General features: G+C 43.1%; 5 protein-coding genes across 6 annotated transcripts in view; 1 reads left to right on the forward strand and 4 right to left on the reverse strand.

Moving 5' to 3' along the window:
• Positions 1-25,380, reverse strand: part of crb2a (crumbs cell polarity complex component 2a) — a 41,151-nt gene extending 15,771 nt beyond the window's left edge. Inside the window, exons 1-3 of the mRNA XM_036976820.1 lie at positions 25,148-25,380; positions 1,873-2,568; positions 574-769 (exon numbers count right to left, since the gene is read on the reverse strand). Coding sequence (XP_036832715.1) covers positions 574-769; positions 1,873-2,568; positions 25,148-25,214 — 959 coding nt within the window. The 5' untranslated portion in view covers positions 25,215-25,380. The remainder of the gene's footprint in view (positions 1-573; positions 770-1,872; positions 2,569-25,147) is intronic.
• A 21,762-nt stretch (positions 25,381-47,142) lies between these two features.
• On the reverse strand, positions 47,143-51,158 carry cdk9 (cyclin-dependent kinase 9 (CDC2-related kinase)). Its single transcript, XM_021601729.2, has 8 exons — positions 50,998-51,158; positions 50,729-50,842; positions 50,273-50,354; positions 49,997-50,087; positions 49,672-49,838; positions 49,234-49,405; positions 48,689-48,837; positions 47,143-48,282 (listed from the first exon to the last, which is right to left on the reverse strand). Exons 1-8 carry the CDS (start codon positions 51,036-51,038, stop codon positions 47,917-47,919), a joined length of 1,182 nt encoding a protein of 393 aa, XP_021457404.1. The 5' UTR covers positions 51,039-51,158; the 3' UTR covers positions 47,143-47,916.
• Positions 51,159-58,111: 6,953 nt separating this feature from the next.
• crata (carnitine O-acetyltransferase a) lies at positions 58,112-86,434 on the reverse strand. 2 transcript variants are annotated; one of them, XM_021601730.2, is made up of 13 exons: positions 86,157-86,434; positions 79,555-79,842; positions 79,052-79,170; positions 75,310-75,363; positions 70,836-71,001; positions 70,304-70,478; positions 69,423-69,601; positions 69,049-69,149; positions 68,650-68,769; positions 66,555-66,677; positions 64,585-64,783; positions 60,017-60,154; positions 58,112-59,425 (listed from the first exon to the last, which is right to left on the reverse strand). In XM_021601730.2, exons 1-13 carry the CDS (start codon positions 86,181-86,183, stop codon positions 59,210-59,212), a joined length of 1,905 nt encoding a protein of 634 aa, XP_021457405.1. In that variant the 5' UTR covers positions 86,184-86,434; the 3' UTR covers positions 58,112-59,209. The 2 variants fall into 2 exon arrangements, with proteins under 2 accessions (XP_021457405.1, XP_036832716.1); XM_036976821.1 differs by lacking the exon at positions 86,157-86,434 and adding an exon at positions 84,256-84,834.
• Positions 86,435-88,951: 2,517 nt separating this feature from the next.
• Positions 88,952-106,938, forward strand: ptpa (protein phosphatase 2 phosphatase activator). Its single transcript, XM_036976822.1, has 10 exons — positions 88,952-89,099; positions 91,991-92,100; positions 92,502-92,588; positions 95,666-95,791; positions 95,932-96,049; positions 96,290-96,389; positions 96,493-96,617; positions 96,821-96,921; positions 102,034-102,141; positions 106,001-106,938. The coding sequence occupies exons 1-10, from the start codon at positions 89,018-89,020 to the stop codon at positions 106,073-106,075; spliced, it is 1,032 nt and encodes a 343-aa protein (XP_036832717.1). The 5' UTR covers positions 88,952-89,017; the 3' UTR covers positions 106,076-106,938.
• A 10,275-nt stretch (positions 106,939-117,213) lies between these two features.
• ier5l (immediate early response 5-like) lies at positions 117,214-119,521 on the reverse strand. The gene has a single exon (XM_021601733.2). The coding sequence runs from the start codon at positions 119,357-119,359 to the stop codon at positions 118,439-118,441; it is 921 nt and encodes a 306-aa protein (XP_021457408.1). The 5' UTR covers positions 119,360-119,521; the 3' UTR covers positions 117,214-118,438.
• Positions 119,522-144,179: the final 24,658 nt, after the last annotated feature.

The following is a 144,179-nucleotide window of genomic DNA, read 5'->3' on the forward strand; positions in this document are numbered from 1 at the left end:
CTCAACTAGCCTACCTGGTTAAATAAAGGTGAAATAAATAAATAAAATAATGGGGATCCATAATAAACCCCAGGAAGAGTAGCTGCTGCCTTGGCAGGAACTAATGGGGATCCATAATAAACCCCAGGAAGAGTAGCTGCTGCCTTGGCAGGAACTAATGGGGATCCATAATAAACCCCAGGAAGAGTAGCTGCTGCCTTGGCAGGAACTAATGGGGATCCATAATAAACCCCAGGAAGAGTAGCTCATGCCTTGGCAGGAACTAATGGGGATCCATAATAAACCCCTGGAAGAGTAGCTGCTGCCTTGGCAGGAACTAATGGGGATCCATAATAAACCCCAGGAAGAGTAGCTGCTGCCTTGGCAGGAACTAATGGGGATCCATAATAAACCCCAAGAAGAGTAGCTGCTGCCTTGGCAGGAACTAATGGGGATCCTTAATAAATACAAATAATGTCCTGTCTCAATGTGAGGGGCTTAAGCTCACCAAAACGGAAGTCAGGCCCCAAAGTAATTTAAGGACAGGATTTGTGTCTGTCTGGTGAGTCAATCCTAAAAGCCTTGGGCAGTTACCTGTCCACCTTGTCCTGACAGATGGCCCCATTTAGGCAGGGATCGCTGGCACACTCGTCAATGTCCACTTCGCAGTCTGTGCCCTCGAACCCAGGCAGACACTCACAGGAGTACAGACCAAGGAGGTCATGGCAGGTGGCTCCGTTGCGGCACGGGTTGGACTCGCACTCATCTATCTCCACCTCACAATTCACTCCTGTGAGAGGTAGAGGAAAAATAATCTGAGAATGTAATGAATGAGAAACAAACCATCTCCGAGTGGGAGTCAGTGAGGAACTGTACATCATGTACTAGGAGGGGGACATATCTTCCACAGACTGCACCATTGCATCTCATCTACATCAAGTCAACTTGTCCGTAGATCCTCTCTGCTCTTATGACAATACTGAAAGAAACACAAGCTAAATCAATTGTAAATTGTAAATGCAAGATAATCATATTTGTACTCTGGTGTTTGCTTCTCTTGCTATAAATAGTCAGTAGCATGGAATCTGCTTGTTGATGCCTCTAGATAGCTCAAGTGATAATGTAAAAATGCCTCAGTTGCCCGTCTCAACCCTTTCCTTGAAAATCTCTATCGTCACTGATATGCTGACAAAGGAATGCATTAGTGCTGACTCTTCCCACCCCATTAGAGATAAGCATGAAGCCCCGAGACACAGACCAGACCTGCTGAGAAAAGTGTGTGAGTGTATGAAATGAAGTGTACAAGTTGTGGAGTGTTTTCTCTCACTCAACGGGAGACCTATCTACAGGGGCCAATATCCACAGGGGCCAATATCCACAGGGGCCAAGCTGAAGATAAGACTAGAGACCTGAATCCAACATCTTACTCTCTGTACTTAAAATGCTTATAGTTCTCTGTTTATCCAGAACCAAATGTACACTTAAAGGTGCAGTTAGTAAGATGACAACAACAAGACAAGATTATCATAATTATTCATCTCTGCCAAGCCTCATTATTGTCTCTGCACAATTTGTACTGTTCTTTGTGGCACGAACGCACACCCTCATTGGTTAATAGGAAATCATCCTGTTGTTACTGATGATGTCAGCTTTAATGTGAAAACATTCTGGCATGGTGAATGAAGTACTAATATGAGATCTTGCAGATACATTATGTCCAGAAACATTAAAAAGCAGAGCATCAGATATCCCTCACACTGGAGGAAATGTTAGGTGAGAGACAGGGAGTTGTGGCTGATACAGGGTTACGAAAATGGTTGGAAAATTACACTTAATTCGAGACTGACTGAGTACAAACACAGGAGTGAGTGTTGAAAAGGCGTAACAACTAACCTGTAAACCCTACGAGGCACTGGCATTTATACCGGTCCTTCTCGTTGATACAGGTCCCATTATTCTCGCAGGGCCGCGAGGCGCACTCATTGATGTCGATCTCGCAATTATAGCCCTGGAAGCCTGGCACACAGAAACAGTGAAACTCGGCCACGCCGTCCATGCAGATAGCGCCGTTCTGGCAAGGATGGGATGCACACTCATCCACATCCTCTTCACAATGCTCCCCGTCAAACCCCCGTGCACAGTGACACTCAAACCCCTCCTGTAACAGTATACAAGTCCCATTGTTCAGACACGGCTCGTCGATGCAGTCGGTCACCCGCTCTTCACAGTCCTCTCCTCCGTAGCCGGGTGGACATCGGCAGAAGTAACTGTTGACCTGGTCCATGCACTCTGTGTGGGGAAAAGAGCAAGGGTTGCTATGGCACTCGTCCACTTCCTCAGTGCAGTTGTCCCCAGTAAATCCTTCCGGGCAGACACAGTGGTACTCGGACGTGCCAGGGGTGCTGGTGCAGTCTGAGCAGGGGGCAAAGGAGCAGGCGTTGTAGAGTTCGTCGCAGTCTTTGCCCATGTAGCGGACCTCGTTGCGAGGGGAGCAGAGGCACGCATAGTCGTCCATGGTGTCCACGCAGGTGGCACCATTCTGGCAGGGCCCAGACAAACACTTGTCACTGGTCGCCGTGCAGAATATCCCTGAGGAGAAGAAAAGGAGAGGCTTATTGTTGTGCAAAATAGACAGTTTACCCTAATACAGTCAAGATGCCCTGACAAGTCATCACAACTTTCTGTATTTATCACATCACATTTGGTGTGTTCACACAAGAGAGTCCTTTACATTTTTGGAAGGAAAAGTGGGTTGTTGTTTAGTATGATGTTAATGGACTTATGCCATATTTCTATAACATCCTATGTGGGTGACGCCGGTACACCTCTGAATATCTCCCAGATATCTACACCGTGTGAGCCCTGTGCTTGCACAATGTTGTTTTGTTGAGTGCCACTCTAAGCCGATTCACAACCAGCTTTGGTCCAGATTTGTAGGCTATTGGTTCTGACACAAAAACATTGGCAAAAAATGTTATGAAGTTGTAAACATCGATAGTCTACTGCACTACTCTGCTAGAAGTTCATAGTTGGAGGTATTTTAGTTGTGTTTCTTTGGGGCTGTTCAGCAGCTGTAAAACGTCTCACCCCCGTGCTGCAATAAAAAAGAGCACAATCAAACTTAGTGAATGCGAAAGGCTTCCTCTGCTAGATGTTTGTACTTTATCAAGAAGCACATAACATAATTTGAAACAAAAAAACTGGTCCCATAATTTTGTCAACAACATCTCATAAACACTTATAATGTATTACTATTTAGCATTTGAGTGTCTCTAACATTTAGCCACCTGGTTAGATGGTGGACAAATAGCAGTGCCAACTTAGTGAACCGTGGCCAAAGTTAGTAGGTCCCTCTGTGCTAATCCTGATATGTGTATTCACCCTGACATTTCCTTTCATCTTCCCCTCCCTTAATTCGAAAGGACAAATCGTGTAGCAGAGAGTCCTGGAGCAACTGTAGAGTTCATGGCCTCTTTCGCAGTAGACGCCCAGTGCTAAACTAAAGTTAAGAAACCCTCCACGCACTACAAAGTATTTTTCCGTTGGCTTTGTTTTGCGTAGCTAGTTTAGTGCTCATTGACAGATTGTTAACAATGGGCATCTGGGGTGTCTCACGTCCTAATCTTTCCTGTCACTCCCAAAGGGAATGATGACCACCCCTAGACAACAAAGTCTGAAAATTTTTCCCTCGTAGCGTGTAGGCCTAGAATCCAGAGGACTCTCAACTGAGCAAGGAAAAAAAGAGAGAGTGCCATCTAGCTGACATTTACCTTGTTTGTTTAGTAATTGCTATGGTAAAGCTAAAACAAAGGTTTCCCGAGGAACCTTTTAGGAGAGACCAATGCACTGGGCAAAGGCATACAGGGGATTCCAGGGAGCGGAGAAGTGTCTTGACGGAATTCCAGCCAAGAACCCTTGAAGGTAGGGCAGATAAGATGCAGATCAGATGCATGGTCTGCAGACTATCAAGTGTCCACTCGACAGGTGAGGTTTATGGGGTGGATAACTACGAGTTAGCACGCTAGGTTAACTTCTCCAGGTCGTTAGCTTGGCACAACCTGATCCCATAGCACCTCTCTCTCATTTAACACTTCAGCGCTCACATTTCCTCTCAGGAAGTGTGTCAGGGAACTCTGACTCAATTGATTCTAATCCATGTTTACTACAAAGTAAATTGTTAATTTACACATGCAGTTTGTTACAAAGCACATGTCATTGACCGTTGATGTTTTTTCACAGATCATGTAATTACCACATGGATACAAACAGTTTAAATAGACTTTTATGATCACAATCACTATCAAAACTCAACTATGGCAGTGAGTAACTTGACTGTCATAAAGTTTGAGTCGGTTATGTTTTTCATAGAAAATGGGGAGAAAAAAAAAATCTGCAACACTGAATGTATTGTGCTCGAGCCCTCTCTCGCCAGACCCGGTGCCCTCTGTAGGTACATGGAGCTGAACCACAGGAGGCTGCTGAGGGGAAGACGGAACATAATAATGGCTGGTGTTTGATGTATTTGATAACATTCCACTAATTCCGCTCCAGCCATTACAACTACCCGTCCTCCCTAATTAAGGTGCCACCAACCTCCTGTGAACTGAATAGAGCAGGACGCTTTTGGGAGGAGGAGGGGAGATTTTCTGTCCATCCACTATCTCCCTGCACCGGCCAATTGTGTGAGCCCAGTGTGGAATCAGTCCACATTCCACAGATTGAACAGACCCCCATCCCCCACCTCTAACGTCCACCCCACCATCCCAAGCTACCTCCCACCACCGTCCACCCCACCATCCCAAATCCGCCCTCACATCCATCCCCCACACTTTGATCAGTGTTCTGTTCCGAAATTCTCATTGGAGTGGAAGATATTAACGATGAAGGGAGTAGACAGAGAGAGGGAGAGAAGGAGGGATGGGGTTAGGGAGGGAGGGATGGGGTTAGGGAGGGAGGGAGGGACGGGGTTAGGGAGGGAGGGAGGGACGGGGTTAGGGAGGGAGGGAGGGACGGGGTTAGGGAGGGAGGGACGGGGTTAGGGAGGGAGGGATGGGGATAGGGAGGGAGGGAGGGAGGGATGGGGTTAGGGAGGGAGAGATGGGGTTAGGGAGGGAGGGACGGGGTTAGGGAGGGAGGGATGGGGATAGGGAGGGAGGGAGGGAGGGATGGGGTTAGGGAGGGAGGGAGAGATGGGGTTAGGGAGGGAGGGATGGGGTTAGGGAGGGAGGGAAGGAAGAATGTTGCAGACACTGTTGGTGTGGCACATGGTCCAAGAGATTGACCTCATCTCTCACACACAGCATTAGTGATGTTGGCCAGGTTTTCCTTTGGGACAGAGACATGTAGGGACATAGGTAGACCAATCCGACAACGTTTGGCTAGGAGCGCGGTTGGAAACGCTTTCCACCGTCGGTCGTCTTATAGCTGTGTCTGACAGATGGCCTTGGACATAAGCTCTTAACACCCCTGGACCTGTCACTGTCACCGGTACAGATTGACGGACAGCATCAGACACAGAGAGCCCTGGGCATCTTAGTGTAGGAGCACTGATCTAGGATCAGTTTTGCCCATCTTTTCGATCATATGGGACAGGGAGGACCTGATCAGCACTCCTACTCTGGGATACTTTATGAATACAGGCCCTGTTCCCTGCCATGACCACAGGGCCCCTCATTTGGAGGTGACATCAACTCCCTGACCACGTGTGTGAAAACGGCGACCGTCTGCGACGACCACTGACCTCTTCATCACACCCCTCTGAGGTAAAACTTAGGCGCTCAGGGAACACCCACAGCGCAAGGGCGACACTCGTGATTGACCAAAGAAAAGAGAAATGGGAATAAGTTCTTCCAGTTTTTTTCAGGAATCAAGTAAAGTTAGTTAGTTAGGTAGTGCCCGTCAGTTGTTATTCAGTTATTCAATTTCTTTCACCGTATTGAAAACAAGGTATTAGAGGCAGCTATTCAGAAACACATGGAGCGGAAAGAGTCACTTTGGAATATGACCACCATGCCTTAGACTCACCCTACTGAAACTAAGTCACCATGATGGCTTTGCCAAAATGTCCATCAGTCTAGGTATATCTAGGTACACCCTGTGTATCAGTTAGGGTGGCCCCACCCTCAACAGGTTCGGTAACAACCAGATGCATCCGGTTTTCGGGGGAAATGGAAAGAGAGCCTGTGACGCAAATTCCACTTTTGGACGTTAACAAGGTGACAGGCCATCTTAACTCCTCCTCCACATTTACTGGATATGTTGAACAGTGCAGAAAATAACCTCCACCGACAGGACCAGAAAGAGAGAAATGCTTGCTATGTTAGGTTAGGGTGGATCTGATACTAACAGAGATTGTTTGGCAAGGACTGAGAACTAAGGAGGAATTCTGATGAATTGCCTGATTATTGGCAAAGATCTTATCTGATTGGTCAAAAGACCAATTAGTGGCAAAAAATATCAGAATTGGGCTGACTGTGTAAACACAACTAGAGACTGTTTGCAAAAACATCAGAGTGGTGATGTAATCACTTTGGAAAGAGTTTTTGTCTGTGATTGGAGCAAGTTCTTTTCCCGAAGTTCTGTCTGTGATTATTGAAAGTTCCCCAACCTAGCAGTATGGGAATCCATAACTTAGACACCATAACATAGGGGAACAGGTTATCCATAGTATGTTTTCTGAAATACAAACCTCATTTGACAATGGAACCTCAATGTGATGGAGTCCATGATAAAGTCTCCCATTGTGAGGTCATCTAATCAAAGTCAGAGAGTTACTTTCAGGCCAAGAGAAATCCCTTGATCAGCTTGTCAACTAGTTGAACGCTCTGTCACAACAGCCAGAGCTTATGGCTTGATCTGAAGCAGAGAGACATCTACAAAAGAAGATAGCTCAATAGCAAGCAAGCTCAGTGTGTGCAGGCAATATGCTGAACAGTGTCTAAAAGGTTCTAACGAGACTCAAAGAGAAGCCTCAGGGTGCTTCCTGGGGTCTCTGCAGGCTATTGTGTTTTTCATTCATTCAACTGTCTCGAACAGCCACACACACTCATTCACACACACTCACACACCTGCCACCGGCGACCCTTGGATACTGGAAAGCAGCTAGGAATTCCTTTATTGTGCGTGCATGTGTGTGTGCCCAACCCTGAATCCGGGAAAGGGACTGGCAAACACATGACTCCCCCCAAAACTCGGAGTAGGGTTGCCATGGCAGCCCTAAAAGTTATGCAGGGGGCTTAGGGAGGGCCAGCGACCTCCCCTGACCTCCTCCTCCAACTCTCCTGTTGGTGAGGGATGCTGGGATAGGGTGGTAGCAGTGATGGGGTAAGAAAGATGGAGGGTAATGGGGTAAGAAAGATGGAGGGTAAAGCCAAGCTGTTTAACCTCACTCTCCCCTCACCTCACGCTGTAGCCCACTCATGGAGGAACACTTTGCTGGCTCGCCAGAAGGCAGGTTGTCACATCTCATTTCAGTTTTAAAGGTGCATGGAGCTTGCTGTGTTTGTAGGAACTCAGAGGATTACAGTGGGGCTTTTGGCGGGTTTTAGCTGCATGGCAAATCCCTTTAGAGAGCAGGCGGAGTATAAAAACTTGTAGACTTAGTCCGTAGTCTCCCGTTGAGGTGAAAAGTAGCATGGTAAAGAGAAAAAAAAGGTCCCGAAGTTGGACTTCGTTGCACAGAAAAGATCACATCTCTCTATGCCCATGAGAAGGAATTTAGGTCATTCGTTTTTTTATTTCAGAAGTTTGGAACCAAAACAATTAAGATTCTGTAGTACACAATTAAGACATTTTTCATGCATTATGCTCAAAGCACTAATTGCGATAATGATGATAGTCACACTGACTGGGTAATTACAGCTGTATAATGGAGGATTGTGATAAGATTGAACATTGTTCTCTTCGGGACCTGGGAGAGCCACACCATGTGTTCTGTTTCCTCCCAGCCCAGTGCTATAACACCTGGTTCATAATGATCAGCTCAATCAGGACTCTCCAGAACCAGGAAGGAAGACCCTGAGATTGGTGATGAATGTTACCCTGGGCATCCATGCCCCATGCACCTTTTCCTCGAATGCAGATGATATTAACATCTTACATCTCATGTACCTGTTATTTAATGTTATATCTTATCTCGAACAGTAAGAATATGGCCCTCTATATGGGTAGGAACATGTCATTTGTTTACAGTATGCTCTGTGAATCAGTATCAATATTGTACGTATTGAAATATTGTCAGCACCTTCAATTTAGCCTGGAGTGAACCAGAAATGGGCTTAGCCTTCCAGTGAGCAGTGAAGCTGTACCGGACATAAAATAAATGACTGAAATGTGGAAATTTACCAGAAATGAGAACGGGCTAAGTAGACAACCCTGACATACACCCTTTTAAAAATGTTACCCTTTTTTCCACTCCACCATCTTCAACTCTCCTTAGAGGCAGGTCAGATAGCCTTTCTGACCTTGAGAGCGTTTCTCTGGTCTTAATCCCTCCCGACTGATTTCGGCCAATCCCCTTGCTCCTCTAAGCTCCTGATAGCAGGATACCTGAGCAGATTATCACTGAGAGGCTCTCTGCATGTTCTCACTTCTCACTTCTCACTTCACACACACATGGTCTACATACACATTACATAACAATGCCCGCATATACCCACACTTACGCATGTACACAGGTATATTCTGTATGTATACTCACAACTTCAAGCTCTATGCATGTACACAGGTTACGTATTCCCACAACTTTAAGTACTATGCATGTACACAGATATATACGTATTCTCAAAACTTCAAGTACTGTGCATGCACACAGGTATATACTTATTCTCACAACTTCAAATACTATGCATGTACGCAGGTATAAACTTGTACTCACAACTTCAAGTACTATGCATGTACACACTCTCTATCTCTACGTAAGCATGTAGACAAATAAATATCCTCAAAACGCACACGCTCATACACCAGTCATACTTGCGCTGTATGCACACATAAACACACATACAGGTAGACAGACACAAAAGTATGCTAAAGTGTTGACTGTGATTTGAGCCCCGGATTTGGACTTTTCACCGAACTTACCAAAATAGAATCCACTGGTCCATGATGGCAAACAAAGGAAGTAATCCACAGATTCAAATAAAAATAGGCATGAAAGGAACAATCTAGTTTCATTTCTGGTTCAAATTTGTAGCAAGTGTAGTGCACTGATTGGCTTAAAGATACTTAATGTAGTTTTTGTGTGTGTCTGTGTTCTTGTACTGACTCAATATAGATGACTGGACCTGATTCACTATTTTTATTTTAACAGTGGGTTAACTGCCTTGTTCAGGGGCAGAATGACAGATTTTTACCTTGCAACCTTTCGGTTACTAGTCCAACGATCTAACCACTAGGCTACCTGCCGCCCCGACTATAGATGACTGGTTCTGACTCACTATAGACAACTGGTCCTAACTCACTATAGACGACTGGTTCTGACTCACTATAGATGACTGGTCCTAACTCACTATAGACGACTGGTTCTGACCCATTACAGACGACTGGTTCTGACTCACTAAAGATCAGGGCTGCCCAACCCTCTTCCTGGAGATTTACTGTCCTGTAGGTTTTCAATCCAACCCGAATTTAGCATTTCATATTCAGTTAGTTAAGGTCTGTTAAATTTGGGTTGTACTGAAAACCCACAGGACGGTAGAACTCCAGGAAGAGGGTTGGGCAGCACTGCTTTAGATGACAGGTCCTGAATCACTATAGATGACTGGTCCTGACTCACTATAGATGACTGGTCCTGACTCACAATAGATGACTGGAAAGATATCAGTTTGTCTCTGTGAATGGTTTGTCCTCTGACAAATCAACTGTAAATTTCGGTGTTCCTCAAGGTTCCGTTTTAGGACCACTATTGTTTTCAATATATATTTTACCTCTTGGGGATGTCATTTGAAAACATAATGTTAACTTTCACTGCTATGCGGATGACACACATCTGTACATTTCAATGAAACATGGTGAAGCCCCAAAATTGCCCTCGCTAGAAGCATGTGTTTCAGACATAAGGAAGTGAATGGCAGCAAACTTACTACTTTTAAACTTGGAGAAAACAGAGATGCTTGTTCTAGGTCCCAAGAAACAAAGAGATCTTCTGTTGAATCTGACAATTAATCTTAATGGTTGTACAGTCGTCTCAAATAAAACTGTGAAAGACCTTGGCGTTACTCTGGACCCTGATCTCTCTTTTGAAGAACATGTCAAGACCATTTCAAGGACAGCTTTTTTCCATCTACGTAACATTGCAAAAATCAGAAACTTTCTGTCCAAAAATGATGCAGAAAAATGTATCCATGCTTTTGTCACTTCTAGGTTAGACTACTGCAATGCTCTACTTTCCGGCTACCCGGATAAAGCACTAAATAAACTTCAGTTAGTGCTAAATACGGCTGCTAGAATCCTGACTAGAACCAAAAAATGTGATCATATTACTCCAGTGCTAGCTTCCCTACACTGGCTTCCTGTCAAAGCAAGGGCTGATTTCAAGGTTTTACTGCTAACCTACAAAGCATTACATGGGCTTGCTCCTACCTATCTCTCTGATTTGGTCCTGCCGTACATACCTACACGGACGCTACGGTCACAAGACGTAGGCCTCCTAATTGTCCCTAGAATTTCTAAGCAAACAGCTGGAGGCAGGGCTTTCTCCTATAGAGCTCAATTTTTATGGAACGGTCTGCCTACCCATGTCAGAGACGCAAACTCGGTCTCAACCTTTAAGTCTTTACTGAAGACTCATCTCTTCAGTGGGTCATATGATTGAGTGTAGTCTGGCCCAGGAGTGGGAAGGTGAACGGAAAGGCTCTGGAGCAACGAACCGCCCTTGCTGTCTCTGCCTGGCCGGTTCCCCTCTTTCCACTGGGATTCTCTGCCTCTAACCCTATTACAGGGGCTGAGTCACTGGCTTACTGGGGCTCTCTCATACCGTCCCTGGGAGGGGTGTGTCACCTGAGTGGGTTGAGTCACTGATGTGATCATCCTGTCTGGGTTGGCGCCCCCCCCCCCCCCCCCCTTGGGTTGTACCGTGGCGGAGATCTTTGTGGGCTATACTCAGCCTTGTCTCAGGATGGTAAGTTGGTGGTTGAAGATATCCCTCTAGTGGTGTGGGGGCTGTGCTTTGGCAAAGTGGGTGGGGTTATATCCTTCCTGTTTGGCCCTGTCCGGGGGTGTCCTCGGATGGGGCCACAGTGTCTCCTGACCCCTCCTGTCTCAGCCTCCAGTATTTATGCTGCAGTAGTTTATATGTCCGGGGGCTAGGGTCAGTTTGTTATATCTGGAGTACTTATCCTGTCCTATTCAGTGTCCTGTGTGAATTTAAGTGTGCTCTCTCTCATTCTCTCTTTCTCTCTTTCTTTCTCTCTCTCGGAGGACCTGAGCCTTAGGACCATGCCTCAGGACTACCTGACATGATGACTCCTTGCTGTCCCCAGTCCACCTGGCCGTGCTGCTGCTCCAGTTTCAACTGTTCTGCCTTATCATTATTGGACCATGCTGGTCATTTATGAACATTTGAACATCTTGGCCATGTTCTGTTATAATCTCCACCCGGCACAGCCAGAGGAGGACTGGCCACCCCACATAGCCTGGTTCCTCTCTAGGTTTCTTCCTAGGTTTTGGCCTTTCTAGGGAGTTTTTCCTAGCCACCGTGCTTCTACACCTGCATTGCTTGCTGTTTGGGGTTTTAGGCTGGGTTTCTGTACAGCACTGAGAAATCAGCTGATGTACGAAGGGCTATATAAATAAATTTGATTTGATTTGGGTCCTGACTCACTATAGATGACTGGTACAGACTCAATATAGATGACTGGTTCTGACTCACTATAGATGACTGGTCCTGACTCACTATAGATGACTGGTACAGACTCAATATAGATGACTGGTACAGACTCAATATAGGTGACTGGTTCTGACTCACTATAGATGACTGGTACAGACTCAATATAGATAACTGGTACAGACTCAATATAGATGACTGGTACAGACTCACTATAGATGACTGGTACAGACTCAATATAGATGACTGGTACAGACTCAATATAGGTGACTGGTTCTGACTCACTATAGATGACTGGTACAGACTCAATATAGATAACTGGTACAGACTCAATATAGATGACTGGTACAGACTCAATATAGATGACTGGTACAGACTCAATATAGATGACTGGTACAGACTCAGTATAGATGACTGGTTCTGACTCACTATAGATGACTGGTTCTGACTCACTATAGATGACTGGTCCTGACTCACTATAGACGACTGGTCCTGACTCACTATAGACGACTGGTTCTGACTCAATATAGACGACTGGTCCTGACTCACTATAGATTACTTGTCCTGACTCACTATAGATGACTGGTACAGACTCAATATAGATGACTGGTTCTGACTCAATATAGCTGACTGGTTCTGACTCACTATAGATGACTGGTCCTGACTCACTATAAATGACTGGTCCTGACTCACTATAGACGACTGGTTCTGACTCACTATAGGCGACTGGTTCTGACTCAATATAGATGACTGGTCCTGACTCAATATAGACGACTGGTCCTGACTCAATATAGATGACTTGTCCTGACTCAATATAGATGACTGGTCCTGACTCTATAAATGACTGGTCCTGACTCACTGTAGATGACTGGTTCTGACTCACTATAGATGACTGGTTCTGACTCAATATAGACGACTGGTCCTGACTCAATATAGACGACTGGTCCTGACTCAATATAGATGACTTGTCCTGACTCACTATAGATGACTGGTTCTGACTCACTATAGATGACTGGTACAGACTCAATATAGATAACTGGTACAGACTCAATATAGATGACTGGTACAGACTCAATATAGATGACTGGTACAGACTCACTATAGATTACTTGTCCTGACTCACTATAGATGACTGGTTCTGACACATTATAGACTACTGGTTCTGACTCACTATAGATCAGGGCTGCCCAACCCTCCTCCTGGAGATCTACTGTCCTGTAGGTTTTCAGTCCAACCCTAATTTAGCATATCTGATTCAGTTAGTTAAGGTCTTGTTGAGCAGCTAATTAGTAGAATAAGGTGTGTTCAATTTGGGTTGGACTGAAAACCCACAGGACCGTAGATCTCCAGAAAGAGGGTTGGGCAGCCCTGCTTTAGATGACTGGTCCTGACTCACTATAGATGACTGGTACAGACTCAATATAGATGACTGGTACAGACTCAATATAGATGACTGGTTCTGACTCACTATAGATTACTTGTCCTGACTCACTATAGATGACTGGTACAGACTCAATATAGATGACTGGTTCTGACTCACTATAGATGACTGGTCCTGACTCACTATAGATGACTGGTCCTGACTCACTATAGACGACTGGTTCTGACTCACTATAGACGACTGGTTCTGATTCAGTATAGATGACTGGTCCTGACTCAATATAGATGACTTGTCCTGACTCTATAAATGACTTGTCCTGACTCACTATAGATGACGTGTCCTGACTCAATATAGATGACTGGTCCTGACTCAATATAGATGACTTGTCCTGACTCACTATAGATGACTGGTTCTGACTCACTATAGATGACTGGTACAGACTCAATATAGATAACTGGTACAGACTCAATATAGATGACTGGTACAGACTCAATATAGATGACTGGTACAGACTCACTATAGATTACTTGTCCTGACTCACTATAGATGACTGGTTCTGACACATTATAGACTACTGGTTCTGACTCACTATAGATCAGGGCTGCCCAACCCTCCTCCTGGAGATCTACTGTCCTGTAGGTTTTCAGTCCAACCCTAATTTAGCATATCTGATTCAGTTAGTTAAGGTCTTGTTGAGCAGCTAATTAGTAGAATAAGGTGTGTTCAATTTGGGTTGGACTGAAAACCCACAGGACCGTAGATCTCCAGAAAGAGGGTTGGGCAGCCCTGCTTTAGATGACTGGTCCTGACTCACTATAGATGACTGGTACAGACTCAATATAGATGACTGGTACAGACTCAATATAGATGACTGGTTCTGACTCACTATAGATTACTTGTCCTGACTCACTATAGATGACTGGTACAGACTCAATATAGATGACTGGTTCTGACTCACTATAGATGACTGGTCCTGACTCACTATAGATGACTGGTCCTGACTCACTATAGACGACTGGTTCTGACTCACTATAGACGACTGGTTCTGATTCAGTATAGATGACTGGTCCTGACTCAATATAGATGACTTGTCCTGACTCTATAAATGACTTGTCCTGACTCACTATAGATGACGTGTCCTGACTCAATATAGATGACTGGTCCTGACTCAATATAGATGACTTGTCCTGACTCACTATAGATGACTGGTTCTGACTCACTATAGATGACTGGTACAGACTCAATATAGATAACTGGTACAGACTCAATATAGATGACTGGTACAGACTCAATATAGATGACTGGTACAGACTCACTATAGATTACTTGTCCTGACTCACTATAGATGACTGGTTCTGACACATTATAGACTACTGGTTCTGACTCACTATAGATCAGGGCTGCCCAACCCTCCTCCTGGAGATCTACTGTCCTGTAGGTTTTCAGTCCAACCCTAATTTAGCATATCTGATTCAGTTAGTTAAGGTCTTGTTGAGCAGCTAATTAGTAGAATAAGGTGTGTTCAATTTGGGTTGGACTGAAAACCCACAGGACCGTAGATCTCCAGAAAGAGGGTTGGGCAGCCCTGCTTTAGATGACTGGTCCTGACTCACTATAGATGACTGGTACAGACTCAATATAGATGACTGGTACAGACTCAATATAGATGACTGGTTCTGACTCACTATAGATTACTTGTCCTGACTCACTATAGATGACTGGTACAGACTCAATATAGATGACTGGTTCTGACTCACTATAGATGACTGGTCCTGACTCACTATAGATGACTGGTCCTGACTCACTATAGACGACTGGTTCTGACTCACTATAGACGACTGGTTCTGATTCAGTATAGATGACTGGTCCTGACTCAATATAGATGACTTGTCCTGACTCTATAAATGACTGGTCCTGACTCACTGTAGATGACTGGTTCTGACTCACTGTAGATGACTGGTCCTGACTCACTATAGATGACTGGTACAGACTCAATATAGATGACTGGTCCTGACTCAATATAGACGACTGGTCCTGACTCACTATAGATGACTGGCCCTTACTCACTATACATGACTGGGCCTGACTCACTATAGACGACTGGTTCTGACACATTATAGACTACTGGTTCTGACTCACTATAGATCAGGGCTGCCCATCCCTCCTCCTGGAGATCTACTGTCCTGTAGGTTTTCAGTCCAACCCTAATTTAGCATATCTGATTCAGTTAGTTAAGGTCTTGTTGAGCAGCTAATTAGTAGAATAAGGTGTGTTCAATTTGGGTTGGACTGAAAACCCACAGGACCGTAGATCTCCAGAAAGAGGGTTGGGCAGCCCTGCTTTAGATGACTGGTCCTGACTCAATATAGATGACTGGTCCTGACTGACTGTAGATGACTGGTCCTGACTCACTGTTGATGGCCTGTACAGACTGACTCACTGTAGATGGCCTGTACAGACTGACTCACTGTAGATGACTGGTTCTGACTCACTATCGATTACTGGTCCTGACTTCCTACAGATGATGGTCCTGACTCACATTCTGACTCTCTATAGATGACTGGGCCTGACTCACTATAGATGACTGGTCCTGACTCATTATAGATGACTGGTCCTGACTCACTATGATGATGGTCCTGACTTACATTCTGACTCACTATAGATGGCTGGTACTGACTCACTATAGATGACTGGGCCTGACTCACTATAGATGACTGAGCCTGACTCACTATAGATGACTGGTCCTGACTCATTATAGACGACTGGTCCTGACTCACTATAGATGATGGTCCTGACTCACATTCTGACTCACTATAGATGACTGGTTCTGACTCACTGTAGATGACTGGTCCTGACTCACTGTAGATGGCCTGACAGACTCACTATAGATGACTGGTTCTGACTCACTATAGATGACAGGTCCTGACTCACATTCTGACTCACTGTAGATGACTGGTCCTGACTCACTATAGATGACTGGTTCTGACTCACTGTAGATGACTGGTCCTGACTCACTGTAGATGACTGGTTCTGACTCACTGTAGATGACTGGTCCTGACTCACTGTAGATGGCCTGTACAGATTCACTATAGATGACTGGTTCTGACTCACTATAGATGACTTGGCCTGACTCACTATAGATGACTTGGCCTGACTCACTATAGATGACTGGGCCTGACTCACTACAGATGACTGGTCCTGACTTACTATAGATGATGGTCCTGACACACATTCTGACTCACTAAAGATGACTGGTACTGACTCACTATAGATGACTTGGCCTGACTCACTATAGATGACTTGGCCTGACTCACTATAGATGACTGGGCCTGACTCACTACAGATGACTGGTCCTGACTTACTATAGATGACTGGTCCTGACTTACTATAGATGATAGTCTTGACACACATTCTGACTCACTATAGATGACTGGGCCTGACTCACTACAGATGACTGGTCCTGACTTACTATAGATGATGGTCTTGACACACATTCTGACTCACTATAGATGACTGGGCCTGACTCACTATAGATGACTGGGCCTGACTCACTACAGATGACTGGTCCTGACTTACTATAGATGATGGTCTTGACACACATTCTGACTCACTATAGATGACTGGTACTGACTCACTACAGATGACTGGTCCTGACTTACTATAGATGACTGGGCCTGACTCACTATAGATGACTGGGCCTGACTCACTATAGATGACTGGGCCTGACTCACTACAGATGACTGGTCCTGACTCACTACAGATGACTGGGCCTGACTCACTATAGATGACAGGTCCTGGCTCACTGTAGATGATTGGTCCTGACTCACTGTAGATGGCCTGTACAGATTCACTATAGATGACTGGTTCTGACTCACTATAGATGACAGGTCCTGACTCACTATAGATTACTGGTACAGACTCATGTTTACCTGCACCTGATACTGCACACACACACTCAAAGGGAGGCTCCTCTGGGGGCGGCCAGACTTGACAGCCGTCTCCCACACCTGCCTCCACTCTCCACTCAGCAGCTCTGATGGACTGCAGGGTCCTAACCTCTCTGCTCAACACCACCCTCCATCTCCCTCTCACACACACATTTCTCCCTCCCCATTCCAGCTTTTTTGCCCAAAACCCCCTACCGTAAGCATGCATGCACTCTCTAGCACACAAGCACACACACACACACACACACACACACACACACACACACACACACACACACACACACACACACACACACACACACACACACACACAGCACCTCCTCATTCAAATCCCCTTCCCAAACACACACTCGCTATCCCACACAACCCCTTCTCTCCCACTCCAACCTCTAAAAGAGGGCAAGTCATAGCCAAGACAGTTCACTGTTGTGATGTCACCACCTTCCCTGTTCACTGGTGCTTATCTAACGTAGCTATGCCTTTTATGTCTGTGGAACCTGGCCATGGGCGTGGGATGCCAGTCACTCTGGACTTGGGGGTCAGCAGAGTGTGTGGTGATGATACAGGCTCGGCTGTCAGTCAAGGCCGACCAGACAGTCCAGACCAGGGTTGTGTTCATTTGGCAGAAAACAGAAGAAAATAACTGAAACAGTGAGGCACTATTTGGACTTGTCCATGTAGAAATAAGATATTTTGTTTTCAATTGCAAAATGTTTTAGAACGTTTTCTATTATATTCTCTAATGAATAAAACCCAGAGTAGTTGCTGAGTCTGAGAAATGTGATGTTTACTTTGCCACAATCCTGCATCGAATGTGAATCTTCCTGGAGATCATCCTGATTGTAATCTTAATTTATTCTAGTTGTGTCTAATCCCAACCCCATTTCAATTGGCAATTGAATCCTTCTGGGTAGTCAATGAGCACTTTCTGCAGACTTTCTAGGACTGCTCTGTGGTACTGAGATGTCTGGAAAGTCATTGACTAAGTATGCTGGAACTGACCCTTACTTATAGTTTATTCGGAAATTATTCAGACCTCTTTACTTTTTTCATATTTTGTTACGTTACAGCCTTATTCTAAAATGGATTAAATCGTTTTTTCTACTGATAAATCTACACATAATACCCCATAATGACAAAGCAAAAACTGTTTGTGTTAAACAGTTTTGCAAATGTATTAAAAATAAAAAACTGAAATATCACATGTTGTGTAGGCAAAGGTGTACTGTCGCTACCTTGCTTACCAAGCAAGGTGCATGAATAAAGGAACCAATTGGGAACAGGAAAAACTGGGATCCTCCTTTGGGGTTCCTGGCAGTTTGAAAAAGCATGGTTATTTTTGGGAGCCATCTTCAGTGGAATGCCACTTCAATCCTTTCTTCTCCTTAACTCCTCTCCTCTCAAATCTCCTGTGCTATTCTGCTCTCCCCTCTTTGCTACCCTTCTCTTTTCACCCTCTTCCCTCCCTCTACTACCACCCTCTTTTCTCCTCAACTATCTTTTCTTCTCCTCAACTATCTTCTCCTTTCAATTTATCTACTGGTCACCTTTCCCGAAAGACAGCAGAGTCATCGAATTCCCTTCCTCCTGTTTCATCTCCTCTCCTGATGCCCCGAGGGTAAAAAAAACAGTACATCTCCTCTCCTGATGCCCCGAGGGTAAATAAACAGTACATCTCCTCTCCTGCTGCCCCGAGGGTAAATAAACAGTACATCTCCTCTCCTGATGCCCCAGGGGTAAATAAACAGTACATCTCCTCTCATGATGCCCCAAGGGTAAATAAACAGTACATCTCCTCTCCTGATGCCCCGAGGGTAAATAAACAGTACATCTCCTCTCCTGCTGCCCCGAGGGTAAATAAACAGTACATCTCCTCTCCTGATGCCCCAGGGGTAAATAAACAGTACATCTCCTCTCATGATGCCCCGAGGGTAAATAAACAGTACATCTCCTCTCCTGATGCCCCGAGGATAAATAAACAGTACATCTAATTTCATCTTCTGACAATGTTTCACCCAACTCCTCTCCTCTACCTACACCCACATTTCCTCTACCTACACCCACATTTCCTCTACCTACACCTACCTTTCCTCTACCTACACCTACCTTTCCCCTACCTACATCTACCTTTCCTCTACCTACACCCACATTTCCTCTACCTACACCCACCTTTCCTCTACCTACACCTACCTCTCCTCTACCTACACCCACATTTCCTCTACCTACACCCACCTTTCCTCTACCTACACCTACCTCTCCTCTACCTACATCTACCTTTCCTCTACCTACACCCACATTTCCTCTACCTACACCCACCTTTCCCCTACCTACATCTACCTTTCCTCTACCTACACCCACATTTCCTCTACCTACACCCACCTTTCCTCTACCTACACCTACCTCTCCTCTACCTACACCCACCTTTCCTCTACCTACACCCAACTTTCCTCTACCTACACCCAACTTTCCTCTACCTACACCCACCTTTCCTCTACCTACACCCACATTTCCTCTACCTACACCCACATTTCCTCTACCTACACCCACCTTTCCTCTACCTACACCCACCTTTCCTCTACTCTCTCCTCTACCTCTTCTCTACTCTCTCCTCTTCCCTCTCTTCTTTACTCTCTTCTCTTCTCTCCTCTTCCCTCCTCTACTCTCTCCACTTCCCTCCTCTACTCTCTCCTCTTCCCTCCTCTACTCTCTCCTCTTCCCTCTCCTCTACTCTCTTCTCTCCTCCACTCTCTCCTCTTCCCTCCTCTACTCTCTCCTCTTCCCTCTCCTCCACTCTCTCCTCTTCCCTCCTCTACTCTCTCCTCTTCCCTCTCCTCCACTCTCTCCTCTTCCCTCCTCTACTCTCTCCTCTTCCCTCTCCTCTACTTTCTCATCTTCCCTCTCCTCTACTCTCTCCTCTTCCCTCTCCTCTACTCTCTTCTCTCCTCCACTCTCTCCTCTTCCCTCCTCTACTCTCTCCTCTTCCCTCTCCTCCACTCTCTCCTCTTCCCTCCTCTACTCTCTCCTCTTCCCTCTCCTCTACTCTCTCATCTTCCCTCTCCTCTACTCTCTCCTCTTCCCTCTCCTCTACTCTCTTCTCTCCTCCACTCTCTTCTCTCCTCTACTCTCTCCTCTTCCCTCCTCTCTACTCTCTCCTCTTCCCTCCTCTTTACTCTCTCCTCGTCCCTCCTCTACTCTGTCCTCTTCTCTCTCCTCTTCCCTCATCTTTACTCTCCTCTTCTCTCTCCTCTTCCCTCTCCTCTTCCCTCTCCTCTACTCTCTCCTCTTCCCTCTCCTCTACTCTCTCCTCTTCCCTCCTCTACTCTCTCCTCTTCCCTCCTCTACTCTCTCCTCTTCCCTCCTCTACTCTCTCCTCTTCCGTCCTCTACTCTCTCCTCTTACCTCCTCTACTCTCTCCTCTTCCCTCCTCTCTACTCTCTCCTCTTCCCTCCTCTCTACTCTCTCCTCTTCCCTCCTCTCTACTCTCTCCTCGTCCCTCCTCTTTACTCTCTCCTCGTCCCTCCTCTACTCTGTCCTCTTCTCTCTCCTCTTCCCTCCTCTACTCTCCTCTTCCCTCCTCTACTCTCTCCTCTTCCCTCCTCTCTACTCTCTCCTCTTCCCTCCTCTTTACTCTCTCCTCGTCCCTCCTCTAGTCTGTCCTCTTCTCTCTCCTCTTCCCTCCTCTTTACTCTCTCCTCGTCCCTCCTCTAGTCTGTCCTCTTCTCTCTCCTCTTCCCTCCTCTTTACTCTCTCCTCGTCCCTCCTCTACTCTGTCCTCTTCTCTCTCCTCTTCCCTCCTCTACTCTCTCCTCTTCCCTCTCCTCTACTCTCTCCTCTTCCCTCCTCTCTTCTCTCTCCTCTTCCCTCCTCTTTACTCTCTCCTCGTTCCTCCTCTACCCTGTCCTCTTCTCTCTCCTCTTTTCCCTCCTCTACTCTCTTCTCCTGTCCATTTCTCCCAACTCTCCACCCACTGGGCACAGATGTCAATTCACCGTCTGTTTTTTATTTTCATTTGGTTGAGTTGTCAACTAACGTGAATTCAATGTGAAATCAACAAACAATTTCACCATGACATTGGATTTAGTTTACAAGTTCTGCGACAAATATGAAATTCCCCTAAGTTGAGGAATCCAATCAGTTTTCCACGTTGATTCAATGGCATGACATATAATTATTTTGTTTAAATGACGTAGAAACCACATTGATTCAAACATCTTTTGTCCAGTGGGTCTTCTCACTTCAAACAGTTCAAACAGACAGTGGAGAAAGTCAACAGTGTCCAGAACAGCAGCCAGCTCTACCATGGATCTGATCCTGATCCTCTCTCCTCTTCCCTCTCCTCTACTCTCTTCTCTCCTCCACTCTCTCCTCTTCCCTCCTCTACTCTCTCCTCTTCCCTCTCCTCCACTCTCTCCTCTTCCCTCCTCTACTCTCTCCTCTTCCCTCTCCTCTACTTTCTCATCTTCCCTCTCCTCTACTCTCTCCTCTTCCCTCTCCTCTACTCTCTTCTCTCCTCCACTCTCTCCTCTTCCCTCCTCTACTCTCTCCTCTTCCCTCTCCTCCACTCTCTCCTCTTCCCTCCTCTACTCTCTCCTCTTCCCTCTCCTCTACTCTCTCATCTTCCCTCTCCTCTACTCTCTCCTCTTCCCTCTCCTCTACTCTCTTCTCTCCTCCACTCTCTTCTCTCCTCTACTCTCTCCTCTTCCCTCCTCTCTACTCTCTCCTCTTCCCTCCTCTTTACTCTCTCCTCGTCCCTCCTCTACTCTGTCCTCTTCTCTCTCCTCTTCCCTCATCTTTACTCTCCTCTTCTCTCTCCTCTTCCCTCTCCTCTTCCCTCTCCTCTACTCTCTCCTCTTCCCTCTCCTCTACTCTCTCCTCTTCCCTCCTCTACTCTCTCCTCTTCCCTCCTCTACTCTCTCCTCTTCCCTCCTCTACTCTCTCAGTGGAGAAAGGCAACAGTGTCCAGAACAGCAGCCAGCTCTACCATGGATCTGATCCTGGACCAGGGAGGTTGAGAGGGGGAAAGAAAGACAGTGGAGAAAGGCAACAGTGTCCAGAACAGCAGCCAGCTCTACCATGGATCTGATCCTGGACCAGGGAGGTTGAGAGGGGGAAAGAAAGACAGGCTGTCACTGACATCTGACAGAACCCTTCCCCCTCTCTCTCTCCCCCTCTCTCTCTCCCTATCTCTCTCTCTCTCCCTACACCCTTTGCGTTATGTATTGTTGTCTCTACCTTCTTGCCCTTTCTGTTGTTGTCTGTGCCCAATAATGTTTGTACCATGTTTTGTGCTGCTACCATGTTGTTGTCATTAGTTGCTGCCTTGCTATGTTGTTGTCTTAGGTCTCTCTTTGTGTAGTGTAGTGTTGTCTCTCTTGTCATGATGTTTGTTTTGTCCTATATTTACATGTTATTTATTTCTATTTTTTATTTGTTTTATTCCAGCCCCAGTCCCCGCAGGAGGTCTTTTGCCTTTTGGTAGGCCGTCATTGTAAAGATGAATTTGTTCTTAACTGACTTGCCTAGTTAAATAAAGGTTAAATAATATAGTAATAAATAACAATCGCTCTCTCTCCCCCTCTCTCTCTCTCTCTCCCTCTCGCCCCCTCTCTCGCCCCCTCTCTCTCCCTCTCTCGCCCCCTCTCTCTCTCCCTCCCTCCATCTCCCCCTCCCTATCTCTCTCTCCCTCTCCCTCCCTCCATCTCACTCTCTCTCTTTGCGCTGGATTCAGTCCGTATAGCGGAAGTACCACAGAAGATCCGTGTCAAAATGTAAAGATACTTTCCGATTGAGCCGACATATGCAGCGTTTACTGTGAATGTGGTCTTTGCCTTTAAATTTCAAACGAGCTATAACATGGATCTTCCGCAATACTTCTGCGATATGATTGAATTCAGCCCTTTCTCTCTCTCTCGCTGACTCTCTCTGTCTATGTTGTCACGAGCTAGGGGTCCATGTTGGGGAGGAGCTAGGGGTCCATTTGGGGGAGGAGCTAGGGATCAGCATGGTTGAGTAAGGGCCTGTAAGGTGATTTGTGACCACTGCCCTCTTTGTCTGGAACTGGGAATTAGAAATATCTCCTTGTTTACGACCTCATTTTGTGGCCATTCATTTGCTCGCCTCTCAATGGAATTTTTCATCAGTGAGCTCACTCTTGTTTAGCCTATCTCTGCATGCATGATTTGACATGGGCCCTGCATTCGTTTCTGAATTATAAACTGGTGAACTGTGAAACAGTGGACAAAACTCCAGTGCAGGTTTCAGTTTTCCTCAATGAAACTTATTTTCCTCAATGAAACTTGCAGTACATTTCAGCATTTGTTTCAATGATACACCTTGATTTCATGTAAAGTCTTCACTCTAATCACTAATATCTCGAGCTTTGTGTCAATAATACGTTTTCATCAATCGCCTGATTTTAACGAGCCCCAGATAAGATATTCATTCAACTGGGTCCCACGTGATCAAAGCAAACAATGTTGCTCAAAGTGATTATCCTCAAATTCTAATCTTTTTTTGAGGCCCTCCGATAATACCCTGGAAATGAGTCTGAGGGCCGGTTGTCATGGTTATGAGCAACAATGAACGCGTAGTCGCCTAACCCCCCCCCCCTCCGATCTTTCTGTTTCAGATTCCCTATTCAGTTGGGAGTGTGTGGGGCGAAATTAGCATAAAGCAGCCAAGCCCCTCCCTGAGAACCACTCCTGGGGTGAAATCATAAGTCCAAACAGTTGCAAAATCGAACGTTTTGCAACTAAAATTAGAGTGTCTATTGGACAAATGCAGGTAGATCCCTCCCCGGTTCATTCTGTTTAAGAAACATTTTGGAACAGAATCGTCGTAATGAATAGACCCTGCCGCTGTACCATCGAGCAGCATCTCTCAAAACAGGGAGACGAGGGGGAATTCTTCAGGCCACTTGTTGTAAAGAGTTGGAGGTACTAGCGTCAGTTGAAACCAAGGGGAAAAAGGGGAATTCTTTAGAACAATTATTTTGAAGAGTTAACACTAGGGTTCCATGCAAACCAATGCCAAGGAGAGTCAAAAACCAAAGGCACAGTGGATTTGCGAAAACAGGGGAACACAAAGCTCAGGCGACAAGTTTAAAGACAAATCACCTTGCATCCTAAATAACTACTCCGCCACTATTTTGTTTTGATGCTCTCAAACACGGACAATGTTTGGAAACTGTAGGAAATATAATTTTTTGTGTTTATTGTGATGTAGAATATCATTCATATTCGGGAAGAAATTAATTGAAAGTAGAATAGTAAAGCAACTGCATATGTCGAAACATGAAAAAAAACACACATATATATATATTTAATTACTTTGCCATTTATAAAATAATTAGTAAACTTTTTCTGTTGGTGCTTCTGATTTAAATTACTTCAGAAATGTGTTGTGGGGCATTAAGATATTTACTTGCTTCCTTCAATAATCTTTCCACACAACCTGTTGCTTTCAGGAAAGGAGATTACAAGCCACCCACAACAACTGGCAAGTGGCGCACTTGTTCTTCTGAAAGGGCTTACACCCCTGCCATACCTTCCATTCACATTCAAACTCTTCTCCTTCTTAGAGGCAATCTGTGATGGCTACCTCCATTTAAGTACTTTCAAATTAATAATATAGAACCATTGATTCTTAAAGAATAGAACTTATAAATGTCTCATGAGCTTAGTTCAACGGTTGTACCCCTTTAGAACCCAAAATATAAGCTTGTTTTACTCCAATGCTTGTAAACAATGTAAATGTATACGAACACTGTATAGCCTCACAACATGGTTAAGACTATAATTGTTATATCATGGATGTTCAGTCCCTGGATCCAGACAGTTTTGTCTGATTTTGAGAGTGACTACATTTCTTCAGTCTCATTCCTCAGACTTCTTTGTCATTGTTTGAACTGCATATTGCTACTTTAAAGAAAGCGCTACAGGATGTCATTTTTGCACTATGATACATTCACACCCTGTCCCGTAGCGTCATGTCGATCACTTGCAATGAGAGACTTACCCCATTTGAACATCATCATGGTCAACAGCACTGTTTTGAGATTCAAACTCATTTTCCCAAATTCCATGGTGAAACAAATGACCTGGGAGTTAAAGAAGCAAAAAAAAGTATACAATATTTTCACTTTAATAGCCACCGTCTAGGTATTCTGGAGTTAGAAGAGTTAGTGAGTCTCTTGGTGTTGCCCTGCTCTGCTGTTGGCATGCTACTGACTACCCATGCTTTGTTGGTAATGAGAGCAACATTAGCCTGAAGAGACAGCCTGGTCAGAGTGAGAGAGTGTATTCAACCGGTAGGAGAGGGAGGGGGCAGGAAAACAAGGCACGGATCAGTAAACTTGGGGTGGATTCTTCTCGCACATCCCTCTCACCTCACCTCCTCATTATGAATAGCTACTGAGGTTAACCCTATTCTTGGAAGGAGATATCAATTGCAACTGGTCATGATAACCAGTGTTAAAGCTTATTATTTAATGTGTAACGTGATGGCACAGTTAATGCAATTTCAGTCCCTGACAGTTTTCAGTCATTGAGAATTGAGAACATTTAGAATTTAAAAAAAATACCTAACATCCCTTTCATACATTCAATTCAAATTCCTAATTAACTGGAGAAACAAAATACCACATACCAAATCGTTGAACTCCAACCTAGTCCTCGTCAGTGGTCACTCCAAATACATGAGTCTGCATGGCTAATACCATGCCACATTTCTTAATGGCCGTGTACAATTGTTGTGGCCGTGTACAAGGTTGTATTAGTAGGAGTGAATCCGGTCCAGGTTGTATTAGTAGGAGTGAATCCGGTCCAGGTTGTATTAGTAGGAGTGAATCCGGTCCAGGTTGTATTAGTAGGAGTGAATCCGGTCCAGGTTGTATTAGTAGGAGTGAATCCGGTCCAGGTTTTAGCCACTAGGTCATTCGCAGCCTCAGCAGCTTGATGGCTCCTTTGTGAACATTGGGCTTATCGCTCAGCCGTACAACACCTAGCGGGGACTACAGAGAGGAATGTTATGTGTGTAAGATTGTGACTAAATGTGTAAATGTACATTAATATAGGTGCAATATGCAGAAATCGCAGATCCTGGTTGTTAAAATTCTAATAGTTTGCCTAATTTCAGTTTATGATGGTACAACGTTTAGAGTCATTGTATGAGTTTAAATATGTTTTTTTTTTTTACATATGGGGTAAAAAAACAAAATATTTTTGTTCAGAAACTGTTTCTGTGTGGTCTAGCAAACGGTTTCAGTGTGGTCTAGCAAACGGTTTCTGTGTGGTCTAGCAAACAGTTTCTGTGAGGTCTAGCAAACGGTTTCTGTGAGGTCTAGCAAATTGTTTCTGTGTGGTCCAGCAAACGGCTTCTGTGTGGTACAGCAAACTGTTTCTGTGTTGTCTAGCAAACTGTTTCTGTGTGGTACAGCAAACTGTTTCTGTGTTGTCTAGCAAACTGTGTGGTACAGAAAACTGTTGCTGTGTGTGAGTGCAGGTACTGTATGTGAGTGTGTTTCTGTATATACTGTATGTACAGTACGTGTACATATGGGTGTGCATATGGGTGTGCATATGGGTGTGCATGCCTTCATGTGTGCGTACATGTTTGCGTGTCTGAGTGTGTGTTTGCATGTCATAGCACAGGGCACAAGACAGACAGCAGCCAATGTTATCCAGAAAGCCTAAAGACATGGAAAAGGTCAGACGACTGCCCCCCTTCCTGACAGACAGACAGCCCACATCCCTACTGTAGGCTCTAAGGGGCTCTTGGATTTAATTTTTTTTAATAAAAAAAATAAATAAAACGTTTTATTTATTTAACCAGGTATGCCAGTTGAGAACAAGTTCTCATTTACAACCGCGACCTGGCCAAGATAAAGCAAAATAGTGTGACACAAACAACAACACAGAGTTACACATGGAATAAACAAACGTACAGTCAATAACACAATAGGAAAATAAATCTATATACAGTGTGTGCAAATGAGGTAGGACAAGAGAGGTAAGGCAATAAATAGGCTGTAGTGGCAAAGTAATTACAATTGAGCAATTAAACACGGGCGTGATAGATGTGCAGAAGATGAATGTGCAAGTAGAAATACTGGGGTGCAAAGGAGCAAAACATTAAAAAAAAAAAATAACAATATGGGGATGAGGTAGTTGGATGGGCTATTTACAGATGGGCTATTTACAGATGGGCTATGTACAGATGCAGTGATCTGTGAGCTGCTCTGACAGCTGGTGCTTAAAGCTAGCGAGGGAGATATGAGTCTCCAGCTTCAGTGATTTTTGCACTTCTTTCCAGTCATTGGCAGCAGAGAACTGGAAGGAAAGGCGTTCCAAAGGAGGAATTGGCTTTGGGGATGACCAGTGAAATATACCTGCTGAAGCGCGTGCTACAGGTGGGTGCTGCTATGGTGACCAGTGAGCTGAGATGAGGCGGAGCTATACCTAGCAAATACTTATAGATGACCTGGAGCCAGCGGGTTTGGCGACAAATATGAGCAAGGGCCAGTCAACAAAGCATACAGGTCGCAGTGTTGGGTAGTATATGGGGCTTTGGTGAAATCACAGATGCTGAGGAATAGGGGTACAAATATTGAGGAAGAGAGGGTATATATATTGATTGAGTGTACAACAGTGGTAACATTGCTTTGGCTTGGACTTGTATCCTTTTTTAAGGGTTTTGGGTCAATTCCATCTCAACTCAGTTGAAATCAGGAATTGAAAACGAATGGGAAAATGTGCTATTGTTGCAAGGGGGAGGCCTGTCTGTCTATTGCTCATCTCTTCAATCATGTCCTTTATGTTATTTGAATGTTTACAATGTAATCTTTTCAGGATACCTTTTTTGGCAGATTTCACAGGACGTCCTGGTGTTTTTCTGGATCTTGGAATGCAGCGTGTGCCGAAACATGATATGACACATGCCTGCAGCTCATCAGGGAGGAGGTTGTTTTTGGTTGTTTTCTTGAGGCATCCTTGAGAAGACAGTCTTTTATCACAAACGGATAGCCAGGATGAATGTCTGACGGCTAAATCACAGGACCTTCGGTTACTTTCTCATTCCTCCTGACCGAGATAGAAACCAAAGTGTGGTATCACTGTCAATTTAGCAAACTTAACCAACAACACGTGTGAACACACGCGCACGCACAAACTGCGATACAAAATAAGTGTCACAAGAGGAATTTTCTCTTGGTCTTATGGTGAAGACGTTGGTTTGTCCCATAGGAGACCTGGGTTTAGATCACATCCATGACACACACAGGTCCACACACACACTAGAGCTGAGCGATTACCTGAAATGTCTGTTATTTTTGGGAGGTTTTGTGAGCTCCATGGGTTTTCTGGGAGCTCAATGCACACATTGTGCAGTTTCTCTAGAGATAAATCAGATCAAGCCTGAACTGTGCGATGTAGTATTTGATTTGATTTATTTTATTTAACCTTTATTTAACTAGGCAAGTCATTTAAGAAAAAATTCTTATTTACAATGACGGCCTCCCAAATGGCAAAAGACCTCCTGTGGGGACGGGGGCTGGAATTTAAAAAAACAACACAAAAAACATATAAATATAGGACAAAACACACACCACGACAAGAGAGAAGACAACACTACATAAAGAGAGACCTAAGACAACAACATAGCAAGGCAGCAACACATGACAACATAGCATGGTAGCAACACAACATGGTAGCAGCACACAACATGGTTCAATCATTATTGAGCACAGACAACAGCACAAAGGGCAAGAAGGTAGTGACAACAATACATCACACAAAGCAGCCATAACTGTCAGTAAGACTGTCCGTGATTGAGTCGTAGGGAGTTGTAGTTTCCAACAGGCGAATATTCTACATAGCGCCGAAAACTAGGTAATTAAACTAGGTAATTAAAAATTAAACTAGGTAATTAACTACAATGACCATAATCCATTGCATGCCTACTTGTTCAGTCTGTGTTTCTTAGTGATACACAGTAATGGACCGTCACTACCGTCATTTTATTAATTGTTTTATTCTGTGTTGTTACAGCATTCAACCCACATAATGCATAGTGCCTTTAATGTAATTTTTTTTATATTGAAACCAACATTTTGATAACTATTTTTTTCCAACCGACCTCAAAAAATTGCTCACTTAGACACACACACACACACTACATTCCTGTGTAGTTGAGCTGGGCGATTTTGACAAAAATTCCATATTGTGATAAATTGCCTGAATTAACGTGATAACGATAAATAGAACGATAGGTTCATGACAATGTTTATGTTTATGACAACAGTTATTTTTTATTACCCTTTAAAGTACTTATTATCCTTTAAAGTACTTATTACCCTTTAAAGTACTTATTACCCTTTAAAGTACTACTACTAGTTTGATTGTTGTAGCCACCAATTGTTCCTTTAACATTCACCCTTCACGTCTCCCTAGATCATTTTCGGGTTTATCCCAGCTCTACTCTGTAGTATTTGATATGATAGAGGCCTCTAGTGTCCAAAAGGCTATGTTATCAAGGGCAGTGTAACGGATGTGAAACGGCTAGCTTAGTTAGCGGTGGTGCGCGCTAAATAGCGTTTCAATTGGTGATGTCACTTGCTCTGAGACCTTGAAGTAGTAGTTCCCCTTGCTCTCCAAGGGACGCGGCTTTTGTGGAACAATGGGTAACGATGCTTCGTGGGTGACTGTTGTTGATGTGTGCAGAGGGTCTCTGGTTCGCACCCGGGTATGGGCGAGGGAACGGTCTAAAGTTATACTGTTACATTGATGCTGTTGACCCGGATCACTGGTTGCTGCGGAAAAGGGGGGTGAGTGTAACGGATGTGAAACGCTAGCGGGGACGGTCTAAAGTTATACTGTTACACCACTTCATTCATAGATAACACTCTAGGTTAAAACTGTTTATTCCATTTTTTATGAAACCTGAGACTATAAGAAGAAGATACCATGTGGCAATTTTAATTATACTGTCAAGCGCTCCCCTTTAAACTAATTGGTCCTCAGTATTTCATCAGATATGCCAAGTCAACAAGATAGTAAATGGAAGAGATAGACAGATAAGTCAAAGGGGACTCACTCCCTCACTGTCCGGGAGTGATAACCTGAATGGTCCAAAATGGGAGGTGCCGGGATTTTAGTTATTTTTATTGAACCTTTATTTAACTAGGCAAGTCAGATAACGACAAATTGTTATTTACAATGACGGCCTACACCGGCCAAACCCGGACGACGCTGTAACAAGAGTCAATCAGGCCACAACATCACCAATACAGCTTAGGCTTCCTAGGAACAGCTCAAATATGTTAGCCCTTTATGAAGCTTAAAGCCCAAAGACAATGAGTCTCTTCCCCCAACAATCCATTTTTAAAAGGTATGAGGGCAGATACAGTACACAAACAATGTCCTTGTCTGGATGTGACTGACTGGGTTCGAACCTGGGTCGCCTCAAGAATGTGTTTGCCCGCTGAGTTAAAGCCCAGGGGTGACATATTCGTAGTGCAAAAGCTATCTGAAAAGTGAAAAATGCCGTAAACCTCATTTATAATCTCACAGTATGATTTATGATTTACTTTAAACATTTTCTTCAAAAATGTCATTAGGATGCGATTACAGCTTACTGAGCGATACAGAGTCGCCTCTTCATAACACACATTGTTGAACAATTTATCATTTTGAAAATGTCCACCAATGCATTAGCCAGCTCAGGGAGCCAACAAAGGCCTCCAGGTTGCAAGTATTTTGATTCAGCGAGCCGCCCCTGCTACAAAGACCCTGCAAAGTCACTTCAGAGTTCCTCTACTAATCTTGGGAGAGTAAATTAGACACTTCAAAAAATACATATCCAAACTCTTTACCTTTTTGGCTTGTGACCTTTTTGCCAGAAGAGTTTGGGGAGAGCACTCAGAGCCGGGTAATTGGCCCTTCTTGCAAGAATGGAGAGGGGACATCTTTTATAGGAGGGAAGAGGTGGGGGTGAATTCTAGTTCAACAATTGATGAACATTATATATGAACTCAATGACTTGATACTCCTATTGTCTAGGAGCATTCCTAAAAAATAAACACATTTCATTCCCATTAATTAATAGTTCCTAAAAATGCAAATGGAATTGAACCAGTGATGTGTATATATAAATAATTGAATTGACTTCAACTCCGATTACCCCAACATGGTTGCCGTTCTTCCAGTGAGTTAACAGAACCATCCAGCCATCGTCTCAGTGACTGAAGGCCATACAATATGTCACCTCAGGCGTTGTGTAATCCTAAAACAGCACTTCCCTTACAGTACAGTAGAGCAGTGAGAGCTCCAAACGTTTTTGCCCAGATCTCACCCCCTGGGAGCTGCCAGAACTGGGCTTTGCCTGTCTGACCACTAGGCTTTTTACGGGCTGTTGACCGGCTTATGCTGATTTAATCAGAGGTGCAATAAAGCCATTCAACTGGCATCCATTTAGACGCTTTACTAGGGCCGTTAAAGGAACCGCTTCAATGAGAGCCCTCAGAGCCGTCATGGAGGAGTTGACAGACTGACGCACAGCAGTGAACATTGCGACTGTGGTATGGCTTGGTCCTGGGTGGTAACGGCAGGTTGCTATTGAATAAAGACTGTCAGAGCTCTGAAAAGGGGTTGTTTCGTCTGTTTTATGGCATTACAGCAGTCACAAGTACGGTGGCCCTAAGGGGCTAAGTAGCTTTTCAAATTTAAAGACTGTACTCGCCCCACAGGCAGAGCAAGTGCCTGATGTTTCTCTAAGCTTGATAATTCGCTTCTTCAACTTTTCTGAGCTTTATTGTCAGTGCTGGCCATCATTGTTTCTCTGAAATTGGATTACTTTATGACAGTCAAAATCATGTCTATGGCCGGGATTCAACCCGATCACGTGTGTTAGCATGCTTGACACTACAAGGCCATTTCCGGTTGAGCTGATATTTGCAGCTTTTATTGTGAATGCGATCTCTGCGAACACGGGAACATTGCCTTTTTTAACAGGGCACTGTTGAAAAATTTGTGAGCGGATTGAATCCAGGCATACATCTTTCTGTTCAGAGGCGTCACATTTTCCAATAGGATTCCTATCACAGTGTTACTCACAGTGTTACTAAGATACAAATGGAAAACCCAGAGATGCAACAGGACAAACAGTTGTGGGAACAACTAGAATGTCTAGAATGTCTGCAAAGACTTGCTGGAACATTTGAGAGCCCAGGCTGGCACAGACAACTCGAGTCATAGGAACTTTCTCAGAAAGATTAGCCTTGCTCCAATCTGTTTGTGCTTTGGCCAACTCCTCACTGCCTGTCGTGTTCCCATTGTCATGACAATAATAGTTAGTTGAAGGAATTAGATGAAGGCAAGCACATCCACATCTGGGACCAAGCTACTGAAGGATATCTTTAGATGGCCCTTAATCTGCATCAAATCATGACACCAATGACGTTGTAATGGAGTGATTGAGTTGGGCCAGGGGAAACATAGTTATATTGAGTCTGCCAGATCAGAGGCAGTAGGGATGACAACGCGTTATATTGATAGGTGCGTAACTTGGACCATAATGGTGTCCTGCCTGAGCATTCTAAATGTAACGAGTACTTTTGGGTGTCAGGGAAAATGTATGGAGTAAAATTCATTAGGAATGTAGTGGAGTAAAAGTAAAAGTGGTAAAAAATATAAATTATAAAGTAAAGTACAGAAAAAATATATATATATATATATACAAAAAGACTTCAGTAGTACACTCAAGTATTTTTAACTTGAGTACTTTACACCACGGATCCTTTTTTATGTTATCCACACCTATGTAATTCAGTGTCTATGACTGCAATGTGGGTATTAAAAGGCTTGAACTTGAAACTTCACACTTCCTCTCTTCACTTCCTCTCTTCACTTCCTCTCTTCTCTTTCTTGCAGGCTGATTTACAGCATGCTTTATTCACTCCACTTTATAAGTGGTAAAGACGGGCCAGGTCAGGGCCACGGCACGGCCAGGTCAGGGCCACGGCACGGCCAGGTCAAGGCCACGTCAAGGCCAGGTCAGGGCCACGGCATGACCACGTCAAGGTCAAGGCCACGGCACGGCCAGGTCAGGGCCACGGCACGGCCAGGTCAGGGCCACGGCACGGCCAGGTCAAGGCCACGGCACGGCCAGGTCAGGGCCACGGCACGGCCAGGTCAGGTCAGGGCCACGGCACGGCCAGGTCAAGGCCACGTCAAGGCCAGGTCAGGGCCACGGCATGACCACGTCAAGGCCATGGCACGGCCAGGTCAAGGCCACGTCAAGGCCACGGCACGGCCAGGTCAGGGCCACGGCCAGGTCAGGCCACGGCACGGCCAGGTCAGGGACACGGCACGGCCAGGTCAAGGCCACGTCAAGGCCAGGTCAGGGCCACGGCACGGCCAGGTCAGGGCCACGGCACGGCCAGGTCAGGGCCAGACACGGCCAGGTCAGGGCCACGTCAAGGCCAGGTCAGGGCCACGGCCAGGTCAGGGCCACGGCACGGCCAGGTCAGGGCCATGGTAGAGAGCACAGGCTATTAATAATATAAAGATCCTTCACGATCAAAATGTTTCTAATAGAACTACAGGAACATTTAAATAGGTATTTTGGTAGCTTTTCATTTCACACTTACCAGGTATTTGCTTAGAAAATTGTACAAAAGTCTTGTATTTCTGGCGGCATTTGTTGTATCCTGCAGCTGTGGACATTTGTTGGATAAACCTACAAATCCTTGGAACAGCCATTATCTTAATGCGACTTGACAATATGGCTACTTATAAACCGATGTAGCCCTGTTATTATGCAATAATAGGTACAACGTTTTATTCCAATGTTTGTCATTAGCAAATGTCGAGACCGTGACGTCAGTTGTCATGTGTATGGTTAGCTGCCATTGCATAACATGTTGTTCATCATGTTTAATCTTTCTGTGGACTTCATGTCAGTCTTAGTAGAGTTCTGTTGACTTCCCGCTTCTGAGAGACAATGCATTACAAGAACACAGTATCTCTCTTTATTTGTGTGATCTCTCGGCTTGTATCAGGCCTTCCTGACGTATCAGGCCTTCCTGACATATCAGCATCGCTCACACTCATTGGTAGGCTAAAGGCAGTTGAACTTTCTCACATCTGCCACAGCAACTCATACCAATAGGTCAAGGACAGGTCACCGGTAGGTAAAGGACAGCAAACCACAATATCCAGAATGAATAGCAATGTCAGGACGTAGTACCACCCCTGTCGAGGTGGATTCAGTTGAGAATGGATGTCAACAGGTAGCTAACGTTACTCACTGGACCAGACACTCATTCATAGAACATAAGCTAGCGAAAAACTATTTATTTGTGTTTTTGTGCAGACAACAAATGTCAAGTTTAGTCATGGTGTGGTGCTCAGTACCTGGGTATGCAAACTACACTGGTTGCTTTACTAAGAAGTCGAGCATAGGAAATGTAGCTAACTTAACTAGTTAGCAAACTACATTTGTTTATCTAAACCAAAATCTAGCTAGCTTTCATAATATGCTGGTGAGACATTCCAAAGCAAATAATTGCAATTAGCCGGCTGCTATCTGGCGAAGTGATTTGTAACTTTGCAAGCTAACGTTATGTTACAGGACTGTATCTAACTGTTAGCTAACTAACTAACTACCACAGAGGCTAACGTTACTGGCCTATGTGTTCTATTTACAGAGTTCTGATCCCATAAAGATCTGCTGTGGCATCAAGCTCAGCACCAGGAACTAGTAGTGATGGGGGAAAAATTGATAGTTACATATGGTGATATTATTTTTCATGATATATCATATCGTTTTGACAATATCGCAATATTATTTTTGCGCTAGTTGGCTGTACCTGCACCAAAACGTTTTCCTTCATAGCTTGTTCTCCATCTTCTTTTTAAATAGGGAGCCAATTGGCTTTCAGCGTTTTAATTTCCACGACTGATCAGAACTTGTTTTCTCTGGCTCTTTGTTGTCCCTCTGCTGCAGAAATATGGTGAGCAATATGTATATGCAATCGTGATGTCCCTGGCTATTTCCAGTCCTAGGTGCCAGTGTGTCACCTTTTTTAAATATTTCCATGACTCCATAATGAGCAAATAAATATACTGTAGCTAGGCATAAACATGGTCTGTGACTTGTTGTCATAGCTGGTGTGTTTACAAGTAGTCTAGCTACAACTTCTACTTTAGTTGTCTCTGTATTATGCAAGCCAAGTTGATCCTGTCTCAGCCTCCAGTAATTATGCTGCATAGTTTATGTGTCGGGGGGCTAGGGTCAGTCTGTTGTATCTGGAATATTTATCATGTCTTATCCGGTGTCCTGTGTGAATTTAATTGTGCTCCCTCTAATTCTCTCTTTCTCTTCTCTCGGAGGACCTGAGCCCTAGGACCATGCCTCAGGACTACCTGGCCTGATGACTCCTTGCTGTCCCCAGTCTACCTGGTCGTGCTGCTGCTCCAGTTTCAACTGTTTTTCTGTGGCTATGGAACTCTGACATGTTCACTGGACGTGCTACCTTGTCCCGGACCTGCTCTTTTCGACTCTCTCTCTCTCTACCGCACCTGCTGTCACTAACTCTGAATGATCGGCTATGAAATGCCAACTGACATTTACTCCTGAGGTGCTGACCTGTTGCACCCTCTACAACCACTGTGATTATTATTATTTGACCCTGCTGGTCATATATGAACATTTTAACATCTTGGCCATGTACTGTTATAATCTCCACCCGGCACAGCCAGAAAAGGACTGGTCACCCCTCAGAGCCTGGTTCCTCTCTAGGTTTCTTCCTAAGTTCCTGCCTTTCCAGGGAGTTTTTCCTACATCTGCATTGCTTGCTGTTTGGGGTTTTAGGCTGGGTTTCTGTACAGCACTTGGTGACATCGGCTGATGTAAAAAGGGCTTTATAAATACATTTGATTGATTGATTGATTGTGCAAAGATTGAAGTCTAAATTGGTGTCTTTTGGGGGTGGGTATTGTGTATTAAGGTTAGTATGCATGATCTATTGACATGAGTGGAACAGGTGGATATAGTACTTTGTTTAAAATGTAGTAAAATGGTGGTCAATCACTGACTAGTGTATCAATCACTGATTAGTGTATGTCCTACAGACTAATCCTACTGCTGACCCTGACACCAGCGTTAATAGTACAAATCCTGTTGACCCATTGGATGAAAGCTTCCAGCCAGGAACAAGCTCTATGAGTCTAAGGTCATGGAGCTCATGAAGTTCTGCCAGACCAGCTGCCATTGCCCAAAACAAGATGAGGCTCACAAGCTGAAGAACATTCAGGACCCTGCCTGGAACATTCAGCCATTCATAATCAATTAGGCTGACGTTGTAGTAGAATATGAAATGCGTAGTATGCTCAGAACTGCATTGTGCTATAGATATTGCTAGCTGTTTTACCTATGTATATAATCGTGTTTTACATCTGACTTGTGACTAAATGATTCCAGCTGCATCAGAAACCAATAAAGTGTTGAATTTAACTCCTGGATCAATAAATTGTGATATTCAAGAGATGTATTTGGAAGTAACTAGCTACAATCTTACTGCTACAAATGATGCTGGGAGTTGGTGTATCATTTAAACTTTCATTTGTTGGCAAGTAAATAAGTAGCAAATACTAAGTAGACATGGATTGTATTCAAGATAAAGTTGATTTACTCTGAAGACTCGAGGTGAGTTTACACAGCAGTATGCAGGAAAAGTTATGGCAATGTATTACATATATACAGTAGAAGAGAAAGATACTACAAGATACTATAAGAAATACTACAGTTCTACAAAGCGAATACTTGGATATGTTGTGTTTGGTGCGTGCATGGTGTTCAGAGTCACCGGGCCGAGGGAGTTATCCAACTGGCCCCTCCGTTGCGACGTTACCTGAACATCCATCTGCGGCCCGTTAATCGTTAGCTGTCTTATTGGCTGCTATCTGAATAAGTCTATTGGACAATTTTTCATGGGTCACTATAACTATAACTATTTTGCCAATTGGATTGGTACCCTCTACCACACGGAACCCCACTAATCTACTGATGGAAATGCACGAGGTGGCTAAAAACAGACCTCCATCCTATGCTAGCTTGCTACCGATGGCCCGGCTAGCCTTCTGAATTGCCGTGACCCCAACCAACCTCACTACTCACTGGACCCTTATAATCACTTGACTAAGCATGCCTCTCCTTAATGTCAATATGAATTGTCCATTGCTGTTCTGGTTAGTGTTTATTGGCTTATTTCACTGTAGAGCCTCTAGCCCTGCTCATTAGAGACAAAACCTCTCTCATCATCACTCAATACCTAGGTTTACCTCCACTGTATTCACATCCTACCATACCTTTGTCTGTACATTATACCTTGAAGCTATTTTATCGCCCCCAGAAATCTACTTTTACTCTCTGTTCCGGACGTTCTAGACGACCAATTCTCATAGCTTTTAGCCGTACCCTTATCCTACTCCTCCTCTGTTCCTCTGGTGATGTAGAGGTGAATCCAGGCCCTGCAGTGCCTAGCTCCACTCCTATTCCCCAGGCGCTCTCTTTTGATGACTTCTGTAACCGTAATAGCCTTGGTTTCATGCATGTTAACATTAGAAGCCTCCTCCCTAAGTTTGTTTTATTCACTGCTTTAGCACTCTCTGCCAACCCTGATGTCCTAGCCGTGTCTGAATCCTTTCTTAAGAAGACCACCAAAAATTCTGAAATCTCCATCCCTAACTACAACATTATCAGACAAGATAGAATGGCCAAAGGGGGCGGTATTGCAATCTATTGCGAAGATAGCCTGCAGAGTTCTGTTCTACTATCCAGGTCTGTACCCAAACAATTTGAACTTCTACTTTTAAAAATCCACCTCTCTAAAAACAAGTCTCTCACGGTTGCCGCCTGCTATAGACCTCCCTCTGCCCCCAGCTGTGCTCTGGACACCATATGTGAACTGATTGCCCCCCATCTATCTTCAGAGCTCGTGCTGCTAGGCGACCTAAACTGGAACATGCTTAACACCCCAGCCATCCTACAATCTAAGCTTGATGCCCTCAATCTCACACAAATGATCAATAAACCTACCAGGTACCACCCCAAAGCCGTAAACACGGGCACCCTCATAGATATCATCCGAACCAACTTGCCCTCTAAATACACCTCTGCTGTTTTCAACCAAGATCTCAGCGATCACTGCCTCATTGCCTGCATCCGTAATGGGTCAGCGGTCAAATGACCTCCACTCATCACTGTCAAACGCTCCCTGAAACACTTCAGCGAGCAGTCCTTTCTAATCGACCTGGCCTGGGTATCCTGGAAGGATATTGATCTCATCCCGTCAGTAGAGGATGCCTGGTTATTTTTTTAAATGCCTTCCTCACCATCTTAAATAAGCATGCCCCATTCAAGAAATGTAGAACCAGGAACAGATATAGCCCTTGATTCTCTCCAGACCTGACTGCCCGTAACCAACACAAAAACATTCTATGGTGTTCTGCATTAGCATCGAACAGCCCCGTGATATGCAACTTTTCAGGGAAGCTAGAAACCAATATACACAGGCAGTTAGAAAAGCCAAGGCTAGCTTTTTCAAGCAGAAATTTGCTTCCTGCAACACAAACTCAAAAACGTTCTGGGACACTGTAAAGTCCATGGAGAATAAGAACACCTCCTCCCAGCTGCCCACTGCACTGAGGATAGGAAACACTGTCATCACCTATAAATCCACTATAATTGAGAATTTCAATAAGCATTTTTCTACAGCTGGCCATGCTTTCCACGTGGCTACCCCTACCCCGGTCAACAGTACTGCACCCCCCCCCCCACAGCAACTCGCCAAAGCCTTCCCCATTTCTCCTTCTCCCAAATCCAGTCAGCTGATGTTCTGAAAGAGCTGCAAAATCTGGACCCCTACAAATCAGTCGGGCTAGACAATCTGGACCCTTTCTTTCTAAAAATGATCTGCCAAAATTGTTGCAACCCCTATTACTAGCCTGTTCAACCTCTCTTTCGTGTCGTCTGAGATTCCCAAAGATTGGAAAGCAGCTGCGGTCATCCCCCTCTTCAAAGGGGGGGACACTCTTGACCCAAACTGCTACAGATCTATATCTATCCTACCCTGCCTTTCTAAGGTCTTCGGAAGCCAAGTCAACAAACAGATTACCGACCATTTCGAATCCCACCATACCTTCTCCACTATGCAATCTGGTTTCAGAGCTGGTCATGGGTGCACCTCAGCCACACTCAAGGTCCTAAACGATATATTAACCGCCATTGATAAGAAACAATAGTGTGCAGCCGTATTCATTGACCTGGCCAAGGCTTTCGACTCTGTCAATCACCACATCCTCATCGGCAGACTCGATAGCCTTGGTTTCTCAAATGATTTCCTCGCCTTGTTCACCAACTACTTCTCTAATAGAGTTCAGTGTGTCAAATCGGAGGGCCCGTTGTCTGGGCCTCTGGCAGTCTCAATGGGGGTGCCACAGGGTTCAATCCTCGGGCCGACTCTCTTCTCTGTATACATCAATGATGTTGCTCTTGCTGCTGGTGAGTCAATGGTACACCTCTACGCAGATGACACCATTCTGTATACTTCTGGACCTTCTTTGTGTTAACTAACCTCCAGACGAGCTTCAATGCCATACAACTCTCCTTCCGTGGCCTCCAACTGCTCTTAAACGCAGGGAAAACTAAATGCATGCTATTCAACCAATCCCTGCCCGCACCTGCTAACCCGTCCAGCATCACTACTCTGGACGGCTCTGACTTAGAATACGTGGACAACTACAAATACCTAAGTGTCTGGTTAGACTGTAAACTCTCCTTCCAGACTCACATTAAGCATCTCCAATCCAAAGTTAAATCTAGAATTGGCTTCCTATTTCGCAACAAAGCATCCTTCACTCATGCTGCCAAACATACCCTTGTAAAACTGACCATCTTACCGATCCTCGAATTCGGAGATGTCATTTACAAAATAGCCTCCAATACCCTACTCAATAAATTAGATGCAGTCTATCACAGTGCCATCCGTTTTGTCACCAAAGCCCCATATACTACCCACCACTGCGACCTGTACGCTCTCGTTGGCTGGCCCTCGCTTCATACTCATCGCCAAACCCACTGGCTCCAGGTCATCTACAATACCCTGTTAGGTAAAGTCCCCCCTTGTCTCAGCTCGCTGGTCACCATTGCAGCACCCACCTGTAGCACGCACTCCAGCAGGTATATCTCTCTGGTCACCCCCAAAACAAATTCTTCCTTTGGCCGCCTCTCCTTCCAGTTGTCTGCTGCCAATGACTGTAACGAACTACAAACATCTCTGAAACTGGAAACACTTATCTCCCTCTCTAGCTTTAAGCACCAGCTGTCAGAGCAGCTCACAGATTACTGCACCTGTACATAGCCCATCTATAATTTAGCCCAAACAACTACCTCTCCCCCTGCTGTATTTATTTATTTATTTTGCTCCTTTGCACCCCATTATTTCTATCTCTACCTTGCACATTCTTCCACTGCAAATCTACCATTCCAGTGTTTTACTTGCTATATTGTATTTACTTTGCCACCATGGCCTTTTTTCTGCCTTTGCCCTTATCTCACCTCATTTGCTCACATTGTATATAGACTTATTCTTCTACTGTATTATTGACTGTATGTTTGTTTAACTCCTTGTGTAACTCTGTGTTGTTGTATGTGTCTAACTTATTTTCTTAATCTTGGCCAGGTCACAATTGTAAATGAGAACTTGTTCTCAACTTGCCTACCTGGTTAAATAAAGGAAAAATAAAATAAATAAATAAGAAACCCCAACTTTGTGCACAGATCGGCCAATTTAGTGGGTCAATGAATGTCATGCCACTTACATCCCCGTCCCCCTATCCTCCTGGCCATGAACTTTATTGTTGGATGTAGTGCAGAAGACATCCCCTCTTCATTGTAGGATGTAATGCAGAATACCTCCCCCCTTTGTTGTAGGATGTAGTGCAGAAGAACTCCCCCCTTTGTTGTAGGATGTAATGCAGAAGAACTCCCCCCTTTGTTGTAGGATGTAGTGCAGAAGACCTTGCCTCTTGGAACAAGGTTTGGATCACAGCAGTCAGATCCTGAAGTGAACATAGCTAATAACCATGTACAGCGAACAAAAATATAAATGCAACATGTAAAGTGTTGTTCCCATGTTTCATGAGCAGAAAGAAAAGATCACAGAAAGAAAAGATTACAGAAAGAAAAGATCGCAGAAATGTTCCATACGCACAACAAGCTTATTTCCCCTAAGAAATTTGGGGCACAAATTTCTTTACATCCCTGTTAGTGGGCATTTCTCCATTGTCAAGATAATCCATCCACCTGACAGGTGTGGCATATCAAGAGGCTGATTAAACAGCCTGATTATTACACAGGTGAACCTTGTGCTGGGGACAATAAAAGGCCACTCTAAAATGTGCAATTTTGTCACACAACACAATGCCACAAATGTCTTGAGGGAGCGTGCAATTGACTGTGACTGCAGGAATGTCAACCATAGCTGTTGCTAGAGAAGTTAATGTTAATTTCTCTACCATAAGCCGCCCCCAACGTCAATTTTGAGAATTTGGCAGTACGTCCAACTGGCCTCACCTACGGGATCATCTGAGACCAATCACCCGGACAGCTGATGAAACTGTGGGTTTGCACAATCAAATCACTTTTGCACAAACTATCAGCAACCATCTCAGGTGAAGCTCATCTGCGTGCTCGTCATCCTCACCAAGATCTTGACCTGACTGCAGTTCAGCGTCATTACCGACTTCAGTGGGCAAATGCTCACCTTCGATGGCCAATGGCACGCTGGAGAAGTGTGCTCTTCACAGATGAATCCTGGTTTCAACTGAATCCGGGCAGATGGGAGACCGCGTGTATGGCGTTGTGTGAGCGAGCAGTTTGTGGTTGTCAACATTGTGAACAGAGTGCCCCATGGTGACGGTGGGGTTAGGGTATGGGCAGGCATAATGAACCCAATTGCATTTTATTGATGGCAATTTGAATGCCCGGAGATACCGTGACGAGATCCTGAGGCCCATTATCTTGCCATTCATCCGCCGCCATCACCTCATGTTTCAGCATGACAATCCACAGGATTGTCGCAAGGATCTAAACCAATTCCTGTAAGCTGAACATGTCGTAGTTCTTCCATGGAACGCAGGCCATGCTCACCCTTGGATCCTGCCAATATTCAGCAACTTGGCACAGCCATTGAAGAGCAGTGGGACAACATTCCACAGGCCACAATCAACAGTCTGATCAACTTTATGCGAAAGATATGTGTCGCACTGCATGAGTCAAATGGTCACACCAGATACTGACTGGTTTTCTGATCCACGCTCCTACCTTTTTTTTAAGGTATCTGTGACCAACATCTGTTTTCCCAGTCAAGTAAGATCCATAGCTTAGGGCCTAATGAATTCATTTAAATTGACTGATTTCCTTATATGAACTGTAACTCAATAAAACCTTTGAAATTGTTGCATGTTGCGTTTATATTTTTGTGCAGTGTAAGTAGACACATTTGAATTATATCTAGTGTGTATAAAATAGACTACATATACAAAAGTATGTGGACACCCCTTCAAATTAGTGGATTCGGCTATTTCACACAGCCATGCAATCTCCATAGACAAACACTGGCAGTAGAATGGCCTTACTGAAGAGCTCAGTGACTTTCAACGTGGCACCGTCATAGGATGCCACTTTTCCAACAAGTCAGTTTGTCAAATTTGCCCTGCTAGAGCTACTCCGGTCAACTGTAAGTGCTGTCATTGTGAAGTGGAAACGTCTTGGAGCAATAACGTCGTAAAGCTCTGCACCATTAGACTCTCGCCATTAGCAGTGGAAATGCGTTCTCTGGAGTGATAAATCACGCTTCACCATCTGGCAGTCCGACGCACAAATGTAGGTATGGCGGATGCCAGGATAACGCTACCTGCCCGAATGCATAGTGCCAACTGTAAAGTTTGGTGGAAGATGAATAACAGTCTGGGGTTGTTTTTCATGGTTCGGGCTAGGCCCCTTAGTTCCAGTGAAGGGAAATCTTAATGCTACAGCATACAATGACATTCTAGACGATTCTGTGCTTCCAACTTTGTGGCAACAATTTTTGGAAGGACCTTTCCTGTTTCAGCATGACAATGCCCCCATGCACAAAGTAAGGTCCATACAGAAATGGTTTGTCGAGATTAGTGTGGAAGAACTTGACTGGTCCTGATCTCAACATGATTGAATGCGTTTGGGATGAATTGGAACGCCGACTGCGAGCCAGGCCTAATCGCCCAACATCAGTGCCTGACCTTGTGGCTGTATGGAAGCAAATCTCTGCAGTAATACTCTAACATCTAGTGGAAAGCCTTCCCAGACGAGTGGAGGCTGTTATAGCAGCAAAGGGGGGACCAACTCCATATTACTGCCCGTGACTTTGTAATGAGATGTTCGACGAGCAGGTGTCCACATACTTTTGGTCATGTAGTGTATGCTATTTTATCCCTTAGACCCCTCGAGTGTGGCTCTATATAGTTCACTAACAGGCTTAAGCACAGTGGGATAAGATGACGAGAGTTGTGTGTGTGTGTACACACAGACACACACCTCCAGACTGTGCCTCTTGAGTAGGTTGTGTTACAGTGAAAAAGGGTGAGAGTTCATGGTCCGGTCAGAATTTCCACTCACAGTGTTTCCGTGACCAGGATCATACATGGATTCATGCTGAGGTCGCTGGAATAGGAAGTCAAAAGGGTGGTGGATAAATGCATCACTAGTACCGCCTTCCTGAGATCTAGAAGTAGTCGTTTCAGATCCAGAAAACACCTTAGCTTTTCTGGGTCAGTGGTATGGTGGTGCTTATTGAGTACGCTGTGTACTGAGGGAGGAATTTCCACTCTGTCACACACACACGGTTGGATGATCAGAGTCTCTATCCAGGTCAAGCTGAAGAGGGAGGTCAACTACCCCACCCCCCAAATGAATATAAATAATGTCTGCCTAACCCTAGTGGTATAAGAGACCACAGGGTCCAGAGTAATCTCATTAAATGAGAAGGGCCAAAGCTCCATAAAAGCATGCAAGCCACAGATACTTAACCAGCGGTATCCAACTTTTCTCTGCCGTGAACCACCAATGCTGCATTTACACAGGCAGACCAATCAGGTCAGCTCAGAAAAATGTGTAATGTGAAAAGATCAGATGTGATTGGTCAAAAGACCGATTAGTGGAAAAAATATCATATATTGGCCTGCCTGTGTAGATGTAGCCTAATTAGCACAAACCATCTTTTGACAACATTTTCTAAGCTGACCTTATAGCTCTTTAGTTTAGAGCAGAGATGGACAACCTTGATTGGGTTGGGGGCCACAAAAAAATCTGAACTCATCATGAGGGGCCACAGTGGCTCACGGGTCTGCTTACCTACAGCCATACCCACACATGCAGTCAGAACGGGCCTTAGCCTTTGGGGGGCCCTAAGCAACATTTAGAAATCTGAGTAAGAGTAACTAACAAAATCAATGGGGGGTCACTACAAGTTAGTTAGCTGGACTAAGGCTTAGATTCAATCCGATCAAGCGCTAACCGGCGATAGCTGACAACAGCATAACTGGTGTTTTGACGGTATGAAATCGGTGAGCGTCTGCTCCAGTGGTCATTGTCACCAAGCTACAGCTGTCCCACTCATGTAAGAAATTCAGAACGAGAAAGTGTAGGCTATATAGAAATAATGACACTCAAATTGAAAATGATTAAACAAAATGAGGATTCATATCAACCTAACACAGGTGTATATTACATCACACATTCCAGTGTTCCAACTTGTAACCAGGTTGCATGGGATTATTACTAATAAGAGTTGGTGCATCCGACTGGCTGATTTGACAGCCCCCCAATGCAGTAATACACCTCTGAGATTGCCTAAATAAAAACAATGAAACTGCTATGCAGTTGTCGGTTATCGCGGGTTAACGCAGAACTGATTGAATCTAGTTCTAATTTAGCAATCTATACTGAACAGAAATATAAACGCAACATGCAACAATCTGAAATGTGATGATTGCCGCCCTTTGCAGTGGCAACTTTGTCAAAGGTAGGGGCGCAAAATACTTAGCTTGTCCATTCCCAGCGTGCCTCTCCAGGGTGCTGTTGGAGAGATGCATCTCTGTAGTGCTGCACCAATGTTCTGTCCAAAAAATGATCTAACATAAATCATGTAGCAGATATAGGATAAGGTAGAAAGGGTATGTGGCCTTTTCTGTAGCCTACAGGCTGGAGATAAAATGTATGACAATGTAATGAGACACCTTTTACATCATACAGGTTTCTGATCAAATATTCCGGACCAAATCTGAACCAATCGTAAACGTCTATGTTTGGTTCAGATTTTGTCCGGTCTGGACCAGCCTTGATTTAGCCCAAACATAGACGTCTATAAATGACTTTTTAACAACCAGAAATTAGGCTGATTTCAAAATCCGAAAATACATATTTTTCAAGGTTTGGAAAAGATGCCTTTTCAACGTCCTGGAAAAGGACTTTAAACATACCTTTTCACCTTTCATTCAGAACCTAAATTGAAACAACTTCGTCTGGGGCTGTATTTTTTGGTCCCGCCCATGGCGGCAGAGCGGCAAGGACCGGCCCTGCCAATCAGAATGAGTTTTTCCCCACAAAAGGGCTTTATTACAGACAGAAATACCCATCTGTACCCCCCCTCCCCCCCTCGACGATCCCGCAGGTGCAGAAGCCGGATTTACAGGTCCTGGGCAGGCGTGGTTACACGTGGTCTGCGGTTGTGAGACCGGTTGGACGTATTGCCAAATTTTCTAAAAAGAAGTTGGAGACGGCTTATGGTAGAGAAATTAACATTAAATTATCTGGCAACAGCTCTGGTGGACTTTCCCGCAGTCATTGTGACAATTGCACACTCCCTCAAAACTTGAGACATCTGTGGCATTGTGTTGTGTGACAAAACCGCACATTTTTAAATGGCTTTTTGCCCCCAGCACAAGGTGCACCTGTGAATCATGCTGTTTAATCATCTTCTTGATATGCCACACCTGTCAGGTGGATGGATTAAGAATAAATTTGTGCACAACATTTGCAGGAAATAAGCTATTTGTGCTTGTGGAATATTTCTGGGATCTTTTATTTTATGTCATGAAACCAGTACTTAACATGTTGCGTTTATTTTTGTTAAATATAAAACTTTTAGCTGACATGGGCTAATTGACTGTCAGTGACTGACATAACAGAACTGCTGATGCATAACCAAATGTCACCTTATCAATTCTACTAATTTAACTCTTAACAAGAAGTTGAGACCCAAATGGATCTGCAGGCTTACAATTCAGTTGCCTATCCCTGGACAGTTCTCAGAAAAAGATTGGTAATCATTTTTTCCACAACTGTAAACAGTAGTACTGTAATGGTATACAAAATTGTTACAGGGAATCTGCCAATGTCATTTTTTTAAGTCCCAAGCACATCTAGATTCTACTACATCCATCTGAGCAAGTAGGTGACAGCAATAGTAAAGCTCCACTTCAACTATTCTGAGGCCTGGAACTGTTGCTTACCTGAACCCTAAGGTCAGGATTCAATCCGATCACGCTTTGTTGGCAATGTTCCTGTGCTAGCGGACTGCATTCAGGGTGAATGCTGCATATCGGCTCACTCTAAAATGACCTTTAACTGGTACGTAGAGAACAAAGGGTGAATCGGATAGAATCCTGACCTAACTCTCTAGCTATACCGAAATAAGTGCCAAATGGTTGTTTGGGAACGATAAGTCACTGGTGAAATGTTCTATAAACCACCATTATCAATGCACATATAGGGTAGCTTTATAGTCAAATGGCTCGCTTGTCTCAATTATTTTTTTTATCTAAGTGGAAATATGCTTTATAAACCTGCTATAAGACTCCATGTTGCCATTCTCCATAGGGTGATGTCACACAGGACAATAATTCCAGGACAATAAATGGCAGTGTATCAGTGAGGTTTATTAGTGTAACTATACTGACAACGTATCGCATACACCACAAAGATACCTGGCAAAACTCATGATTGTACAATATAAAAAAGAAATGTTTTAAAATGAACAAAACAGTGAAAAAAAAAAAAAAGAGGAAACTACTGGTTCTAGCGATAAGAATCGCTGTCTTGATGGCTTGTGTCAATCCTTTGTGTGTGTGGTTCTTTGTGTGTGTGTGTGTGGTTCTTGGACGTGTTCCAACACTAGAGGAATTATCCTCGGAGCAACCCACTGAACGCACGTCTATGCCCATGGAGTGCTGGATACCAATCCAATAATTTGCTTCCTGTCTTTGTTGACTCTGAAAGGACCGGGCAGGTTTTGTGAAAGAGCAACAGCTCCATCTAGCCGTCACGTAGCTGAAGCGTAGGCCTAGTTCCTCACAAATCCTTTACACCCTATAAAACCTTTCACATCTTCCAAGACAAGGTCAAGTAAGCGTAAGAAGAAGCAAATGAGTTATTGAATTGAAATCCCACCCAATAACAACACAGTACTATCTCAACGCTTTATCAAATGTCCGAGGCAGAGGACAGACTAATGTGATAGAACATGAACAGGAGAACAATACTGCTTGAAGAAACGTCCACATTTTCCTCATGTTGCCTCCACTTGGAAAGAACGCTACAGTTCCCTAAAATCAGTCTTACGCCAACTGGGGCTGGCCACTTTCTGCCTTGCAACAGTCTGCCACTCGCCCTCCTCCAACTCCTTAGTCCAATCAAAACACCCGGTCAAACTCCGTCTGACTCGTTGTGGCCGGGTTCCTGTTCTGATTGGCTGGCTGCTGGGGCATGTGACCTCTCCGGCGGGGCGGGGCCAGGTACTCAAACATGGACGTGTTGTGCGTGGAGAGCATGTTCTTCAGGTCCGAGGGCATGGGGTCCGACCAGAAGAAGTCGTGGTTCAGAGCGTCGTCGCTGTCCGTCCTCTGCGCCGGGTCTAAGACTAGGAGCTTGTCAATCAGGTCCAGGGCGTACGGGTCCTTGACATAAGCCTTGAGGCGGTCCTTCACTTTCCTCTTCTGGCCCTTAGGGAGCTCCATCTTCTGGTAAAGCTCATACTTCTTGTCCACGCCCGGCCATACCTGATGGGGGAAGAGTTCAGGTTAGGAATTGAATGGTGAATAAGAATTTGTTTGTGTTACACTGGTGGTTACACTGTGGTGTTTATTATTTTCCTTGGACATAAGAATGTAAAATCAAAGAAATCAGCTCAGTGTCAGAAATCAAGTTATTTTAATTTAGGTGATCTGTTCAAGTATTCCCGTGGATAAATAGAGGAACGTGTGATCATATCCCATTGAAATCAAGTTTGGAAGTGATTCTGTTTTTGTCAAATACTATCTTTTTGGGATTCTTGAGCTCAATTTGCAGTGTACACAGTATTTATAACAAAAACTCTGCCCACGGCTGAATGTTATTGACTGTAATTGACCCTGGTTGTGTGTAGGTATGCGTCCGTGTGTGTTTGAGTGTGGTTTGTGTGCATACCTCTGCCGTGATAGAGCCACACAGTTGACTGATGAGTGTGAGCTGGTGCTGCTCTGTGTTGCCTTGCATGATGGGACTGCGTGTCCACATCTCCGCCATGATGCAGCCTGCACCCCACAGGTCAATGGGAGGCCCGTAGTCTCTCTCGCCTGACAAAACAATGTAGTTCTCATTTTACATGCCATTCAATTACACATATTGCTACAAGCAAGCTCAGCATATCAATGTCTTGTAACTGTATAAATAGCATGGGATTGTGTAAAAAAAAGTTATTTATGGAGTTACATATAGCTTTTATAGAAATGCCGCCTTTTGAAAAATGTCCTTTGCCCAAACCTCTCCTTGACTACCCTCACTTACTTGATGTTTTCCAGAAGTAGCTAAGCTGATTCAAAATGGTCACCTAATTATCAAGTCATTCATTTGTTAAATCAGCTGTGTTAGTTCTCGAATACGGCTCAAAAGTGGACTGGCTGGGGGTATTGGAGGAGAGGTTAGGGGATTTGGGCATGTACCCTACACTATGCTCCAGATGGGTTCCTTACCTAGCAGCAGCTCTGGGGGCCTGTACCAGAGTGTGACTACGCGGTTGGTGTAGCGGTTGCCCTGGCTGTTTTTGGCCAGGCTGAAGGCTCGCGCCAGCCCAAAGTCTGCCAGCTTCAGCACGCCGTCACGGGTGATGAGCACGTTGGCCGCCTTCATGTCTCTGTGTAAGATCTGAGAGGAGGAAGGTGTCCACCGAGAGGCACAATGTTAAATGCTGAATTCAAAATGCAGTGCATTTGGTGAAAAGACCAGCAATGATGATACAGGTTTGTTGTATTGTACAACAGGAATCAAATTAAGTCTAAAAACGTTTTGCCCTTTTCAAACTACAGCTTTGATCCAAACCCTACTGTGCTGTCTATGATCATTAGTTTTTCCCATTCTAGGTTATAGTGACGATGGGATGGGAGTCTGTCATAAATGGACCGTAGCCTCACCTTGTTTCTGTGGATATAGTAGAGTCCGTTCAGCAGCATCTGCATCACCTTCTTGATCTCGGCCAGGGTGAATTTCACATTGGCGTTGCTTAGCAACCCTGCCAGGTCGTGCTCACAGAAGTCAAACACCAGGTAGATGCTTCCTTTGTAGCGGTTGAACTGGGTGGCTGTGTGTTGATGAGAAGATTGAGTAATTACACACACAAGCAACCACTCCACACACTAGTCTGGATTGGTAATCCAATACTGCTTTTTGACAACACACAATATGGACGGCCCCATGCAAGCTGTAGGTTGCTACTGGGAATGCATGACTGACACTCACCTTTGGTTCGACAGATCTCTATGAGGTTGACAACGTTCTCATGTTTCAAGAGCTGCAGAATCTTGATCTCTCTCAAAGCAGTGATTGGAAACTGTGACAAAGAAGATTACTATTTGCATCCGCGTATGTTTATAGTGTGCCATAGTTTACCACTAGCCTATCCAATAAATATTATACAGTCTCTGACAGCATGCATCTTCTGTGTGTATAATGTTGGAATGTTGATATTAATCTCATGCAGGTCAGATAGAGACGTGGCTTTGTTGTCCCTCTTACCCCTTCTTTCTCATTCTCCATCAACACTTTCTTCAGCGCTACCTTCTTCCCAGTCTGTCTGTGTTTGGCTTTGAACACCTCCCTGGAAAGGTAAAGTATGGTAAGATGAAAATATAGAACGTGTGCCAATGACAAGAAAATCAAATATGCTAAGTGTTCTTCTGAAACTAGCTAACGTGAAGTTACCTTAGTTATGTTTACATTCAGGTTATGAACTCAGAACCTAACGTCACTATCAACACAGGTGTGGATAAAACAGAAAATGCAGGTGTCGACAAATGCATTTTAGATTGCTAAACTAGCTGGATATATTAACGTTAGTTGTCTTTCAAGAAAACAAGCTACTGTAGCTAGCTTTCCGTCAGGCTAAAGCGAACGTAACAACATACGTTATCCTTAACGTTAGCGATGTTGTTGTCGGCAACCTTTTCACTAAATAACTACTAGAAATCGTACCCAAAGGTCCCTTGGCCGATCTTGGCAAGCTTTTCATATTTAGAAAACTCATCACAGAAAGGGAATTCGACTCCGTCGTAGTACTTGGACATAATGGCGGCCTCCCGGTCAGGCCTGAGAAAAGTAAAGGGTCACGTTAGGGAAAGGTTTCGCCAGAATTACATAATTTTACTCTAATATAAGTACACCAAATCAAGCAGAATTAGATAATATATGTTCTACACAACGTTAAATCACACAATGGACATTAGATATGAATATATTCATACTTTTCAGCCCCGGCGGCGTTTCCTGTTTTGTCTCGCTGCATCCTTATTTGTTCCGTCGGATCCGTGCGTGCCCAGTGCGAAATGGGTAATGTAGTCGTTGTGCTTTCACACACTTTACCAAAGAGGAAGCGAGATGGGTAATGTAGTCTTTCTGCTTTCACAAACTTTACAAAATGGAAGCGAGAGGCCCAACTCGGCGGAAAACCTGTCTCTCTCCAGCAGGTGGCGTTTTTAGTTTTCGCACACAAAGGAGTTTTTGCATGGAGGCCAATGAGTGTCTAATAGTATAGCATCTCTCTCCGTTGAATACAAACAGGAAGTTGACGTTAACAACCCGGGTATTTTAAAAATTATAATGAGACAACCAATCCGAAAGAAAGGATAGACAAGAGCTAGACAGCCCGTTTACCGCTTTGTGGACAACTTTTTATTTTATTAACAACAAATCAATACATAAAGCACATGAGGGAACACAAGCATACATAGATTACAAACAATGGACAATCGAGCTAGGGGGTACAATATCACATTACAATTACACAAGGACCTTAAGGGACAAACATATACTTACAATTCTAACAGCTTTTTTGTTAGTAGAGTATTTAACCTTCTTAAAATACAGTTCAATTTCTTTTTGTACGAAAATGTGGTTTTCTGTTCGTAAATTGACATTTGTGTATGTGAAATTTGGCCAAAAGAATAATGAATTAATTACATAAAAATGTTTCATCTTATTTCTATTGTATGTAAAGAATCCAAACAGTACATCTCTCCACAATAGTGTAAAATCTTCATAAATGTGTTCAATTATAAACCTACTGATGTCTTGCCACAGTTTTCTTACATGCATACAATGCCAAAAAAGATGCAACACTGTTTCTGGGTGGTCATTACAAAAGGAGCAATTTGAGTTGCTGTTTTCCTTAAACTTCTTCATATAGTGGTTGGCAGGATAATATTTATGAACAATTTTAAAGGAAACTTCCTTAATTTTGTTAACAAGTAGGTATGTGTGTGGCAACATCCAAACTTTTTTCCAACAGATATTATCAATAAATCCATTCCAATAAGGCATGACATAAGGTTCAACATCCTGCTGAAACAAGGTTCGTATCACTCTGTTGTTGAATGGACCAAAAGAGAAACAAATCTTTCCTACTGATGAGTCAACAGGGTCAGTAGAAGGTAGGCTCTGAGGTTCAGGTCTTGGCTTTGTGGACAACTCCTCCTATAGAGCCCCACAGTGGAAGTGTCATAATACCCATAAAACCTAGCGGTAAAACAAAGAAATGGTTCCAATTGTATTTCCACCATTCATTTTAACCCATAGGGGATTTTAGAAACACTTAAAATAAGGGCAGTGTTTCGTGTAGGCAAACCCTGGTGTGACGCTTTGAGGTGACTTTTATCAATATATTCGGCTCCATTACTCTCCGATTCGAAAATGCTAATTAGCATTAAAGTAGACATCATGCAAAACTACAAATCCCAGCAAGCTTCTGCATAGCTGATGTCTTTGCTAACAGGTATTGTGTCAATTTAAAACTTGCACAAGTCAGTTCACAGAAATGTACATTTAAAATAATGTAGACAATCTATTAATTACTACATTTAGCTAACATTAGATAGTTAATCCAGAGATTCTTATCTCGATTCTGAAGTTTCATGGCATTTGTAGTTCTTTATGATAGCTACATTAGCAGCTAACTAATGTTTCATTTTTGGGGGGTAAATACAGGCGGATATATTGATAAGTCACCTTGTCCTAGAGAGATTTACATGATTATCAAAATGTCCCGCCACGGTAAGCCTACATGAAACACAGCCCTTATTGTGTTTCTAAAATCCCCTACAGGAAAAATGTATGGTGGAAAAGCAATTGGACCCATTTTACCTGTTTGACCACTAGGTTTTATGGGTATTATGACTCTATTGTTAGGGTGGAGAGACATGTATCTTGTCAGTATTTCCATAATCTTTGCTGTAGTAGCTACTGTCAATGGCCGTGTTGGAGGGCATCAAAACGACTGCTGACTGACCTACAAATCACCTTGCATCATAAATAATAAATCATTATTATTTGTAGATCAATCAGTCAGCTAGTGTGTAGTAGTGTAGCCAGGTTGTATTCATTACGCAGAATCTGTTGCAAACGTTTACTCCATTGTTTACTATGTTGCAAGGCATAATGAATACACTCCATGGGTGTCTTGCAACGGAAACAGTTTACCATTTAAGAACCAAACAGAGCAAACAAAACGGGGACAGACCTACCTAGATTTGTCCAATAGAAACACAAATTTTCGTTGCAAAACGTTTTCTGTTTGGAGTAACTGGTTTCTGTGGTAAAAACGTTTAGTAGCAGACTAAATGTTTTGAAACAGAATTGGTGTAATGAATTCATCCTGTGCTTCCAAGACTACTTGTTGCAATGCAGTGCAGTCATGTATTGTAGGCTACTATCAAAACTGTCTAACTGATTTATCTCACAATGCAATCTTTCAAATAGGTCACGGTTTATACAAGAGAACACAGTAGGCTACGTAAAAGAGACAAACTTTGAAAAAGTGCTGTTCGGAGTCTGATCCTTGCTTGGTTTGAGTATGACTATTAAACAAACCTCCAACAACTCAAATGGCCTGATGGGACTGTCACTGTTTACTCTCAATTTATTGACATGTAATGCTGTAATGTTGCAGTGTGGAGTGTGACTGGAATCCCTCATCAGTGACCCCAAACTGTCGATGTATGTATAGACTACTATTATGTCATTTCATTGGATGCTTGTTTGGCTTTTCAAGCACATTTGTTATTTTTGTAATGAAAAACACTAAGTTAAATAAAACATTTTTGTGAAGCAATAAGCCTACTATTACTGTCGATGAAAAACAGAAACATTCTGTACTGTTTCAAACAGGCATCACCACCCTCAAAGTTAACAAAAAAAAGAGCAATTATAATCTATTTGAATTAGAGTTCAGACATAGAATTATTGGACTAGTGCTGTTAATGCTTAGCAAATTATGTAACAAATGGTCACATTTCATGGCATGGGTCTAATGATGGGAATGACGGCATGGCGGAAGTAGAAGGTAAGCCTAAACCTTAGCCGCCCTTTAAAATAAATTGTGTAACTGTTCCAGACAAATCCATAGCTCTGGTCCAGGTCAGAGCTAAGGATATGGGCCCAGATTCACAAAACCTTCTTGAGTTTTCTTAACTGACGTTTTTTTCTTAGCTATAGACTTGTGAAGAAAGTTAAGCAAACTTGATATTCTTCAAGAAGATTCTTGGAAATATTCTTATGTTATTCCTTGTTTCTCCTTAAGCAAAAAAGTTAAGAAGAAATGTGATTCTTGAAAATAAAGTTATTGGATTACTACTTGGAAATGGCCACTGGGCCCAGTTTCACAAAACACTTCTTATACAAAAACATATGGTGGTTCGTGCAATCCCTGTGGTAAGTGCAATTCCTCAAACATTTCTTTCAGGATTCATTATTTTCTTACAAACTTCTCAAATAACTTCTTAACTGTCTTAAGATGATTTTCCATAGGCAACTGAGCTAGATAGCTATCTTGGGACTGTAGGGACTTGCTTCCATTCAGCCATGAGCATAAGTGCTGTCGGGCACTGATGTTAGGCAATTAGGCCTGGTTTGCAGTCAACATTCCAATTAATCCCAAAGGTGTTCAATTGGGTTGAGGTCAGGGCTCTGTGCAGGCCAGTCAAGTTCTTCCACATTGATATCGAGAAACCATTTCTGTATGGACCTCGCTTTGTGCATGGGGGCATTGTCATGCTGAAACAGGAAAGGACCTTCCCCAAACTGTTTCCACAATGTTGAAAGCATAGAATCGTCTAGAATGTAATTGTATGCTGTAGCGTTAAGATTTCCCTCCACTGGAATTAAGGGGCCTAACCCGAACCATGAAAAACAGCGCCAGATCATTATTCCTCCTCTACCAGACTTTACTATGCACTATGCATTGGGGCAGGTAGCGTTCTCCTGGCATCCGCCAAACCCAGATTCGTCTGTCGTACTGCCAGATGATGAAGTGTGATTCATCACTCCAGAGAATGCGTTTCCACTGCTCCAGAGTCCAATGGCGGTGAGCTTTACACCACTCCAGCCGATACTCGATCTTAGGCTTGTGTGTGCGGCTGCTCGGCCATAGAAAACCATTTTATGAAGCTCCAGACAAACAGTTATTGTGCTGACGTTGCTTCCAGAGGCAGTTTGGAACTTGGTAGTGAGTGTTGCTACCGAGGACAGACGATTTTTACGCACCACGCCGCTTCAGCACTCGGGGGCCCTGTTCTGTGAGCTTGTGGACTACCACTTCACGGATGAGCCGTTGTTGCCCCGAGATGTTTCTACTTCACAATAACAGAAATGACAGTTGACCGGGGCAGGTCTAAACAGGGTAGACATTTTAAGAACTGACTTGTTGGAAAGGGGCATGCCACGACGGTGCCATGTTGAAAGTCACCGAGCTCTTCAGTAAGGCCATTCTACTGCATTCTACCTCTCTCCCCCAAAGATAACGATGGTCATTATGGCCAAACAGTTTCATCAGACCAGAGGACATTTCTCCAAAAAGTACAATCTTTGTCCCTGTGTGCAGTTGCAAACCATAGTCTGGCTTTTTTATGGCGGTTTTGGAGCAGTTGCTTCTTCCTTGCTGAGCGGCTTATCAGGTTATCGTTTTACTGTGGATATAGATAATTTTGTACCCGTTTCCTCCAGCATCTTCACAAGGTCCTTTGCTGTTGTTCTAGGATTGATTTGCACTTTTTGTACCAAAGTACGTTCATCTCCAGGAGACAGAACTCGTCTCTTTCCTGAGCGGTATGATGGCTGTGTGGTCCCATGGTGTTTATACTTGCGTATTATTGTTTGTACAGATGAACATGGTACGTTCAGGCATTGGGAAATTGCTCCTAAGGATGAGCCAGACTTCTGGAGGTCTACAATTGTTTTTCTGAGGTCTTGGCTGAGACCTCATGTGGCTGGAGTGTGTCAGCAGTTCCTGCAAGAAGAAGGCATTGATGCTATGGACTGGCCCACCCGTTCCCCAGACCTGAATCCAATTGAGCACATCTGGGACATCATGTCTCGCTCCATCCACCAACAGACTGTCCAACAGACTGCCCTCATCAGGAGCATGCCCAGGTGTTGTAGGGAGGTCATACAGGCACGTGGAGGCCAAACACACTACTGAGCCTAATTTTGACTTGTTTTAAGGACATTACATCAAAGTTGGATCAGCCTGTAGTGTGGTTTTCCACTTTAATTTTGAGTGTGACTCCAAATCCAGACCTCCATGGGTTGATACATTTGATTTCCATTGATCATTTCTGTGATTTTGTTGTCAGCACATTCAACTATGTAAAGAAAAAATTTATATTTATATTTAATAAGAATATTTCATTCATTCAGATCTAGGATGTGTTATTTTAGTGTTCCCTTTATTTTTTTGAGCAGTGTATATATGTGTATATATATATATATATATATATATATACACATATATATATATATATACATATACATATATACATATATACATGTATATACATATACATATATATACATATATATATATATACACACATATATACATATATATATATACACACATATATATATATATACATACATATATATATATACACACACACACCACACATATATATATGTGTATTTCTCTGTGTATATATATTTATATACACACACACATATATATATGTGTGTGTATATAAATATATATACATATACACAGAGAAATACACACGTGTGTATATATATGTATATATATATATATGTATATATATATATATATATATATATATATATATATTAAATTTCTACTTTAAATGGAGCACAATCATGTATTAAATCATATGACAAATGTTATTCAAATAACTTGACTCACCCTCAATTATACCTGGAGGCACATGTATCAGCTTTAAAAATATGTTTCTCTTTGTTTGGGCTAATTGTCTTCTAACCTAGCACACGGCATTGGCAACTGGCTGCATTTCACAATTCCTGGTTATATGGCGATAAGTAGCACAACACTCGATGCTCTGCTCCTCTTTCCATTTTGCCGATGCAGGTGTTTACTCCACATCCCTCAGCAAATTAAGTTTTTGGGGACAACACTTTTTTACCCACTTTGAACCCAGTGTGAACCAGGAGGAATTCTCCCATTGGTTGATGCAATGCATGCCTGCACATCAAGGTTGTGTACCCCTACTTAGATGTTGCATGTATCAACCAATGGTTGCAGTCCACGTTATTGACTGTGCCCTCAGGCACCAGATTGCTATAATGCTGCGTTCAAAACAACTGGGAACTCTTGGGAATAAACAAGATCCGACTGGGAAAAATAGTTTTGAATGGTCATCCAACTCGGAAATGCAGGCATCTTTTCTCGTGCTCCGACTTTCCGACGTGAAAATCACTAACGTCATGATTTGACCTAGTTTTTCCCCCAGTCGTCTTCAACGCATAACATATGATGTGGTTAGCTGATACGTAAAATACATGTCTTGGCATGTGTCAGCAACGTCTGAGCAGGGGAACACAACCCTAGACACACGGGAATTTGACACCTATGAAGTGGCGTGGTGCTGCCCATGGTTCTAATCTAAACGGTCAGCATAGCTCAGTGAAGAAGGTTGGGGGAACTCACTTTCTATTCAAACCAGCTTCCATACTACTTTTAAAATGTTATTCTTTTGATATAAATGTATCCCAAAAACTTGGAAGTCAATCAATCTGCCATCATTGACACAATGGAAAATCAAATAAGTTATTATTTAAATAGCATGGGCGCCCATGCCATTTCAATATTTAAAATAACTCATTTGATTTTCCATTGTGAGGAAAAACAAATATGTACAATTTAAGGCCAAGTGGCAAACAATAATGCATGCACTAGGGATGGGAGCATGCGGGGACAGACGACGGAGTCATTGTTTTTGTGTCTGTTAAGTTGTTACTTGTATGTATACGTTTGTTTTTGGAATAAAAAAAAAATGTATATATAATTATTAAAAAATTAAAGAAAATTTGAGTGTACATATACCAGACTTGAAACTTGGATGATTTTCATAAACAATTGTTTAATGTTAATAACCAGCATTAAGTACATAACCAGTGCTATTTACAGCATTCAGAACCCAGACAGACACACAAGTACCTTCAAAATTCAAATGTCTGTATTTACCAGTGTTGGGGAGTAGTGAACTACACATAGTTCTAGTAATTTAACTACATTTTACAGTATTTACATATACTTATTCACAAAGTAGTTTGGATGTAGTGAACTACTTTTTCAAAGTAACTATAGTTTTACTATGGGTAACTAGTGTAGCTTACCTTCTTCCAGTGTGAAGTAATTGGTAGCTTGGTAAACTATATTTGAGTAGCTTCACCAACACTGGTATTTACACAATTAGTGTAAAAAAATTAAAAGGAAATCCTAGAAGGCAAGGCAGGTACAAAGTTCCAGTATCCCACTCAAACACTTGCTCTTCCAAATAACGTGCACTGTATTTGCTACAATCTCAAACATACTGTTCATAATTTAATTATACACAATTTCAACACAGCCATAATGATTCAATCTCTTTTTAGTGATCCACTCCACTCCTCAAACTATTTTGCTAACCTGTTTCCAGATCTGTTTGTGCCGTCTTGCCAACACCTATGGTCTTGTGCAGAAATAAATCTGGGACCAGGCTATTGTTTTGCCACAGGCTCATCCACAATGATGATTGCAATACAAAGAATACGATTCGATCTGTACAAGTAAACCTGCATAATTTTTTTTGATGAACAATGAATGTGAATTTAAGTCTTAATATTGCAGTCAATAAATCTTTCAACCTGTCATATAAACAACACGCCATCAAACTGATGTTGTACACCAAACTGCAATTGTAATGATGGCAACCATGTACTAGCTAAAACACCTGAATCTGGTCTGAAGCGGTATTAATCGATCTTGTATCAGTTTGTGGTGGCCTGGCCGGGCTCTGAACCAGGTCTGAGGCGAGCGGTCAATGGTGGCATAGGCCTTGGACCATCTGAAGCGGTCTTAAGCTGTCTTTTATCAGACAGTCTGTGGTGGCCTAAGTCTGGAGCAGTGTTCAGCCAAGCCTAGTCTGACCCTGAACTAGGTCTATCTTGGTTTGCCTCTCACAGCTTGGCCTTGGGGGTGCTCTCCAGCAACATCCTCATGTCCAGCAAGGCCTCCTCCAGCCTCTGGGCCATGTGGGCCGCATTGGTCTCATTGCAGCTGTTGAACGCCGACACAGCAAAGTTGATGTGTTCTGCCATGGGGTTGTAGCACACGCCATAGCCGTCGGGTGCCACGGGTCCGAAGCACATCACACAGTCAGTCTTGGCTGGCACCTTTGGGGGAGGAGAAAGAAGGGGGGAGCGGGCAAGCTTACTCCTTACGGTATGAGCATTAGCTAGACCCCCTAAGTAGCCTCAGTAGCTAGACCCCCTAAGTAGCCTCAGTAGCTAGACCCCCTAAGTAGCCTCAGTAGCTAGACCCCCTAAGTAGCCTCAGTAGCTAGACACCCTAAGTAGATTCAGTAGCTAGAACCCCTAAGAAGCTTCAGTAGCTAGATCCTTATGTAGCTAACTTCTAATGACAAAGCTTGCTAGTGTAGGTATAAAAATGAGCTAACCAAGATGACACTTGGCTGACCCTAAGGTGTCAGCTACTGACAACATTAGCTCAATAGCTAATTTTTAAGTTTGGCTACACCTGTCCCAATCGTGTAGGGCAGACAAACACGCAAGGAAAGAGTCCTTCAGCACTACGGCACAGTGTTTTATCAACCAATTACGTCAGACTAGCAGTAATTCAACCAAAATGGTTTAATAAAACACTGTCACTGCATTGTCATATGGTTGTTCAGCCACCATATTGTGTTGCCAGATCGGAAAACAACAATGAGCGTCAATGAAAAGTCCCATAAGATAGCTATTTACCTGGCTAGTGGAAAGATTGTAGTGGTTGGCCACAGCGTACGAGGTGTCCATGAAGATCTCAGGCATGGAGGTCAGGTCTTCGATGGCCTGCAGCTTCAGCCCCAGAAGGTGTCGGTCTATGGCCTGGCCATGGATCGCCTGGACACAGCCAAACCATAGACATACATATTTATATCTAATATTCATGCATATTGACGATGTGTTTAGGCTATATCATTGATCCAAACACACTGGGCAAACACACTTGACTTGTGCACTTCAAACATTTCAATGTATTCTATTATAAGGAACTGATAGTGCTCAGCGAATGGTGATTTTTGAGGTCGGCTTGGTTCTTAAAAAATAATAACTTTCTTTTTATTTAGATTCGTAATATATATATATATATATACAGTGGGGCAAAAAAGTATTTAGTCAGCCACCAATTGTGCAAGTTCTCCCACTTAAAAAGATGAGGCCTGTAATTTTCATCATAGGTACACTTCAACTATGACAGACAAAATGAGAAAGAAAAATCCAGAAAATCACATTGTAGGATTTTTTATGAATTTATTTGCAAATTATGGTGGAAAATAAGTATTTGGTCAATAACAAAAGTTTCTCAATAATTTGTTATATACCCTTTGTTGGCAATGACAGAGGTCAAACGTTTTCTGTAAGTCTTCACAAGGTTTTCACACACTGTTGCTGGTATTTTGGCCCATTCCTCCATGCAGATCTCCTCTAGAGCAGTGATGTTTTGGGGCTGTTGCTGGGCAACACGGACTTTCAACTCTCTACAACGATTTTCTATGGGGTTGAGATCTGGAGACTGGCTAGGCCACTCCAGGACCTTGAAATGCTTCTTACGAAGCCACTCCGTTGCCCGGGCGGTGTGTTTGGGATCATTGTCATGCTGAAAGACCCAGCCACGTTTCATCTTCAATGCCCTTGCTGATGGAAGGAGGTTTTCACTCAAAATTTCACGATACATGGCCCCATTCATTCTTTCCTTTACACGGATCAGTCGTCCTGGTCCCTTTGCAGAAAAACAGCCCCAAAGCATGATGTTTCCACCCCATGCTTCACAGTAGGTATGGTGTTCTTTGGATGCAACTCAGCATTCTTTGTCCTCCAAACACGACGAGTTGAGTTTTTACCAAAAAGTTATATTTTGGTTTCATCTGACCATATGACATTCTCCCAATCTTCTTCTGGATCATCCAAATGCTCTCTAGCAAACTTCAGACGGGCCTGGACATGTACTGGCTTAAGCAAGGGGACATGTCTGGCACTGCAGGATTTGAGTCCCTGGCGGCGTAGTGTGTTACTGATGGTAGGCTTTGTTACATTGGTCCCAGCTCTCTGCAGGTCATTCACTAGCTGTGGTTCTGGGATTTTTGCTCACCGTTCTTGTGATCATTTTGACCCCACAGGGTGAGATCTTGCGTGGAGCCCCAGACCGAGGGAGATTATTAGTGGTCTTGTATGTCTTCCATTTCCTAATAATTGCTCCCACAGTTGATTTCTTCAAACCAAGCTGCTTACTTATTGCAGATTCAGTCTTCCCAGCCTGGTGCAGGTCTACAATTTTGTTTCTGGTGTTCTTTGACAGCTCTTTGGTCTTGGCCATAGTGAAGTTTGGAGTGTGACTGTTTGAGGTTGTGGACAGGTGTCTTTTATACTGATAACAAGTTCAAACAGGTGCCATTAATACAGGTAACGAGTGGAGGACAGAGGAGCCTCTTAAAGAATAATTTACAGGTCTGTGAGAGCCAGAAATCTTGCTTGTTTGTAGGTGACCAAATACTTATTTTCCACCATATTTTGCAAATAAATTCATTAAAAATCCTATAATGTGATTTTCTGGATTTTTTCCCCTCATTTTCTCTGTCATAGTTGAAGTGTACCTATGTTGAAAATTACAGGCCTCATCTTTTTAAAATGGGAGAACTTGCACAATTGGTGGCTGACAAAATACTTTTTTGCCCCACTGTGTGTGTGTGTGTGTATATATATATATTGAATGTACTATGCGGATTGAATGCTGGAACACAGAATAAAACAATTAATAAAATGATGGTAGTGACTGTCCATTACTGCTAATCCCTTATTAACCATAATTTATTCACATTACTTTAATAGGATGTTTCCGTTGTGTATATTACATTGGTTTAATTTGATGACTATTATTTCATTCAGTCATCATCTCTACAGAGCTGCTGCCTATGCTGTCTGACAACATCACTATTTTAGTAATTCTTCAAAGTAAATAAGGCATACTTTTATGACTTCTGAATACTAACTAACTATCAATCACTTAGATCACGTATTTTCAGGAAGAGATACCTTGAAGTAGCTGCTTTCTATACCTCTCCATCACACATTCTCTGTGTCTGCTCCACACCACTGAGGTATAGTAATCTCCACACAGACCGGACGAGTAGGCGCGCGCGCAATGGATTATGGTCATTGTAGTTAATTACCATGTTTTCTGTGCTAAACTATGTGGAATATTGGCCTCCCTACTACATTGCCCAGTTCGGGCTTGATCTTATTTATCTCTAGAGAAACTACAGTGCAATGTGCGCATTGAGCTCACAGAAAAAGAAACAAACTAAATTAAAATTATTAAACCGACGTTTGTCAATTAGTTTTAGTTTTTTTTAAACATCTACCTACAGTAACTAACTATCAGTTAATTGCTCAGCACTAGTGAGTGCAGTACTCTGTCACTGATGGTTAAGTAAATAGGGTGCCATAGGGTTGGGGTCAATTCCATTACAATTCTCCTCAGTGCTTTTCAATTAGGAACATATGGAATAGGGTTTAATTTCTGAATTGACTTGTTGGATTCGAACTTGTAACTTGTAATATCTACTGAGTAGATGGAAATCTACTGAGTGAGAAAGTTTCCATTCTGTCAGAACATCTTATGGTTAAATCTCATGTATCCTATGGAGAGAAGGGCAACGGTCTGGTTTCAGTCAACAGATAAGGTAGGACAGCCGTGGATTAGGCAGGAGTGAGGAATGTGGGCCGAGGCAGGGCCATGACTACACAGAGGAGCGGCACCACTGAAGTTCCTGCCTAGCAACAGTTTCAAGCAGACCACCATAGTCCCTATGCCCACTAAGGTAACCTGCCTAAATGACTACCGACCCGTAGTACTCACGTCTGTAGCCATGAAGTGCTTTGAAAGGCTGGTAATGGCTCACATCAACACCATTATCCCAGAAACCCTAGACCCACTCCAATTTGCATACCGCCCAAACAGATCCACAGATGATGCAATCTCTATTGCACTCCACACTGCTCTTTCCCACCTGGACAAAAGGAATACCTACGTGAGAATGCTATTCATTGACTAAAGCTCAGCGTTCAACACTATAGTACCCTCAATGCTCATCACTAAGCTAAGGATCCTAGGACTAAACACCTCCCTCGGCAACTGGATCCGGGACTTCCTGACGTGCCGCCCCCAGGTGGTGAGGGTAGGTAGCAACACATCTGCCACGCTGATCCTCAACCCTGTGTGCTCAGTCCCCTCCTGTACTCCCTATTGACCCTCAGGAAACTAAAAAGGCTTGGCATGGTTCCTTAGATCCTCAAAAGATTATACAGCTGCAACATGGAGAGCATCCTGACGGGTTGCATCACTGCCTGGTACGGCAATTGCTCGGCCTCCGACCGCAAGGCACTACAGATGGTGGTGTGTACGGCCCAGTACATCACTGGGGCTAAGCTGCCTGCCATCCAGGACCTCTACAGGCGGTGTCAGAGGAAGGTCCTAAAACATGTCAAAGACCTCAGCCACCCCAGTCATAGACTGTTCTCTCTACTACCGCATGGCAAGCGGTACCGGAGTGCCAAGTCTAGGACAAAAAGGCTTCTCAACAGTTTTTACCCCAAAGCCATAAGACTCCTGAACAGGTAACCAAATGGTTACCCGGACTATTTGTATTGTGTGCCCCCCCCTAACCCCTCTTTTACGCTGCCGCTACTCTCTGTTTATCATATATGCATAGTCACTTTAACTATACATTCATGTAAATACTACCTCAATTGGCCCGACCAACCAGTGCCCCCGCACATTGGCTAACCGGGCTATCTGCATTGTGTCCCACCACCCACCACCCGCCAACCCCTCTTTTACACTACTGCTACTCTCTGTTTATCATATATGCATAGTCACTTTAACCATACCTACATGTACATACTACCTCAAATCAGCCCGACTAACCGGTGCCTGTATATAGCCTCGTTACTTTTTCACTGTTGGTTAGAGCCTGTAAATAAGCATTTCACTGTAAGGTCTACACCGGTTGTATTCGGCGCACGTGACAAATAAACTTTGATTTGATAGATATGCAAGGAGTTGACTCCACCCAGTAGAGGTTCTACATATGGACTTGTGTAAACATGTCATTGTCTTATGCAGCTGTGTGACCCAGTGGGTGAATAAACTTGGTTTGAGCTTTATTAGTCGTCTGTGAGTTTCTTTGTTTGTCAGACCGGAATCTAAAGGGAATTGACCCCAAGCCTGTTGTGAGGGTATCTATCCTTTCTATTAGACAGCACTCACTCACCATGTCAGTGTATGCCCGGTGGGCTTTCACAGCCTTCTCCAGTAGGGTCACTTTTTCTATCTTCTGTTTGGCTGGGTCGTCCATGGCCTTGACGAAATTAGCAGAGTCGATGGAGCAGGAGCGGATGGTGTCGGTGCGACCCAGCTTGAACATACGCAGAGACGCGCTCTCATAGGTGGCACAGCACCGCTGATACATCCTGAGAGAGAGAGAGAGCGATCCCAGTTATATTGCATTGATACAGTTTAAGGCTAGTAGGAGTTAGGTTAGGGAATATTTTGCTCTCTGGAGATCCTACTCCTACAAAAGGAGGATATCCAGTAAGCCTATCTAAAAACATTGCCATCTAGTGGTCTGAATATTGACATTCTTATCAACAATTCTCTATTTTATGAACAAGTCTTATAAATTAGAAAGAATACATCAATTTGATGATGCTTATTATGCATTAAGGTTGAACCAAACAAATATATCACGTAACAAATATAAATGAAATAGGAAACAATTAAATATGTCAAATTGAATTAAACAATAATGTATGTTTTTTTGTTGTTGAATTTTACCCCCTTTTTCTCCCCAATTTCGTGGTATCCAATTGTTAGTAGTTACTATCTTGTCTCATCGCTACAACTCCCGTACGGGCTCGGGAGAGACGAAGGTCGAAAGTCATGCGTCCTCTGAAACACAACCCAACCAAGCCGCACTGCTTCTTAACACAGCGCGCATCCAATCCGGAAGCCAGCCGCACCAATGTGTCGGGGGAAACACTGTGCACCAGGCAACCTTGGTTAGCGTGCACTGCGCCCGGCCCGCCACAGGAGTCGCTGCTGCGCGATGAGACAAGGATATCCCTACCGGCCAACCCCTCCCTAACCCGGACAACGCTAGGCCAATTGTGCGTCCCCTCACGGACCTCCCGGTCGCGGCTGCGACAGAGCCTGGGCGTGAACACAGAGTCTCTGGTGGCACAGCGGGCGCTGCAGTGCAGTGCTCTAGACTACTGCGACACCCGAGAGGCCAACAATAATTATGTTTGCATATAATAATAGCCTAATATATTTAATATGCCATAAACTATTGTTTAACAGTTTCACTCAATTCATTCTAATTAACTTAATAATTATGACACAACCCTCACTATTGTCATTGGTTGCACTGTTTGTCATCATAACCTGGTTCAAGTATCCATGACATTACCCTGAAGAAGGCACAGTGATGCCGAAACGTTTGTGATTTACCCAATAAATTGGGAGTTTATATAGTGTGCGACTCTCTTTCTATAGTTTATTCGCCATTAGTCAGCACCTCCACCCAAAATCATTTTTCTGGGTGTGCGCCAGCTCATGTTTTTTGTTAAACAATGCAGGCATGACATAGGTGTCTGCAGTGTATCCTTATTGAAAACCAGGATTCACTAAATGTGAAGCCTGGGGAAGTTCATGGTAAAAAGATAGCTAAATAGGGGTGGGAACATGCTATAAATCAAAGGTGCTTACTAGATTAGTGTCGTATGTGCAACAGTGTGTGAGGATGGCCGGGAAATCACTGATTAAATCACAAAATATGTTGATCAACGTCGATTGTGTGTGGAACACACTTTTTGCAAAACACAATTCAGCTTTTCCTACAAGGTTTCTTCCATCTCCTGCACTGTTGTAAACTAGCATACTGAACAACTCTGCAAAGTGTGTCCTACCCAGTCTAAAAACAGTGATGATAACATAACATGTAGCACCAGCAGTGAGCACCAACGGCATGTGGGAGAGGGTTCTTGAAATGTAACATCCAATAAAAAATCTTGCCGCTGAAAGCCAGCGTTCCATTCAAACCGTTTTGACTAAGACACAATTCTCTAAAAGTCAAAGGGAGGCGTGACAACAATGTGATTTTGGAGGTGTGGCTACACGAGACTATTTGCAGTGTAACTGAAATAAGAACGGAAACATAATTAGCATAGTGCGTATCCTCACCTGTAGTAGGCCAGCTGTAGTCCCATCTGGATGAAGGCATCGGGGCTCATCTTGTGGGTCTTGGGAACGTTCTTGCCAAAGTGGGAGAAAACAATGACTTTGACATCCAGGTCATGAACCATTCTGGGGGGTAGATGTCACAACGCAGAATATTACAGGTTAGGCCTATACAAATATATTAATTCATAATTGAATACATCCAAACTATGTTTCTGAACTATATCCATAGGCCTGTATAATATTTAACCAAGGTCTGGAAAATAAGACTGGTTGATTCAGGTGTGTTAGCGCTGGGCTGAAAAAAAAAGCTGGAGCCCCCTGTAGCCCTCCAGGACCAAGGCATGTATGTAGCAGAGGAGGCTGGTGGGTGGAGCTATAGAAGGATGGGCTCCTTGTAATGGCTAGAATGGTATTAATGGAACGGAGTCAAACGTGCGGTTTCCATATGTTTGATTACAGTGAGCCCATCCTCCTATATCTCTCCCCCACCAGCCTCCTCTGCTATGTAGCTAGCTCTCACACATAGAACTAGAACACATCTTTCTATGTACTGTATATACAGTTGAAGTTGGAAGTTTACATACACTGAGGTTGGAGTCATGAAAACTCATTTTTCAACCACTCCACAAATTTCTTGTTAACAAACTACAGTTTTGGCAAGTCGGTTAGGACATCTACTTTGTGCATGACAAGTAATTTTTCAAACAATTGTTTACAGACAGATTATTTCACTTATAATTCACTGCATCACAATTCCAGTGGGTCAGAAGTTTACATACACTAAGTTGACTGTTTCTTTAAACAGCTTGGAAAATTCCAGAACAATTATGTGCCTCTTTGCTTGACATCAGGGAAAATCTAAAGAAATCAGCCAAGACCTCAGGAAATAAAATTGTAGACCTCCACAAGTCTGGCTCATCCTTGGGAGCAATTTCCAAACACCTGAAGGTACCACGTTCAACTATACAAACAATAGTACGCAAGTATAAACACTATGGGACCACGCAGTCGTCATACCGCTCAGGAAAGAGACGAGTTCTGTCTCCTAGAGATGAACGTACTTTGGTGCAAAAAGTGCAAATCAATCCCAGAACAACTGCAAAGAACCTTGTGAAGATGCTGGAGGAAACAGGTAAAAAAGTATCTATATCCACAGTAAAACGAGTCCTATATCGACATAACCTGAAAGGCCGCTCAGCAAGAAAGAAGCCACTGCTCCAAAACCGCCATAAAAAAGCCAGACTACGGTTTGCAACTGCACATGGGGACAAAGACCATACTTTTTGGAGAAATGTCCTCTGGTCTGATGAAACAAAAATAGAACTGTTTGGCCATAATGGAGGAAAAAGGGGGAGGCTTGCAAGCCGAAGAACACCATCCAAACCGTGAAGCACGCGGGCGGCAGCATCATGTTGTGGGGGTGCATTGCTGCAGGAGGATCTGGTGCACTTCACAAAAAAGATGGCATCATAAGGTAGGAAAATGATGTGGATATATTGAAGAAACATCTCAAGACATCAATCAGGAAGTTAAAGTTAGGTCACAAATGGGTCTTCCAAATGGACAATGACCCCAAGCATACATCCTAAGTTGTGGCAAAATCACTTAAGGACAACAAAGTCAGGGTATTGGAGTGGCCATCACAAAGCCCTGACCTCAATCCCATAGAAAATTTGTGGTCAGAACTGAAAAAGCGTGTGCGAGCAAGGAGGCCTACAAACCTGACTCAGTTACAGCAGCTCTGTCAGGAGGAATGGGCCAAAATTCACCCAAATTATTGTGGGAAGCTTGTGGAAGGCTATCCAAAACGTTTGACCTAAGTTAAACAATTTAAAGGCAATGCTACCAAATACTAATTGAGTGTATGTAAACTTCTGACCCACTGGGAATGTGATGAAAGAAATAAAAGCTGAAATAAATCACTCTCTACTATTATTCTGACATTTCACATTCTTAAAATAAAGTAGTGATCCTAACTGACCTAAGAGGGAATTTTTACTCGGATTAAATGTCAGGAATTGTAAAAAACTGAGTTTAAATGTATTTGGCTAAGGTGTATGTAAACTTCCGACTTCAACTGTATCTACACTCTCACATGTTCATGTTCTGCTTGGCCTTCTCAATGTCCTTCTTGATCTCTGGTGTGATGTTAAAGCGTAGTTTCTGAGGCATCGGCAGGGGGACCATGGGGGTACGCACCATCTCAGACTTCTTCCTGGTAGATCACAAATATGACAGGAAACCCTCAGTTCATGGTACTTGTTAAGGGAATTAGACCTGCAGACACGATGGCGCAGATTAACATTTCCCACAAATCTTCCATTGACGTCAATAAATTATTTTAAAATGTCTGAAGTAGAGTTGGCCAAAGATTGACAGAAGCAGATCTCATTTGTTTCTGTTCTACACAAAGCCAGCACGACAGGGATGAGCGAGTGATTGAAGAGACTGTGTTTTGTAAATTAATGAGATGACCCAACAGTGGTGCACTTACGTGTACTCGACGACGTGGTCAATCAAGGACACGATAGGCGGGCCTTCAGCAGGGGCGTGCTCATACATCAGACCACATGACCCGTCCTCTCCAATGATAAACTGGAAACAAGGGAAACGGGAAAGTGAGGAACACTTGACAACACAGACTCAGGGATTTCAGTCAAATAAGTTCAGTGTTTAAAAAAAAAATGCAGTACCAGTCAAGTTTGGATAGACCTACTCATTCCAGGGTTTTTCTTTATTTCTACTTCAAGAAGGGGAAGATACATACAGTGTGTACGTGTGTGTGTATTCTGTGTGAGTGAGTGTACGTGTGTTGCTGCTGTTCCAGCGACTGCCCCCTCCGTGGAGCATCGGTATGTGTAGCGTCACCTGCAAAGTCTTGTCGAACCAGCGGTTGCCACTGTTCCAGCGACTGCCCCCACCGTGGAGCATCTGGACAGCGGCTCGGCTGTGATACAGCTCGTCTGAGACGCAGGGCATGGGAGCATCCAGACATACTGTGAAGATGCTCTTCTGGATGGCCTGCACAGAGTCTTTGTTCGTCTTATCTAAGTGGAGAAAAGGACGAACACCAATCTATTTGTTATTCACACTTACCCAAACCCAGTTGTAAACACAGTTCTAATCTAATTTGACTCCAGTTCTAAACCACTGCTCACCTCTGGCCCAGTTCTTCCACATCAGCACAGTTGAAGTGAATAGATTCAAAGAGAGGAAACCACTATATTGAGACACAGCCCCTTTCCCTGTGATGGGTTCTGACTTCTAAACTTGAAAAAATTAAATATCCTTATTCATGTCACTGAGGGAGAGAGGGGAATGTAGAATGTTTACATTCTGTCAGAACATGATCATGCTAGACATCAGATATCCTATGGAAAGCGGAACGGGCCACAGTCTGGTACAAGTCAACAGGAAAGCCGTGAGTTGGGGAGGATTGAGGAATTTGGGCTGAGGTCAGGTCAGAGGAAGTGAGGAAGAACAGATATCACTAAAGTCCTGTCTAGCAACAGAGGTGTATTGGCTGTCCAGATGTGTAAGGAGGAGACTCAGCGTAGGAGGAAGGTTTAAATACCAGTGCTTGTGTAAATATGTCTTTGTCTGTTCAGCTGTCTGACCCATTGGGTGAATAAACTTGGTTTGAGCTTTCCTTAGTTGTCCATTAGTTTTTACTCACTTTGTCAGAACCCTTTGTCAGAACTTTGTCAGAACACCTGCCTTTGCACCACCTCATAAACTTGTTTTCTCACCCTTGATGAGGTTGTTGTAGGCCTTGCCCCAGCTGTTGCGTTGGTTAGAGGTGAGGATGCCGATGGGCTCCTTGTTGGTCTGCAGGGACGAGCTCCAAACCTTCTCCAGTTGCATGTACAACTGGTCCACCGTCAGCGGGGTGCCATCACTGTTGTACACGTCCAGGACAAAGAACTGATGGAGGAGAGACAGGAGAGAGAGAGAGAGACAAATTATGTATTCACAATCAACTTGTAGACAGAAGAAAATGCTCAACCTGGGTCATGAGCCAATCGGTCTGAAACAGGGTGAGACTACTTGGCCTTGTGCAATAAAAAAATGCTCAGTTTTCAGATGCATGTTTCCTGTAGCGTACAATAATGACCACCACCCTGATTTGGCAAGGTGTACAGTAGCTGTGATGTCTAAACAATCAACTGCATCAGAGTTAGAGTGTGCAGATGAATTATTTTCTTTGTAATTACACATCGACAAAGCGTGAAATAAACACCTTTGGACTACACTAAGTTCCATAGGTCTTTCTTGGTTTACCTGGAAGTTGTGCACCACAGTGATGTGTGTGGGAGGCCTGGAGCGATGGGCATGGTTGACCACCGAGTCCCTCTTCAGGCCGGGGACGCGACATGAGGACAGGACCTGATAATACTGGTTCATACACAACTGCTTCCCACCCAGGTACTCCACTGGTAACGTCTCACTGCGGACCGAGCAATGAGAGGTGGATGGTCAAACATTCATTTACGGACTCATTGAAGTTCTTCAACTATTAAGAGAGACATTTTCTTGAACATTCAGTCATAAGGCTTACGTGGTGATCCCATAATTATGACAAACAGTTACGACAACTGATGTCAACTTGTGGCAATAAACTTAAAGGTGCACTATGCAGGAATCGCTCCGCCATTTCCTGGTTGCTAAAATTTGAATAGTTCCTCTAATTTCAGTTTATGTGACAAAACAAGCAAGTATGGTATAGAGAGTCATTGTACCATCTAAACCGCTGTGAATATATATTTTTGTTATTGTATTTTCAGCTGGTGTACAAAATACAAGGTAAAATATTTAAAATAGGAAGCATAGAAACAGAGTACATGGAACAGATCTACTGCTTCTTAGACTTGCTGTCAATGAGATTGACAGGTCTATAACTCACATTTCTATGTGATTGTTTTTCTTAGGTCACCCAAAAAGTTATATATTGCAGCTTAAACACAGTGATTAAACTGTGATCTCTAAGCTAGATAAAGCAGTCTGCTGCCAACCAGACAGAGCACACACACTTGAGATTGTGTGTGTGTGTGTATGTGTAATATACACACAGACACAGACACAGACACAGACACATACATACATACATACACACATACATACATAGTATAGTTATAAATATAGTATAAACAAATATATTATACAGATATATAATAAAAATAATCTGATTCATCCTCACTGTTTTAAAATATACACTGAGTGTTCAAAAGAGAGGTCAGGTTAACTGGTGATTATGTTAAGACTGATTGTTTTTTAAGATAAGTTTAATGCTAGCTAACAACTTAACTTGGCTCCATGCTGCACATGCGTAACAGGTAGTCAGCCTGCCACGCAGTCTCCTCGTGGAATGCAATGTAATCGGCCATAATCGGTGTCCAAAAATGCCAATTACCGATTGTTGTGAAAATGTTAAAATCGGCCCTAATTAAATCAGCCATTCCGATTAATCGATCGACCTCTAGTTCAAAACATTAAGAACACTATCCTAATTTCAAGTTGCACCCCCTTTTGCTCTCAGAACCGCCTCAATTCGTTGAGTCATGGACTCTACAAGGGGTCAAAAGCGTTCCACAGGGATGCAGGCCCATGTTGACTCCAATGCTTCCCACAGTTATGTCAAGTTGGCTGGATGTCCTTTGGGTGGTGGACCAGAATTTATACACACAGGAAACTGTGTGAAAAACCCAGAAGCATTGCAGCTCGACACAAACTGGTGAGCCTGGCATCTACTACCATACCCCGTTCAGAAGCAGTTAAATCTTTTGTCTTGCTCATTCACCCTCTGAACGGCACGCATACACAATCCATGTCTCCATTGTCTCAAGGCTTTAAAAAAAAAAATCTTTAACTTGTCTCCTCCCCTTCATCTACACTGATTGAAGCGGATTTAACAAGTGACATCAATAAGGGATCATAGCTTTCACCTGGTCAGTCTATGTCATGGAAAGAGCAGGTGTTCATAATGTTTTGCATTGTCAGCGTATAGGCACTATCAATGCTAACTTTCAAACACTAACTTCTTAGCATTTGTGGCAGAACTTCAATGCAAGTTAATGGTATTTTTTTTATTTTACCAAATGTATTATAATAGAAAACAGAAACACCTCATTTACATAAGTATTCAGACCCTTTGCTATGAGACTTGAATTTGAGCTCAGGTGCATCCTGGTTCCATTGATCATCCTTGAGATGTTTCTACAACTTGACAGGAGTCCACCTGTGGTAAATTCAATTGATTGGACATGATTTAGAAGGACACACACAATTGTCTAGAAAAAGTCCCACAGGTGACAGTGCATGTCACAAAAAAAAACAAGCCATGAGGTCTAAAGAATTGTCCGTAGAGCTCAATGACAGGATTGTGTCGAGGCACAGATCTGGGAAAGGGTACCAAAACATTTCTGCAGCATTGAAGGTCCCCAAAAACACAGTGCCCTCCATCATTCTTAAAATGGAAGACGTTTGGAACCACCAAGACTCTTCCTAGAGCTGGCTGCCCAGCCAAACTGAGCAATCAGGGGAGAAGGGCCTTGGTCAGGGTGGTGACCAAGAACCCGATGGCCACTCTGACAGAGCTCTATAGTTCCTCTGTGGAGATGGGAGAACCTTCCAGAAGGACAACCATCTCTGCCACACTCCACCAATCAGGCCTTTATGCTAGAGTGGCCAGACAGAAGCCACTCCCGCATGGAGTTTGCCAAAATGCACAAAAAACTCTCAGGCCATGAGAAACAAGATTCTCTGGTCTGATGAAACCAAGATTGAACTTTTTGGCATGAATGTCAAGCGTCACATCTAGAGGAAACCTGGCACCATCCCTACGGTGAAGCATGGTGGTGGCAGCATCATGCTGTGGAGATGTTTTGCAGGGACTGGGAGACTAGTCAGGATCAAGGGAAATATGAATGGTGCAAAGTACAGAGAGATCCTTGATTAAAACCTGCTCCAGAGCGCTCAGGACCTCAGACTGGGGGCGAAGGTTCACCTTCCAACAGGACCACGACCCTACGCATACAGCCAAGACAATGCAGGAGTGGCTTCGGGACAAGTCTCTGAATGTGCTTGAGAGACCCAGCCAGAGCCCGGACTTAAACCCGATCGAACATCTCTGGAGACATGAAAACAGCTGTGCAGCGACACTCCTCATCCAACCTGACAGAGCTTGAGAGGATCTGGAGAGAAGAATGTGAGAAAGTCCCCAAATACAGGTGTGCCAAGCTTGTAGTCTCATACCCAAGATGACACGATGCTGGAGTCGCTGACAAAAGGTGCTTTCAGGGCCTGACTACTTATGTAAATGTTATACTTATGTAAACATTTAAATACATTTTAGAATAAGGCTGTTACGTAACAAAATGCGGAAAATTCAAAGGTTCTGAATACTTTCCGAAGGCACTGTATATACAGTACCAGTCAAAAGTTTGGACACACCTACTCATTCCAGGGATTTTTTATATTTTTTACATTGTAGAATAACAGTGTGGACATTAAAACTATGAAATAACATATGGAATCATGTAAGTAACCAAAAAAACATTTTATAATTGAGAGATTCTTCAAAGTAGCCACCCTTTGCCTTGATGACAGCTTTGCACACTCTTGCCCCTTCTCTCAACCAGCTTCATGAGGTAGTCACCTGGAATGCACTTCAATTAACAGGTGTGTCTTGTTAAAAAGTACATTTGTGTAATTTCTTTCCTTCTTAATGTGTTCGAGCCAATCACTTGTGTTGTGACAAGGTAGGGGTGGTATACAGAAGATAGCCCTATTTGGTAAAAGACAAAGTCCATATTAGAACAGCTCAATTAAGCAAATAGAAATGACAGTCCATCATTACTTTAAGACATGAAGGTCAGTCAATCTGGAAAATGTCAAGAACTTTGAAAGTTTCTTCAAGTGTAGTCACAAAAACCATAAAGCGCTATGATGAAACCAGCTCTCATGTACATTAGACCAGTGGAAATCTGTATTTTGGTATGGTGAGTCCAAATTTAAAATGTTGGTTCCAACGCAGTGTCTTTGTGAGACGCAGTGTAGGTGAATGGATGATCTCTGCATGTGTGGTTCCCACCGTGAAGCATGGTTTGCGCTCAGTGGGACTATCACTTGTTTTTCAACAGGACAATGGCCCAACACATCTCCAGGTTGTGTAAGGGTTATTTGACAAAGAAGGAGAGTGATGGAGTGCTGGCCTCCACAATCACCCGACCTCAACCCAGTTAAGATGGTTTGGGATGAGTTGGACCGCAGAGCGAAGGAAAAGCAGCCAATAAGTGCACAGTATATGTTGGAACTCCTTCAAGATGGTTGGAAAAGCATTCCAGGTGAAGCTGGTTGAGAGAATGCCAAGAGTGTGCAAAGCTGTCATCAAGGCAAAGGGTGGCTACTTTGAAGAATCTCAAATAAAATATATTTAGATTTGTTTAACACTTTTTTGGTTACTACATGATTCCATATGTTATTTCATAGTTTGATGTCTTCACTATTATTCTACAATGTAGAAAATAGTAAAAATAAAGTTTTCCAAACTTTTGACTGGTACTGTATGTATGTATAAATAAAATAGTTCCTGGTTAGCCAGTTTGGCTAAATATAAATCAGGGTTAGCAGGATTAGGGGCAGGAAATCAGATCCTGGTACAATCTGAGTCAATTTAACATGGCTCTTCCCTTGTATTGGATTTTGCCCTCTGATTAAATCGTGTCGTTAAGACAAGATGCGGAGCACTGGCACTCACTTGTCAATCATTGTCTTGAAGTCCAAAACGCCAGCGATCAGCTTGGCAGCAAACCTGGGTGGAGAGATTTGAGCAGGATGATGTTATCAAATTTTATTTGTCATATGCTCCGAATATAACATGTGTAGACTTTACCGTGAAATGCTTACTTACAAGCTCTTAACCAACAGTGCAGTCCAAGAAGAAAGTATTTACCAAGTAGGCTAAAATAAAAAGTAATAATAAAAAGTAACACAATAAGAATAACGAGGCTATATACAGGGGGCACCGGTACCGAGTCAGTGTGCAGGGGTACAGGCCAGTTGAGATAATCTGTAAATGTAGGTGGGGGCGAAGTGACTATGCATAGGTAACAAATAAACATTGAGTAGCAGCAGTGTAGGGGGGGGGGGGGCAATGTAAATTGTCCAGTGGCGATTTTTTATGAATTGTTCAGCAGTCTAATGGCTTGGGGTAGAAGCTGTTGAGGAGCCTTTTGGTCCTAGACTTGGCGCTCTGGTACCGCTTGCCATGTGGTAGCAGGGAAAATAGTCTATAATTTGGGTGACTGGAGTCTCTGACAATTTTATGGGCTTTCCTCTGACACCACCTATAATATAGGTCCTGGATGGTAGGAAGCTTGGCCCCAGTGATGTACTGGGCCGTTCGCACTACCCTCTGTAGCGCCTTACGGTCAGATGCGGTGCAGTTGATGCTTGGTCAATGCATTTGAGTGAATGGGTACGAAATATGCTTCTAAAAATGTTATGGATACTTAATTGCTTGTTATTTTAATTCTCAAACACTATTCTAGGACACTTGGGGCATAAGAAACAAAATGCGCAAAAATAGTTTGATGGATCTTTTGAATCGGACCTTATTGCTTTTATCTTAATAAAATAAGATAAAAGCTGAAGTAAGAAAGGTATAGAAAAGTTCAGGAAAACATCAGGGATGATCATCAAACAATCTTTGTGAATGATCGTTTGTGGAGAATCAATTCATTTCCCTCAGTTATTCTATGCAGATTCATCACTCACAGCTTTCATCATATGCACAACACAGACGACGTGTTCCTGAGAATCCTACCTTTCAGGAAAGGTATTCGCTCCAACCATTGTAAATCTAGAGCTGAATTCGTAGTTAAAATTATTTAAAGATGCGCCAGAAGATGCTTTTACTGCTCCGTTAGTCCCAGCCACAGATATCAAAGGTTACTCAGGTAACCACAGTTCTATGAACTGAGCGGCAAATTCAGATGAGTAAAACAAGGCATTCATTGGGGTTATTGCTGGGAGCCAACAATTAAATTGGGGAGAGATGCCTGGACTAAATCATAAAAAATATTGCAAGGGTGATATTCTGAACAGTGCACAACATAATTGCAGTGAGATATAATAACAGAAAAAAACGTATAAACTAGTAGAAATGACATAAGAGTTAGGCTCGACAAAATTGATTCACGGTTTAACGGATTTTCCCCCCAGAGAAGTGAGGTGAGCGAAAACAAATAAAAATACATGAAGTGAATAAGGAAAAACAGTAAGTTACCACATTGTCCTAGGCTCTTGTGCAGGCTCTAGGACTAATGTGAGCTTCAATAGTTATATTATTCCATGTGAAAACTTACACTATTTGTCTTTTAAAAAATGCAGATGTTACAATGTTGTTAATAAAATTAAACACAATGGGAAGTATAACTTGTGACAGTTTCTTTATTCCTGAGAGAAAACAAAGTGCAATCCAATTTCATAATTGAATGTGATGTATAGAGTAATAGAGATTTAAAGATCATTTAAAAAAATATAGAATTCAAGAGTAAAAGACAAATAATAGTAATCAAATTAAGATAAATGTATAATAATGAGTTATTATGTCCTGATCTCTGGCCAGTCAATTGGTTAAATTACATTGTTGTTTCGTCTATTAATCGTTTCTAATAGATCTGAAAATGATGCAATAACCATGAATTTAACCGACTGTTTGTTTATAATGAGGGACGTCCCACATTTAACCTGGAAACATAAATAGTAGGAATTTGCACTGGCTTCAGTCATTATGGTGTGAGCGTTTCACTGTCCAATCCAAGGCTTGAACATGTTCTGAGGCTTTTTGGTCTCTTGTGCATCAACTTGGGAAAGCCTCAAGGGAGAGCGGACGGTGCATTATAAGCAGAGCCCTACATATATTGCCCAAAAATAACAGGGGTGTGGAGAAAAGTAAGGCAGGGCATCCGTTAAACAGTGATTCAACTTTGTCCTGCCTAATACATATGATAAAACCCCCCAGGGGATTATTTGCGTGATCAATGAGGTGAAAACAACATGGTCTTAGCTCAGACAACAAGCCATTTCTCTGCCATGTCAATAGGCCATCTAAATCCTTTATACATGTAACCTATGTCAACAGGGGCCCATGTGCTGCAGTGCTTACTTCAGTGATCCGCTACTGCACCCCTTTATTTATATATATTTTCAGAGAGAGAGCGAGAGGGTGGGGGGGTGCAGTCTGAAGGGTAGTGTGTACAAAGGTCTTATGAATCTCAACTGACCCCATAGTGAAATGTCACCCAATTGGCAATATTGTACTGGAAAGGTGAATGGTAGCTTGAGTTCACATTAGCAGGTGACTGACACAGGGCCCCAGTTTTGTGTCATGGTGACATGTCTGTTACATGAAAATACACACTAAGTGATATGTGAGCAGAAATGGTGTTGGAGAAAGTGTGAAGGTTGTAACACAGGAGTAATGACTAGCAATGACTGCTAACACTAATACACGACAGCAGTGCAAGAGAGGACTGTATTTACATGACAGTATGGGTGCGTTCGTTAATTCACTCTGGCTACCTACTCTGATTTCAGAGCACTCTCGTCTGAGTGTGCCAGAGCGCAGAATAACTGATGAATTTACGGAAGCTCAACACCAGTTGAATGTGCCCGGTGTCATTAAACATTGGCAAAAAAAGCGTAATTAAATTGTTGCCAGCAGCACAGATAATCACCAACGCTCTAGATAACAAGAAAATAGCCTAACCAGCTCTCTCATTTGTGTCTGGCAGTAGCTTGCAAGCCTGCCAACATTAGCCAGTTAGCTTGGGTGCTTGACTGCCGTTGTGAGGCCAGAACGCTCGGATCAACCCTACTCCTCAACCAGAGCATCCAGTCTGCGCTCTGAATGCTCTGAGAGCAAAACGCTCTGAATTTACGAACGGACAATCTGACAACGTTCTGAATTTACGAATACCCAGAGGGCACTCTGACACTCCAAAGTGAATTTACAAACGCACCCTAAGTTACCTAAAGTATAGCTGCAGGTGTAGACCTTACAGTGAAATGTTTACTTACGAGCCCCTAACCGACAGTGCAGTTTAAAAAAATATGGATAATAAGAGATAAAAGTAACAAGTAATTAAAGAGGAGCAGTAAAAAATAACAATACATACAGGGGGGTGCCGGTGCAGAGTCAATGTGAGAGGGGCACCGGTTAGTTGAGATAGTATGTACATGTAGGTAGAGTTAATTAAAGTGACTATGCATAGATGACAACAGAGAGTAGCAGTGGTGTGGAGAGGGTGGGGCAATGTGAATAGTCTGGGTAGCCATTTGACTAGATACAGTACATACAAGGATTTTGTAACAAAGGTGTTTCTAATGGTAAAGATGGTAAAGATGTAGCGGTAGTGGTGAGGAATTTGTACAAAGCTGAGTGTTATGTTTGTTCCTACTGGCGTCTATGTGGGGAGGGGCTTGGTTCATCTCACCTCATCTGTCCCTGGCGGTCACTGAACTCCAGGCGGGGTAAGACCACCCCGGGACTAGAGTGGACCACTACAGGCATCCGGTAGTCCAGATAGGCTGTAGTCAGCCACCAGTCTGACAGCTGGGGAGAGACGGAGAGAGAAAGAGAGAGAGAATGGCCAAATGAAGAGATGCATTACAAAAAAATACAAAATAAGAGTGAACCATTCTCAACTTTGCCCTTGACACGTTATTGTAATCTGGTCTTGTCTAAAGAATGTTCCTGTTTAATAACAATGTATCTCTGTTCTGTTTTGTGGAATTAATCCATGGTACAGGTTTCTAAATCATAGATAAAAGTGGCATTCGATTTTATTTTAACAATAGCAGGTGGCTATAACCATAGGCCACTTGTACAACAACACCAAATTGCTAGCCTTGCCTTTGAGTAGGGCTGGGCGATATGGCCAAACTATCATATACTGTATTTTAATACAGGGTTAGGGTTTGATTTCAGCCAACTCACCCAGTTCTCAGTCTTGCGGGCCCTTCTCTCCAGGCCCTTCTGCAGCCTCTCCCCAACCCCCCCAGCCTTCTGGAACTCTGCCAACAGCTCCTTGGTGTGGCTCAACTCCTCCTCATCCACGATGGGCTCCAGGGTGGCCAGGTAGCGCTCACACGTCTGCTGGAGGGAGGGTACTGGGAGCTTGGGGAGGCCCTCCTGGTGGCTCAGGTAGCGCCCAGGGATGCGCGTGGGCGCCACAGGCCTAACCAGGCGGCCACAAGGTTTCACCTTGTACCATAGGTCCTTAGCCTGGGAAATAGAGAGTAAGGTAGGGGAAATACTGGTCAGAGCCTGAGGATCAATTACTGTAATGTAGTTAGTTATATTGTATTCTGTAGCCATGCAGACATGAAAATGATCTTTAGCCTGTACTACTGTATGACTAGTAGCTAGGTATTCTGCAGTAATTACATGTTGACTACCAAAGTTGGTATCGAAGAATTTAGCTCTGCGAAGACGATATGACTACCTACTGGTTGTCATAGGCAATAGCCATTGGCTAATACACTTCCCAACAAACCAATGAAGGAAAGAATGGGGAAAGGTGAAGAGAAAGTGATATGAAACATTTTTTAATTGTGACACGGTCACACGACATGTCAGAGCTGTCAGAGACATTCAACATATAAAAACAGCAAATTGCGAAAGGCTAGCTATAGCCAAGAATTAGGTAAACAAATGAATTAGCCAAATAAAATTGTTGCTGTGCTGTCAGATAGGGGTTGAAGCTATTTTTGCATGAATCCAACCAACTGTTATTGGTTCATGGATCTTGTCTGTTTAATCTATGGTAATTATATTTGTATATATATTTTTTTTTTACTTTCGCTATTTTAAATTAAATGTCATATGTGACCTGTTACAGAAAGATGGGATTATGACTAGGGTTGCAAAGGGTCGGAAACTTTCCATGGGAAATTAAGCCTGGGAATATTGGGAATTTTTCATCAAAAAACATTAGCTTATAACAGTGAACCTTTTTTGTGGGATACACATAAGGCAAGTCTAGGTCTTGTGTCATATTTTGGTTAACTATCCCCAATTCAATGGAATTGCAGCCCTCCGCATGCACAGTGCATTCTTCTATCACATGTACAGCTGATTCTCTAGATCTTGCACACTAATGAGATGCTATTGAGCTCACACTACTACTCTGTCTGAGCCAGGGACTACATGCTTTCCTCGTAAAATTTTTACAGACTGTATCACAATTCCAGTGGTTCAGAGGTTTACATACAGTGGGGCAAAAAAGTATTTAGTCAGCCCCCAATTGTGCAAGTTCTTCCACTTAAAAAGGCGCCTGTAATTTTCATCATAAGTACACTTCAACTATGACAGACAAAACTAGATAAAAAATTCCAGAAAATCACATTGTAGGATTTTTAACAAATATATTTGCAAATTATGGTGGAAAATAAGTATTTGGTCAATAACAAAAGTTTATGGCACATATTGCACTTTTACTTCTCCAACACAATTGATGCCAGCTGAACGCACCAGGTCTCCAGTGCGCCTTCACAGCCCAGTACATTCTGTAGAGCAGGTAGAGAGTTAAGTTCCTTAGTGTCCACATCACCAACAAACTATCATGGTCCAACCACACCAAAAGAGTTGTGAAGAGGGCACAACAACACCTATTCCACCTCAGGAGACTGAAAAGATATGGCATGAATCCCCAGATCCTCAAAAAGTTCTACAGCTGCACCATCGATGTGCTCGGCTGCAACTGCAGCCGAGCACAACTACAGCTGCAACTGCTCGGCATCCAACCGTAAGGCGCTACAGAGGGTTGTGTGTACTAGAGTTCAACCGATTATGATTTTTCAACGCAGATACCGATACCGATTATTGGAGGACCCCAAAAAGCCGATACCGATTAAATCGGCCATTTTTAAAAATGTATTTATAATAATGACAATCACAACAATACTGAATGAACACTTATTTCAACTTAATATAATACATCAATAAAATAAATTTATCCTCAAATAATGAAACATGTTCAATTTGGTTTAAATAATGCAAAAACAAAGTGTTGGAGAAGTAAAAGTGCGATATGTGCCATGTAAGAAAGCTAACATTTAAGTTCCTTGCTCAGAACGTTAGAACATATGAAAGCTGGTGGTTCCTTTTAACATGAGTCTACAATATTCCCAGGTAAGAAGTTTTCGGTTGTAATTATTATAGGACTATTTCTCTCTATACCATTTGTATTTCATATACCTTTGACTATTGGATGCTCTTATAGGCACTTTTTGCCAGTGTAACAGTATAGCTGTTAGCTTCCATCCCTCTCCTCGCCCCTAACTGGGCTCGACCGAGGAACACATCGACAACAGCCACCCTCGAAGCAGCGTTACCCATGCAGAGCAAGGGGAACAACCACTCCAAGTCTCAGAGCGAGTGACGTTTGAAACGCTATTAGCTGGCACCCCGCTAACTAGCTAGCAATTTCACATCGGTTACACCAGCCTAATCTCGGGAGTTGATAGGCTTGAAGTCATAAACAGCGTAATGCCTGAAGCATTGCGAAGAGCTGCTGGCAAAATGCACGAAAGTGCTGTTAGAATGAATGCTTACGAGCCTGCTGGTACCCACCATCGCTCAGTGAGACTGCTCTATCAAATCATAGACTTAATTATAACATAATAACACACAGGAATACGAGCCTTAGGTCATTAATATGGTCGAATCCGGAAACTATCATCTCGAAAACAAGACGTTTATTCTTTCAGTGAAATACGGAACCGTTACGTATTTTATCTAACGGGTGGCATCCCTAAGTCTAAATATTCCTGTTACATTGCACAACCTTCAATGTTATGTCATAATTATGTACAATTCTGGCAAATTAGGCGGCCCAAACGGTTACATATACACTGACTCTGCGTGCAATGAACGCAAGAGAAGTGACACAATTTCACCTGGTCAATAATGACTGCTAACCTGGATTTCTTTTAGCTAAATATGCAGGTATAAAAATATACACTTCTGTGTATTGATTTTAAGTAAGGCATTGATGTTTATGGTTAGGTACACGTTGGAGCAACGACAGTCCTTTTTCACGAATACGCACCGCATCGATTATATGCAACGCAGGACACGCTAGATAAACTAGTAATATCATCAACCATGTGTAGTTAACTAGTGATTATGATTGATTGTTTTTTTATAAGATAAGTTTAATGCTAGCTAGCAACTTACCTTGGCTTATTGCATTCGTGTAACAGGCAGGCTCGTCGTGAGGCAGGTGGTTAGAGCGTTGGACTAATTAACTGTAAGGTTGCAAGATTGGATCCCCGAGCTGACAAAGTAAAAATCTGTCATTCTGCCGCTGAACAAGGCAGCTAACCCACCGATCCTAGGCCGTCATTGAAAATAAGAATGTGTTCTTAACTGACTTGCCTAGTTAAATAAACAAATTTAAACGACCAAATCGGTTTCCAAAAATACCGATTTCCGATTGTTATGAAAACGTGAAATCGGCCCTAATTAATCGGCCATTCCGATTAATCGGTCGACCTACAGTGTGTACGGCCCAGTACATCACTGGGGCCAAGCTTCCTGCCATCCAGGACCTATATATAGTAGGTGGTGTCAGAGGAAGGCTCCAAAAATGGTCAAAGACTTCAGCCACCCAAGTCATAGACTGTTCTCCCTGCTACCGCACGGCAAGCGGTACTGGAGCACCAAGTCTAGGTCAAAAAGGCTCCTTAACAGCTTCTACCGCCAAGCCATAAGACTGCTGAACAATTAATCAAATGGCCACCCGGACTATTTACATAGACCCCCCTTCCTTCCACTTGTTTTGTACACTGCTGCTACTCGCTGTTTATTATCTGTGCAGTCACTTTACCCCGACCTACATGTACAAATTACCTCAACTCACTTGTACATTGACTGGGTACCGGTACCCCCTGTATATAGCCTCATTGTTATTTTATTGTTACTTTAGTTTATTTAGTAAATATTTTCTTAACTCTATTTATTGAACTGCATTGTTGGTTAAGGGCTTGTAAGTAAGCATTTCACAGTAAGGTCTACACCAGTTGTATTCAGCGCATGTGTCAAATAACATTTGATTTGAAATGACAGTGAAAAGGAGAGTAGCGTTTCCCGAAACTTGGTTCCCTGGACACCAAGGGGTGCACGTTTTGTTTGTCATAGCACTACACAGCTGATTTAAATAATCATCAAGCTTTGATTATTTGAATCAGCTATCTAGTGCTAGGGCAAAAAACAAAACGTGCACCCCTTGGGGTCCCAGGACCGAGTTTGGGAAATACTGCTGTACAGAATAAACATATTCCAAAATACGCATCCTGTTTGCAACAAGACACTAAAGGAATACTGCAATAAATGTGGCAAAGCGACAACTTTTTGTCCTGAATAGTGTTATGTTTGCGGAAAATCCAATACAACACATTACTCCATATTTTCAGGCAGAGTGGTGGCTGCATCATGTTACGGGTATGCTTGTAATCGTTAAGGACTGGGGAGTTTTTCAACATGAAAATAAACGGAATGGCGCTAAGCACAGGCAAAATCCTAGATAAAAACATAGTTCAGTCTGCTTTCCATCAGATATTGGGAGATTAATTCACATTTCATTAGGACAATAACCTACAAACACAAGGCCAAATCTACACTGGAGTTGCTTACCAAGAAGACAGTGAATGTTCCTGAGTGGCCGTGTTACAGTTTGGACTTAAGCTGTGGAAATGCAGTATAAGGCGTGGCGCTCCAGAGAAGGTGAGGTAGGAGTAAGCACCAGACAGGAGTGCCTTGAGTGGGGGAGAGGTCACCAGGTCAGTGGGGGCCTGACTGGAGCTCCAGAGAGGTCCAAGGAGGGAGAGATAGGAGTAAGGCCCAGACAGGGGTACCTCAAGTGGCAGAGACATCACCAGTGGCTGCCTGGAGGTCAGGTAGGCCCCAGGGAGAAGGTGTCTGAGTAGGCCAGCCCTCCCTGATCCTTTCGCTGGGGCAGAGAGCTGGCTGGACTGAGTGGCAGCCCCTGGAGGCTGCAGGTCAGTCCCCTGTCTCAAATGTCCCTGGTGGCAGAGAGCTGGCTGGACTGAGTGGTGGCCCCTGGAGGCTGCAGGTCGGTCCCCTCTCCCTGGGTCGGCCTCAGCCCTCCTTGGCCCTCTCCCAAATGCCCCAGGAGCAGGGGGCTGGCTGGATGGAGTGGGGCCATCTGGAACCCCAGCCATCCCCGGCCCTCCAGAGCTCGATCACTCAATAAATGGCTGATAAAGGGCGAGTAGCCTAGTGGTTAGAGTGTTGGACTAGTAACCGGAAGGTTGCAAGTTCAAACCCCCGAGCTGACAAGGTACAAATCTGTCGTTCTGCCCCTGAACAGGCAGTTCACTGTTCCTAGGCCTTCATTGAAAATAAGAATTTGTTCTTAACTGCCTAGTTAAATAAATATTTTAAAAAAATTAAGATAGCCAAATGGTAACACTGCAAAAGCTGGACTGTAATTGTTCCATTCATTCAAGTCATAAACATAGATTGTTTTTTAATTAAGCCTAAAAGCCCAAAAGTAATTGCCGTGGATTGGCGGGAATAAGTCCCTCAACCAATTGCAGTTGGTTGTATTCATGAACGTCATATGGGGTGGACGCTATTGAAGTTATGGACGTATTTATGTAAGTTCAATTTAAATTAATTGAAAATAGCCAAATTCAAAAAAATACAAACGCTTACAATGGCTTACATTGTTTTGACGAGGTCCCTGAACCAATAACAGTTGGCTGAATTCATGCAAGTGATATGGGGTGGAAGCTATTGAAGTTTTAAAAAACATTTTAAAAAATGTATTCAATTGAAAAACAGCCAACGTTTTTTTTTAAATAAATACTAAAGTAATTGCGAGGTCTCTGAACTAATCACGGCTGTTTGTATTCATGTAAGTCCTATAAAAGGAAGAATTTATCTGTAATGAGAATTTTAAAAAACAAAAAGATAAAAAAAAAAAACAATTGCTAAACAATTTGCAGTGGATTCGAGGGAAGTCTCTGAACAAAGTCAAATTGATTTGAGAGCGATATTTTACGTGGTTGTGAAGCTATAGACATGTTTTATTACCACGCAAAAGTAGGCGTTGCCCTCCTCCTCAGCGGAGGAGGGCAACGGTTTAGCTACATTTTGACTCCAAAAACAACCGAAACCGAAGTGAAAAACAAGGGGTGTTACTTGTTCGCTATAGTCAGCTGATTAAGAATGTCATTTATACCATTCTTGCACATTTTGTTTAATTGGTATTAAACGAGGAAAGTCTGAATATGTAATATAATTTTAACTGCGATATCAATAAGGCTTATCTCCAGCTTGACTTTGCCCCGACTAGTTAACGTGTTACACATTGCTTGACATACACAGCGAGGCTGTAATTGCGTAACATTAGCTAGCTAGCTAGCTAGCTACAGTTACTTGACTCAATGCCCATTGTTTTCGATATATAACTAGAACACACCCTACGAACACTTGTTTTCCCTTGCTAACCCGTTTTGCGGGCTACAAGGGAGCTATTCTATAGCTAACGTTGTTGATTGTGTACTCACCATCGTCCTGGCTAAAATGCCCAACATTCTGGATGATTCGGAAAGATCCGCCCACAAATGCTCGGTGCTCAAAGTACAGGAATGAATCGGTTTCTCATTCCCAGCTGAACTCCAATGAACGGACCACAAAGCGTATTCAAGGGCGAATAGTTACTTCAGGAACACCCTTCAAAACAACAACGCCAAAGATAGTACTAGCTAGCGCAGTTACAGCTTCACTACGTTGACACCTTTTGGTAACATGATCTCCTCGCCGGTCCCAGTTCCATTCACCAGGGGCGATAGCAAGTTTTTTTGTTTTTTTGTTGCTCTTTTCATTTTGTGAAAGCAAGGAAGAGCTGCCTTCCCTCACTGGCATTGGCAGCGTGTTTAGCTAAACTTTTGTGAAATAATCAGATTTATAATTATAAACTAGATGTCGTTCTTTAGCTCTAAAAGGGTTTACTTTACTATTCAAAGCAAAGCATTTACATATAGTCAATGTTAAATGTAGTAAAATAATTGGTGTAATTACTTTGATAGACTACAACTTTATTATTTTGGATTGTGGCGCAGTTAGATCACAAAAAAATATCTAAACTAAATTTGTTGCCTGTGAACTTTAAGACAGAAATAGGACAAAGAACATGAAAATAAAAAGCAGGATAATGTGGACAACACTGTTAGGAACGCAAAGCTACTCTGAATCGTTCATGCTGTGGGTTTCAGATAAATAGATGCACGATTTACTTTTGTAAAATGTTCAATGTAAATTAAGTTATATTTTAGTTGAATGATGATGTCAGTCAGTCTCCTAACCTGTTACGTTAATTATCATAGCCTATACACTGAGTATATAAAACATTTAGAAGCGCCTTCCTAATATTGAGTTACCCTCATTTGCCCTCAAAACAGCCTCATTTAGTCGGGGAATGGTCTCTACAAGGTGTCTAAAGCGTTCCACAGGGATGCTGGCCCATGTTGACTCCAATGCTTACCACAGTTGTGTCAAATTGGCTGGATGTCCTTTGGGTGGTGGACCATTGATACACAAGGGGAACTGTTGAGTGTAAAAAATCCAGCAGCGTTGTAGTTCTTGACACACAAACCGGGTGCCTGGCACCTACAACCTAACCGGTTTGTGTGCCCATTCACCCTCTGAATGGCACACAATCATGTCTCAAGGCTTAAACATCCTCATTTATCCTGTCTTCTCCCCATCATCTACAATGATTGAAGTGGATTTAAAAGGTGACATCAATAAGAGATCATAGCTTTCACTTTGATTCACCTGGTCAGTCTATAGCATAAAGAAAATATGCGCGTTTTCCAACCAGTGGTGTTTCCACCAAACGGACTTGTTGCAGATAAAAAATCAGTGCGTGATGACCTAGTGCACACAATACTTACCTTTTTCGCTCAAAATTCAATGTGTTTCCGTAGCATTTTAAATTATTGTTTTTGCGTTAAATAGCAAATGCGCCTACTCAGGTCTTGACAAGTGCGCTCTAGCCAACGGCTTGTAGATACAGTGCGGGTAGTCTAGAGTACATAATGATTATGGGTAAAAGTGACAATATTTTTATTTGTCAAACCGCAGTCAAGCATCGATCATCATGTCATGAAAGAAGCATCAAGATTACCGTGCACTTTCACCACCCTGTGAAGTTCATAATACCTTATTATTGAATATGTTAATAAACTATTTCCCAAGTCGTAGTGGGAGGACCACGCACAATGTTATGGCGTGACTCCAAGTTTACTTCGAGATGATGGTTGTTTTATCAGTATTTGTGCATAAAGGCATTTCCACCGCCATTTCTCGCGTATTACATTTTACCAACACAAAAAAAGATCCCACCATGTCGAACTAATCTGTCGGCATTTATACAATTGTACCGAAACGTGTTGTTTTCTTCAAAGCTGTAGTGATTTGTTTTATTATGATATGACTTCACTCGCATAAAAACTGGATGGAAACGTAGTTTATGCTCCCAAGTGGCGCAGATCAGACGTTGTGTAGATCAAATCAAAACACTAAGTGACAACACTGCCCCCATGCTGCGGAAGGAATTATACCGCGTGTCTCCCACATGCAGATGTAATGTTAATTACCGCAACTACCTCGTACCCCTTCACAGTGACTCTGTACTGGTACTCTTATATAGCCTCATTATTATTTTCTTGTGTTCATATTTCGTTTTTTGGGGCAAATCTTTTCTTTGTTTTTAACTCCGCATTGTTGGGAAAGTGCTCATAAGTAAGCCGTTCACTGTAAAGACTACACCTGTTATATTCGATTCATGTGACAAATAGAGGACTCAAATCCGATTCTATCTACATCTATGGTGCCTATTTACTAGTCTCTGTAGTGCCCAGCAACAACGCACGAGGGCGCGCTGCAAAAGCCGCTCGAGACTAGGGTGAAAGTTGAAAGGTGACTAATGTTGTCAAAACTTCAACCAAAGATTTGTAGAACTACCCCAAGATAGACAACAACGAGTCGTTTCCAATGGGAGCAAATTAATCATAGTGGGGAGAACAAGCAAGGAGGTGGGCAGAGCCAAGCACGAGCTAGCGAGATCCTATTTGCGCGTTCTGGCAGGTATTTACATATATCCGTTATGGAACGCCTACTATGTGAAGTGCGCGTGCGCATTAATTTCCCCTTCTAAACAAAGCAATTAAAAAAAACTTTGCCAAAGGGTAAAGTCTACTAAACTTAGTCTGAGTCGATTTTTGGAAACAGAAAACTGTATTGAGATTAAATGTTTCATCGATGAGAAAATTTGCAGAATGTCAGCCAAACTCAATCTCGCGCCATCTTCTCCATTGGCTTCCTTTCATCACCATATTTGGTAGTGAGTGGAAACGCCAACCGGATGCTTCACATTTATACATCCGGTGAGATATCTGGCTGTACCGCAATTCTTGTAAACATGGCGGAGACTGAACACCATTCAGGTAGCTGATTTCATCGTTTAATGCTGAATTTTCTGGAATATTAAAATTAATGCAATGGTTTCTCATAAGAAAGAAGTAGAAGGAGATTCCCCATGTGGAACAATGCTGCTCGTAACTTTTCGTGAGCCAATGAATTGGTCCTGGTTAGCAATGTAGCTAGCTAGACTATTTGTTCGTGGTTAAGTAGCTATCTAATTCGAGGCGCTAGCTAGTAGTGAGCAAATTACAGAACCTTATATCTATTGCATGATGTAGATGATAACTAGCTAAATTAATTTTGTACAATCAGCATGAGTTAATTGATGGCTAATGACAATGTTACACTAGCAATGCAATTTGCTAACCTAGCTAGAAGCTATTGGTAGAATGTGCTAATGCACTGCCACTAGCCATTTGGGCATGAAGTCAATGGACGGAAAAAGGCAATATTGTCCCCGCCTCGATGTCAGGCTTGTGTCATAGTTTATACAGTGCACACTGACATTAGTTAGACTATATCAATGTGTTCATGTGCTTCTCAGTAATGACTGTTTTCATAATTTATAAAACGGGTGGGTCTAATGCTGATTGGTTAAAACCGCATTCCAGCCGGTGTCTATTCCACAAATTACCACCGGAGACAGTGGACTGCACAGTGAAATGGAACAGATTAAATAGACATTAACGTCAGATTTAGCAGGTGGTCATTCGTGGAATAGTCACCGCCAGGAATGCGGTTTTAACCAAACGGCATTCAAGATTAGAACCACCCGTTGTATAATTAAGTGATAATGCCCGCGAAGCCAGTCTTTGGAGGATATATTGTCATGGGTGTTGTTTGGCCCGACGCATCTAGGGTTGCTACCCAAGCCGGCTGGTCTATCAGTTCGGTTGCTAGAGACGCGACCTAGTCTCTATGAATTCGACGTTCTAAATGTTCTATTGTCATACTGGTTGGCATCGTTCTTATCCCTTGCTTGATAGCTAGCCAACTACGGCTAAATTACAGTCACGTCAAAAAAATGCACCCAGAATAACAACAAAGTATTTGCATTTGTTGAAGCTGTTTTCTGGTGACACTTATTTGGATACATCATAACAATGAGCCAATGAGGCGCGATTTCACATGGCATAGCAAATGTGCTCACTCATCAGGACACTGTTGTTCAGAGGAGCTAGCCAACAACACCGCTAATACAATTAGGGCACCCGACTGACGCAGCGCTCTAAGGCACTGCACCGCAGTGGTACAGACCATCCTGGTACAGACCCTGGTTCGATTCCAGGCTATATCACAACCGGCCGTGATTGGGAGTCCCATAGGGCGGCGCACAGTCGTTAGGGGTTGGCTGGGGTAGGCCATCATTATAAATAATTAGTTCTTAACTGACTTGCCTAGTTAAATAAATAAATCACTCAAACTGAAGCTGGAAAGTCTGCAAAATATCTGCACTTAATTTCGTTGTACCTTTTTTCAATTTACATTTCTTTGTATATATCCATAGAAATTATGCCAGGTGATTCAGGATTTCCACTCGCTGAGACACTGCCTGTCTTGTCCCAACTCCCGACGCATTCATTACAATGGGACTGCTGGAGATCTAATTTGAATGTTGAAACAATGTTGCAAATGTCAGAGACAGACAGCAAGGTTCAGGCAAATCTCTGCTGTTGAAAACCTAATCATAGTCTAAAAGAAATGTGAGATAATGTCTAGATGTTTTTTATAGTGGAGATCTAGTTTATAAATTGCCTGGCTGGGCTGATGATCCAGCGGATTGCACAGTCAGATGGAACAGAGTAAATAGGAATTTTAACGGTGTATATTTAGCTGGTGGTAATTTGTGGAATAGACACCGGCTGGATGGGGTTTAAACCAATCAGGATTAGATCCACCTGTTGTATATTGCATGATATAGATGATTGCTTGCTACTTTCATTTTGTACAATCAGCATGAGCCAATTAATGGCAAATGACTTTTACACTAACTACGTAACTTTTAATAGTTAGCTAGCTATTGATATAATGTGCTAATAGCCATTTGGGCATGAAGTCAATGGATGGGAAAAAGGCAATATTGTCCCCGCCTTTCCCTTTCGGTGTCAGTCTGTGATGATGCCATAGCTTTATACAGGGCACACTGACATTAGTTAGACTATATCAATGTTTTCATGTGCTGCTCAGTGATGACGAAAACAAATCTGTATGGATGGCGTGCCAATGCTTGATGAGTATCCCATATATGGGCTGCATGGTGCAGGTGTGTGTCACTGTAGGCCTTAAGTCCTTGAAATCATTTTTTTTGGGTGTATTTGGTTGCAACTGGAAAACTCCCCTGCACTCGACGATGTTAGATTGTTTCTTTTGCCCGGTCACTTTACTGAGTGGACCAAAGACAGGTGAAAAAACAAGCTTGTTTTGCCTTAAGTTAGAAATCCAGAACATGAAATCATTTAAAGTGCGTGTGTATTGTGTGTTATGTAATTTTGTGTGTGGTTATTCTTGAACGTTTATTTATTCCAGAGGGATTACTCAAACAGAATTTGTTGGGGAGGGCTGAAGCGGACACTATTGTATTATGTCTCAGAATCAGGCCTCGAACACAGTGCAGCATTAGAAGTGGTAGTAGGTTGCTCCTACAGAAACAGGGTCAGAGTTTGGATATGGTAATCTGACTGTTTGGTTAAAGGGATAGTGCAAGATTTGGGCAATTACGCTATTTTTCTACTTACCCAGAGTCAGGTGAACCCATGGATACCATTTTTATGTCTCTGCGTGGAGTTTGAAGGAAGTTGACGGTCATTTCGCAAGCCATTGCTAATTAGTGCGATGACTGGAACAGCTAGCATGCAACTCAAGCTATTGGGACACAGCTGACATGCCATGACTCGTTTCCCCTTCTACTCTTCAGGCTCCTCCCCCGAAGATGACTCACCACCGATCCCTGTCTGTCAGAACTTCATGGTGCCCAAAAAGGAGATCAGCATGTTTCCTGATATGGGGAAGTGGAAACGTTCCCAGGTATGCCACACCTATGATAGGTTTAGAAATGAACCTATCTATAGCCCAGAGGGTTTAGACACCCACTACATGGAAATGGAAAAACTCCAGGGGCCTGTTCATTAGGCACCAAATGGAAGTAAATGGACTTAAATGGGGAGGGACTACTGGGATGAACTCTTTAGTTTTCCATTGTAAAAGCTTTTTAAAAGTATTCTGTTGCGTAGTCTAATGAACACAACCCAGGTACTCGGCATGCCTCAACCCAGATAGTCATGTTCAAGTAGATTAGTCTTTATTTTCCCAACCGAATATACAAAGGGTATATGGAACCTGTTATGACAGCATTGGAGAACTAGAAGAGTCAGGTCCTCCATTCAGAGTACTAACCATATCTCTCTACCCTTCCCTCTTCCTCAAAGGCGTATGCTGATTACATGGGATTCATTCTGACGCTGAACGAGGGAGTGAAGGGGAAGAAACTTACATGTGAATACAAAGTGTCTGAGGTATGTAGCATCCTTTCTAACACTAGTAACTCATGATGTAGTGACATATCTTCAGATGGAAACAAGGTTTATTACACATCGTTCATTTAAAGCCCCCATGCAGTCTGTTTAAATCATCACTGTGTCTAAATCATGATGTTTATTAAGTGAAAATAACTGTTCTATAAACTATTTTTTGTATATACAGTGCCTTTGGAAAGTATTCAGACCCCTTGACTTCAGACCCCTCTACATTTTGTTACATTAGCCTTATTCTACAATTGAAGGAATCGTTTTTTTTTCTCTTCGTCAATTTACACACTACCTCATTTTTATTTCACCTTTATTTAACCAGGTAGACAAGATGTGAACAAGTTCTCATTTACAATTGCGACCTGGCCAAGATAAAGCAAAGCAGTTCGACACATACAACGACACAGAGTTACACATGGAGTAAAACAAACATACAGTCAATAATACAGTAGAAAAATAAGTCTATACACGATGTGAGCAAATGAGGTGAGAAGGGAGGTAAAGGCAAAAAGGCCATGGTGGCAAAGTAAATACAATATAGCAAGTAAAACACTGGAATGGTAGATTTTCAGTGGAAGAATGTGCGAAGTAGAAATAATGGGGTGCAAAGGAGCAAAATAAATTATTACAGTAGGGGAAGGGGCAGTTGTTTGGGCTAAATTATAGATGGGCTATGTACAGGTGCAGTGATCTGTGAGCTTCTCTGACAGCTGGTGCTTAAAGCTAGTGAGGGAGATAAGTGTTTCCAGTTTTCATAATGCCAAAGCAAAAACAAGGGACATTTTTGGGGCGGATAATTTATAGAAGAAAAAAAATCTGAAATCACATTTACATAAGTATTCAGATCCTGTACTCAGTACCTTGATGAAGCACCGTTGGCAGTGATTTCAGCCTTGATTTTTCTTGGGTATGATGCTACAAGCTTGGCACACCTGTATTTGGGGAGTTTGTCCCATTTTTCTCTGCAGATCCTCTCAAGCTCTGTCAGGTTGGATGGGGAGCGTTGCTGCACAGCTATTTTCAGGTTTCTCCAGAGATGTTTGATCATGTTTAAGTCCGGGCTCTGGCTAGGCCTCTCAAGCACATTCAGAGACTTGTCCCGAAGACAGCCAAGACAATGCAGGACTGTGTGCTTAGGGTCATTGTCCTGTTGGAAGGTGAACTGTCACCCTTGTCTGAGGTCCTGAGCGCTCTGGAGCAGGTTTTCATCAAGGATCTCTGTACTTCGCTCCTTTCAATGGCTGTATATTTTAAATATTTTGTTTCCCCTTTAGCCATTAAAATGCTCAATCTGATCTTGTGGGCGTGTTGATACAAATGTAAATATATTTACATACACGCCCCAGATTGGCAGATGGGATCGTCTAGACACTAAGGGAAGGGAAAGGGGGATACCTAGTCAGTTGCAAAACTGAACGCATTCAACCGAAATGTGACTTCCGTATTTAACCCAAACCCTCTGAATCAGAGAGGTGCGAGGGGCTGCCTTAATCGACGTCCATGTCATCTGTGCCCAGGGAGCAGTTGTTGTTGGAGGTTAACTGCCTTGCTCAAGGGCAGAACGGCACATTTTACGACCTTGTCAGCTCAGGGATTCATTCAGCGACCTTTTGGTTTAATGGCACAACGCTCTTAACCGCTAGGCTACCTGCTACCCCGTTCTCTAGAGCTTACCCCTACAAAGTAGGAAGATACATATGAAAATAAAAGATGACTGCTCGTTGGTCAGACTATTCAGATCAGATTGTGATGTTATGCTGTCGGTCAAAAACTCCATCCCACCCGAACAGGCTGTATTTCCATCCCACCCGAACAGGCTGTAATTCCATCCCACCTGAACAGGCTGTAATTCCATCCCACCTGAACAGGCTGTAATTCCATCCCACCCGAACAGGCTGTAATTCCATCCCACCTGAACAGGCTGTATTTCCATCCCACCCGAACAGGCTGTAATTCCATTCTACCCGAACAGGCTGTAATTCCATCCCACCTGAACAGGCTGTAATTCCATCCCACCTGAACAGGCTGTAATTCCATCCCACCTGAACAGGCTGTAATTCCATCCCACCTGAACAGGCTGTAATTCCATCCCACCTGAACAGGCTGTAATTCCATCCCACCTGAACAGGCTGTAATTCCATCCCACCTAAACAGGCTGTAATTCCATCCCACCTGAACAGGCTGTAATTCCATCCCACCTAAACAGGCTGTAATTCCATCCCACCTGAACAGGCTGTAATTCCATCCCACCTGAACAGGCTGTAATTCCATCCCACCTAAACAGGCTGTAATTCCATCCCACCTGAACAGGCTGTAATTCCATCCCACCTGAACAGGCTGTAATTCCATCCCACCTAAACAGGCTGTAATTCCATCCCACCCAAACAGGCTGTATTTCCATGCGTAAAAAATACATGTAAATCCATTTATATTGTATTCTTGCCTTTCTTAGCATCACATACACAGACTACTACTGTCCTTCCTTTTCATGAATTATGGAGTAGTTTGGGAGGTGAAGTGGGAGGGCCATCTACAGCCATAGCGAAGCTGACTTGTCAGTCAGTGTGAAAGATGGGCAACTCCCCCCTCCATAATGGGTCTCAGGAGGCAACTTTTCTTTCCATCATCAGGAAGACCGAGAGGGACACAGGGAGAATGGGGTCATATCAAGCCACAATGCCTTGTGCTGTTGTTGGTACACAAACAAGAAGTATTCACCCCCTTTGTGTTCTTTTCACATTTATTTCCCTTAGAGCCTTGGTAAGTAACAATTGATGGCAAATGTATGAATTAATTTGAAATAAAAAACATATCTTGACGATATTGAAGTATACCGCCTACCCGAGTCAATACATGGTGGAAGCACCTTAGGCAACAATTACAATTACAGTTTTGAGTCTTTTTGTATAGGTCTTCACTAACGTTGCATGTCACCTGAATAATAATGAACTATCCTTCTTGGCAAAATTGCTGAAGTGCTAATAAGAATCAAATGTATCCAAATAACAGTTAAATATGTTAGCAGGGTTTTTGTGAATGTTTCAGTGTGTCTGTTCTCATTTCAGACCATAGAGAAGCTTCTGGCTCTGTTGGGGACTCTGGACCGCTGGATAGATGAGACCCCTCCTGAAGACCAGCCCTCTCGCTTCGGCAACAAGGCCTACAGGACTTGGTACGCCAAGCTCGACCAGGTAACACTCACACACACAAAAGGTTTATACTATTCACAAGTGTTTTAATAAAATTGTTTGTGTGTGAAAGGTTTTGTTGTGATATGCAGTTGCTCTGAGTTTCTGCTAAATGACAGAAATGTAAAAAATGGTGTGTGTAGGAAGCAGAGGGCCTGGTTGCAGCAGTCATCCCAGAAGACAAGGTAGCTGCGGCTCCAGAGATAGCTGTGTATTTGAAGGAGGCGGTGGGGAACTCCACCAGGATAGACTATGGAACAGGTAACACCCAGACAGACACGTCCCTAACGTGTGTGTCCCTGTTTCACATGCCCACTAGAGGGCACTGTTGAATCACAAATCCTGTTCTTTCCCTCTTCAGAACTCTGTCCTTTACACATATATTCTGCCTTTGACTTTGGTATTGCCCACTACAACTCTATTAGTAACAATAGGACATACTTATATTTATCACATCGGCCTGTGTGACTGTCCATGAATGACACAGGTTGTTGTTGTCAGGTCACGAGGCTGCCTTTGCCATCTTCCTCTGCTGTCTCTGCAAGATCGGAGCTCTCAGGGTAGATGACCAGTTGGCCATCATTTTCAAGGTGTTTGACAGGTGAGACAGGCACTGTTTTATGTGTGCACAATCTGTAAATGATTGTATGTGCCTCGTATGGACTATAAATTAAACTACAACTTTCTTTTTAAAACCCCACCAGGTATCTGGTGGTCATGCGCAAGCTTCAGAAAACCTACAGAATGGAGCCTGCTGGCAGCCAGGGGGTCTGGGGGTTGGATGATTTCCAATTTCTACCTTTCATATGGGGCAGCTCCCAGTTTGTAGGTAAGAGGCCTACTCCACTAGCCCAGGCAAAGCCTACTTCACCCATGCACAGGGGAAGTATTTGAAAATATGTGTCATGCATATTTGATAGTTATAAGGGCTATACTGCAGTGTGGCAAGGGAAAGAGTGACACCCAGTGGTCGGTGTGTCTAATTACAGTTTTTTTCTTTTTGTCCTCTGCTTCCTCCTCCCTTTGTCCCAGACCACCCCACGTTGGAGCCCAAGCACTTTGTCGATGAAAAAGTGGTCAACGAGAATCACCACGACTACATGTTCCTGGAGTGTATCAAATTCATTAATGAGGTGAGAGGGACATTTAGGCAGAAGGAAAAACAGAAAATGGGTGTTCCGCAGGGTTCAGTGTCCATGCCACCGCAGTTCAGTTCATACACACAATTTACACACAATGAATTGTGTGTGATGCGGGTTGTGAATTTATATTTTCTCCCAATTGCATTCTATGGGGATTTCTAATGTGTTAATTGAATCACTGAATTGATTTGAGTTGACTGAATTTTGGTTCACAAAACTCTGATCATCATTTTGTGAGACAGAGGAATTGGACTTATGTAATTTTACAAATCTTTTTTCAATACATTTTAGTCATTTAGCAGAGCGACTTACAGTTAGTGCATTCATCTTAAGGTAGCTAGGTACGACAACCACATCTCAGTCATAGTGACTAAAGCAGCTATAAGCAAATTCGGTGTTAAGTCATAAGGCCAGTGTTAATGCAAGAAAAGTAAGGACTGATTTGTGTAAGCCATTCCACCGACAAGATGCTCACACACACAGTACCCCATATCCATCTTTAGAAGAGGGTGTGTTGGGTGGTGGCAGAGGGAGAGGAATGTGATTTTGAGACTGTGGCAGAAAAGGAGGGGAAGGGAGGAGGTGTTGCTATGTTCTGTTCCTTCCCCCAAACGGCAAAAAGCTGCTGCAGCTGCTGCTGCCTCCCTCTTCCTCTCCTGATCTCTCTTCCTCTCCTGATCTCTCTTCCTCTCCTGATCTCTCTTCCTCTCCTGATCTCTCTTCCTCTCCTGATCTCTCTTCCTCTCCTGATCTCTCTTCCTCTCCTGATCTCTCTTCCTCTCCTGATCTCTCTTCCTCTCCTGATCTCTCTTCCTCTCCTGATCTCTCTTCCTCTCCTGATCTCTCTTCCTCTCCTGATCTCTCTTCCTCTCCTGATCTCTCTTCCTCTCCTGATCTCTCTTCCTCTCCTGATCTCTCTTCCTCTCCTGATCTCTCTTCCTCTCCTGATCTCTCTTCCTCTCCTGATCTCTCTTCCTCTCCTGATCTCTCTTCCTCTCCTGATCTCTCTTCCTCTCCTGATCTCTCTTCCTCTCCTGATCTCTCTTCCTCTCCTGATCTCTCTTCCTCTCCTGATCTCTCTTCCTCTCCTGATCTCTCTTCCTCTCCTGATCTCTCTTCCTCTCCTGATCTCTCTTCCTCTCCTGATCTCTCTTCCTCTCCTGATCTCTCTTCCTCTCCTGATCTCTCTTCCTCTCCTGATCTCTCTTTCTCTCCTGATCTCTCTTTCTCTCCTGATCTCTCTTTCTCTCCTGATCTCTCTTTCTCTCCTGATCTCTCTTTCTCTCCTGATCTCTCTTTCTCTCCTGATCTCTCTTCCTCTCCTGATCTCTCTTCCTCTCCTGATCTCTCTTCCTCTCCTGATCTCTCTTTCTCTCCTGATCTCTCTTTCTCTCCTGATCTCTCTTTCTCTCCTGATCTCTCTTTCTCTCCTGATCTCTCTTCCTCTCCTGATCTCTCTTCCTCTCCTGATCTCTCTTCCTCTCTCACTTTTTCTTCTCAATTCAATTCAAAGGGCTTTATTGGCACCGTAAACATATGTTTACATTGTCAAAGCAAGTGAAATGGATAATAAACAATACAAAATTAACATTAAACATTAAACTCACAACATTTTCAAAGGACTAGAGACATTTCAAATGTCATATTATGCATATATACAGTGTTGTAACAATATGCAAGTAGTTAAAGTACAAAAGGGAAAATAAATAAACATAAATATGGGTTGTATTTACAATTGTGTTTGTTCTTCACTGGTTGCCCTTTTCTTGTGGCAGCAGGTCACAAATCTTGCTGCTGTGGTATTTCACCCAGTAGATATGGGAGTTTTATCAAAATTGGGTTTGTTTTCTAATTCCTTTTTGGGTCTGTGTAATCTGGGGGAAAATGTGTCGCTAATATGGTCATACATTTGGCAGGATGTTAGGAAGTGCAGCTCAGTTTCTACCTCATTTTGTGGGGAGTGTGCACATAGCCTGTCTTCTCTTGAGAGCCAGGTCTGTTTTTGGCTGCCTTTCTCAATAGCAAGGCTATGCTCACTGAGTCTGTACATAGTCCAAGCTTTCCTTAAGTTTGGGTCAGTCATAGTGGTCAGGTATTCTGCCACAGTGTACTCTCTGTTTTGGGCCAAATAGCATTCTAGTTTGCGCTATCTTTAAAAAATAATTACTTGACACATTGGAAATAATTTATCTTTTTGTTTGGTTGGGTCTAATTGTGTTGCTGTCCTGAGGGTGTGTTTGTGAACAGAGCCCCAGGACTCTTCCCTAGGTTAATCTCTCTGTGGGCGATGGTTTTGTTAAGGAACGTTTAGGAATTGCTTCCTTTTAGGTGGTTGTTGAAGTTAACACAGCTTTTCTGGATTTTGATAATTAGCGGGTATTGGCCTAATTCTGCTCTGCATGCATTATTTGATGTTTTACCTTGTACACTGAGGATGTTTTTGCAGAATTCTTCATGCAGAGTCTCAATTTAGTGTTTGTCCTGTTTTGTGAATTCTTGGTTGGTGAGCAGACACCAGACCTCACAACCATAAAGGGCAATGGGTTCTATAACTGATTCAAGTATTTTTAGCCAGATCCTAATTGGTATGTTGAATTTTATGTCCTTTTCATGGCATAGAAAGCCCTTCTTGCCTTGTCTCTCAGCTCGTTCACAGCCTTGTGGAAGTTACCTGTGGTGCTGATGTTTAGGCCGAGGTATGTATAGTTTTTTGTGTGGTCTAGGTCAACGGGGTCCAGATGGAATTTGTATTTGTGGTCCTGGAAACTGGAACACCATTATTTGTGTCTTACAGAGATCTACTGTCAGGGCCCAGGTCTGACAGAATCTGTGCAGAAGATCTAGGTGCTGTTGGAGGCCCTCCTTGGTTTGGGACAGAAGCACCAGATTATCAGCAAACAGTAGACATTTGACTTCAGATTCTAGTGGGGTGAGGCCGGGTGCTGCAGACTTTTCTAGTGCCCTCGCCAATTCGTTGTATATATATGTTGAAGAGGGTGGGGCTCAAGCTGCATCCCTTCTCACCCCATGGTTCTGTGGAAAGCAATCTGTGTGTTTATTGCCAATATTAGCTGCACACTCGTTGTTTGTGAACATTGATTTTATAATGTCTTATGTTTTTTTCCCCCCAATACCACTTTCCATCAATTTGTATAGCAGACCCTCATGCCAAATTGAGTCAAAAGCTTTTTTGAAATCAACAAAGCATCAGAAGACTTTGCCTTTGGTTTGTCGTATGGTAATTTGTTAAAAAGCCAATTTGACATTTGCTCAGTACATTGTTTTCACTGAGAAAATGTACGAAGTGTGCTGTTAATGATAATTCAGAGGATTTTCCCAAGGTTTCTGTTGACGCATATCTAGTTATTGGGGTCAAATTTGTCTCCACTTTCGTGGATTGGGGTGATCACTCCAAATATTGGGTAAAATGCCAGAGCTGAGGAGGATGTTTAAGTTTAGCCAATTGGAATTTGTGGTCTGTATATTTTATCATTTCATTGAGGATACCATCAACACCACAAGCCTTTTTGGGTTGGAGGGATGTATTATGTCCTTTTTAATTCATTCAATGTAATTGGATAATGCAGTGGGTTCTGGTAGTCTTTAATAGCTGAGTCTAAGATTTGTAATTGATCATGTATATGTTTTTGTTCTTTGTTATAGAGACAAAAAGATTGGGGAAGTGGTTTATCCGTATATCTCCATTTTGGCTAGATAACTGTGGTTAGATTATATGGGTTCTTCAATTACATTGAGCTGACGTGCTGTTCCTTGTTTTTCCGTAGTGTATTTCTGTATTGTTTTAGTGTTTCACCATAGTGAAGAAGTAGGCTCAGGTTTTCTAGGTCTGTTTTTGGTTGGACAGGCTTTTTTACTGTGAAGTTTACACTTTCACTATTACACTGAAATGTTTTGTCCAGGAAGTTGTCTCAGTTGGTTGGTAGGTCTTCATCTATAGCATTTCTCAATATTGTGTCGTTTGACACCCCGTGATTGAGTATTGCTCCGTTCAAGTAGACTGAATGCTCTCGGAGACTCTGGGTACACAGTACTACTGCCAAGGGATGAGCTGTAGGTGTACCTACCATAGGAGTCTCCTCAAAGCTTACAGACCCAGCGTGAGCTGTAGGTGTACCTACCATAGGAGTCTCCTCAAAGCTTACAGACCCAGCGTGCGACAGATCTGCAGGAGTTTTTGTTGGTGGTTTTGTCTTGGAGGGCATATTTGGGAGGGAATACATTCACCTCCAGATAAGTGTTTGTCCCCCTGGGGGGGGTGTATATATGCAGGTTTCTTTTGTGTATGGATGTGTGCCTTTTTAAGCACATTTCTCTCTCCCTCCCCTGTTTGTGTGTGTGTGTTGTATGGTCTCTCAGACAAACTGTTGTTCTGCTTGCATATTTTCTCTCTCACGTGCGAACGCTCACATGCTGACACAAATGTGCATATATATATATATATATATATATATATATATATATACACACACACACACACACACAGTCTCAGCCTCTCTGGGAGGTTGTGTGTAGTGTACTAAACTCACCAGTCATTTCCTTCCCCACATGCTGTTGTGAATCACTCCTTCCTTCAGTGTACCCTCACTAGACCCCACCCCCGTCCCTCTCTGGTGGAGGCCCGGGGGAAGCCAGGGGCTAGGGTTGGGTTCCTGCCCCGGTCACAAGCTGTCCTCTGGGTTTTGGTGGGGGGGAGGTGCTGTGGAGGGAGACTGTGTCCCAAACACTACCACTACATTCATTCATTCATTCATTCAGAGCCCCTATTGCTCTCTTTGTCTCTGTCTGTCTTTCTTTCTTCCCTTGGGGTAAATATAAGGGCATACACACACACAGAAAGAAAAAAGAAATGCACTCTCCTCACTGGCACCCCAAAAAGTATGAGATGGACAGTGGGACAACTGTTGACCTGCCTGTCATTATGTCTTGTAATGTCTTAGGCTTATATATTCCTTACTGGCTGGTTAGCTAATGGATGAATTAAACATATATTTCACGCTCTCCTCCTTTCTCTTTCTCCCCCCTCCCCCCCTCTCTTTCTATATTACCCCCCCACACACACACACTCTCTCTCCCCTCCCCCAGATGAAAACTGGTCCGTTTGCTGAGCATTCCAATCAGCTGTGGAACATCAGCGCTGTCCCCACCTGGTCCAAAGTCAACCAGGGCCTGATCCGAATGTACAAGGCAGAGGTAAGAGGAGACACACCCCACAGAGTGAGAACAATCTAAATCTACACTTAAAAGTGTATGATGAACCTTGACAGTGGGTCCCCCTAAAATAAAAGGTAAACGATAAAGAAAATGGGTCCCATAACATTAACAGTTCAATTGCACTTGGTTTCTAACACGTTTTGAAGATGTATATCTTTTAGTTAACACAGTATCTATGACAACCAAGATATAAACAGTGGAGTCATAAGTCAGTCGGGTTACAAGGTAGTTGTACTTATCCCATTAAGCTATTTGAGTCATACTCTCCCAAATCAAGGGGTAAATGTCATTAGTTGAAATCAGACTTTGCTTTTTAAAGGTGAATTTTGTCACCTGGATTTCCCCAGTGGCAGTTTGAGGTATTACAGACTAGGGATTCAATTTCATGTCAGGGGTCATGAAAGTAGTTTAATCATTAATGTTTACAGAATTTTACTCAAACAGAAGTGTAGTCCTCCCAAATGGAACAGAATAAAGAGACTTATAAATAAATCTTATTTATTAATACTCAAATATAACTTAAGACATAACTTAAGACATAACTTAAGACATAACGCTATCTTGAAGTGTGATTATAAATGTAAAAATGTTCTGAAGAGCGAGTAGGCTAATGATTCTATTGATAAGTTAGAGGCAGGAAAGGGTTAAACGAGAGGACCTGAGAGAGCGGAACAGTGTCAGTATGTGTGTGAGAGTATCGCTGGCCCCACCCCCTTCTCCTGCCTGAGCCCACATCCTGTGTTTTCAAGAGTGGGCCTGCTAGTCTTCCCAGAGCTGAGGGGCCAAGCTGTCTGCTAACACCCATCCCCCCCCCCCATCCTTCCCAGGCTCGCATTCCACTCTCCCTCCCCCGGCCCCACATAGGGAATCAGCTCTGTCTCTCTCCCTCTTTTCTCTGGTTCTCTCTACCGCTGCCCTGCCTCTAGCCTGCTGCTTGCTTCCCTCCTCAGCCCTTTCGCAATTTCTCAACTTCTGCTAGGGCACAACAACAAAATATGCAACTCTCAGACAAGACGTTCTGTTCAAATGTTTATCCTGACCCTGGTGGACTTTTTTTGGGGTGTTAATTTACAGACGTTATAAAGTCAATTGACAAAGACTGAACAAATGTGGATTGAAGAAGTACTTACCTTTTTTAGAGACCTCTGATACTTGATACCAGTGTAGCATGTCAAGGTGGCTGTTGTATCAACCATAAATCAACTAAAATAGTTATTATTGGGAATTGTTATGCTATTACCATGTCATGTTTTTGAGTATTGAAATAGATAGGTAGTGCTGAGTGATTAGGTTGTTTTAGTACAAAAAAATAACTACATTTTTTATTATTTTTACTGCTTATCACTTAACCCTTATTTATTCACATTACTTAATCAAATATTTCAGTTGTATATATTACATTTGTTTGATGGCTTTTATTTCATTCCAACTCAGGGTGGCAGGGTAGCCTAGTGGTTAGAGCGTTGGACTAGTAACTGAAATGTTGCAAGTTCAAATCCCTGAGCTGACAAGGTACAAATCTGTCGTTCTGCCCCTGAACAGGCAGTTAATCCACTGTGTTCTGAAGAGCATGTAGGCTAGTTGAAAATAAGAACTTGCCTAGTTAAATAAAGGTAAGATAAAATATAATCTTTATATTTGTTTTTTTTAAAGCTTTATTTAACTAGACCTATACTGTCTGACAAAATCACTGTTTTTAGTAGTTCTTCAAAGTAAATAAGGCATACTTTTATGACTTCTGAATACTAACTATCGATCACTTAGATCATGCATTTTCAGGTAGAGATACATCGGAAAGCAACTGCTCTCTATCCCTCTTGATCCCCTGTTCTGCTCTGGCTCTGCCCCATACAGACCGAACAAGTAGGCACGCAATGGATTATGGTCATTGTAGTTAGTTTAGCACAGACAACGTGGTAATTATGTTTAATTATTGGGCTTTTGGAAACTACAACTCCCTACTACATTGCACAGTTCGGTCTTGATTTATTACTAGAGAAACTGCAGTGAGAAAATGAGCATGGAGCTCACAGAAAAAACAAAATGGAATTCTAATTATTGAACCCACTTCAGTCAATTACTTGTTTAAAAAACAGTTAATCGGTGAGCACTAATACTAGGTAAATACTGTAAAATAAAGTGTTACCCAAAGTTGCGCAATAATAATTTTGACGGCACACATCTAAATCTTTAGCATTTTCTGTGGATTCACATTGTTTATTACTTTGAGCCACTGAACTACTGTATATCAGTCATTTCCAATGGAGGCACAAGGAGACATTGAATCATTTCACTCTTGGCGGTTAGAGATGTAGTGTATAAAAAGAAAAAAAGTCACACTGTATATGTTCTCAACATTTTAATGGTAAACAAACACTTCGGCACACTGCATTCTTCAGGGCTGCAAATGATCAGCGACGCAACATTGCGTCAGAGGAGAGAAGCTCTCGCTAGCAAACTTTGACACAATGCTTGATAGACTAGTTTTAGACCAGTTTTACAGGCTGTTCCGAAGATATAACCACAGAGATTTTGGCAATGTGGTACTACCAAGTAGTAAGCAGAAGCAATGTTAGTCATCTGTTAGAGGTCAAGGTGTTTCTTTCTTTCTTTCTTTATTTTAACTAGGGACTAGTGGTCAATTTGGAACTGGGCAACTCAATCACCCCAACAGTCTATCACCTTTAGGAGTGTGAACTACCTCCCAGGTGAAAGCCGTCCCCATGTAATTGTTTTCAATGGTGATCACACGATTGTAGAAACAGGCATGGATTTGAAAAATGACGGTACTCAAAAACTCCCATTTTATTTATCAAAGTTTCATATGCCAGCGATCTGAGTGTGACGTTAGCTGGTTCGCTGCCGCACAACGCCACGCCCACTAGCGTTTCTTCTCCACAATGAGCCTGGATTAGTTTTCCTACCTGATGCCTTGTAGAATGCGAACACAGTCTGACCCTTCTAATTGGCCCCAGATTCCAATGGGTTGTGCCAGAGCCATCATTGGTTTGATACTCTGATTGGTTAGAGACGATCCAATGATAAATTTGTTTCATACAACAGCCCTGATTTTGAGACGTCCATGGAGAGTATAAATACCAATGTCTCGTCGGGTCTGGAAGTGGCTAGCTAGCCACACAAAAGGCAGATACAACTCTCAATGGTTAGACAAATGTAAATGTGACCAAATTGTCACAGCCAGAGGTAACTGAGACAGGACTGGCAGCTGTGGATGAGATGAAAGATGACCTGATAAGGGTTAATGGTAGCTGTCCTGTGGTAGCTCCAGTCTCTGAAGCATTTATGCAAATTATCAGCGATGCAAATTTGCGATAACAATCAGTGATTGGAAGCTCTTGCAAGCAAGCTTTGACACCTTGCTGGATAACAAATCCACCAACTTGCTTTTTAGAGGCTGTTTGGAAGAAACACCCATGAGTGGAGATTTTTGCTTTATTTCAGGACATAGACCACCTTATGTGAATTGCATGAAGTTGCTTGCTCTAGACAAGTCCATAGCTTTGGCTTTGGTTGGTGTGTATGGATGATGCTAAACCAAGTTTGCACTAGATGAAGTAAAGCAGTGTCAAGTTGTACCATTTCTGTTCTTCACCACTGGTCCTCTATTCGCTTTATGTATTTCTCATAGGGTAAACAAATATCTCAAATGTCTCATCTCTGATACCCAATCTCTTTCTTTCCTGTCTCCATCTTTCTTTTTAACCCCCCCCCCTTTCTCTTTCTTCCTTATCTTTCTCTCTCTTTGACCATCTTCTTTTTATCTCTCTTCATTCTTGTAAATTCCCTCCCTTCTCTCTTTCTCCTTGTCTACTCCTAGTGCTTGGAGAAGTTCCCTGTTATTCAGCACTTCAAGTTTGGCAGTCTCATCTCCATCCAGCCTGTGAAGCCCTGACGGCCATCCAAAGAAACCATGTGTGTGACGGAGAGACCAAACTCCCAACATCCCTTGAGGATGAACGCCCGATCCTCACCCAAGAAAGATCCCCAAATTCATCCCTAATATTAGCACAGACACCAACCCCAAAATCTGTCTCTTTCGAGAACAAATACCCTCCCCAAATTGCCAATGACGGCACCACGATCATCAGTGACTCAATTTGGTTTTGTTTTGTTGTCTTTCTGTCCCCCTGAAGATTGAAGCGTTTTTTGTGTGTATGTGTGTCTCTGTGTAAGCGTGTTATGGAAAGCTGTCAGTCATTCTCAATGCAATACTGAGAGTGTGTGCACCTTTATTAGTGTGTCTATTTATTTCTATAAATGTATGAATGTTGACCAGGGTTGTGTTCATTAGGCACCAAATGGAAGAAAATGGACTGAAAGAGGGGACTAACTGAACCTGTCCAATAAGTAACACATTTTTTGTTTTTCTGTTGCGTAATATTTTGGAACGTTTTCCATTGTGTGCTCTAATGAACACTCCCCTGGTGTAGCAGGGATAGGTTAGCCTTGTTGGATAAACATTGCCGAGACAAGAGCTTGGCTTTACTGTGAGTGGCCTGATGTGTATAGCTCCTACCCCATACTGGACACTTGAGTCTTGAGACAGAGCTGTTTTTTTTACAACAGGTTGTGATATAAATGTGTTTCTCTGATTATTTGAGATATTCTAAATTCTTTAGCAGTTCTGATTTTTGTTTTGAGTGTCCACTGATGTTTTGACCAACTGTTTTCAGTTTTGTTGCATAATGTGTCTGTCATTATTGCCTGTATGATCATCTAAGTTGTAAGTCATATTATAATAATTTGTTAATTTTGGTGTTCGGTCATTATTTCGTTGAAGCTGGTGGTTGGTTTTGAAAATGTCAACGTGGTTCTCAAAGAATTTATTCAAATGAAATAGGGTCAGAAATTAAACATAAAAATGTGAGTATACCCTTTTGACACTATTGTACCAACCTGACCTGTACCGTGCTGGCTTGGTCATCTTTCTTTCACATAGGCCTTATCTTTTCCAACACTGTTCCAGCATCCATGGTGGATGTGTAACCATGCCAGAGCAGTACAGCTCCTCTCAGCTTGGGTCTGGGTCTGCTCAGTATTGTGAAAAGGGTTATCGGTATACCACTGATGGTACACAATTACCAACCAGACTTTGGTATATTGGGGCTCAGTAGGTCTCAAGTAACAACACAGCTACCTTACACTTTACAAGTGTAAAGGGATGAAGAAAATGTACATAAAGATATATGAATGAGTGATGGTACAGAATGGCATAGGCAAGATGCTGTAGATATATTGAGTACAGTATATACATACAGTGCCTTGCGAAAGTATTCGGCCCCCTTGAACTTTGCAACCTTTTGCCACATTTCAGGCTTCAAACATAAAGATATAAAACTGTATTTTTTTTGTGAAGAATCAACAAGTGGGACACAATCATGAAGTGGAACGACATTTATTGGATATTTCAAACTTTAATAAATCAAAAACTGAAAAATTGGGCGTGCAAAATTATTCAGCCCCTTTACTTTCAGTGCAGCAAACTCTCTCCAGAAGTTCAGTGAGGATCTCTGAATGATCCAATGTTGACCTAAATGACTAATGATGATAAATACAATCCACCTGTGTGTAATCAAGTCTCCGTATAAATGTACCTGCACTGTGATAGTCTCAGAGGTCCGTTAAAAGCGCAGAGAGCATCATGAAGAACAAGGAACACACCAGGCAGGTCCGAGATACTGTTGTGAAGAAGTTTAAAGCCGGATTTGGATACAAAAAGATTTCCCAAGCTTTAAACATCCCAAGGAGCACTGTGCAAGCAATAATATTGAAATGGAAGGAGTATCAGACCACTGCAAATCTACCAAGACCTGGCCGTCCCTCTAAACTTTCAGCTCATACAAGGAGAAGACTGATCAGAGATGCAGCCAAGAGGCCCATGATCACTCTGGATGAACTGCAGAGATCTACAGCTGAGGTGGGAGACTCTGTCCATAGGACAACAATCAGTCGTATATTGCACAAATCTGGCCTTTATGGAAGAGTGGCAAGAAGAAAGTCATTTCTTAAAGATATCCATAAAAAGTGTCGGTTAAAGTTTGCCACAAGCCACCTGGGAGACACACCAAACATGTGGAAGAAGGTGCTCTGGTCAGATGAAACCAAAATTGAACTTTTTGGCAACAATGCAAGACGTTATGTTTGGCGTAAAAGCAACACAGCTCATCACCCTGAACACACCATCCCCACTGTCAAACATGGTGGTGGCAGCATCATGGTTTGGGCCTGCTTTTCTTCAGCAGGGACAGGGAAGATGGTTCAAATTGATGGGAAGATGGATGGAGCCAAATACAGGACCATTCTGGAAGAGAACCTGATGGAGTCTGCAAAAGACCTGAGACTGGGACGGAGATTTGTCTTCCAACAAGACAATGATCCAAAACATAAAGCAAAATCTACAATGGAATGGTTCAAAAATAAACATATCCAGGTGTTAGAATGGCCAAGTCAAAGTCCAGACCTGAATCCAATCGAGAATCTGTGGAAAGAACTGAAAACTGCTGTTCACAAATGCTCTCCATCCAACCTCACTGAGCTCGAGCTGTTTTGCAAGGAGGAATGGGAAAAAATGTCAGTCTCTCGATGTGCAAAACTGATAGAGACATACCCCAAGCGACTTACAGCTGTAATCGCAGCAAAAGGTGGCGCTACAAAGTATTAACTTAAGGGGGCTGAATAATTTTGCACGCCCAATTTTTCAGTTTTTGATTTGTTAAAAAAGTTTGAAATATCCAATAAATGTCGTTCCACTTCATGATTGTGTCCCAATTGTTGTTGATTCTTCACAAAAAAATACAGTTTTATATCTTTATGTTTGAAGCCTGAAATGTGGCAAAAGGTCGCAAAGTTCAAGGGGGCCGAATACTTTCGCAAGGCACTGTATGAGATGAGTAATGTAGGGTATGTAAACATTATATTAAGTGGCATTGTTTAAAGAGGCTAGTGATTTTTTTACATGTATGGCAGCAGCCACTCAATGTTAGTGGTGGCTGTTTAACAGTCTGATGGCCTTGAGATAGAAGCTGTTTTTCAGTCTCTCGGTCCCTGCTTTGATGCACCTGTACTGACCTCGCCTTCTGGATGATAGGGGGGTAAACAGGCAGTGGCTCAGGTGGTTGTTGTCCTTGATGATCTTTATGGCCTTCCTGTGACATCTGGTGGTGTAGGTGTGCTGGAGGGCAGGGAGTTTGCCCCCGGTGATGCCTTGTGCAGACCTCACTACCCTCTGGAGGGCCTTACGGTTGTGGGCGGAGCAGCTGCCGTACCAGACGGGGATACAGCCCGACAGGATGCTCTCGATTCTGCATCTGTAAAAGTTTGTGAGTGCTTTTGGTGACAAGCCGAATTTCTTCAGCCTCCTGAGGTTGAAGAGGCGCTGCTGCGCCTTCTTCACCACGCTGTCTGTGTGGATGGACCAATTCAGTTTGTCTGTGATGTGTACGCCGAGGAACTTAATTTTCTACCCTCCACTACTGTCCCGTCGATGTGGATAGGGTGGTGCTCCCTCTGCTGTTTCCTGAAGTCCACGATCATCTCCGTGGTTTTGTTGATGTTGAGTGTGAGGTTATTTTCCTGACACCACACTACGAGGGCCCTCACCTCCTCCCTGTAGGCCGTCTCGTCGTTGTTGGTAATGAAGGAAGGGCTCAGAACGCACCCTTGTGGGGCCCAAGTGTTGAGGATCAGCGGGGTGGAGATGTTGTTACCTACCCTCACCACCTGGGGGTGGCCCGTCAGGAAGTCCAGTACCCAGTTGCACAGGGCGGTGTCGAGACCCAGGGTCTCGAGCTTGATGACCAGTTTGGAGGGTACTATGGTGTTAAATGCTGAGCTGTAGTCGATGAACAGCATTCTCACATAGGTATTCCTCTTGTCCAGATGGGTTAGGGCCGTGTGCAGTGTGGTTGCGATTGCATCATCTGTGGACCTATTGGGGCGGTAAGCAAATTGGAGTGGATCTAGGGTGTCAGGTAGGGTTGAGGGATATGGTCCTTGACTAGTCTCTCAAAGCACTTCATGATGACGGAAGTGAGTGCTACGGGGCGGTAGTCGTTTAGCTCAGTTACCTTAGCTTTCTTGGGAACAGGAACAATGGTGGCCCTCTTGAAGCATGTGGGAACAGCAGACTGGGATAAGGATTGATTGAATATGTCCGTAAACACACCAGCCAGCTGGTCTGCGCATGCTCTGAGGACGCGACTGGGGATGCCGTCTGGGCCTGCATCCTTGCAAGGGTTAACACATTTAAATGTTTTACTCACGTCGGCTGTAGTGAAGGAGAGTCCGCAGGTTTTGATAGCGGGCCGTGTCAGTGGCACTGTATTGTCCTCAAAGTGAGCAAAGAAGTTGTTTAGTCTGTCTGGGAGCAAGACATCCTGGTCCGCGACGGGGCTGGTTTTCTTTTTGTAATCCGTGATTAACTGTAGACCCTGCCACATACCTCTTGTGTCTGAGCCGTTGAATTGCGACTCTTACTTTGTCTCTATACTGACGCTTAGCTTTGATTGCCTTGCGGAGGGAATAGCTACACTGTTTGTATTCCGTCATGTTTCCGGTCACCTTGCCCTGGTTAAAAGCAGTGGTTCGCGCTTTCATTTTTGCGCGAATGCTGCCATCAATCCACGGTTTCTGGTTTGGGAATGTTTTAATAGTTGCTGTGGGTACGACATCGCCAATGAACTTGCTCACCGAATCAGCGTATTCGTCAAAATTGTTGTTTGACTCAATGCGGAACATATCCCAATCCACGTGATGGAAGCAATCTTGAAGTGTGGAATCATATTGGTCGGACCAGTGTTGAACAGACCTGAGAGCGGGAGCTTCCTGTTTTAGTTTCTGTCTATAGGCTGGAAGCAACCAAATGGAGTCGTGGTCAGCTTTTCCGAAACGAGGGCGGGGGAGGGCCTTATATGCGTCGCGGAAGTTAGAATAACAATGATCCAGGGTTTTACCAGCCCTGGTAGCACAATCGATATGCTGATAGAATTTAGGGAGTCTTGTTTTCAGATTAGCCTTGTTAAAATCCCCAGCTACAATGAATATGGATATGTGGTTTCCAGTTTACATAGAATCAAATAAAGTTTGTTCAGGGCCATCGATGTGTCTGCTTGGGGGGGAATAAATGCGGCTGTGATTGTAATCGAAGATAATTCTCTTGGTAGATAATGCGGTCGACATTTGATTGTGAGGAATTCTAAGTCAGGTGAAAAGAAGGACTTGATTTCCTGTATGTTGTTATCACACCACGTCTCGTTAATCATAAGGCATACCCCCCCGCCCCTCTTCTTACCAGAAAGATGTTTGTTTCTGTCAGTACGATGCGTGAAGAAACCAGCTGGCTGTACCAACTCCAATAGCGTGTCTCGAGTGAGCCATGTTTCTGTGAAGCAAAGAACGTTACAGTCTGATGTCTCTCTGGAATGCTATCCTTGCTCGGATTTCATCAACCTTGTTGTCAAGAGACTGGACATTGGCGAGTAGTATGCTTGGGAGCCGTGCGCAATGTGCCCGTCTCCGGAGCCTTACCAGAAGACCGCTTCGTCTGCCCCTTTTACGGTGTCGTTGTATTGGATTGCCGGCTGGGATCCGATCCATTGTCCTGGGTGGTGGGCAAAACACAGGATCCGCTTCGGGAAAGTTGTATTCCTGGTCGTAATGATGGTAAGTTGACGTTGCTCTTATATCCAGTAGTTCCTCCCGACTGTATGTTATAAAACCTAAGATTACCTGGGGTACCAATGTAATAAATAATACGTAAAAAAACAAAATACTGCATAGTTTCCTAGGAACGCGAAGCGAGGCGGCCATCTCTGTCGGCGCCGGACACATAAGGTGAAATCCTGTCGTCAGTGTGCTGATAGGAAGAGCTTAGTTTGTAAACCCAACCTTTTGTTTACATACACCTTAGCCAAATACATTTAAACTCAGTTTTTCACAATTCCTGACATTTAATCCTAGTAAAAATTCCCTGTTTTAGGTAAGTTTGGCTCACCACTTTATTTTAAGAATGTGAAATGTCAGAATAATAGTAGAGAATGATATATTTAAACTTGTATTTCTTTTATCACATTCCCAGTGGGTCAGAAGTTTACGTACACTAGATTAGTATTTGGTAGCATTGGCTTTAAATTGTTTACCTTGGGTCAAATGTTTCGGGTAGCCTTCCAAAAGCTTCCTACAATAAGTTGGGTACATTTTGGCCCATTCTTCCTGACAAAGCTGGTGTAACTGAGTCAGGTTTGTAGGCTTTGCTCGCACATGCTTTTTCAGTTCTGCCCACAAATGTTCTATGCGATTGAGATCAGGGCCTTGTGATGGCCACTCCAATACCTTGACTTTGTTGTCCTTAAAGCCATTTTGCTACAACTTTGGAAGTATGCTTGGGGTCATTGTCCATTTGGAAGACCCATTTGCGACCAAGCTTTAACTTCCTGACTGATGTCTTGCGATGTTGCTTCAATATATCCACAACTTTCCAGCCACACAATTTTCCTGCCTCATGTAGCTATCTATTTTGTGAAGTGCACCAATCCCTCCTGCAGCAAAGCACCCCCACACACATGATGCTGTCACCCCAGTGCTTCACAGTTGGGATGGTGTTCTTCGGCTTGCAAGCCTCCCCCTTTTTCCTCCAAACATAACAATGGTCATTATGGCCAAACAGTTAAAATCAAATGTATTTATATAGCCCTTCGTACATCAGCTGATATCTCAAAGTGCTGTACAGACACCCAGCCTAAAACCCCAAACAGCAAGCAATGCAGGTGTAGAAGCACGGTGGCTAGGAAAAACTCCCCAGAAAGGCCAAAACCTAGGAAGAAACCTAGAGAGGAACCAGGCTATGTGGGGTGGCCAGTCCTCTTCTGGCTGTGCCCGCTGGAGATTATAACAGAACATGGCCAAGATGTTCAAATGTTCAGAAATGACCAGCATGGTCAAATAATAATAATCACAGGCAGAACAGTTGAAACTGGAGCAGCAGCACGGCCAGGTGGACTGGGGACAGCAAGGAGTCATCATGTCAGGTAGTCCTGAGGCATGGTCCTAGGGTTCAGGTCCTCCGAGAGAGAGAAAGAAAGAAAGAATTAGAGATTCACACAGGACACCGGATAGGACAGGATAAGTACTCCAGATATAACAAACTGACCCTATCTTCCGACACAAACTACTGCAGCATAAATACTGGAGACTGAGACATGAGGGGTCAGGAGACACTGTGGCCCCATCTGATGATACCCCCGGACAGGGCCAAACAGGAAGGATATAACCCCACCCACTTTGCCAAAGTACAGCCCCCACACCACTAGAGGGATATCTTCAACCACCAACTTACCATCCTGAGACAAGGCAGAGTATAGCCCACAACCCAAGACAGGAAGATCACATCAGTGACTCAACCCACTCAAGTGACGCACCCCTCCTAGGGACGGTATGAAAGAGCCCTAGTAAGCCAGTGACTCAGCCCCTGCAATAGGGTTAGAGGCAGAGAATCCCAGTGGAAAGAGGGGAACCGGTCAGGCAGAGACAGCAAGGGCGGTTCGTTACTCCAGAGCCTTTCCGTTCACCTTCACACTCCTGGGCCAGACTACACACAATCATATGACCCACTGAAGAGATGAGTCTTCAGTAAAGACTTAAAGGTTGAGACCGAGTTTGCATCTCTCACATGGGTACGCAGACCATTCCATAAAAATGGAGCTCTATAGGAGAAAGCCCTGCCTCCAGCTGTTTGCTTAGAAATTCTAGGGACAATTAGGAGGCCTGCGTCTTGTGACCGTAGCGTACGTGTAGGTATGTACGGCAGGACCAAATCAGAGAGATATGTAGGAGCAAGCCCATGTAATGCTTTGCAGGTTAGCAGTAAAACCTTGAAATCAGCCCTTGCCTTGACAGGAAGCCAGTGTAGGGAGGCTAGCACTGGAGTAATATGATCAAATTTTTTGGATCTAGTCAGGATTCTAGCAGCCGTATTTAGCACTAACTGAAGTTTATTTAGTGCTTTATCCGGGTAGCCGGAAAGTAGAGCATTGCAGGGGTCTAACCTAGAAGTGACAAAAGCATGGGATTAATAGTTCCATTTTTGTTTCATCAGACCAGAGGACATTTCTCCAAAAAGTACGATCTTTGTCCCCTTGTGCAGTTGCAAACCGTAGTCTGGCTTTTTATGGCTGTTTTGGAGCAGTGGCTTCTTCCTTGCTGAGCGGCCTTTCAGGTTATGTCGATATAGGACTTGTTTTACTGTGGATATAGAAACTTTTGTACCTGTGTCATCCAGCATCTTCACAAGGTCCTTTGCTGTTGTTCTGGGATTTTTTTTGCACCAAAGTCTGTTCATCTCTGAGACAGAACGCGTCTCTACTTGCGTACTACTGTTTGTACAGATGAACGTGGTACCTTCAGGCGTTTGGAAATTGCTCCCAAGGATGAGCCAGACTTGTGAAGGTCTACAATTGTTTCTGAGGTCTTGGCTGATTTCTTTTGATTTTACCATGATGTCAAGCAAAGAGGCCTGGGTAGGCCTTGAAAAACATCCACAGGTACACCTCCAATTTATCAGAAGATTCTAAAACCATGACACAATTTTCTGGAATTTTCCAAGCTGTTTAAAGGCACAGTCAACTTTGTATGTAAACTTCTGACCCACTGGAATTGTGATTCAGTGAATTATTAGTGAAATAATATGTAAAAAATTACTTGTATCATGCACAAAGTAGATGTCCTAACCGATTTGCTAAAACTATAGTTTGTTAACAAGACATTTGTGGAGTGGTTGAAAACGAGTTTAAATGACTCCAACCTAAGTGTGTAAACTTCCGACTTCGAGTGTATAGATCTATCAATAGATAGATCCAGACATTCATAATGTCGTAGTTAAATGTAAATGTACACTCATAGGGCTCTGTCTCTCCCTCTCTCTGCAGTGGATCCGAATTCTCCACGCAAATTCCATTCGTAATTTCTGCCTCGTCACTGTCGGTAGAGCGCGTTCCAAAAAAAAGTGGCCCCTGAAAGTGCTGCTTGCTGCTGCTTAATTAAAGGGAGGAGAGGAGACTGAGCGTATCGTTCGGAATCACCCTATATTCATCCCAGCCCCCCACCAATTTAAATGCGTAGAGTGACTGCTGTGCTGTGATCATCAACCGCTGGCGACGCAGATAAGGATGGGGACCGTGGAGGGGCTTTTAGACCATGCGCGCGGTAAAGCAACCTTCTGTCACTCCAATGGGTTAAAAGAAACTAGATGCATACTCTTGCTGATGATAGGCTATAAACTTCTCAAAACGAACGAACCCGCCTGAACAGAGGCACTTGTGTGCATGACAGGAGCAACTGCTCAACATTTTGCCGAGGGCCAGTGCGCACTACGTACGTTACGCAGTTTTCAATGTGTTTGTTATACGGCTATTGTAGTAAAGCCAGTTGTCACTATAAATGAGTGTTGTTACAAAATTGTAACGTGAAACCACATTCTCCCGACTGCACCAGTCTTTGGAATTATTTGTGAGACCGATGCTATTCATTTCGAATCCACGCGGAGGAGCTCGCTCTACACCACTAAACGAACCATAATCCACAACATTTGTCACAGTGGGAGGAGAACGCTCTCATTTTAAAGCTTTATATAAAAAATATTTTCAAGATCGCTTTTTGGAGATGAAACCCCTCTACCACGACCAAATGATCCAAATAAGAATCGAATTAGAGAGCGAATTTAAAAAAGCACAATAAGATCTCCATTACCCGTTTGGCTAAAATGGCTACATTAATTGTTACCTATTATAAAACGCATTCTGATCTTTATTAGTCGTCGTATCCTAAAATCATGCTAAACAGTAGTCGAATCTAATAAAACTGACGCGCATAGTGATGCTTTCTACTTACGACCTACCTATACCAAATTATTATGCACAACGGCAAATTGAAAACAATGCCGGCAACCAAGACTTGAAAGAGTAGCCTAGGCTAAAGGTATAGCTGCGTTTGTGTTGGACGTAGCGCAGTAGGCTATCTCAAATTGAGAAGAGTCGAGAGGTTTCGGGTTGGAATAAAAACGAGGGAGACAGGGAGAGAGGAGGAGGGATGGGAAGCGGAATGAATGAGGAGGGATGAGGTTGGGGAGGGTGAGGAGGGGAGGGTGACGAGGGGGGGGGGGGGGAAGCAGCGAAGCCGAGGTCAGCCTGAGGTGCCGCTACATAGGCTTTCTAATACCTTCATTCATTGATTTTGAAGAACACCACCAAGTGGCATATAGCGGAGATAACACGACTGCAAGTTTGGGGGGGATGCCTGGCAAAAAAGCTCAGAGCGCACAGCAAAAATCCCAGTCAGCCAGAGCGTGCACTGCAACCAAGCACACGTAGACAGTCTAGAAATTAACCACTGCCTTTTCTCAAGTGGACCAGTTTTAACACCATCTCTATTAGATACAAAATATATCCTGCATTGTTGTTACAATGCTGCACTCCACACGATTCTAACAACCAATTCGTTAAAATTGTATCAAAACTCACAGGCTAGTTTTGTTTTAGATTTACACCGTTCTTTCCCCCATTTATCAATAACCTGAATGTTAATAGCCTAGTCCAAAAAGCAGAGGCCTCGTAGACGTAGTCTTTAGACTACGAAGCTCAATAAATGAAATGTAGTAGCCCAAAATACATTATGGATGTCTTTGTGTTGATAACCAGGTTTTTCTGGTCTAGTGGAAGTGTTAAATTGCTGTTGATACATCTGCATATCTATTAAGTTACCCACAGTGGTATGGAGGAGAGGAACTGAATGGTGTATGCAACACAAGAATGAAGGCCCCCAATCCTCTCTTGTAACACTGGTTGCAGAATAGGCCTACATCTCTCCCTTATTGCAGCATGTGATTGACTGTCTTAATAGGGACAGAATCCCCCAAACATCAGGTGATTATGGCTCTGACTGTAGTTTCAGGGAATAATAAACATATGAGACAAAATATGACTTCATCACAGTTTGGGCAGCATGCCATTCAAACAATAAATCAAGAAGGGAGTGGATTTGTTTTAAAATTTTTATTAAGATTATAAATTCTTAACAAATATGTTCTAAAACAGTTTTACCCGGTGATATACAATTTAATATGCACAAAAATACAAGAATAGCAACAAAATATGGAGAGGACGTGTGAAAGACATCTTTATTTCAGTACACATAGTGCTTATAATGTGTGGATGTATGGCAAAATTATGAGCTTGCCTTTTTAGAACAAAAGGTCTTAAAATTTTTGAAAATAAAATTCACAAAACCAAGCCATGTTGGCATCATGAATTACTGTGAAGGCTTGATCAGTAACTTTTTGTTATAGGTTTAGGGGGAACGCTCAACAGATCGAACTGTCAAAAAAATACCTGGATTGATTCGATTACACGTGCATTCTGGGATTTGGAGGAATTAATGGTTCTGATCAGAGATGAGGTGGGAAGTTGGGTAGCCTACAACAAGTACATCAATAGAGAGAGACGCAGCAAGCTGGTTCAGAGTGAATGCACCCACGAGTTTGAGAGGGAAATTTAAGTCTGAGCCATTGCGCCTTCACCTGTCAATTTATGTGTGGTCAGAATGTGCCATGTAGTTTCCATGTAACATAGCCTACTACTGGTGTCCGACTCTTTAGAATATGAGTTTCGATATCCAAGGTTTAAATATCAACCCATAAATACAATATAGTAAACCAAGTACAACACAACAGTACTTGTGTAGCATATGGTTAACTTTTTGTTAGTTGTTTACCGTATTAAACCACTACGCACAACAAAAGCATGTTGCAAAGCCATCCATGGGCACACTTTTCTATTTAGCCTGGAGCTGAGGCTACATTAAATGCTTGCTATTCAGTCACAATACTTGTGTAGCGTCTTAAAAACGATACATTGTGTTCAAAAGTGTTCTGGAGGAGAGATCAAATCAAAACAATCCGCGAGCGAGACATTCAACCACTTTCAATGTATGCAACAATAGCTAGCAGTAGTATGCGTTGGGTTTAAGGCAACGAAATCAACTTCGTTAGATAAAAATTCACAACTACCATGTAAAAATGTGTTATGTAGACATGTTCGGTTTAAAAGGAAACGCCTGCACGTCATGTGGCACAACCATATCTCCGTAAAAACGAGTTAACAAACAAAAACTGTTCAATGTTTAAATAGCATTTCTTGCAAAAATAAAGTCAATTTGATTTAGACTTTGTACAATTTCATAAAGTGTTTGATTCTAGTTGACCATGGAGTCAAAAAGCTACAATAGCTCTGGTCCATGCCCCTAGGCTCGCTAGGGCTTGTTTGCTACAGAACTGTCCGTTCAAGGCTTGCTCAAAGTCCGCCTGTCTGCTCACCAGCCCCGAAAACCCCGAGCCGAAAATCGAGATCAGATTGGAAATGTTTGACGTGTCCAAGTGTTCCGAATTTGCGTAGGAACAGTCCTCGAATTTCGCCCTTTTACATGGCGTAAAATCCGGTACTTCCTCAATATCGGATATATAATATTCAAAGTCAACCTTGCGTTTCTTGGCTGGGGACTGTGCGCCCTGGCAGCACTGTTGAAACGACGCGCAGCAGTCCTGGTGAAGGTACCCATTCTCCACAGTGGTCACTACGTGCGTGTCCAGATCGAGCACTGTCGTTTTGTTGCAGTGTAGGTTGTTGTTCACCGTGGAAAAGTCCCAATTCGATACAGGGTAAGCCTCCGCACAACAGCTCCGGTAGAACGAGGGCTCTGTCTCCTTGCAGACATCGTCGCTTTGGAGAGAGAGAGGCGCGGAGCAGGCGGATGGGGCTTGGATATGCGCTGACTGCACTGCTGTTAGGTGGCTTACTGGCAGCAGCGCACAGCAGAGACTCGCCGGTTCGCTCACCCCGTCGTTGCCGCAGCAATCCCCGCTCTGCTCCTCGCAGTCCTCGGCCAAATCCAGCGGGTTTAACTCCTGGATCTCGTTGCAGACGGTCATCACCTCCTCGTACTGCTGCATCCTGTAGATCTCCGCGTACTTCTCGTTCATGTAGACCTGTCTGGCGTTCCTCAGTACATAGGAGACCAGGAGGTTTTTGTGCAGCTTGATGCCTCCTCTCTGCGTCCTGGAGTTGTGAATCTTCCGTAAGGAAATTGAGATTAGACTTTGTGCATCCACTGCACACTCCATCGTGTTGATCATGGTGGTGATATAGTCGTTTCCGCTCCTCTCCGACTCAGAAAAGCGACTTTCTCTTAGTGGAAGTCACGATATTTCGTTCGGGGGCGAAGGCTTAAGTCAGCTCGGTAGTGAAACATTGAACACGGCTGTCCGCTTCCCTCTGTATGCGAGCAAGCAATCATTTGCTAGGGGTACTTAGCCAGAGTATATATATTTCGAGGAGGAGTCGGCCCATCTCCGCTTGCACCAATGAGGACCCGGCCTCCCTATTGATTGACATGCAAACTCCACCCATGTGTGGTGCTCAGGGCCAATCAGACAGAGGCGGTTCTTCTGTGCTATTCAAATTCCAAACTGACTACCAAACTGGAATGCTCTCATGAGACTCACTGGGCTAGAGCGCCGGGTCAAATAGTAGCCTACGTGTGTCTCTGTGACAAGCCTACATGAGAATTACAATTTTCTCATAGATTTATCTAAATATAAAAATGGCAGTAATATTTAGTACATGAATCTTAAATCATGAATTCGTTTCAGATCTTAATTATTCCACAAACAAATTATAAAGTCTAGGCAACTTAACATGAGTGTTTAGAATAATAAAATACTTCATTTCTAATCTGATTGATTAACTAATTGTTAAATGATCTGTTTTAATTTTTATTATTACTTTGTTTTTCCCTATGCATGTGATACTGCATCTCTATTATAATGTAACAATAGCAATAAGGCCCATAGCCGTGGAATATTGGCCATATATCACAAAGGAGAAGTGCCTTATTGCTATTATAAACTGGTTAGCAATGTAATTAGAGCAGTAAAAATACATGTTTTGTCATATCCGTGGTATACAGTCTGATATACCTCAGCTTTCAGCCAATCAGCATTCAGGGCTCGACCCACCCAGCTTATAATAAATAATGGTACATGCCGTTGAAATGGCTTTTATAAAATTATAATGAATATTATAATGTTGCAAGCCACCTCTGTGCATTTAAAAAAATAACAAGCCAATAAAGATTCAGACAACTGCAGACCGACATTCAATTTCTACTTATTTATTATATTATTATTTGTGTACCATCTCAGTTTATATATTGACATGTATTAAGAATAGTTCTATCAGAGGGAAGCACAAAGTAGAGTTGTTCTATTTTATTATATTATTTTCTATACGTTTCTATTTTATAGAATGAGAATCTTTTCTCACAGTCTTCGGCTATCTTTACATTAATAAAATATATGCAGTAAGATCTGCCTTTCTTCAATATCAAATATACAACTTTTGTTTTTACACTATCCTTACATTAGTCTTGGATGTAGTGTGACCTTAATTATCTCTGTGTCTCATGCATGTCTGGCCAATGTATCTCGTGTTAATTAAAACATGCATGTGATGTAGTACATGTCTGATTATCAAACCAGAAAGCTGTATATTATGTATTGCATCCCATTCATGTCAAACATATTTATTTTTAAAGAAATCGGATTTTCCCTTGGAACAGTGGGCATTTAAAAAAGCCTACAACCCACCTGGACAATAAATAGGGTCATGACCCACATTTTTTTTGTCTAAAGGCTTTCATAGCTTATTAATGACGATATCAAACAGTGACACCTGTAACATAGTGTTACCCAATATCATAAATCAATTCAAAATGGCCCACCTTATTCACACCTCAGCCACCTTTCTCTCTCTCTCTCTCTCTCTCTCTCTCTCTCTCTCTCTCTCTCTCTCTCTCTCTCTCTCTCTCTCTCTCTCTCTCTCTCTCTCTCTCTCTCTCTCTCTCTCTCTCTCTCTCTCTCTCTCTCTCACACACACACACACATAGCACCTCCCCCTACCCCCTAGACACACCTCACCAAGCTACCTCTTATCTCCCCCTCCCTTCCTCCCTCCCTCCCCACCTCAGCTTGGAAGTGGCGTGGAAGGGCAGAGGGAGTGATGGGGGAATCATGCAGATACAGCAGATCTATTGCAGCGCTGCCTCCGATGGTGCTGCCTGCTCGGCTCCTCCTCCTCAGACAGAGAGAGTAACGCCACTGCATCTTAACAATGCTTGAGAACCCAGGGCCTTTCTCTTCTCTTAGCTATGCATTGAGATAGGGGAGGGAGGGAAGAAATCAATAACTGCATGTGTAACTAAGACAGACTACCAAATTGGAATGGTGATAAGCCTACCAACCACAATGGGATGGGGTATATGTGGTGTGTGTGTGTGTGGGAGAGAGAGAGAGAGTGTGTGTGTGTGTGTGGGAGGGAGAGAGAGAGTGTGTGTGTGTGGGAGGGAGAGAGAGAGCGTATGTGTGGAGAGAGGGAGAGTGTGTGTGTGGGAGGGAGAGAGAGAGAGTGTGTGTGTGTGTGTGGGGGGGGGGGAGAGAGACAGTGTGTGTGGGGGGGAGAGAGAGAGAGTGTGTGTGTGTGTGTGTGGGAGGGAGAGAGAGAGTGTGTGTGTGTGGGAGGGAGAGAGAGAGCGTATGTGTGGGGAGAGGGAGAGTGTGTGTGTGTGGGAGGGAGAGAGAGAGTGTGTGTGTGTGGGGGGGGGGGGGAGAGAGAGAGACAGTGTGTGTGGGGGGGAGAGAGAGAGTGTGTGGGGAGAGCGAGAGAGCGTGTGTGTGGGGAGAGGGAGAGTGTGTGTGGGGGGGGAAGAGTGTGTGTTTGTGGGAGGGAGAGAGACAGAGTGTGTGTGTGTGTGTGTGTTGGGGAGAGAGAGAGAGAGAGAGAGCGTGTGTGGGGGGGAGAGAGAGACAGCGTGTGTGTGGGGGGGAGAAAGAGCGTGTGTGGGGGGAGACAGAGTGTGTGTGTGGGTAGGACAGAGAGAGAGAGAGAGAGCGTGTGTGTGGGGGGGAGAGAGAGAGACAGCGTGTGTGTGGGGGGGAGAGAGAGTGTGTGTGTGGGGGGAGAGAGAGACAGCGTGTGTGTGTGGGGGGAGAGAGAGTGTGTGTGGGGGGGAGAGAGAGAGACAGCGTGTGTGTGGGGGGGAGAGAGAGAGAGTGTGTGTGTGTGTGTGTGGGAGGGAGAGAGAGAGTGTGTGTGTGTGGGAGGAAGAGAGAGAGCGTATGTGTGGGGAGAGGGAGAGTGTGTGTGTGTGGGAGGGAGAGAGAGAGTGTGTGTGTGTGGGGGAGGGGAGAGAGAGAGACAGTGTGTGTGGGGGGGAGAGAGAGAGTGTGTGGGGAGAGCGAGAGAGCGTGTGTGTGGGGAGAGGGAGAGTGTGTGTGGGGGGGGAAGAGTGTGTGTTTGTGGGAGGGAGAGAGACAGAGTGTGTGTGTGTGTGTGTTGGGGAGAGAGAGAGAGAGAGAGAGCGTGTGTGGGGGGGAGAGAGAGACAGCGTGTGTGTGGGGGGGAGAAAGAGCGTGTGTGGGGGGAGACAGAGTGTGTGTGTGGGTAGGACAGAGAGAGAGAGAGAGAGAGAGCGTGTGTGGGGGGGGGAGAGAGAGAGACAGCGTGTGTGTGGGGGGGAGAGAGAGTGTGTGTGTGGGGGGAGAGAGAGACAGCGTGTGTGTGTGGGGGGAGAGAGAGTGTGTGTGGGGGGGAGAGAGAGAGACAGCGTGTGTGTGGGGGGAGAGAGTGTGTGTGAGGGGGAGAGAGAGACAGCGTGTGTGTGTGTGTGGGGGGAGAGAGAGTGTGTGGAGGGAGAGAGAGCTTGAGTGGGGGGGAGCACGTGTGTGGGGAGAGAGAGACAGAGCGTGTGTGGGGGGGAGGGAGAGCGTGTGTGTTGGGGAGAGGGAGAGAGAGTATGTGTGTGGGGGTAGAGAAAGAGCATTTGTGGGGAGAGAGAGAGAGAGCGTGTGTGTGTGAGGGGGAGAGAGAGAGACAGTGTGTGGGGGGGAGAGAGAGACAGCGTGTGTGTGTGGGGGGAGAGAGAGTGTGGGGGAGAGAGAGCTTGAGTGGGGGGGAGCACGTGTGTGGGGAGAGATAGACAGAGTGTGTGTGGGGGGAGAGAGAGAGCGTGTGTGTTGGGGGGGAGAGAGAGAGCGTGTGTGTGTGAGGGGGAGAGAGAGAGACAGTGTGTGGGGGGAGAGAGAGACAGCGTGTGTGTGTGGGGGGAGAGAGAGTGTGGGGGAGAGAGAGCTTGAGTGGGGGGGAGCACGTGTGTGGGGAGAGAGAGACAGAGCGTGTGTGGGGGGAGAGAGAGAGCGTGTGTGTTGGGGGGAGAGAGAGAGCGCATGTGTGTGAGGGGGAGAGAGAGAGACAGTGTGTGGGGGGAGGGAAAGAGCGTGTGTGGGGGGAGAAAGAGACGGTGTGTGGGGGGGAGTGAGAGAGAGAGAGCGTGTGTGGAGGAGAGGGAGCGTGAGTGGGGGGCAGAGAGAGTGTGTGTGCGGGGGGAGAGAGACAGAGTGTGTGTGGGGGGGAGAGAGACAGAGTGTGTGTGGGGAGAGAGAGAGACAGAGTGTGTGTGTGGGGGGGGGGAGAGAGAGAGACAGTGTGTGGGGGGGGAGAGGGAGACAGAGAGTTTGGGGGGAGACAGAGTGTGTTTTTTTTGGGGGGTGGAAGCAGAGTGTGTGTGTGTGTGTGGGGGGGGGGGGGGTGTTTTTGATACGGAATCCATCACAGAAAGTGTACAATTATCACACCTTGCCAACACTTCTCTACACAACACCACTACACTGACCCAATACACACACGCAGACAGACACACACATCAATGTATTTCTGGTGATTATTTGAAGTGTTGTAATAACTGATATCATAGCTTTTTGTTGGCAGTGTTGCAGCTCAATAACATGATCCTTAGGGAAAGAATCAGTAACACTTTACTTATAACAGGTATAATGGGTATAATGCACTATGATATGTTATAAGCATCTATAATGTCTTGTGACTCAGTCAAAATGGCTACTATTTAGTCAGGAGCATTATGAGATCATAAATGACATTATAAGCTCACAACAATGTTACAAAGTGTTGCCAAAGCATCTTCATCTTCAAATAATATAAATTATCAGGATTATTATACTTTTAATTTATGGTGGTTCAAGTTTATCAAGTTTATAAATTGCCTGGCTGGGCTGATGAGACAGTGGATTGCGCAGTCAGATGGAACAGAGTAAATAGGCATTTTAACGTCATAGATTTAGCCGGTGGTAACTTGTGGAATAGACACCTTGTGGAATTTGGTTTTAACCAATCAGCATTCAGGATTAGACCCACGTTGTATAAGCAGAAAAAACCCATATCCCTAGTACTCCATGTAGATCTGAAATAATTGGATCGGTGTAAGCGTTATGGATGTAGCTCCACTTTGCTCTCTGATAGGCCCGATACTATTTTGCCACGATGTTCCCACACCTATCCAATCTATAGGGGTAGTGGTCGGGCTTGTTTCTGGACATGGCCAAAGTCTATTTGCTTTAGACTTAGGCAACAAAATGTAATTACATTTTGTTACTTGTGTAATTACATTGTTACTACACAGGTATAATTAAGCAATAAGGTCGGAGGAGGTGTGGTATATGGCCAATATACCACGGCTAAGGCCTGTTCTTAGGCACGACACAACGTTGTGTTTTGTCATACCCATGATATACAGTTTGATATAACACGGCTTTCAGCCAATCAGCACTCAGGGCTCAAACCACCCAGTTTATAATAGCAACTTAATGTATAGTGTCAGATAAACAGTACCACTTTACTGTAGGTGTTCTAATAAGGCCTAATGAATGTATAGTTAGATAAACAGTACCACTTTACTGTAGGTGTTCTAATAAGGCCTAATGAATGTATAGTTAGATAAACAGTACCGCTTTACTGTAGGTGTTCTAATAAGGCCTAATGAATGTATAGTTAGATAAACAGTACTGCTTTACTGTAGGTGTTCTAATAAGGCCTAATGAATGTATAGTTAGATAAACAGTACCACTTTACTGTAGGTGTTCTAATAAGGCCTAATGAATGTATAGTTAGATAAACAGTACCGCTTTACTGTAGGTGTTCTAATAAGGCCTAATGAATGTATAGTTAGATAAACAGTACTGCTTTACTGTAGGTGTTCTAATAAGGCCTAATGAATGTATAGTTAGATAAACAGTACTGCTTTACTGTAGGTGTTCTAATAAGGCCTAATGAATGTATAGTTAGATAAACAGTACCGCTTTACTGTAGGTGTTCTAATAAGGCCTAATGAATGTATAGTTAGATAAACAGTACCACTTTACTGTAGGTGTTCTAATAAGGCCTAATGAATGTATAGTTAGATAAACAGTACCACTTTACTGTAGGTGTTCTAATAAGGCCTAATGAATGTATAGTTAGATAAACAGTACTGCTTTACTGTAGGTGTTCTAATAAGGCCTAATGAATGTATATGAAAGATACCTAGTGTCATCCTTTACTGTCAAGGTTAACAGGCTACATTGATAACATACCATATTTGAAAACAACAAATAAGTAACCTGCCATATGGCTGTCAGTTATTTGGAAACATGAAGATAGTCACTGTTTTCTTGTTGCTATGAAATATTCCTTTTAAATTGCTCCAAAGTATTCCCTTCGGAAGAGTGCATGTTTTCAAATTGCACACTTCTACTTTTGCAGTGGAACTGTCAACTGTTAACACAACACCTAAACCGTTATGCCAAGAGGTCCAAACTGCTTTCCATGTTCTCTACATTTAATGTTATTAGTGCTCGACCTTCTCAGATGCCTATACGAGATAAGTTGAAAAAGTAAGTTGTTTCAGATATCTGCACCTTTCCCAAATCTATGAATTGTACTGTTGAAACTAATTGGTGGCACCCTTGAGTTTGATTATAACAACCTTGCATTCCAAATGGCACCCCTTTAACTATTAGTGCACTACTTTTTGACCAGAGCCCTATGGGCCTAGTGCACTACCCTATGGGTCCTGGTCAAAAGTAGTGCGCTAAATAGGGAATAGGGTGCCATTTGGGACATACACCTCTGCACAACAATACTGTTCTCTCCAATCCTGTCTATGTTACCTTCTATTTCTGTCTGTTCTGAATAACTCCACCGTACTATAATGCTATTTTTCTGAGGTAAATAAGACATGATTACATTTCTCTCTGAAATGTCTAAATATTTGTCAACCAACCAAGTGAGGCAAATGTTATACGTTCATTGTTCTGTTTTGTGTTTGGAACACACTAATCTGAATAATTCTGATTGCCAACCATTTCATCATCAATTCCATGGTGCTGCTCACAGGAAATGGCTCTATTTGTTTACCTATCTTCTTCTAGAATTGTATTAAATATTTTTACCCCATTTGTGCAACCTTCATGCAGCCTTTTCCACTTTGGACAGCGGACTGCTTTGCGTGATGTATTGTTGTCTCTACCGTCTTGCCCTTTGTGCTGTTGTCCCTGCCCAATAATGTTTATGTCATGATTTGTGCTGCTGCCATGTTGTGTTGATACCATGTTGTTGTCATGTTGTGTTGCTACCATGCTGTGTTTTCATGTGTTGCTGCCATGCTATGTTGTTGTCTTTGGTCTCTCTTCATCTAGTGTTTTGGTGTCTCTCTTGTCATGTTTTGTCCTCAATAATATTTTTTTTCATTAAAAAAAAAAATATATATTTAATCCCAGCTCCTGTCCCCCAGGAAGCCTTTTGCCTTTTGGTAGACTGTCATTGTAAATAAGAATTTGAAGTAAAAAAATATATAATAAATGTCACATTTATTTCATCCAGCTCTCACTTTCTCACATCAAAATAAGACGTTCATCCATGCTTCTCAAACATCAAATTTCAATGTTGTTCAAAACGTCACATTTGTAAGTGTTTAAGGTTACGTTTAAGGCTAGTATTAAGTTCAGGAATGAACTCTGAATTCTTAAGGTTAGACATTAACTCCGAATGGTTAAGGTAAGGGATCGGCTTAAAGCATAAATATCAAAACCTTCCTGTCGCTGGATTCAAACTTGCAATCTTTGGAATCAGAGGCAGATGACTATGCTGCATATCTGTTGAACTATAAATCTATTTCAGAGACTCAGATTCAGACCAATTATTGTGGGACTAGCTTACTATGAGTTGACTTGCCTGGGTTTAGAATGTGCAATGGAGTTTTTGACATGCTTCGATTGTTTATTGACAATACAGCAGCCATGTTTTCACACGTGTCTTTCATACATGACACCTGTCTTGCAAGAATGTAGTCTTAAAATTACTCAATGTAACGTTTTCATGCACAAATCATGCACAACTGTGCAGATAAACTGTTTGGAGGTAACATGGAGATAAATACTGTTCATTGATTTCATAATGAAATTTTATTAAATGCTTTTATATAAGATGAACTACTTATAGAATTCCTGCATCATATGCATGCTTGTTTTTTTAACCATAACTCCAGACATAACTAATGCGCTGAAATAACATAACGCGTGAACTCAAACTCTTGCAAGTGACGCAACATGGAATATTAGTGTGATATGACGCCTCATTCGTCAAAAGCCCCAAAATTAACAGTCAGAAAACTACAAGTCCCGCTTTATGGTCGGTAAATTTTAGGAAACCTCATATGAAAGCATTGTGGGAATTGAAGTTGTGATTTGTCTTACCCTGGACACTCGCAGGCACTCCGATGGCAGGATGACTTCAAGGTAAAATATCAGGGGCGGTGCTTGGCAGATAGATGTTTTCAGAACTTAAAGGCAAAGTAATCAATTTAAATATAAATCGGCAGTTGCTGGTTCATAGTGCCGTCAGCCTCCGTTCAGTTTATTTCGGGTAATTTTGGACAGGAAACACTCCACAGGGCGAACCGTGTTTGCAGAGAAGAAGCCTATTTTCCCTCGACCTGTATCTGGTATCTGTGACTGATTTTGGATAGCTCAGATAAAAGTCACGTTATTGACCCAAGTAGAACAGTTCTTTGATTGTTTTTGGTTAGATGTAGATAGCCTTTAGCCGATGCGTCGTAGCCTATGACGATGATGTGTTGTAACCTTACGGTAAGGTTCTATCCTCTCTTTTTATCGAACAATTATTTTTTTTATAGCAAGAGTCCTCCAGATAAATAAATATATGTTGTGCAATGTATATCCTCGTCTTGTGATTTCTGAATTTAAAAATCTTCAAACGAGCCCTTTTGTTAGCGTATATGAAGCGTTATGCTGGTTGATTGATAAGGTTTAGCCTTGTACAATCCCAGCTGTGACATATTCCCGATTTATCACATGCATTAATATACTTTTAATATACTACCTAGGTTTATGATTAAATAAATACCCACAACATGATCAAGGAAAAATAATAACCTTATATTGCCCCTTTTAATGGATTATGGGGAAAAATACTTTGTGTAAGGAGCTAAACTACAGCATACATAGCTTGAAAGGGGTTTATTCTTACATTATTTTAGTCCATGCAAACTCCATAAATCAACCAATAGGAACCATTAAAGGAACTACACCGACTTTAATATGTGTGCTTGGTGAAGTGGCACAGAGTCACGAATTTAATGGGCGCGTTTGAGCAAATCACTTTTGTCAAGTCGTTGACCATCGTTGGTCACTGCCTATTAAAGATGCGCTATGCAGAAATCGCTCCACCATTTCCTGGTTGCTAAAATGCTAATAGTTTGCCTAATTTTAGTTTAGTTTATGTGACAGAACAAGCAAGTATAGTGTTGAGAATCGTGTAACATCTAAACCTCTGTGAATTATATTTTCCATAACCGACAAATATTGTTGTTTAAGCTGTTTGAAACTGGTGTACAAAACCCAAAGTAAAAGACACAAAGACAAAATGTAAGAATGGGAAGCATAGAAATAATGCACATAGAACAGATCTACTGCTTCTTAGACTTGCTTTCGATGATAATGACAGATATATAACTGACATTTCTGTGTGAATATGGTCGTGTCGGCCAAAAAGTTACATATTGCAGCTTAAAGTGTGTTGCATTCTGGGGATAAAAATGGTTTGACTTGCACCTACATGTCAACTACAACTTGAAAAAAATATTTGAACGAAGGTCATGATGTTTTAACTGAAAGTTTCTGCAGTTGCTCTTTACCAACTTCATCCTGCAGCCATCGCCTGCATTGTGGGAGGCTCTATTGTCAACCAATCAGGAACCAATTTGCCTCGATTTATGTGTACAGTGGACATAAACAAATAAATGTGATATTTGAGGCTCTCTCTCACTAAGTGACACACCAGGGTTGGGCTCAGGAAGTAAACTGAAATTCCAATTCATTGATTGATAAAAGGGCATCTATTTTCAATGACTTCTCAGTAAACTGAAAAGGAGAAGCGGTTTTATGTAAAAAGTTTTTTACATTTTGGGATTTTAAATTGAAATCCCTTCTTGAATTGATTGACTTCAATTCGTATTGAGGCCAGCTGTGACGTACACATACTATTATAGTATTGTTTCAGTATGGGGGTTAGGATACTTCTTTATTTCCACATTGATCTGAGCCTTGCTGTTGAAAACTGCATTAGTGTCTGACTTTCGCTGTTGCAGATGCAACTCCACTCCTTAACTTTTCATCTACAGTCGGTTGCTTTAGCTTTACCACTCAAACGCGCCCAATGAATTGGATATAGGATTGTCTCTCCTTTCCCCTTTAAGAGCTGGAGACCCTGTCATGGAGGAGGTGTCAAGCCTAGAGGCAGAATTCCAGCCAATTAAAAAAACCTGACCCCCCCTCATGAGCGCCAGTTAGGGAAAGGGCGGGCTCACGGCTTGAGCTATGTGCACAGTTTCCAAGGAAACAGCACGTCTTGACCTCTCCATATCCCTCCACATCCCCTCCACCCCCCTCCGGCAATGGATTAGTTTCCATGGAGATGTCTCTAGCCGCAAACATGTTCCCATTCCCGTAAAGTGGGTCTAGGAGGCAATGGTCAGAGAGAGGTTTTCTCCGACCATTTTCCGAATGGGACTCCCTTAAAAAACACACCACTTCGATACAGCTACATCTGGAAGTGACTTTTCGTAGCAGGTTAGGAGAGCGTTTTCGCTCCCCCTTTTCCTAACCTTGTGCATAGTACTATTGTAACCCAATTGGATGTACATATTACATCTACGCTATAGATGTAGGTTATCATTACTCTAAACTGGATAGTAGTTGTGTAGCAGTGAACAACATACCTACACTTTAATTGTGTGTGTTTGTGTGTGTGTGACTCCTCTGTTTTATATTGTATGCCCATGTGTGTGTCCGTGTGTATGTCCGTGTTTATGTGTGCATACTTGTTTGTTTGTGCATATAACGCTATGCGATTTGTGTGTGTGTGAATGTTTGTGTGTTTATGTTTGTATGTGTGTATGTTTGTGTGTGTGTTTGTGTTTATGTTTGTGTGTAAGTTTGTGTGTGTGTATGTGTGTGTGTTTATTTCTTTGTTCTCGTGTAGTGTTAGTGTCGTGCTCCACAGTGCTCTCCTGTGTTCGCTACTTTCCCAGGCAGGCAGGCAGCGGCCAGAATGGAATGTGGATTTATTTTCCTGTGACCTGTTCAGACTCATCTACATGCCTGCCTGTTCGTCTGTCTGTCTGCCTCCCTGTCTATCTGATGGTCTGGCTGGCTGTCTGCCTGTCTGTTTGTCTGTCTGCCTGTCTGTCTGCAACTGGGGGTGTGTTGTAGGCCAGCGGCCCGCCCACAACTGCAAATCAACCAGAGAAGGGGGGGGATCGAGAAAGCAGGAGGATAAGTGAGTGAGGGAGGGAGGGGTTGTGGGAGTGAGGGAAACAGAGAGAGGGGGGGGTGTAAATTCATCCGGTGTATATACCTGTAGATTGCATTTGGATTACTGTTACAGTGCTATTTGGAATGTTAATTACGACATTTCTTGATTTCTTGTTTATATTTTCTTGTATTTTTTTAATGATTTGTGTATGCGTTTGACATTTGACTACATTGTTAGGAGCTAGTAACATAAGCATATTGCTGCACCCGCTACAACATCTGCTGAACTGTGACCAACAAACTTTGATTTGATTTGATATATAGGTAGAAAAATGTGGATTGGCTGCTTGTTTGTTCTCTCTCACTCGCTCACGCACACACACACACACGCACAATGTGTGCACTGCATGTCTGTTAATATGCCCTCTAGAGTCGATTGACGCACCAGTGCGTCACATGGTGACATCATTTTGAATATTGAATAGCTCCCCTTGTGTTTATGGAGACTTGTGTCTTGTAGTGATTGCAGCTCAAACCCCTCTTTCCGCCTATTTAATGACATGGGGCTTGTGAAAGCGGCCTTTTTCTACACATGATAAGATCCGGACAAGAAATGAGTCACAAAATCATCTGCCAAATTCAATGTTTCATAAAATAAATGTTAGATTTTTCTTATTTTTTTTATACCTACTGGGTCCTAAAATTCTAATTCCAATGGCTAAATGATACATTTTATGACCATCTTAAAACAATTTCATATGTTAGCTTAGTAGATGTGATCTAAGAGCTTAGACTTCCAGTATGATTTGAAGGAAAAACACTAACCTGCCATGTATTGTCATTTAAGGAATGAAGGAGAGTGGAAATGATGGCACATGCAGACGACTGTATTCAGCCTTAAACCAGTGTAACAGCATTTTTATAACCAACGTATTGTGAGCACTCAACATTCACGTCTGTCAGCCTTACTAATGCAAAATTACTTATGATACTTAACTGATTTTTAATAGCACTGTGCTTTTTTGCTGGCAGTGCAAACTATTTTTTTTAGGTTTTACCTGCAATGATCATGATAATGTGTTAAGCCTGTTTCATTTACATGTACTTATTGTACATCCACCTGGAATGTAAACACAAGCAAAGTAACCTATATAGTAACCAGTAACTGGTCAGTAAGTGCAGTAATGGAGTACTTCAACAGTTTTTATTTATATATCTTTATAAGAGATTATGGTAAGTAGGCTTCCACGTTCCAGCCCCCTTTATAAACATGACACATGTTGTCCTGTCTCCAAAAGAGCACTAGTGTAGCCCCAATATAAAGACGCTTCTGGGAAACAAACTCACGGTGGAGTTAGTTGATCTCTTTATCTTGAGCATCTTTAATCTAAGCATGCGCAGGCCGCCCATGTCAACACTACACATATTGACAGCAGAGAACACGGGTTGCGTTCGCCACGCAAGCTGATTTTTTTCTGCTGAGAAGTAGGGCTGAACTGGGAGAAAGTAGCGCCGTACACTACTGCTGCTCAACCTTTCCAAGCCAACGAACAAGACACTGCAGAAATGCAATCAGTATCATGTATGTTTCTTCTCAGTCATAAGAACACCGTCAATTACCAAGGACTTTAACTTATTTTGATCTTAAATTATACAGTATATTTGGAAAAGTATTCAGATCCCTTGACTTTGTCCACATTCTGTTACGTTACAGCCTTATTTTAAAATGGATTAAATACATGTTTTTCCTCATCAATCTACACACAACAGCCCATAATGACAAAGCGAAAACAGGTTTTTATACATTTTTGCAAATGTATTAAACATAAAAAACAGATACTTTACTTACATAAGTATTCAGACCCTTTGTTATGAGACTCGAAACTGAGCTCAGGTGCATCCTGTTTCCATTGATCATCCTTGAGATGTTTCTACAACTTGATTGGAGTCCACCTGTGGTAAATTCAATTGATTGGACATGGTTTGGAAAGGCATACACCTGTCTATATAAGGTCCCACAGTTGACAGTGCATGTCAGAGTAAAAACCAAGCCATGAGGACAAAGGAATTGTCCGTAGAGCTCTGAGACAGGATTGTGTCTAGGCACAGATCTGGGGAAGGGTACCAAAACATTTCTGCAGCATTGAAGGTCCCCAAGAAAACAGTGGCCTCCTTCATTCTTAAATGGAAGATGTTTGGAACCACCAAGACCCTTCCTATAACTGGCCGCCCAGCCAAACTGAGCAATCGGGGGAGAAGGGTCTTGGTCAGGGAGGTGACCAAGAACCCGATGGTCACTTTGACAGAGCTCCAGAGTTCCTCTGTGGAGATGGGAGAACCTTCCAGAAGGACAACCATCTCTGCAGTACTCCACCAATCAGACCTTTCTGGTAGAGTGGCCAGACAGAAGCCACTCCTCAGTAAACGCCAGCTTGGAGTTTGCCAAAAGGCACCTTAAGGACTCAGACCATGAGAAATAAGATTCTCTGGTCTGATGAAACCAAGATTGAACTCTTTGGTCTGAATGCCAAGCGCCACGTCTGGAGGAAACCTGGCACCATCCCTACGGTGAAGCATGGTGGTGGTGGCAGCATCATGCTATGGGGATGTTTTTCAGCGGCAGTGTCTGGGAGACTAGTCAGGATTGAGGTAAAGATGAAACGGAGAAAAGTACAGAGAGATCCTTGATGCAAACCTGCTCTAGAGTGCTCAGGACCTCAGACTGGGGTGAAGGTTCACCTTCCAACAGGACAATGTCCCTAAGCACACAGTCAAGACAATGCAGGATTGGCTTCGGGACAAGTCTCTGAATGTCCTTGAGTGGCCCAGGCAGAGCCCAGACTTGAACCTGATCGAACATCTCTGGAGAGACCTGAAAATAGCTGGGCAGTGACGCTTCCCATACAACCTGACAGAACTTGAGAGGATCTGCAGAGAAGAATGGGCGAAAATCCCCCAAAACAGTTGTGCCAAGCTTGTAGCGTCATACCCAAGAAGTCTTGAGGCTGTAAACGCTGTCAAAGGTGCTTCCTCAAAGTGCTGAGTAAAGGGTCTGAATTTGCAAAAATATCTAAAAACCAGTTTTTGCTTGTCATTATGGGGTATTGTGTTTAGATTGATGAGCAATTTAAAAAAAATCAATTTTAGAATAAGGCTGTAACGTAACAAAATGTGTTAAAAGTCAAGGGGTCTGAATACTTTCCAAATGCACTGTATGTAACTGTGATAATTAGTACTGTACCTACAAGCATCAACCATCTGATATATTTTTTTTCACTCTTCCTGCTTGTTCTTCTTGGTGATGTGTCAACAGTGGGTCATATGCTGCTTTCTGATTGGCTCCCCAGATGTGGTCCATAAACTAGTTAGGTGACTATAAAAGGAAGTGGAAAAAATAGTGTTGATGTCAATATACTTTTTCAAATGCATTGTTGTCCAACATCTACAATTTAATACATGTTTTACTATTTAATAACTCATATTTTTGTGTGATTACAAACCTGTATGTGACTGAAGGTTTTGTGAATAAATGTATCTTTTTCAAGTACACTGTGAGGGTAAATTCCTAAAACCTGCACCCAACTTCATATCTCATGCTTATTTAGTTTAATTGCTAACCAAATAGATTTGGGTTTTATCTAGCAACATTTCTTTGGTGTATTGTACATGACGTGATCTTGGTTTGCTACAGATTTTGGACAAATACTATGTGTCATACCTGTGTCTGAATCGCCAGATGTGAGGTATATAGACCTGCATGTTAGGTAAGCAATGCAGATTATTGCAGATAAAAATTGTGCGTACAGGAATGCACACAATTCTCTAGACCGCATATCCTGGAATCATGTCAATTCTACACATACCATCTCTATTTTAACCATTTTCAATGTCTCTCCTGATTTCATGCCTCCCACGTCTCTTAAAGTGAACCTGCCCTAGTCTGTAAATGAATATGGCTCATTCAGGTTAGCATCTAAGCTAAAGACAACCTCTGGCGCTCATTGAGTGGAAAACTCTCACATTTAGCACGATGCTATCATATGTCCCAGGCACTCTAGCAACCCATTAGGGGGTATTTAATCATCTTAATGAAATCACTTTGTCTAATTAAGACCAAGAACGATAGAACTTAGCCGCAGAAGGTTCTGACCTTCTGACTAATGGCTAACTCCAATGTACACTCTTAGAAAAAAGGGTGCTATCTAGAACATAAAACGGTTCTACATAGGAGAACCCTTTGAATAACTATTTTTGGTTCCAGGTCAAAGATTTTTCGGTTCCATGCAAAACCCTTTCCACAGAGGGTTGTACATGGAACCCAAAAGAGTTCTACGTGGAACCAAAAAGGGTTCTCTTATGGGGACAGCCAAAGAAACATTTTGGAACCCTTTTTGCTGTACTTCTAATTCGCTAAGTGTTGGTGAATAATGGCTCTTTCTCAATCCGTCTTTCCTTTTCCTTGCCTCCTTCTCAAAACACATTGGATAACAAGGTCTGAGGGGAGAGACCTTGGACCTTCTCCTCCAATATGGTTCAGAAGAGGGCGAGGAGATAAGCGGTGAGGAGATGGAAGGCGAGGAATTGAGATGGAGCCAGTGCCTCACGGTCAGACATCATGCTTAGGCCTGGGATTTCCCATGCACAGAAAGGACGTATTCTGAGCTGTCAAGGAAGGCTTTCAGATAGCACATTGATGACACCCGAGAGACAGTCTAACCTTTTCGACTAGATTAAAGTGGGTTGGTGTGTTTTATTCCTCAGTCGTGGTGTTATTGATAGGCCTAATTAAAGCACCATTTTTATTTTTTATTTTTTATTTAACCTTTATTAAACTAGGCAAGTTGGTTAAGAACAAATTCTTATTTACAATGAAAGCAACAGAGTAAAACAATTTCCCCACAAACATGGCCAGTAATTGTCTTAACAATTGTTACTTCGGGTTCTTGTAGAATCTCACATTATTGTTTTGAAACAGTCCAGATATGGTCACTCTCTTGAGTGTGTGGTCATATTGGGCCTCAGTGATTTCGACCACCTTTATGTACCTCAAGTAGTTACTCTATAACTACTGAGGTAACTGGAATGAAGTCAATGTACAGTAATTTCAGATAACGTACATAGAATACTTAATACATTGTAATAAACGGAAATGAATCAAATTCTGGTTCAAATGAGTTACTTGTATAACTGGTGTCAATTCAATTCAATGTAATGTAAAGTAATGTAATGTAACGTAATGCAATGTAATGTAACGTAATGTAATGTAACGTAATGTAATGTAATGTAACGTAATGTAATGTAATGTAAAGTAATGTAATGTAATGTAATGTAATGTAAAGTGACCTACAAGTAAACCTGGCGTAGAAAACATATACTGATTAGAATTGCAGGGATCACACTTTCAATAGCAAACACATTTTAAGTGTTAGGCATCGTCTGGCATACAAGATCAAACCCACACAGTCAACAGCAGGGTGAACAAGGTTAAAAGTAGTTCAGCAACGTTCAGGAACTTAGCAACCAACCAACCAATAGGATGTTGTCCTACTTCTGGTTCTAAAGTCAGGATCAGACTCATTATGAAACAACTTATCTCATATCAGAAAGAAAACACTTTTCTTAGACCAGATTGGAGTACAGGCACAGCCCAAAAACACAGCTATATTTGTAACAAGTAATCTATCTATATCACTGTAGCAATTGAGAGGGAACACTGTCAATCACCACATCGGTTACATATCAGTTACATATTGGTTACACTTTACATGAGTGCTGTTCTTGTGTGTAATTTTTCCTGGGAGCACAGTGTTATAACTATTTTAATATTGCGTTGTTACAAAATATTAACAGCTGTACCGCTATCCCTGGATTGGCCTGGCCCTAAACCAAAGTAGACCTGTAAGTATAGTAACAATGAGTTGTTAAAATACACTTCAATTGTATGACAAATTACACTGTAATATGGACACTGTAATGTAAAGTGTGACCTAGGTTTCTGTACAGGATTGTTACATATACAGTGGGGCAAAAAAGTATTTAGTCAGCCACCAATTGTGCAAGTTCTCCCACTTGAAAAGATGAGAGGCCTGTAATTTTCATCATAGGTACACTTCAACTATGACAGACAAAATGAGAAGAAAAAAAATCCAGAAAATCACATTGTAGGATTTTTAATGAATTTATTTGCAAATTATGGTGGAAAATAAGTATTTGGTCACCTACAAACAAGCAAGATTTCTGGCTCTCACAGACCTGTAACTTCTTCCTTAAGAGGCTCCTCTGTCTTCCACTCGTTACCTGTAGTAATGGCATCTGTTTGAACTTGTTATCAGTATAAAAGACACCTGTCCACAACCTCAAACAGTCACACTCCACTATGGCCAAGACCAAAGAGCTGTCAAAGGACACCAGAAACAAAATTGTAGTCACATGCTTCACGCCCACCTCATCCCACTCCCTACTCAAACAGCAGAACGTGATCACACAGCAGAACGTGATCACACAGCAGAATGTGTTCAAACAGCAGAACTTGATCACACAGCAGAACGTGATCACACAGCAGAATGTGTTCAAACAGCAGAACTTGATCACACAGCAGTATGTGATCACACAGCAGAACGTGATCAAACAGCAGAACATGATCACACAGCAGAATGTGATCACACATATTAAACCACAGTTCCTGAAAGCAGCACACTCATTTGATGACCAAGAATTGACCAAACTGACAGCGTATTTGTACATATGAATGACTGCATATAAGTCCATATACACATGCATGCAGAACACACAGACACACACACGCGTGCACAAACACACACATACACACATACTTTTTGCGTGCATGTGTGAATATGTACACACATTTTCTATCATAGTGACTTCAATTTATATCATTGAAGTGACAGTAAATGTTGAGAAGTCTGTTTGACGAGATATACCACATATCTGGATAGAGATCTACAGTACATGGCACAGGTCTCTAGATACAAGCAGCACGTTGAATCTCTACCCCCTTCATATTCACCATGTCGGCATCATTGGAGGAAGAGTCTCTGCTTGTAGTTGTGTGGCCCCTGAAGTCTTGTCAGAGAAGCAGGAAAGAGAGACCCAGGAGATTGAGAACACTCTTTCCCAACAAGCACTTCTCCTTGTACCCTCTCTAAGAAATCACCCTACCATGCTGCTTGAGAACCTCCACAGCACTTGCTGTGTAGTGTAGGTCCTTGTAGTTTCAATGCTTCCCCATATCTCCTTCATATTAAACAGGAACTGTAGGTCCTGTGTGTGAGAGAGATAGAGAGACAGCGGGATAGGGGGAGGGAGAGACAGAGAGAGAGAAAGATAGAGGGAGAGAAAGAAGGTGGAGTGAGTGTGTGTGAGTGTGAGTGAGGAGAGTGTGTGAATGAGAGAGTGAGAGAGTGTCTGTGTGTGTATGTCTGTGTGTGTGTGTGTGTGTGTGTGTGTGTGTGTGTGTGTGTGTGTGTGTGTGTGTGTGTGTGTGTGTGTGTGTGTGTGTGTGTGTGTGTGTGTGTGTGTGAGACAGAGAGAGGGAGGGAGAGAGAGAGAGGGAGAGAGAGAGAGAAAGATGGAGGGAGGGAGGGAGAGAGAGAGGAAGATAGGGAGGGAGGGAGGGAGGGAGGGAGGGAGGGAGGGAGGGAGGCAGGCAGGCAGGCAGGCAGGCAGGCAGGCAGGCAGGCAGGCAGGCAGGCAGGCAGGCAGGCAGGCAGAGAGGGAAGGAGACTGTTCTCACTGTGTTTACCTAGATCCTGGAGAACCAGTTTAAGCACATGGTTGTGACTCACAACTTTGTTCCAGCGGAGCTAGATGTAGTTTGAGGAGTGAGACAGAGTAATGTTTCCCATAGCTTGAGACAGTTGTGGAAGGCCAAAAAGGCCTAAAAGACCCCAGCTTCACCTAGCCATCTCTCTCATAGAGGAGAACTGAATATTTTGCCCTATGGGGCCTTCTGCTCTTGCACCAAGCTTGGGGTCCTCTCTGTGGCTTTTGTTCAGCACTAGTCAGTTATTTTTTTATTACATAATATAGCATCAGATTACATCTATAGTTTTGTAGTTTGGAAGATTTTATTCTCTTCAAATTTTTTACGCATCAAGCTCCTGATTTCATTGGCCGTATGGCTTCATTTCATGCAAGCATGTTAAGTTAATTGCCATAAGACATCACTGGGATGTATTGCAAAAGGAAATAGAAACATTTTATTATACTGGGAAAGATATGGACATCAGGAATTTAAAAGAAAAATGGGGATCAGAAATTATACAAACAGTTAAATTGATAGAACCCCATATCTAGTTTCAATATTAAAGCTCTTGCTCTAATCTAAACTGAAAAGACACCTGGACCATGTTCATTAGGCACCAGGTCCTGGACCATGTTCATTAGGCACCAGGTCCTGGACCATGTTCATTAGGCACCAAGTCCTGGACCGTGTTCATTAGGCACCAAGTCCTGGATCATGTTCATTAGGCACCAAGTCCTGGATCATGTTAATTAGGCACCAAGTCCTGGACAATGTTCATTAGGCACCAGGTCCTGGACCATGTTCATTAGGCACCAAGTCCTGGACCGTGTTCATTAGGCACCAAGTCCTGGATCATGTTCATTAGGCACCAAGTCCTGGATCATGTTCATTAGGCACCAGGTCCTGGACCGTGTTCATTAGGCACCAAGTCCTGGACCATGTTCATTAGGCACCAAGTCCTGGATCATGTTCATTAGGCACCAGGTATTGGACCGTGTTCATTAGGCCCCAAGTCCTGGACCATGTTCATTAGGCACCAAGTCCTGGACCGTGTTCATTAGGCACCAGGTCCTGGACCATGTTCATTAGGCCCCAAGTCCTGGACCATGTCCATTAGGCACCAAGTCCTGGACCGTGTTCATTAGGCACCAGGTCCTGGACCATGTTAATTAGGCACCAGGTCCTGGACCGTGTTCATTAGGCACCAAGTCCTGGACCATGTTCATTAGGCACCAGGTCCTGGATCATGTTCATTAGGCACCAGGTATAGGACCGTGTTCATTAGGCACCAGGTCCTGGACCATGTTCATTAGGCACCAAGTCCTGGACAATGTTCATTAGGCACCAGGTCCTGGACCATGTTCATTAGGCACCAGATCCTGGACCATGTTCATTAGGCCCCAAGTTCTGGACCGTGTTCATTAGGCCCCAAGTCCTGGACCATGTTCATTAGGCACCAAGTCCTGGACCATGTTCATTAGGCACCAAGTCCTGGACCGTGTTCATTAGGCACCAGGTCCTGGACCATGTTAATTAGGCACCAAGTCCTGGACCGTGTTCATTAGGCACCAGGTCCTGGACCATGTTAATTAGGCATCAAGTCCTGGACCGTGTTCATTAGGCACCAGGTCCTGGACCATGTTAATTAGGCACCAGGTCCTGGACCATGTTCATTAGGCACCAGGTCCTGGACCATGTTCATTAGGCACCAGGTCCTGGACCATGTTCATTAGGCACCAAGTCCTGGACCATGTTCATTAGGCACCAAGTCCTGGACCGTGTTCATTAGGCACCAAGTCCTGGACCATGTTCATTAGGCACCAAATTGAAAATGTTTACTGAAACAGAGAGGGACTCATTTTAATTTCTGTTGCAAAAGGTTGTATTACGTTTTCTATTGTGTGACCCGTATATGATAAACACATGACGGAAATAGTACTGCTTTCAACTAAGAGAGGCTGACATTAGTCGGTTCAGAGCTCCATGTGTATGTGTGTGTGTATGTTTGTGCGCAGCCAGGTCACCCGAGATACAAGTCAATATTCGACATCCATGCATGCCTGAGGACGTCGGGAGATGCCGTGGAAACCGGCCACTATGGGCAACAGTGAGCGTTGTTACATTCAGGTAGGTTTTGGTTTTGCTATGGGGTTGTGGACAGGTTGACGGATGGGCGTAAGCCTCTAATTCCAAAGGTTGAAAGTTTGAATCCAGCTATAGAAAGACATTTTTGATCATTTTTATAAGACTATCCCAAACCTTAGCCTTTACCTTAACCATTCAGAGTTAATGACTAACCTTAAAGTTTCAGAGTTAATGACTAACCTTAACCATTCAGAGTTAATGACTAACCTTAAAGTTTCAGAGGTAATGCCTAAACTTAACTTTAATCACTTTGACATTTGGAACAACTGCGAAATTTGACGTTTGAGAAACATGGATCAACGTATAATTCTGAAGTGAGACCGTGAGAGCAAGTTGTTTGTGTGTGCGTTTGAATGTGTGTATGGATAATCATGAATGAATCATGAATAATGATGAGTGAGAAAGTTACAGAGGAACAAAGATCATACCCCCAAGACATGCTAATCTCCTCTGTTATTGTTCATGGTGAGAGGTTAGCACTTATGGAAATAAAACTCCTTCAAATGGGGGGTCTAGATACATAAAGTGCTTTAATTTCTAAAGGGCAAAACAGATATGTATGAAAATACCCTCAAATAAAAGGTGACATGCTGGAATATAGAGACACATGTACACATGTTTGCTTCACTGTCCAAATAAATATGGAGGGGAGCGTAATACTTGTTTCTACTTCTCATCCCTTGACTCAAATCTCAAGTAATGTAGTTATCCTGTTGAATTCGGAAAAAGGGATTTTCTAACTTGTACGTTTAGAGGACCAGAATTCCTGAGACGGCGAGCGAATGACTCCTCCATAAACAAATACTTAGAGCCAACCTTAATCGAACACACATGTCCCTTCACTGCAGAAAAAACAGGCAGGCACTGAGAGAAAGAGGAGGTGGTGGTAGGGTGGGGTTGGGTTGGAGGTGTGGGGGGGTGGGGGGAGTGGCATTTTTCCTCAGTCGCTAGGAATATTCCTAGGAGGGAGTTTGCACGTTCCGGAGGTCAAGGATCAAGGGCTAAGCCATAGAGTGCAGCATTATGTGTAACAGAAGAGTTTACTTCCAAAATGCTATGCCCACACATTTTGTTTTTTCGTCAGAAATGATTGGTTATGGGTACCTTCATTTCACAGTGTAAAATCTAGCAGTACTACTTATTTATCTGAGAGGGAGGTGGATATGTAGTATTTAGTAAAAAACATAATTACTTGTTTCAATGAAGTGAAACCATCAAGATTTTAAACAAATCCATTTCTGTCATTGAACAACCCCATACCATGATTAGATAGTGAAAAAACAGACCAATCTCTTTTAAAATGTATTTAAAAAATGTAAGGTAATTACAACGTTTAAAAAAAAATGAGATATAGTGTTTTGGAATGAAACTCTTAATACGTAGAGTGCATTCGGCAAGTATTCAGACACCTTGACTTTTTCCGCATTTTGTTACGTTACAGCTTGTTTCTAAAATAGATTATATATATTTTTTTTCTCATCAATCTACACACAATACCACATAATGATTTTCGCAAATGTATAAAAGATTCAAAACTGAAATATCACATTTTCATACAGTAACAGTCAAAAGTTTGTACACATCTACTAAATCAAGGGGTTTTCTTTATTTATACTATTTTCTACATTGTGGAGTAATAGTGAAGACATCAAAACTATGAAATAACACATATGTAGTAACCAAAGTGTTCAAAATATATTTTATATTTGAGATTCTTCAAATAGGGTTTTTGATGACAGCTTTGCACACTCTTGGCATTCTCTCAACCAGCTTCATTCCAGTCACATTGAATGCATTTCAATTAACAGGTGTGTTTTGTTAAAAGTTAATTTGTGGAATTTATTTCCTTCTTTTTTAAATTTTACCCCCAATTTCATGGTATTCAATTGTTAGTAGTTACTATCTTGTCTCATCACTACAACTCCCGTACGGGCTCGGGAGAGACGAAGGTCGAAAGCCATGCGCCCTCCGAAACGCAACCCAACCAAGCCGCACTGCGTGCATCCAACCCGGAAGCCAGCTGCACCAATGTGTCAGAGGAAACACCGTGCACCTGGCGACCTGGTTAGCGCACACTGCGCCCGGCCCGCCACAGGAGTCACTAGTGCACGATGAGACAAGGATATCCCTACCGGCCAAACCCTCCCTAACCCAGACAACACTAGGCCAATTGTGCGTCGCCCCATGGACCTCCCAGTCGCGGCCGGCTGCGACAGAGCCTGTGCTCGAACCCAGAGTCTCTGGTGGCACAGATAGCACCAACGATGCAGTGCCCTAGACCACTGTGCCACCCGGGAGGCCTATTTCCTTCTTAATGCGTTTGAGCAAATCTGTCGTGTTGGGACAAGGTAGTGGTGGTATACAGAAGATAGCCCTATTTGGTAAAATACCAAGTCTATATTATGGCAAGAAGAGCTCAAATAAGCAAAGAGAAACGACGGTCCATCATTACTTTAAGACATGAAAGTCAATCAATCCGGAAAATTTAAAGAACTTTGGAAGTTTTTTCAAATGCAGTCACAAAAACCATCAAGCGCTATGATGAAACTGCCTCTCATGAGGACCGCCACAGGAAAGGAAGACCCAGAGTTACCTCTGCTGCAGAGGATAAGTTCATTAGAGTTACCAGCCTCAGAAATTGCAGCCCAAATAAATGCTTCACAGAGTTCAAGGAACAGACATCTCAACATCAACTATTCAGAGGAGACTGCTTGAATCAGGCCTTCATGGTCGAATTGCTGCAAAGAAACCACTACTAAAGGCCACCAATAAGAAGAAGAGACTTGCTTGGGCCAAGAAATGCTAGCAATGAACATTAGAACGGTGTAAATCTGTTCTTTGGTCTGATGAGTCCAAATTTGAGACTTTTGGTTCCAACCCGCCGTGTCTTTGTGAGACGTAGAGTAGGTGAACGGATGATCTCCACCATGAAGCATGGAGGAGGTGGTGTTGTGGTGTGGAGGTGCTTTGCTCGTGACACTGTCAGTGATTTATTTACAATTCAAGGCACACTTAACCAGCATGGCTACCACAGCATTCTGCAGCGATATGCCTTCCCATTTGGTTTGGGCTTAGTGGGACTATCATTTGTTTTTTAACAGGACAATGACCCAACACACCTCCAGGCTGTGTCAGGGCTATTTGACCAAGAAGGAGAGTGATGGAGTGCTGCATCAGATGACCTGGCCTCCACAATCACCTGACCTCAACCTAATTGAGATGGTTTGGGAGTTGGACACCAGAGTGAAGTAAAAGCAGCCATCAAGTTCTCAGCATATGTGGGAACTCCTTCTAGACTGTTGGAACAGCATTCCAGGTGAAGCTGGT

The sequence above is a fragment of the Oncorhynchus mykiss genome, chromosome 5 (genome assembly GCF_013265735.2).
Source record: "Oncorhynchus mykiss isolate Arlee chromosome 5, USDA_OmykA_1.1, whole genome shotgun sequence".
In the NCBI taxonomy this organism is placed as follows: Eukaryota; Metazoa; Chordata; class Actinopteri; order Salmoniformes; family Salmonidae; genus Oncorhynchus; species Oncorhynchus mykiss.

Coding starts and splice junctions, on each gene's coding strand:
- cdk9 (XM_021601729.2), bottom strand. CDS start 51,038: ATGCAGCGAGACAAAACAGGAAACGCCGCCGGGGCTGAAAA. Junction 50,355..50,728: donor ATCGGCCAAGGGACCTTTGG/GTACGATTTCTA, acceptor TTACCTTTCCAG/GGAGGTGTTCAAAGCCAAAC. Junction 48,283..48,688: donor GTGGCTCTATCACGGCAGAG/GTATGCACACAA, acceptor TTCCCCCATCAG/GTATGGCCGGGCGTGGACAA.
- crata (XM_021601730.2), bottom strand. CDS start 86,183: ATGTTGGGCATTTTAGCCAGGACGATG. Junction 71,002..75,309: donor TTCAAGACAATGATTGACAA/GTGAGTGCCAGT, acceptor CTCGGTCCGCAG/TGAGACGTTACCAGTGGAGT. Junction 64,784..66,554: donor CTACAGCTGGCCTACTACAG/GTGAGGATACGC, acceptor TCTCTCTCTCAG/GATGTATCAGCGGTGCTGTG.
- ptpa (XM_036976822.1), top strand. CDS start 89,018: ATGCTTCACATTTATACATCCGGTGAGATATCTGGCTGTACCGCAATT. Junction 96,922..102,033: donor GTATCAAATTCATTAATGAG/GTGAGAGGGACA, acceptor CCCCTCCCCCAG/ATGAAAACTGGTCCGTTTGC. Junction 102,142..106,000: donor TCCGAATGTACAAGGCAGAG/GTAAGAGGAGAC, acceptor GTCTACTCCTAG/TGCTTGGAGAAGTTCCCTGT.
- ier5l (XM_021601733.2), bottom strand. CDS start 119,359: ATGATCAACACGATGGAGTGTGCAGTGGATGCACAAAGTCTAATCTCA.